Source organism: Pholcus phalangioides, unplaced genomic scaffold (assembly GCF_987345545.1).
Source record: "Pholcus phalangioides strain wild (caught in Gottingen) unplaced genomic scaffold, Ppha-v1.0 ptg000017l_1, whole genome shotgun sequence".
NCBI lineage: Eukaryota > Metazoa > Arthropoda > Arachnida > Araneae > Pholcidae > Pholcus > Pholcus phalangioides.
In genome coordinates, this window is record NW_028301610.1 from 5,856,654 (window position 1) to 6,000,832 (window position 144,179).

At 35.9% G+C, this 144,179-nt stretch overlaps 3 protein-coding genes across 4 annotated transcripts in view; 1 reads left to right on the plus strand and 2 right to left on the minus strand.

Moving 5' to 3' along the window:
- Nucleotides 1-23,236: 23,236 nt before the first annotated feature.
- Nucleotides 23,237-38,222, plus strand: LOC149072153 (toll-interacting protein B-like). Its single transcript, XM_089246183.1, has 8 exons — nucleotides 23,237-23,704; nucleotides 27,701-27,865; nucleotides 29,161-29,294; nucleotides 31,069-31,117; nucleotides 34,702-34,854; nucleotides 35,979-36,078; nucleotides 36,968-37,053; nucleotides 37,173-38,222. Exons 1-8 carry the CDS (start codon nucleotides 23,645-23,647, stop codon nucleotides 37,284-37,286), a joined length of 861 nt encoding a protein of 286 aa, XP_089102309.1. The 5' UTR covers nucleotides 23,237-23,644; the 3' UTR covers nucleotides 37,287-38,222.
- A 3,024-nt stretch (nucleotides 38,223-41,246) lies between these two features.
- On the minus strand, nucleotides 41,247-63,048 carry LOC149072154 (peptidyl-prolyl cis-trans isomerase-like). The gene is made up of 5 exons (XM_089247078.1): nucleotides 62,804-63,048; nucleotides 52,831-52,861; nucleotides 47,362-47,547; nucleotides 44,972-45,047; nucleotides 41,247-41,459 (listed from the first exon to the last, which is right to left on the minus strand). The coding sequence occupies exons 1-5, from the start codon at nucleotides 63,023-63,025 to the stop codon at nucleotides 41,324-41,326; spliced, it is 651 nt and encodes a 216-aa protein (XP_089103204.1). The 5' UTR covers nucleotides 63,026-63,048; the 3' UTR covers nucleotides 41,247-41,323.
- Nucleotides 63,049-71,234: 8,186 nt separating this feature from the next.
- Nucleotides 71,235-144,179, minus strand: part of LOC149072155 (mitochondrial glutamate carrier 1-like) — a 75,746-nt gene continuing 2,801 nt past the window's right edge. The window contains exons 3-11 of one of the 2 annotated variants that reach the window (XM_089246080.1): nucleotides 96,957-97,091; nucleotides 96,486-96,541; nucleotides 94,197-94,290; nucleotides 90,531-90,646; nucleotides 85,190-85,474; nucleotides 78,557-78,632; nucleotides 76,305-76,445; nucleotides 74,852-74,872; nucleotides 71,235-71,512 (exon numbers count right to left, since the gene is read on the minus strand). In XM_089246080.1, coding sequence (XP_089102206.1) covers nucleotides 74,854-74,872; nucleotides 76,305-76,445; nucleotides 78,557-78,632; nucleotides 85,190-85,474; nucleotides 90,531-90,646; nucleotides 94,197-94,290; nucleotides 96,486-96,541; nucleotides 96,957-97,091 — 922 coding nt within the window. In that variant the 3' untranslated portion in view covers nucleotides 71,235-71,512; nucleotides 74,852-74,853. The remainder of the gene's footprint in view (nucleotides 71,513-74,851; nucleotides 74,873-76,304; nucleotides 76,446-78,556; nucleotides 78,633-85,189; nucleotides 85,475-90,530; nucleotides 90,647-94,196; nucleotides 94,291-96,485; nucleotides 96,542-96,956; nucleotides 97,092-144,179) is intronic. The other variant, XM_089246081.1, reaches the window with a different exon arrangement.

Sequence of the window (144,179 nt, forward strand, 5' to 3'; positions counted from 1 at the left end):
AATTTCAATCATTTATTGCCAAAAATTCTATTAAAACATTTAATAATGATTCATGACATTTGAATTTTACCAAAACTTGGAACTTTAATTGAATTAAATCCAAAATGGAGTCGTTAAAAACTGAGATTACGTCAGAAATCCATTGCATCGTCAATTTAATATTCCAATTTTTAATTTATAAGAAGAGGAATAAGCAAAAAAGTATTCCCTTGTGAAAGGATACTGGTCCCCCTTTCCTAAACCGCTCAGAACATCCGAAAGCTGCGCAAGTGTTGGCCATTCTAATCAAAAATAAGACAGCGCGTGTAGATCGTCATACGAGTAGCCATAAGGAAAGCATTGCCAGCGAGATTCCCTGACCAGCCTTTCGACTGGAGTCACGTGACTGAGGATCTTTGCTTCACATTATAACCCCTAGCGCGCACTCTATAGTATTATTACTCTGTGGGGGAAACCAGTATCGTTTAGTATTCTTCCACAATTCCAGGTTGTGGTGTTGCAGGGAGTTTTTCCTCTAATGGGGTTATTATTTAATGGAATAGTTAACCTCCGGGGGGTCTTAAATTCTAAATACAATTGACACGTTTGAAAAAAGTACGATAAACATAGTGGGATACATTGAGAAAGCTATCCATTCTTATAGCTTACCATAAGCTATCCATAAGACAACCAAATCTTTTTTATAGGCAGTGTATCATATGCTAATACACAAATACAAATACATGGCCACAACAGGCAAAATTCTCAACGAGGTGGCAGAGAAAAAGATGCCCATAAGAAATATTTTAGCCACATATTTTTAAAATTCAGCAACCCAATTAAAAATTCAATTATAAAAACAAAAACTATATACACATGTAAAAAAAGAAACTATTGATTATTAGTCTTTTCTTTCGTTATATATACATATATGCTTTTATATTGGGTTGCTGTATTTTGGTTATACAGTCGAACCTCGTTATAGTGAACCCGGGATATAGCAAACTCTCGGTTATAGTGAATTTTTAGTGGTCCCAACTGAATACCTATTTAACTAATGTTATTTTAAACACTTATAGTGAGCTGACAAAATGAAAGTCCGCTTATAGTAAACTGAAATGTCGTCCCTTCCGCAGATTTTTTTTCCAGTTTTTCAAAGGTAAGTTTACATATATAAGGATCACGAATGACAGCATAACTTGCCTTCCGTGTAAAATCACACTTTTTCATTCTCCCCGCCGTTTATAGGAATCAACCATTGATCCACTGCAAGGCTCCACTCTTTTCAAACCACCTTTTGAAAAATCGGAACAATAGTGGAACAGACCAACAGATAAGATCTTAAGTGCATCAAGCTTATTTTTTTGCCTTCCAATACAACTTCTTATACAAAATTAACTTCTTTCTTTTGGGTTATAGTGATCAGAGCGTTATTTCGCAGCCTCAAATCTCACTACAGAAAACAGTTTGTTATGCGCATTTTGGAAAGGTATGATGAACAGCGAGTATAACATCTCTCTTTTGGAAGCAATCGTTTTGCTGGAGAAGTCTTGGAGACAAGTAACATAACGCCAAACATGGCCCCCGCTCTGTCCCTTGTGGGATATAAGCGGATTACCTTGCGGCTGAGCCATGCTGGAAGAACTCTCCTGGCATCTGGGCCCGGCAAACATCCCCCGACTCGCAAGCCCCCGCCGGGATCCCACTCCATTGCAAGCAGCAGCAGCCACACTCCGGGAAGCTTCCGGAAACCTCCGTCGGTCAAGAAGGAGCACAGGTGGACCGCAAGCCAGCATCGCACCACCAGATCTCCAACCCAGCAAAAACATCCCGACGGCCCTCGGCTCCACCAGCCCACGAAAGAACACCTTCGTCCATGGCTCATCGCTCAAAGGAGCAACAGAACGAAACCAAACGTCCGTACTTTTCCAGCAGCTCGTGTCTGTCCATGTCATCATTGCACTCTGTCCCCACCAATCTATCTGGATGGACCCGTGGCATCTCGACTGCCAATCACTCGCTTCAGCACTTCTGCCACCTGAAAGAAAGCATACATACGTGGCACGGAGACAAGTAACAGATGCAACAATTCGCAACTGCTTTCGACACACACGAAGGGCCTTTCCAAGACTGTATTGGAGCAAGGAAGCGACAGTATTGCGGACGACGAAGATGAAAACCTACCCATCGCTATATGACTGGAAAAGCATTGTGTAAATCTTTTTCCAAAGATGAAATTGAACACTTCGAATCTTGCGATAAGCAGTGTGTACTTCAGATATTCCTACCAATGATGACATCGTATCCGAAGTAAAGCAAAAAACGAAGATTCCCTACCCTCAGAAGAAGAAAGTGAAATGTCAGCACCTTCAATCTTTAAAGTGAAAGGGCTGCAAACATTCTGAATACTTTTTTTTCTACGAAAAATGTGGACAAAAAACTTTGGACTCTTTCCCAATCGTCGATAAGAAAATTGATGAAATTTACTTGAAATCGAAATGTATTCAACCAAAAATAACCTAATATTTGATTAATTGTCTATCTAAAAAATTAATAATTTATTAGTAAATTGCGTGTTATCGCAGTGAATGTTTCCAACAAAACCACCATCAAATGCTAAGAAATATCAATGTTTCAACAAATTTGGATATAGTGAGCCTTGGGTTATAGTGAACTTTTTATTGGGTGCACAGATGATTCACTATAACAGGGTTTGACTGTATTTGACCTCCATATTTTTATGGGCATCTTTTTTCAGCCACCTACACTGGTGAAATAAATTAAGAGAATTTGCATATTTTATCGAATTTCATGAAAAGAACTGAACTGAATGTAAAACCACTGCTTCTAGACAAAAATGCAAATCTTATACGTCAAACACGTAAGCGTACACGTGTGTGTAGGCAGAGCCAGTAGAGAAACAGGCTTTATAAGCGTGCGTAAGTTAAGACGCATTTCGTTCGCTAGCACACCTCGGCGAATTTCTTGGTGTTATTTTGCAGCAATCGGTTAATTTCAAATTGTAACAGTAAAAATGAGTAACCACCAACGTTTAGATGATGGTATGAGGTGGCGAATTGTGGGGAGGCTAGAAGCAGGCCAATCTCAAGTCCAGATTTGTAGAGAGTTCAATTTAACGCCCAGCGTCGTGTGTAACTTATGGAAACAGTTCCAGGATACCGGATCCATCGAGAGAAAGCCTGGGTAAGGTCGTCGGGTAAAGAGCCACGACGGCCAGAGAAGATCGCCATTTGTCGATTATAGCGAGGCGTAACAGGAGTGCTACAGCTTCTCAGCTCTCTCGTGACTTGTATGCAGCCACAGGAACCCGTGTATCAAGGGTGACTGTTTCCAAAAACTTCATGAGAGAGGGGTGTTTGCAGGAAGACCTGCTGTTTGCGTCCCGCTCACTTCTACGGACAGGAGAATCCGTTTATCATGGTACAGAGAGCATAGAGATTGGAGTATGGCGATTGGATATTGGAGATCAATGGGCGACCGTTCTCTTCACTGATGAGTCCCGGTTCAGCCTAAGCACCGATTCTCGCCGTACGTTCATATGGAGAGAACCAGGGACCCGCTACCTACCCTCCAATGTCCGCGAAATCGACCATTATGGCGGAGGAGGTTTAATGGTCTGGGCAGGCATCATGTTAGATGGCCGCACACCTCTCCATGTCTTTGAAAGAGGCACTGTGACTGATGTGAGGTATAGGGATGAGGTCTTGGAGCCCTAGTGAGGATATTCGCCGGATGGATTGGCCAGCCAGATCTCCAGACCTTAACCCTATAGAACATGTCTGGGACGCTCTGGGGAGGGCAATTGCAACTCGCAACCCCCTTCCGGGAACCATCCAGGGAATGAAAACAGCATTGCTGAACGAGTGGGACCGATTGCCACAGGAAATGATAAACTGCCTTATTTCAAGTATGGAATCACGCTGCGAGGCCTGTATATCTGTAAGAGGGGACCATACCCCCTATTAACCCATTTTTTTGTTTATTCTGCAACCGCTGTTTCATACCTTCCGACTCCAACGAGTGTTACGCACGATCATGCGTGTGTATTACAATTATTGAATGGTTATTTGTTTTGTATTGTATCAATGTATGTACATATCAAATTTCATTAAAATCGGTACAGTAGTTCTAGAGATAATCGACCAAGTCTACAAATTATCTTAATTTCTTACACCAGTGTAGAATATAACTATACGTTTCTTAATAAATGAACAAAGAAGTGTTTTAAGTTCAAGTTTAAAGAGCTATCGAATGAAACTTGCTTCAATTTGATGAGCACAATTTCAATAACGAACGGATATCATATTGATAGAGAATTTTTATTGATAGAGAACTTGCCCAGGGCCTTCATAGTTTAGAGCCTAAATTAGAACAAAATACAGTGCAATACTGAATTTAAACAAATACAATAACTCGACACCCCAAGGGGATCGAAAAACAATGTTTACTTAAACAGATGTCAAATTGGCGAGGTTCTACTTCATTTCACCTTTTAACATGTTTTTAAAAGTCATTTATTTTTAATGTATGTATTTTATGTGCCTGTATATTGTTGAACAATTATATATTCTATCATCTAAAAATCGATAAAATGTTTGATCTGCAATTTTTCTATGAAAAGTTTTTGTATTGAGAATAATCCCGAATTAGGTGGGAAAATCCCGAAAAATACTTTATTTTGATTGACAGAAGATCTGTTATTTCTGGAAGAGTAGTGCAATGGTCCAAAATAAATAATTATTTTTCGCACAAAACTGACCTCGTATTCATTGATTCACCAAGAGAACCTATTCTTTGCCTCAACTCAAAGTCAAGCCCTGTATGTTAATTAGTTTTAAAAATGTACTTACACTGAACAATATCATTCAAAGGTTCCAAGGGATTAGAATCTTGCTAATGTGTTCCGATGTTTAAAAGGGGTGGTAGGGGAACCGTGTCGATTTATCGTCCACTGAGTTCCCTCTCGAAAAATTTGGAAATTATTGTCAAAAGGCAATTGGTGAAGTGGATAGAATGCGGAATGCGAGAATTTCTTCGCCGAGACCTGCCCTCAGGTCAATTTCAACGGCTTACAGATGGCCTGGCAGGCTAATGAAAGAGTAACCGTGGGCAGCGATGGCCCACGGGCCGACATAGGTTGGGAAAATCCGCTTCGAGTTAATTTAAAATTTTGTGCGTTACGAATGGTCAAAACAATGCGACAAAATTTGGAGTAGTTGAAGTCATCGCGAAATTAAAAATATAATTTCGCGGAAAATGTGAAAATGCCACCACAACCCCACCGGGTTAGTATTGTAAGTGAAGAAGTTTTCGCCGTGAGAAGAAAGCCGGAAAGGTTGGTCCTCTATGATTGGTCCGTTCCTGCGAGCCCTGGGATTGGCTGGTTTCCTCTGCAAGCTAGGATCTGAAAAGACAAATTGGAAAAACAAAGTTCCTAGGCGGTAGGGAAGATTTGTTAGAAAAAATAAGAAAAATGTTCGTTAAAAATGAAAAGTTCCTTTTTTTTTTTTTTTCAAATTGGATAGGAGAAATTTAAAGTTAGAATTCAAGAGAAAGAATTCTAGAGAGAATTCGGTTGAGTTCATCGAAAGACTAAGTCTCTGATAATTTGTCAGCACAGTTGGTAAAGTTCCTGAAAAGTTCGAGAGAAACACCGGCCATTATTGATTCTTCTGCCATGAGTGAGATTATTGAACGGAGATCTTTTACTGCTTTTCTGGAAATTTCACCAAAGTTCTTGGGTCGGCTCGGCGTCCTAGGAGAAGGGACGGCGGTTGGCTCTGCCGGTGACGGAGTCTTGACTCGAGGAGTTGCCGCTATCGATGTGGCGGGTGTCTCCATTGGGCTGGCCGCTTGTTCTTTTCTTCGAGGTATCGCCTAAACTTGAGAGTGACTGACCTTGGGAGAAAAGAAAGTGCTGATTTTTGCTTGCTAGGAGTGATGATTTGTGCCAAGATGGTAGGCGTTAGCTGTTTTCTCCTAGATATTCTGAATTTCTTGCCGTGGAGTACTTTCAGATATTCCGATTATTTTTTGTAGTTTGCCGGGTGTGGACCCAGGCATAAAACGCAGGTCGGGATGTCTTGTCCCCGCACTTTGCTACATTTTCCGGGCTCGTGAATGTCCATACATTTGATGCATCTAAAGTCATTGACGCAATCTTTAGCAAAATGCGAGAAGAGAAGGCACCGACGACATTGAAATGCGTGGAAATTTCTTACGAATTTTTCGACTGAGATTTCAAGATGGTGAAGGCGTTCTAATTGAAGAATACCAAAGTTGTGATCTGATTTTGGGAGAGTAATTCTCCAAGTTTTGGTCTTGGTTTTTCGAAAAACTTCGATTTTTTTGGTGTTGAAACCCAAGTTTTTCAGAACGAGCTGAATGTCCTGTAATGTGGTGTTAGATTCTAGGCCTCGTAGTATGACCGAGAAAAAAATTAGATCTCTTTTCTTTGGGTTCGGAGAGGAGCTTGGCGTTGTTTAGCCATTCCTTCGCTGTGAGTCTCTCTGATTGAAATGAAATTTCAATGCTTTTGCCAAGAAGCCTTGCCGTGTACTGACTGTGGCAGATTTCGGACAGCTGGGCGTCCGTGTTGAACGCTATTTAGTGTTTTTCAGTATGGAGATCGCATTCCAATACAAAAAACTTGGTGTTGCCATTTGATATTTTCGAAATTTTCTCACTGTAACCGTAACTGTTAGAGTGACACTGTTGTTTTCCATATCATTCTTGAGCGCATATCTCTATATACCTTATGCCAAAATTTCATTCAGTTTCTGTGAATGGTATGATAGTTAGGGGCTCATATGTCGGGATAGTTTTTTTATAATCACCCCGTATATATGTGTGTGTGTGTGCTCTTCACAGAGAAAAACGGGCATTTTGGTGATATTGGACATCCATATTTTTTATGGGCATAATTTTTTCAGTCACCTGGTTGGGTAATTTGCTTGTTGTGGCTTTCGTATTTGTATTAATATAACCGTACATATGAATATCAAACTATATCCATATAGTCTTCATTCGAGAAGTGTTGTTTTAGCGGCATTTCTTTATTTCTTTGCAGGAGAAAGCGATAAGAAATTGGAAGACGATAAATCCGAAACGCCCATCGCTCATTATGTGCAACGACCACTACCTGTGTACATTAAACAGATGAAAGCGAAGCGTAGTGTCGAAGATCCAAATCCCGAAGAAATACAGATAAAGGCGAAGCGTAGTGTCGAACCATCTAACCCAGACCCCAAAGAAACACCGATGAAGACGAAGCGTAGTGTCGAACCATTTAACCCAGACCCCAAGGAAACACCGATGAAGGTGAAGCGTAGTGTCGAACCATCTAACCCAGACCCTAAAGAAACACCTATGAAGGCGAAGCGTAGTGTTAAAGGTCCTAATCCCCATTCCCCTACCCCAGTCCCAAGAAAATTCCAGTGAAAGCAAAACGTAGCTTCGAAGCACCTAATCCAGATGACAACTAAAAGGCGTTACCTGATGCTCGGTCATTCACAAAAATAACAGAAATGAACATACACTTTCTCTCACTTTTAGAATATCGTAACCGATCATATACTCAGCACGACCTGTAATTCACAAAACTGATAATCGCACTAAAAAATTGTAATAAAATAGTATGTTAGCATTGAAGTGTGTTTTTTATGCTTATTATGCGTTGGATATCTGTTCTATGTAGTTTTTTGCATTTTTTAAATTGGATAGGAAGATTTTCGAAAATGATGTAGTGAAATGTAGCTATTGGTTCATTTCCATGCTTTTCGTTGTTTCACGCTGTGCTTAGTTGATGAGTATAGCTCACCAAAAAAATACAGTTGGCACAAATCCAGATGCTAAATCTTGAGTCGCCACGGGCAGAAAGCCTCGCTGAGGGAGTCTAAATTTGAAGCATTACGTCATTTAGAGCACTATATTACATACAACCCGAGGCCGTAGCGAGAGGGACGAGGCCTCCCCAAAATGTGAAAAAAACATTTGTTTAAACGCCGTACTAACGGTATGGCGACCCAGTTCATATTCCGAGGAATTTGTAACTGATAGGTCGTCGTTGGATTTTGCAAGTATTTTACAACTATAAAGTGAGCTATTGCCAGCTAATATTCGATCAATTTTGTCGCACCATAGTAATTTTCTTAGGCCGGTATTACACTATAAACACGAAAAATGCAACCAATAAGCGCATCGGTTATATTTGAGCGAATGTAACCGATGTGCTTATTGGTTGCATTTTTCGAGTTTGATAAAAGAACTTTCATTAAAATTTCATTCCGGCCTTAGACTACTTCACTAACTCTGACCATATCGCTATATTGCAATTAATGAGACGGGTTGGAAATGAAGGTGACGTCTAATAGTGGTCACCTCAAGTTCGTTAGGAAAAACATCTATATCCTCCCTCATGTTCGAACCCGGGACCGTGACAGCAACCTTCACGGCACTTAGACGAGCATCTTACCACCACGCCTCTCGGGCTCCACTTTCTTAGACTGGGACCGACAAAGTTCTATTACTATACATCAGTGATTCCCCCCGTTAACGCCCCCTTGGGGACGATGGAAATTTCCAGGGGGGCGGTAGAAGCTAAGGGTATAACATAGGATCCTATGGGTTAGATTGCGTTGGGGGCGATGGGACGAAAAATGTAGGGAAACTATCTATACATTATTTTCATGTCTCGCCGAGACCAAGCTAATATCGCATGTACAGCATTCACAACGGTGTTGGCGAAAAAATCCCTATGTCATCATAAGGCGCAGCCAGAGAGAAAATTTTCACCCGGGTTCTTCTCGGCGATCCTCCGGTATATGAGTCGCACCTGAAAAGAATCCAAAATGCGTGCTTGCCCGGCTGACCAAGCATCTAGTTGCGGCCTTGGCAGTATGAATGCATCAAGTTAAAAATAATAATGCAATTGTGATCAGAAAAATTACGTGCTCCAACCCCCTTAATACACAGTTCGTGCCAAGTAATTTCTCCTTGAAATGTACATTTCAATTTCTAAAGATTGCAATTGCAATTAATTGTCTTCTACAGATTAAAGTATACAAAAAAGATTGAATTATTTCTTTTATTAATCACAGAATCATCGCTTTTATTAATTACAAAATTTTCTTTGATTAATGCTGGAATTATTTCTTTGATTAATGCTAGAATTATTTCTTTCATTAATGCTGGAATTATTTCTTTGATTAATGCTGGAATTATTTCTTTCATTAATGCTGGAATTATTTCTTTCATTAATGCTAGAATTATTTCTTTCATTAATTCTGGAATAACTCCTTTTAATATATATAACTCTGAATTTATATTTCTTTTCTTTCATTAATTCTGTTACGTCTTGATTGATTCTGAAACATTGATTCTTTATATTGATTCTGAAACATTGATTCTTTATATCGATTCTTTATATCGATTCTGAAACATTGATTCTTTATATTGATTCTGAAACATTGATTCTGAAACATTGATTCTGAAACATTGATTCTGAAACATTGATTCTGAAACATTGATTCTGAAACATTGATTCTGAAACATTGATTCTGAAACATTGATTCTGAAACATTGATTCTGAAACATTGATTCTGAAACATTGATTCTGAAACATTGATTCTGAAACATTGATTCTGAAACATTGATTCTTTATATTGATTCTGAAACATTGATTCTGAAACATTGATTCTGAAACATTGATTCTGAAACATTGATTCTGAAACATTGATTCTGAAACATTGATTCTGAAACATTGATTCTGAAACATTGATTCTTTATATTGATTCTTTATATTACAAATACAAATACAAATACAACGCCACAACAGGCAAAATGCCCAACGAGGTGGCTGATAAAAAGATGCCCATAAAAATATGGTTGTCATATGTTTCAAAAATACAGCAACCCAATTAAAAATGCAATTAACACAAATTACAAACAATATATACACATGATAAAATATTATACAATGCCCATAAAGAATACTTATGGTTGTCTTATTCTAAGAATGGATAGCTTCTCGATTTACCCCAACATGTTTATCGTATTTATTTTTAAACGTGTCAATTGTGTTACAATTTACTACCTCCGGGGGTAAGCTATTCCATTTATTAACAACCCTATTGGAGAAAAATTCCCTGCGACACCATAACCTTGCATTGTCCCTCACCAATCGATACTGGTGTCCCCTTGTAAAAGCAGTCGATTGGCGGTGTACTAAAAGTTCATGGTCCATCCTATCCATCCCATTGAAAATTTTGAACACTTCGATCATATCTCCTCGACACCTGCGTTCATCCAATGTAAACATATTCAAAAAATGAAGTCTTTCTTCATAACTCAAGCCCTGTGTGCCAATAAGGACACGCGTAGCTCTTCTCTGCACCCCTTCAACCAAGTCTATGTCCCTCTGTAGGTATGGTCTCCAAAACCTTACAGCATACTCCAGTCCAGGGCGAACTAAGCCTCGAAAAAGCGGAAGAATGACTTTAGGAGAACGCGAAGAGACCTTTTTGAAAATGAGACCAAGCATTCTATTCGCTTTTTTGACAACCGCTGAACAATGTTCAGAAAACTTAAGTCGCTCGTCAATGAGAATTCCCAAATCGGTGACTCTAGTTGCATCCGGGATAGTGACACCATTCAACTCGTAAGAGAACCGTGGGTTGTTCGAACCAAAATGAGCGACCATGCACTTATCTACGCTAAACGTCATGCTCCATTCATTTGCCCATGCTGCAATCTTGTTTAAGTTGGTCTGGAGCAACTCCCTATCGCTTTCATTTCCGATTACCCCCATTAGCTTCACATCATCTGCGAATTTGCTAGTAATTCCATCGATACCCTGATCGAGTTTGTCGATAAAAAGTGAAAAAAGTATGGGGCCAAGGACACTTCCCTGAGGAACTCCACTTGTGACGTCTGTCCAACCAGAGAATTCCCCGTTCACCATAACTCGTTGCGACCTATCTCTTAACCACGATTCTATCCAATTCAGCAAGTTGCCCCCTATTCCAATCTCGTGTAAACGCTTCAAGAGTTTGCCATGTTGGACCCGATCGAATGCCTTCTGGAAATCAAGGTAAACAACGTCGACATTTTTGCTCTTACCCAAAGCCTTAGTCACGTAATCATAGAAGCAAAGGAGGTTAGTTACACATGACTTCCCCTTCCTGAACCCATGCTGATTATCCGACAATACATTATTCTCGTCTATCCACTTCACAAACTGCCTTTTGATGATAATTTCCAAAATTTTCGAGAGGGAGCTCGTCAAACTCACTGGACGATAATTAGACACCACTTCTCTACTACCCTTCTTAAATATCGGAACAACGTTTCGGAACAGTTTCCAATCTCTCGGGACGATACCCTCAGCAACACTACTCCTGTATATCTGTGCGACTGGCCCCAACAATTCATTAGCACCTTCCCTGAGAACCCTGGGATAGATATCATCTGGTCCTGGTGCTTTGCTTGCACATACATTTCTTAGAAGATGTAGGACCTCCACGTCTTCCACTTGAATATCGTTGAGCGTTTTATTACCCCATGCAACACCCGTATATCGAATATCATTATCTCCATTAAAAACCGACGCGAAAAAGTCATTGAAAGCACTACACATGCCTACATTGCTCTCTACTTTTGAGCCTCCTATCGAGAGGGGGCCAACTGTCCCCTTACATCCATTATTGATGTATCGAAAAAATGATTTTGGGTCAGAGCCAATGTTATCTGCCAACCTAGATTCAACTTGCTTTTTACTATCCCTTATCGCTTTCTTCAACAGTCTTCTTTTATCAGTAAACAATGATAGGTCACCTCGTCCACTTTTATACTCCCTGAATGCTCTTTTCTTTTCAAGATAAAGGTTCCGCACGCTATCCGTGAACCATAGAGGGTGTGATGTACAAACACGCTTTTTTCGAACAAAGGGTATGACGTCGTGCAAAACAGAGGACAGCTTCGTACTAAATTCTTCCCATTGACTTACCACCCCTACTGATTCCAACCGGTCTTTGAAAACTTCCGCTAACCTTCTTCGCAAAACATCAAAGTTAGTTCTCCGAAAACAAGGAACCAGTCTTTTGTTATCAACCTTACCCGAGGAAAAGTTACAGTGAAATCTGACGATACGATGATCACTGGAAGAAAACTCTTCCCCCACCGAAACATGTTCAACTAGATCCTCAGAACTAGTAAGAACTAAATCCAAAATAGCAGTACCCCTAGTGGCTTCTGATACATGCTGATACAAAAAATTTTCGAGCACCAACTTAAGAAAGTCTCTTTCATACTGATTTCCAGATGAAAGGTTCTCCCAATCAATACCCGGGTAATTGAAATCCCCTAGTATGAGAACCCTCTTTCGCTTACACATGTAGGAAATTTCATCATGCATTTTGGCGATGTAGTTTTGATCCCTATTCGGTGGATTGTAACAAACCCCAACAATAAGCTTATGACGTCTTTTGTTCTCAAGTTTGATTCTTTATATTGATTCTTTATATTGATTCTTTATATTGATTCTTTATATTGATTCTTTATATTGATTCTGAAACATTGATTCTTTATATTGATTCTTTATATTGATTCTGAAACATTGATTCTGAAACATTGATTCTTTATATTGATTCTTTATATTGATTCTGAAACATTGATTCTTTATATTGATTCTTTATATTGATTCTTTATATTGATTCTTTATATTGATTCTTTATATTGATTCTTTATATTGATTCTGAAACATTGATTCTTTATATTGATTCTGAAACATTGATTCTTTATATTGATTCTGAAACATTGATTCTTTATATTGATTCTGAAACATTGATTCTTTATATTGATTCTGAAACATTGATTCTTTATATTGATTCTGAAACATTGATTCTTTATATTGATTCTGAAACATTGATTCTTTATATTGATTCTGAAACATTGATTCTTTATATTGATTCTGAAACATTGATTCTTTATATTGATTCTGAAACATTGATTCTTTATATTGATTCTGAAACATTGATTCTGAAACATTGATTCTGAAACATTGATTCTGAAACATTGATTCTGAAACATTGATTCTGAAACATTGATTCTGAAACATTGATTCTGAAACATTGATTCTGAAACATTGATTCTGAAACATTGATTCTGAAACATTGATTCTGAAACATTGATTTTTTATATTGATTCTGAAACATTGATTTTTTATATTGATTCTGAAACATTGATTCTTTATATTGATTCTGAAACATTGATTCTTTATATTGATTCTTTATATTGATTCTTTATATTGATTCTGAAACATTGATTCTTTATATTGATTCTTTATATTGATTCTGAAACATTGATTCTTTATATTGATTCTGAAACATTGATTCTTTATATTGATTCTGAAACATTGATTCTTTATATTGATTCTGAAACATTGATTCTTTATATTGATTCTGAAACATTGATTCTTTATATTGATTCTGAAACATTGATTCTTTATATTGATTCTGAAACATTGATTCTTTATATTGATTCTGAAACATTGATTCTTTATATTGATTCTGAAACATTGATTCTTTATATTGATTCTGAAACATTGATTCTGAAACATTGATTCTTTATATTGATTCTGAAACATTGATTCTTTATATTGATTCTTTATATTGATTCTTTATATTGATTCTTTATATTGATTCTGAAACATTGATTCTTTATATTGATTCTGAAACATTGATTCTTTATATTGATTCTGAAACATTGATTCTTTATATTGATTCTGAAACATTGATTCTTTATATTGATTCTGAAACATTGATTCTTTATATTGATTCTGAAACATTGATTCTTTATATTGATTCTGAAACATTGATTCTGAAACATTGATTCTGAAACATTGATTCTGAAACATTGATTCTGAAACATTGATTCTGAAACATTGATTCTTTATATTGATTCTGAAACATTGATTCTGAAACATTGATTCTGAAACATTGATTCTGAAACATTGATTCTTTATATTGATTCTGAAACATTGATTCTGAAACATTGATTCTGAAACATTGATTCTTTATATTGATTCTGAAACATTGATTCTTTATATTGATTCTTTATATTGATTCTGAAATTATTTCTTTCATTAAATACAGAATTATCTCTTTTATTAATTCTGGAATTTTCTTTTACTGATGCTGGAATTAATTGTTTCGTTAATTCTAGAATAATCCCTTTCATTAATTCTGGAGAATAATTCCTTTTATTAATTCTGCAATAATTCCTTTTATTAATTCTGCAGTAATTCCTTTCATCAATTCTGGATTTATATACTTCTATTAATTATAGAATTATCTCATTTATTCTGTTATTGTCTTTCATTGATTTTGGAATTATTGTTTTCATTAATTCTAGAATTCTCTTTCATTAATTCGGGAAATATCATTCATTAATTCCGGTATTATTTCTTTCATTAATTCTGGATTTATTTCTTTCATTAATTCTGGAATAATAATTGCAAAAATCATGGAAAAATATAGTCCCTCTTTTTTTTTTCCTCCCGTATTTCCCTTTAAACTCCTATGGATGGCATAGGAAAATAAAGGGGATTACGATGACATTAAACACGTCACGAGATCTGCCGACGAATGATGTTTGGGACACCGTTCTCAGCACTGCCAATACCATCTATAGCAGAAGGCCATTTCACCTGTAGCCATTGGATATAGTAGGCCGACGCATGCGATATCTTTAATTTTTTTTTTTGCAGTATATTCAATGGCTATAGGTGAAATGGACTTCTTCAGGCCTTCTGCCATAGATGGTGTTAGTACTGCCGAGGCGAAGACCACTGACGTCACATGCTCCCTCCAGTAATATAAGCTCCACAGAAGGAACTGTTTTTTTTTGGAGCAAGGACCAATTAGGTCAAGCTGCGCCGAGTGAAGGAACTGAATCGTGCTATTACCCGAGCATCTCCGAATAATTTCGATACTTTTTCCGAGTGCCTGGTGGTCTCTTTGTTCTCCGGACTTGAATCTTCGGGATTTCTGGTTGTAGGGACTCCTAGAAGATCAAATCCACGAAGGAAACATATGGACTCTGCAGGAATTAAAAGTAAACGTAGGGGTATGATCATAGTGCACGCATGTTTCCAATTCAGAGAGTGGGCGTAGTTTACTCGCGCCGAGAGGCTGCGCATAGTGTGTGTGTGCAAGCCGGTTTTCAGCTGCTATACTTCATACTGTATATTTTTTTTACTCGTCAAACCAGCAGGAGGGAACAAAAGCGAAAAAAACACGTTGACGTAAAGAAGTAAAGGCCGTTTCGATTCTCAGGGGGTTGCCAATAAAAATATCTGGTAAAAGGGTTACCATAAAGCAAGGGTAGCCAAATTCTTTCTTTTCAAGGGCCAACATAACGGTCGGATGCCGCATCATGTATTAGCCGCACCAGTAAAACGAGGGAGACCCGAAAACTCGCACATTTGTACACGCCATTGTTTCATGGACCCACATCCTCTTACTTGCAGGGTGAGCGTACTAGAACACAAAGCCAACGAATCCTCTTTGCTTAGAGCTAGTGTGTGCTGAATGGGGACGTACATGAACAGCCAGCCCTAAGTCAGGCGAAAGCTCACAATTTTTGACACTGCCACCAGATGGAAATTCATCCGAAAATGATGTCACTCTCTGCTACGAAAGTTTTGACAGCAGGGTCTGGCTGTCTATATACGGTCACGTTCAGTGCACACGAGCTCCAAGGAAAGATTGCGATAGTCGTTGCCTTTGTAGTCTAGTGGTTCAGGGCATTCACCCGGAAAGTGAAAAGACGTGGGTTCGATTCTCCGCAAGGGTATATATAGATGAATTTTCTTTTTTTCCTAAATACATATATCTTATCAGCCAACTGTTAAAAAAACTTCGTATGTGGATAGCGGAAAGTAACATCATCCTCTCGGATAAAACTAAACTGTCTCACGATGGTCGCGGGCGGCGGATAAGCTCGAGCCGCCGCACGTAGGGGATAATAAGATAATGACTCATATGAGGCCTTTCAAAATATCTAGAAGAAAGAACACTTTAAAAGAGCTTCAAAACTTCCCGTAGAGTAGATAACACTGTCTGCTTCCTTTTTTCAAAAAGGTATCATATACAGGATAGTTTTTCAGACAAGTGAATATTGATATTTGATATCGAATCTGGCTGACTTTTTTAATCCCACATTATTTTTTCTATCAGTTCCAAAAATTGCAGAAAATAAAATGGAACAACTCCTACCAACTGCGCTTGGAACCCAAGCTGTTTAAGGAATGACAATGATTTACAGAATGATTCTTTGAACCAACTTTGATTGGAAATTAATTTAAAGATAATTAATAGGAATAATATTTTTGGCTATTCGAAAAACATTAGCTGGCAAAGTTACTATATATTAAATTCAATGAATTTGTCAAGACAATCCTAATCAATCATTTTCAGAATTTGTAAATTACAGTTATTACGATTGATATCACAACTGTATAATAACATATTTTTCCAAAACTTCCCGATTGGTTTTGGTTGTTGCCGAGGTGAAAAAAGCCCGAAATGAGCTGTAATTACAGTTTACTGCCAATTATAAGTAAAATATCCGGAACATGTGCACTCGATGGCGTACGGGAAATTAGAAAAACTCATGAGCTTGAATGAATAATTAGTTAATTAATTATGATTTCAATCAGCATCGGGATAGCAATGATTAATAGATGACAAGCTTTCAAATTTATGAAAATTATAAAATACGCATTTTCACTAATTTTCACGAATTTGAATGACTAATTAAATAATTAATTATGAACTTAATTAGCATCAGGATCGTTGTGATTGATAAATGAAAAGCTTTCAAATTTATTAAAATTATAAAATTAGCATTTTTAGTAATTTTCACGAATTTGAATGACTAATTAGTTAATTAATTATTATCTTAATTAGCATCAGGATTGTTGTAATTGATAAATGAAAATCTTCAAAATTTATGAAAATTATAAAATTCGCATTTTTAGTAATTTTCACGAATTTGAATGACTAATTAGGAATGAATTAATTAGAACTAATTAATTAATTATGATCTTAATTAGCATCAGGATCGTTGTGATTGATAAATGAAAAGCTTTTAAAATAAGGAAATTATAAAATTGCATTTTTAGTAATTTTTACGAATTTGAATGACTAATTAGATAATTAATTAGGATCTTAATTAGCATCAGGATCGTTGTGATTGGACAAGCTTTTAAATTTATGAAAATTAGAAAATTCGCATTTTTACCAATTTTTATGAAAGTTACTAAATGTCAGCTTTTACCGAAGTGCTTGGTAAAAACCCGAAATGTATACGTATTCAATCGTATTTCGGGCTTTTACCAACTCGACTTGGTAAAACCTAGGATTTACCGTAACATATATACTGGATAAATATAATACTGCAAATATATATACTGGAAATAATGCAAGCTCATCAACTCATTGTTATTGAGTTATAAAAATTACCTATGTCAACATTTTTGATAAAAATAACAAATTAAAATAAACTCTGTTTAAAAAACGGAACATTTTTTTTCAAAAAAAGTTGGAACAGAAAGAACAACGTAAAAAACCGGGACTGTCCCGGTAAATACGAGACTTATGGTCACCTTACTTATAACGAGCGTCGTTCATGCTCAACTAGCCAGTTAAATTTTTAGGAGAATTGTCCAGTAGGGTGGTACGAAAAAGGGTGTTTTTTCACTTTTTTGGACATTGATGTTGCCTTAGTATTTAAAAGATGCCTTGGTTTTAAGAAGTTATACTCGCACCAAAATCTAGGAAAATATTTTAATATCTTGAGGTTCCTCACAGCCCTAAAGGTCGAGCAAAAAGACTTTTTTAAGTACACATTATAAAAAATCTTTTTAAACATAAACGAAGTTGAGGATTTTTAAAAAACATTTTCTAAAGAAAGAAAAACACTTAATTTAAAAGTTATTCAGTACATATATGAGACAAAACTGATTTTAATATGTATATATACATACCCAGAATAATATTGCCAAGTTAAGAGCTTCATATATAAGTAATGGCTGACAGGCAAATATGCAGCATTGCAGCTGTCATGGCAGTTGAAAGGAGAATTTTTCAATCACTCAGAATATAGTGATTGAACCCTGTTTTTTTTTTTGGGGGGGGGGGGAGTGGTATGTATATATATATATTAAAATCAGTTTTGTATAACCATGTTCGAAAATAAAAAAAAACAAAGGAAAAAATAGTTTGACGATATAGCTGTCAGGAGAATGCATCTATTGCTTCCTCTGTTATCACACTGTTATTACATTTCACTTTTTTGCAAAACAGTCCGTTTTTTTTCAAACGATGGAAGAGTACTCCTTGATTTTATTCTGGCTTGAATGAAGCCTTACGACTCTCGGTTGTTGCTACAGCAAGAGATTCTTCAGTTACGAGTCGTACGCACCGTTCAACTGCTTGTGTGAGACGGAAATTTCGGTATAGATGGAAAAGCAGATTCAGATAATTTTTTGTGGGTCCATTTCCTGATTTTTTATAATAGGTGGCTCAGTCACTCGCACTTGATCACATGCAATTAGTTCCGAATAGTGCTAGCAGAAAAGTTTATTTTCGGAACATGGAATATACGGATTTCTACTTCTGACAATCCTTCATTTTCAATTTTTAGAGTTCTCCTGATTCCCAGTTCTTTGTAAATGAGATTCTTATCTGAGAGTAATGAGAGCAATAAATTCTCTGGGTGGGCGTAGAAAGAGTTCCTTTGAATAACTGGGTCAATGACGCATAATATTTTGTCCGGTAAAAACCTTGATAACTCCACTAAATTGAACAAATGTCTTGCTTCATCAGCACACACACGATGACTTTATCTTAATGTTGAACCACATTGCTGCGTAAAGTTTCGTTATGTACTCAGTCAAAATGCTGAGATTTTCATTGGGCTTTTCTGTTGCAGAGTATAACCTTAAAATAGCGTTAGCTGTCGTTAGCCATCTAGCATGTGAAAGTTTACCTGGATCACGGTGTGATAACGAAGCAAGTAAATCACCCATTTCTATTGCCCGTACCATTTCCACAAGATATCTCTGATCTGCACTTAATCACTGTTGTCACTGTCCATTATCGGAAGGTTATTAGAGATTGGTTTAAATTTCACAATATAGGTAATCTTTCACAATTTTCCAAACTTTTTCCGATATCACCTTGAAGCTCATATGGACTGATGGAACATCTATGTAGATGCTTCACAAGATGCCTTAGAAGTAACTCATTGAAGTGAAAAAGACAAATAAGCCATTGCAAAAGGGATGGCCTATTTCTTTCTCTATTAATTTGATAACACCATTTTTATAACCAGTATTGGTAACAGTCCCGTCGCATCCAATTGCCGTCAATTCTTTCGTATCAAAATCTTGTTGCAAAAGTCTAGGATTGATGACTTTATATCCCTTGCTCTACTGCTTCTTGGAGTTAAGTGATCAAGATAAATTGACCCGGGTTCCTGCAATATAGTTATGTATTCTTCAGATATGGTTCTTCTGTCGAAAGAATCACCTTCTTTGACATTAGCGAAGGTTTTATCTTTTCTACCATCAAATATAGGTCCTCGCACATTTTGTTCTAGGAATTTTATCCTGCAAAAGGACTCTGTGATGCTCTTTCATGCCTTATTTTCATCCGGTCTATTGTCATATTTGGCTTCTCTTTCGTCAATAACTCAACATCTTCCAGCACAGTATTTGCAATAATTGCAGCTGATCGATCAGACACACCAGTTCTATCACAAGCAAGAGCAACATTTGGTAATTTAGTTCCCATCTGTGAGGATGATGGTAGAACTTCAAAAGCAAATGAAGTACTTGCTTCGGCACCGATTGATGGACCAGTTTCAGTACTGGTAGATGGAAATGATAACTGTTGGAATGATAACGGTAAACTGTATTTTGGCTCATATAGATCACTTACGTCAGAATCGTTGGATATAGATGAGTTTTCAGTGGTTGACCTAGTTTCCACTGTTTCTTCTTGAGATGACTTCAAACGGGATACTATTTTCCTTTGTTCATTGTTTTTCAATTTCATCATTGTTAGGACATCTACTCGACCAATGGCCATCTTGCGTGTACTTCTCAGTGGCGGATCATGATTTTGGGAGGCCCCAGGCGCAACCTGATCTGGAGGCCCCCCTATCAGGGGCGGATTAAAGGTAGGGACTGTCAACCCCCCCCCTTCCCCCCCGAGAGCAGAAAAATTAAATGGAAAAAAAAATGTTTTCTACGTTTTTGACTGAGTAACAAACCAAGAAAATAAATTTGCTTAGAAAAGGGGGGAAATTCAGAATTTTTTCCAAAAAAAATCAGAACCGTCCTGAAAAATTGAACACATTGTCACAACCACCGCCCCCACCCACAAATTTGTGTTTATCCACCACTGCACCCTTTTGGCCCTAATAAGAACGAGATGGTTCACTAAAATGAACAATATTATGAAAATCATAACTTTTTTTTTATTTTTGCATCACCAAAACCATAAACACAAAAATAAGATAAGGAAATATAATGATATTCTCTGGTACTAGATGAAAAATAATCATACTCCCATTAAAAAAAAAATCACAGTAAAATTCTGCATCATATTTTTAGTAATCTAAGATGTCCGTCCTGGTGCCTTCAGCCACACGGCAAAAATGGAGATCCGTCATAGTTTTAGTAATTTAATATTACTGATTAATAAAGATTTGATAATATCTCAAATATAATATATTTGATTTGATATAAAGATACTGATCATATTTAATAGAAAAACATTTCTTCAGTAGAGGGAATAGAGGGAAGAAATTATATCAGAGTAAATATAAGAATTATATTTTTAATGGAAGAAATTAGTTCAGAATGAATTAAAATTATTGTCAATGAAAGAAATTATTTAAAAAATTTTTTTTAGAAATTATTATTTTTTATTTGTTTATTCTATTTTATTTTTACTATTATTATATTAAATATATATTATTTAATATAATAATAGTAATTATATATTATTATATTATTTTCTCTTTCAGCCACCTCGTTGGGCACTCTGCCTGTTGTGGCCTTTGCCTTTATATTATTTGTATTCAGAGTGAATAAAAATCTTCTATATTATGCCCCCCCCCCCGTTTTGTTTAATAACGAAAAATGCCACAGTATAACATTGTGGCCCGCGTACTTTATAAAATGTTTCAATATGGCCTGCTATGCCTCAAAGGTTGAAGACCCCTGCAGTAGACTCTCGCTAATCCGGTACGTATTAGACCACGGTGTGCCAGATTTTACCGAAATTGCTGGATTAACTTTGAAGAAACCCATTGAAATAATATATGAAATTTCGTGCAAAGACATAGTCAGGACTTGATCAGCAATTAAGAAATATTAGAACGTGTTAAGGGGTTAGGGCATCAGGAGAAAAGTGACACCACACCACCTAAATATCCTGGACTACTGGACGTGCTGGATTAGAGCACGACCGAATTCTCGAGAGACTACTGTAGTTGAATTGAAATGCTCAAATAAAAATTTATCAGATAATTTATATATTTTTAGTTTTGCTTACCGTTATTTTTGGAGATTCTGCAATCTAAATCCTAAAGGAAATCTTGAGGATCGGCATGAAAATTTTTTTCATTACAATAACACACATTACAATTACATTAACAATAAACACTTTTCGGTCTGACACAAAGATGTTGTCTACCCAAGCCTCCTTGACCAATCCAAAAATGTAGCTCTTTTTTTTTAGAAAGAAGGAAAAGAAACCCCCTTGATTTTTTTCAGCCGGGGAGGGAGTGTTAAAAGAGAAACAGAAAAATCACGTGATTCAGAATGCATGTCATTCAGCATTCATTTCAAACCCCACTTTTTTTTGTCATATGGTCGTATGGTTCCAGTCATAGATCGCAAATGTATATGTTGTTTGAACCAGCTTATAGTATTTCATTCAAACAAGTGGGGGACAAAATCACAATAAGAGCTCTACTACATTCATTTTAATTTTACGACTGTCTCTTCCTGTCGATGTCGCCGCTTGCCGATAGCCATCTTGTCATCCATTATACTGTATACAAAAGCTTACACCAAAGCTGTCGTATTATCGGCGCCCATAAAAGCATTTAATACTGTGGAATGAGACATCTGTTTATGCCTTCACTCCAATTTTCATTTCGGACAGACAGAAGGCTGCCTTAGGACCTGCTATTCTCACCCCTCCTCCTGCTTGTGCCCTTAGGGAAATACTGTTTGAAAATGACCCTCCCTGAATGATCGCTTTCTCTTCTTTCTTTGTCGGGGAAGAACTGGCCCTTGAGAGCTGCGTCTTGTAAATTGTTCTTTTCTTTCAGTTCCCGTTTTTCTTCCATAATTCTTAGGTACAGTATACATAAAAAAAAAAATTGCGGTTAAAAAAAAAAGGGAGAGCAGATACTGTACTTAGTTCAAGAGATTTGTTGATGCGCATGTAAATTCATATGTAGGATGAAGCATACAACTATTTGGAGGCCCCCCGCTCTGCCGAGGCCCCAGGCGCGCGCCTCATGCGCCTGTGCGGTAATCCGCCACTGGTACTTCTTTGATCTTGCAAGAAATCTTGCTTTAAATTTGAGACCTTTCTCAACATTGTCATACTTAGTCTTCAAAATCACATTTGCATGCTGCAATGTCAAACAATTTCCGTGCTTCACATTGAAAAGATTTCAAGTTCAACTTCAAAGTTTGTGAATCTTTCCTTGCTTTCATAATTTTTTGAAGATTCTTGTATTTACAGTAAAAGTCTTTGAAAATTTTGCATATCCGTTGGTGAGAAACCGTAGGAATTGAAGCAGTTTTTCAAATATTTTCTATCTTTGGCACGATAATTTCAAGAATGTCTGCAATAGCTGGATCTTTCCTTGATTTTTGTGCCTTCATATTGCATTGAGTCAGCAAATAACAAAGCATAACATCGCCATAGGTGAGCAAAACCCGAGAATCCAACTCTTTAGGATTTCCTAAAATGTCACAACGATAAAACTTTCTGGTCATCATTTTGACTGCTATACACCCTCTCAGTTGAGGGGTAAGATTGCAAATGAATACTGAAAACAAGGGGGAAACATCGAGGTCACTGAACGAATCACGTGTTTAGGGGAATAGGAAAGCCTCCTCCGCTGTGTCATGTTACAGAATTTCACACATGCTTAAAACTTTAGGGGCGATGAGGAACCTCAAGAAGTTTGAATTTTGGGGGAGGGGGAAAATTAGGAATGGTATTTCTTCACATAAAGGAATATTTTAAATTCTATTACAATAGCAATTTCAAAATTTTTTTTTTCGTTCCACCCTATTGTCCAGCGCTGGTCCAGAGTAAATTTCAGGGTAATAAGAGTTTAGATTCAATTTCAAGAGTATACAAACGCTCAATGTTCAGCTCAAAGCGCTTTGGTCTAGCTGGGATTCGAATCACCCGGAAAAAAAAACTGTGTATGATCTTTGCTCACGTCACGTGGTTGATTAATTTCAATTTTTTGATCACAAAACGTTTGTACCCCTCGTGATCTGGCAACCCATTACATTGTTTCTGTTAGTTGGTAAACAAACATGGCGTCCGGAACAGATGATGATAATCCGTCATCAAGAAGAAATGATCGGCATAAAGGGGTATGAGAGTATTTTTTTTCATCGACATGCAAATCCTTTTATTAAGCAAATATTGAAGCAGTCAATATGTAAAGGAATATAGTTGTGGTATATAATTCATTTGCAACGGTTTTTTTTCCGAATGATATTGACGATTTTAATCAGATTACTGATGATTATTGTTCTCTTAATAATCAATTTCATTCCTATGCTTTTGAGTTGAACTCTTCATAATGAAAAAATACAGTATTTCGCCATTATTACTGGGATTAATGTTAACGTTATCGAAAAATTATTGGTGCCCTATGTATCTGCGTTTTAAAACAATTTATGCAATCTTAAAACATTAAATGGTTTCTAGTTTGTAAGTTATGTAATATCTTCGTCGGTCATAGCCGTGACATTCATGTAGGGGAGGTTGATAGGGCTTATGACTGGTAGTGGGGGAAAGCTGCAAAGATAGCTTTACATATTTTTAGTTTTTGTAACCTATAATTTTTCTATAAAATTAAGGGACCTGTTAAATGATTTGGTCTAAGAGCTGCTCTAATAATTTTAGCCTACAGGTATCACTGAAGGATGTGGGAGGGGGGGGGGTCATGATCTTATATTATTAAGACCGGTTGTTCTGTTCCAGATTATTCCACAGTGGAACACCTTGACCTAACAATACTCTACTGACCGGGGAAAAATATTACTGTAGAGTGATTATCATTATATTGTGTATTGTTGTAGTGGGGTTTCACTGTATTTTTGTCAGATGATAAAAGTGGGAAGTTTTAGTTGATTCAGAATGACTTTTTGAATGTGATTTTCATGCGATATTTTGTTTTATTTTCAAACAGTAGTCAACAGTGGTAATTATGTCTGTGTTGACTGCTATACCCGCAGTTATATGGAAAGTATATAGGCCTGTTTACTGTATACTGTATAAGCCTAGGCTTATGGAAACAAATTTGGACAATATACAGTTGAAAAGTACAAGAAATAAATCTCTAAAACTGGTATTATTGTTAATATAGTGTACAAAAAATTAAGCGAAAAATATGAGAAGAGCAGTTTTTCCATTCTTTTCCCCTTTCCCAGCCACCCTTTCTCTGCATTTGCAATACAGTAGACTCACTAATTCAGTACCAGGGTGACCAGATTACTGAAAGGTAGTCCAGCAATCGAAAATAGAAAATTTTATGCACCAATACTGATTTTTTAGTTTTCATGGCAATTTAACACCTGGGATTTGTCAAGCCCCTTACTAATTAATATCAGCTTTTAAATTAATCACTTTTTTAATCAGAAAAACAACTACAGAATGTGTAATATATTTCTTGGAATACATGGTAATAAGGATTTTTTGTATGATGAAATTTAAGTTTCAAATTACAAAGGAGTGTTATCTGTTTCTTTGTAACTTGAGTATTAATTTTTTTACCTAGTAATCCTATTATGTTATCTACGCTATGAAAAATAATTACCTAGTGTTTAATGACAATTTATTTGCCCAGTGAATTATTTCTCGTATTCCCGTTTAAAGTGTTCTTGTTTACATTTTTATGACTGTTTTTGAAAAACATTATAAGCAGGATCCACTTCAATTAACAGTTGGAGGCACACATTTATATATTTACTAATTAATCAATCTATAAATTTCCTTCTGATGATTTTACATTTCGTTAAAATCGTAGCATTTTCAATATCTTCTGATCAAATTTAAAGCAAATTAGATTCTCTCATCTTCTGATTTCCTATTCATACTTTGGTTTTCCTGGTAAAATTATTTTATTTTTCCTCCCTGATGGTCCATCACTGATCTGTCGCCATTCAACTGCCACATATTTTCACAGCTGAATATGGGAGCTATGTCAGATTTGTGTTGGAGAAACTTGAGAGAGTGCTTATGTGTGTGTGCCCAGCATTTGGCATGTTTTGTGTTCAGTAGGAAGTGCCATCTATCTAGCACCACTACTAGATACTTTCTCAAACGGGGCAAGCACACATTTTGGCGCCCCCATGTAATGTAGAAGAAATAGTTATAAAGGGTGAATTTGGTGCCCCCTAGTCCAGAGCCCAGGACACTAGACTCACCGGTCCCTCCTCCCATCCCAGTTGCGGCCCTGCATCTATCCTCCAAACTGTAATGCGTGCATTTGAAGTTTAATGTGTGCATATTTGTGTTGTAGGTCTGTGTGATTGCTGTGGAACCAGAAGTTTTTTTCAAAGAAATAGCCAACTTGAAATAAATCCCATTTTTAGCCAATGATCATTGCACAATCGCAGGTTCCAAACCCGGATTTTCACCAAAAGCTAAATTTGGGGGGTTTATAAGAAGCCTCTTCTCCCCCTCCCCAAGATCAAAAATTAAAAATATTTTTGTAGAGAATTAAAATAATTTATTTTATACTATCATCTGTTAATTTAAAATTGTTTTCGAGTGTCATCATTTTTCAAATCTTTTATTGATGTTTTTTTTTAATTAATGTAAGTTAACAGAAGTAAGAAGTCAAGTACTGGAATTCACACAAATAAAGAAAAACATTTTTAAACATGTTAGAACTGTATTTGAAAATGTAGGTTAATGTAAAATTACTACAGTATATTCTGCTTAACGTACCCACTTCGAAAGTTTTGTCGCTTAGTACGATTTATTTTTGTAATCCTAACTTTTATTAACACTTATCGAAATTTCGCATTTAGAGCATTTTCTCTCCTGCAACGTTTTTCATGATGATTTTTTGGAAAACACTGTAAGTGGGATTCACTGTATATGAGCTCTACAGTGTTATTACTTGTTTAAAAACAAGAGTTTCTTGCCACAAATAAAATTAAAGATTGCAATCTTAATATTTGAATATTCAAATTCAAAAAACCGCTCTGGTATAGGCTGTCGAATATTAACAACACTAGTTGCAAACAGCCTAAACTCATGGGTGGAGATACAGGAGGGGGGGGGGGGCATGGCGGGGTAATGCTCCCCCCAGTGCCAATGACGGAGCCGACTGATCTAATGTATATATATGCATATATATAAATTTGTGTCATCATCATGCCCTCCTTCAGCTGTTCATGTCTATCTCTGCCTATGCCTAAACCTCAGATAAAATTTATTTAATAGTAGGCAAACACACGTTGTCTTATTAGAAAATGAACTACAGAGACTGTAAGCAACGTAGCCTACATCCTAAATTTTTGTACCTTTGTGCTCTCAAATGTTTCTATGCATGGACTCTCTATTTATGAAACAAAATATCTCTTTTGTTGGTACTGTACTAGGTTAATAATTAGATTGAGAAAAAAAAATCATAGAAAAATCTTACTTTTTTTTCAGAAGGTCAGTAGTAAAAATTGTCAAAATTTAGAATTTATATATTCTATATCCAACTTCTGGAATATATGAGAGAATAATTCAGATGGGGTGTTTATGGCTCGAAACTGCTAAAAAGTTCTCAAGCCTCCTTAGGGAAACATCGTGACATGATAGTTCAGAGGAAGGCATTCAATTAACACACCGGAGGAGTGTCGAAGTTGTCTCGATACGGGGCAGTCATCATCTATGTTCATGCTACAGACCAGATGGTAACTCCAACACGAGGGGAGGTTTTCAAGGGGGAAAATTACTAGATTTCTTTTGTGGTGCCCCTTTTCGTTTGATGCCCAAAGCATGTTTTTTTTTTCTTGGTTAATATAGCCCTGTTATTCTTTAATGGCAGAAAGAAAGGTTAAACTTTTTTCAGGGGTAAAGAATGCGACCCAGTCTATATTCTAATTGTTACCGATAATTACCCCAAGTTGATTGATGCTCTACTGTAAAATATAGGTAGCTTTCGAACAAATTTGTTTCCTGAATTACAAATTGTCTTTACAGCAATATGCCAATAAATTCTGTTACATAGTGTTTCCACCTCACTATCTTGATAGGAAATCTTCGTATTTCCATAATGTTGTTTTTTTATGTATAAAACTGGGTTTTTTTAAATTTATTAAGAGTTTATTCATCACAACTTTTTTCTGTTTTTTCTTCAGGTTATGGTTGGTGATTTACCACCTGATTTTTTACGTGTTACTCCTTTGACAGATGAACAACAGTTAGCTAATGATGAGCAGGCTGCTGTTGCTTTGCAACAACAGCTTTCTGGTAGTTTTATTCCAGCTAATGTCACTGGACGTTTAAGTATCAGCATCATAGAAGTAAATTTTCTGATTTCTTTATTATTTCTCATCAAGAATAACCTCATTTTGTAAAGTAATCATGATATTGTGAATTAGTAGTCATTAAGAGCTGTTAAGTTTTTGATTATATTATGTGAAAGAACAAAGCCATAGCACATTTTATACTGATTTAAATGTACAAAAAATATGTGTATGACTAATCAGGGTATGCCGATTGAAATTACTTGTTTTTTTTTTAATCATTGATTTAAATCACAAAATGTAAATTGTTTTTCTTTACATAAATTCAATGATTGAAGTGAATGTAACCTGGTATGGTTTGCATGCTACTGATATGTGATTAAAAGAAGTATAGAAGATCTTTGGGGTAAATATAGACTTGAACTTAATCCCTAGATACAGTGCAGAAAGAAAGCTGCTCTATTTCTAGATTTTGTGCATGAAAACATTGCAGAAAACATAGGGAGCTAAACTGCACTATTTTCAATGCATTGCAATGTGGCACTAGGGTTCCCATGAGATTTTTAAAAAAAGGAATAATTTTCTGTATAAAGCCTTGCCCTAATTGCCAATTCAAAATAATAATAGATGTTGTACCAATATAGATATCACTGGGCTTTCGACTTTACTTTTCATATTAAAATTTTGAGTTTGCTCGTTTTGTTTACCAAAACTCATTAAATCTGTGAAAGAATAAAAATGTGTAAACATTAAGCAACATCATGCAAGTCGGAAACACATCCACCAATTGTGCAAGAGACAATCTTGCCAACAGAATTTGTTTTATTTTGTTGATGCTGAACGGCCACTAGATGGTTGTACATCTAGTGAATTGAGATGGCTGCACCGGATGTATGATACTGAGTTGCCACCACTCATTCACTTTAATGGGGGAGGGGTTTTATGAATAAAAGCACTTTTCCCTACAAAAAAAGTTAATCCATGAAGTTAATTTGTGCTCAATGATCTTTCATGTTACATAAACACAGATTTTTGGTGTTCATATTTTTTGCTTATGGTTTATTTGTAGTTTATTCATTAATGCTTAATTAAATTTGAGCTATTAGGAGAAAAAAGCAGGTGATATTGAAATATGCATTCTTAATGATTAACAAGATCTGTGTTTTAATTAATAAGCGGTCAGTTAATTTTAATATAAAAAAACTGATTTAAATAAAACAAAATCCAATTGTTTTTTTTAAATCATTTTTTTCATACCCTGTGATTAATCCATTTAAATCTTTTCACAGTTTTCTACAAAGCATGTATTTTTTTATTGTTATGATGCATACATCTACTACTTTTTATTTCAGGCTAAATTAACAAAAAATTATGGAATGACTCGAATGGATCCATATGTCCGTCTTCGTATTGGACATACTGTGTATGAAACACATACTGACCACAATGGTGCCAAAAATCCCAGATGGAATAAAGTGTTCCATTGGTATGTTTTAAAAATCATTTATGTCAGTGATAGCCAGTGATTTTGGGAATGAATTTAGTGCTTCCTGTCATTACAGTCTGCATGCATTACACAAAATTTAATGTTATTTCAAAGTGAGAATAACTTTTGTCTCTCCTTCACTTATAGCTAATGACCATATTTTTTAAAAATAAACGTTTATTTAACGTGAGTGCACAACTCACCTTAAATAAAATAATTAATGATTAAAAAATTTCAAAGTGACCTTTCTTAGCATACTTGACAAAATGATGAGTTAGCCAAATACTATGAAAAAATAATTCTTTCCTGTTATATACAGGTCATGGTCACACCGTACTCAGGACATAACTGGGATATTTACCACCTCCATAACTTTAAAATTTGGTAATTTTATAATTATGTTCCTTGTTCCCACCTAAAGCTGCCACCCCCTAAATTTTTCTGCCTGGGGCAGTTGCCCCCTCTTATAGCTGTTTTTTTAGAAGCATTTCTATCCAGACATGGTTGTGGATACAGTGAAGCTGTGGCAGAGTTTTGCCAACACTTTAGGCCTCGATCAAACAATGTTGTATAAATAAATAAAATAAATAGCACTTGGCGTTAAAAGCGACTGCGCAGATTACGTTTGCCGAGCGACCAAAAGAAGAAAAAATGATATGCAGTTGTTGCGTGTCAGTGTATATAACATGTCAATGTCTTTTTGTGTTGTGAATTTTTGTAAATAAATTCATGTTGTAATTGTTGACAAGTCGTCTTATAATTAAAGTGGATTCAGATATGTGTTATCAACCAACATAGTCAGCTGCTCAAAAAACCTCACTACAATGATACTTGATATAACAACAAATCCTTCTGCAAAGATTTTTTTTTTGAAGTCTTGTTTGGAAATGTCTATACTCTAATTTCAAACTGCTGCCTCTTGATATAACAACATTCCCTCTACAATGATATCTTTTCTTGGTCCACAGAGTATTGTTATATCAAGGTTTCATTGTATACTGTTTTTCTTTTTTTGCACTAGTTACATAGAACAAAATTTTACCTATTAAAAAAAGGAATTTTCAGTCCTGTTACAAGAAAGTGCATAAAATTTGAGTAGGAAAGAAAAGAAAAACTAGTTTTAGACAAAAGGTTGCTTCAACTGACAAGATGTCACTGATTATTTATGAGAAACTTGATTCTTTTCCATTTGGAGCTTTTTATAGTTCACTCAGATGTCATTTGTTCTTTCTTCTGCAGTACATGTATCAAAATTGAAACGATACTCAAATGTCATTAGAATTTTGAGAAGGAAGTGAGATAATCTGTTTCAATATATCAGTTGCCTACCTGGAATATTCCATCAAAATCAATTTTTCTATTTTGCTATACTTTACTTATTTGGAATTTGAAACATTTTATTTATCTTCTCCATTCATAATCTTTAGTTTTAAGTAGTGGGTTGTTCTTATCTTCCATTCATGAGTAGGCCTATACCTTTTCTAAAAGGAAAATATTTTATTTTATTTAAGAATATACATATAATTTATCTGCTTTGACCTCTACTCGTTCACTAAAATATGTGCTTAATATTACCTGTTTTATAGGACTATATCCTATAATGCTTCTGTGGCATCTCTCAGATGCCTTCTTTGTGCATTTTCATTATAACTTTCGGCTACAGGATCACTTCAAGAGAAAAATTACTATAGTACTATATTCATGAATTTTCTAATGATTGTTAAAAGTTATAGCTTTTCTTATTTTATTAATTTTCTTCCTCATTGTGTTTTAGCTTTTTGTTTCCATCAGTAAATTCAATTTTCATAGAAATATTTGATGAGGTGAGTATATATTTTTCACATTTATTTTTAAATATTAATTTATTAAAAACCAAATAAATTTTTCAGGTTTTCCTCTATTGTTATTAGCATTCTCTTTTCTTTTAAAAGTTAAGCATTTTAAAAATAATATTTGCATGCTTAACCCTTTGGATGTGCAAATAGTTGGAGATTTGCTTCTTTCTCTAAACAAGGAAAAAAATTACTTTTTTTCAGTTTTATTTCAGAAAAAATAGATGACAATAAAACTCTATCTATATACCATCTTAAGAATTTCATCTAAAAAAAGCAATTCAAATGATCAGGATAATTGATTAGGCTACTACGCTCATCCTGATGATGATAGGGGGCAGTTTGAGGGTTTAACCGATGCAATAAGCTTTCATGCAAATCTCCAAATTTCTTTTATATTCTTAGGTATCTCTTCCAAATAATCAATATTTATGTGTTTCGTAGTTCATCGTATATTTAAAAGCTGTTTCATTTTATTGGAAATAATTTCTGTTGATGTCTTAATGCTTGCAAACGTTTCAATAAAGTTTCTATGTTATAAATATATAAAGTAGTGCTCACAAAAGTCTTTTGACAACAATAAATTTGTCTACTAATTTCGTATTCGAATTTTTTAATGAAATCTATCCTATGAAACACAAATACAGAATCTCATTACAAACAAAGCGAAAAATTTCTTATGTAAACTTTGTAAAATCAGAGAAAAAATTAATGACTTTTATGGTGGGTCAAAAGTCTTTTGACACAAACAAGCAAGAATGCACACAACTAATAAATAGTCAAATCCATCATGTCATGGGCATTATAATGAAGTAGAATGAGTCAACTGTTTATTAGAAAACCTTTGGATTGTATAACTACTTGCCATGTTTTTGTATTGACCAAATGAATTAGTCCCATGGTCAGCGGGTATTTTTTCATTCTTTTTTTCACACACTTGAAAAAACCATCAAATTTACATAATTTCTGACTCATCTATCAATCTCAAGTCATAAATGCTTGATGGTATTAAAATTATAGCCCTGACTTAACCACCCATAAAATTATTACATAGCTGCCAACTTTTGAAAATGAAAATTCGGGAGATTTTCGCACACACTTGTATTTTATGCTAAAACCACTCCCTAATAAATACAATAGGGATTTTTCCAAATAAAATAGGGATTTTCCAAACATAAAAGTTGAAGCGTAGGGAATAAAATCCCTACTCAAAAACTGAAGTCCAATTAAAATAGGGATTTTACACACATGGAAGTTAAACCCTTGGGAATAAAATTCCTACGCAAAAAACAAGTGAAATTGGAGGCCAAAACTTCAATGATGTAAAAATAAATATTGTGTTCAATCAGAAACGCTGTGAACAAACATTCTCCGCGAATGACCCCAAAATCATCGGAAGATGAAGGAAAACACCGTCAATTTTTGAAGAACACTGACTTTTTGTGACATTTGCTTGATGTTTTTTTTTCACTTCACAACTGATGATGGCAGTCTTTCCATGACCGATGTTTATGTCCGTAACACAACTTGTACAAAAAGGAAAAGTCAGCCCTCTTCTGGAACGTTTGATGAAAGGAAATTCATCGGAATAAGTATCTTTAAAATTGATTAAATATGTTTTTGCTTATTAGTATTCATGTTTTGTTATATCGCACATACGTAACTTCAACATAAGAAATTTTGACCATATGCGCGTCACTATAATCTTGAATTATTATCCAGGACTATTGGCTGCTAAGCCATTTCCCTGCACGATAAGGCAAACAACTTTCTTGTTACCATCAGAGGGTTTGTAAAACTTCCTTAAAAAGGGAATTTCCCCATTTACGACGTGTGACGTCAAAGGGGAAAAAAAAGAGGCTTCATGCTCCACAAGAAATTCCTTAGGGATTGTTTTCATAAGCAGGGATTTTTTTTTAATGAAGTAGGGAATTTTTAGGGACAATTAGGGATTTTTGTGATTTTCGTAAAAATTCGGGAGATTTAAGAACTTTTCGGGAGATCGAGCGATGAAGATAAAATTCGGGAGATTCCCGAAAAATTCGGGAGACTTGGCAGCTATGCTATTATTTTGTTGCCTTTCAGGCAATGTCCAATAGCTTTTGAGCTATATTTACTGTCATTGTCCTGCTGGAATATCAGTAATAGCGGCGTGAGCCACGTCATTAAGGATGGCATGTGGTTATGAAATGCATTTTTGTAATGAAATCTATCCACCTGTCCCTTATGTTTTTTTTTCTCAGAAATTAAAGAGGACTGATATCTTCAACAGAGAAGCACACGTTCCCACTTCCACTTTCATGTTTAACAGTGAGAACCTATAATATCTTAATAATTACCTTATATAAAAACCTGTAATACTTCATGTGTAATATATTTGAAACTTGGATTGTTTCTCATGTCAATAGGAAGATTGGGATAATTCTTCCTTTTCCTCATCCTTCTGTAATTATAAAATGATTTTTTCCACTTAGAAGAGGACAAAACAAGCTCATAATGTTCAGCCATCGTTTAACAAGAGATATACTCACATTCAGTCTGTGTTTTAAATTCATCAGGTTTTTCGTCTAGTGGACATTTTGAGGACATCTCTTTGCTTGCATTTTGATTGCTCTATCTATCCTATGGTCTTTGGTCATATTGAAAGAAAATTACTTTTTACACTTTCCTGAGAGTATTAAACATTTTTCCAAAAGCTTATGAACTGTCTTGAAATACTAAAATCACTTGCCACTTGAACTCCATACCTAAAACCTTAATTATGCTTTGCAGAAAAAATTCCACCAAATATAATCTTTACGTTGTTCATTCTGCATAATCCTACCATAAATTCATTTTAAATAAGAATTAATTATACTTCTACATTTGATTGAACTATATTTGTCAAAACACTTTTGATCCATCCAAAAACAAAAATTAGACAATAAAAGCTTACTAACACCAAACAAATAAATTTCAGCTACAGGTGCTGATAAATATTTTCCTTCTGCTTATGCATATTCTTACATATGTCTAAGTCAGGGCATGTAAATGAGCTGGCATTATTACATTTGTGAAAAAACTTTTGAGCGCTACTTTATGTTTTTTAACGAATGTTTTTTGTTAGTGTAACGCCAATTGATATGTGAATGTATTGAATAAAAAAATACCCAAATATTTAATTGGTTGTAGTCGTACAAAAGTTTTTGACGAAAAGAAATTTTTTCAGGAGTTCAATTCCATATTAACTCTTTGAGGCACACGATTTTAAAGAAAATGAAAACCCTAGTTGCACAGAATTTTTTTTATTATAAAAAAATGGAAAAAACATTCATTTCGATTATTTAACATAAAACATTACTCAAAATAAAAAAAAATAACATTTCAATAAGTCCTTTTTTATAGCATAGCATTGCCAACTGGATGAAAAACTTAAAATAAAATATTAAACTATATGACTGAGTAACTTCAACTTTTTGAGGTGGGTTAAAATATATCCCACCATGCATAAAAAAGCTAAGCAAAAGGTGGGACAGTTTTAACCCACCTAGCCCCAAAGAGTTAAGTCTTTATTGATATCTATCAACTATTTGCAGTGTGCTTTTACATTGGACGAAAAGATTGCTTGGGCACACTATACTATTCCGGATTCTGTTTTTCGAGGTGAAACTATTGATGAGTGGATACCACTAAATGGTCGCCAAGGTGATGGAAAAGAAGGATTTGTCAATTTAGTTCTTACCTACACAGTATGTATCAATATTTATTATTTTTGTGTAGAGGAAATAAAAAACAATTTTTTTACATTCAAAATACATTGTGTGATTGATTGATTCCTATAAACTATGAAAAATTTAAACTTTAAAAATGATTCATTGCAATAAAGATTATTGAACATCCTTGTAACAAGACAGGACCAGACTTTCCAGTTTTTAATTGAATGTATATAAGAACCATTTTTACATATGTTGGATTCAAAAACCATTTCCAGTTTTTTTATTGCATCTCTGTGGATTTTTGTAGTTTTTTTTATTATGAATAGTGATACAAATCACTATACTAACCTTTCTCCCCCCCCCCCCTGGTTTTGTCTTCCGAAAATAGACTTTGAAAAAACTTCTGAAAAATGAAAATTCAAACATTCATTAATTATATTTCTTAGACCGGCATCACACTATAAATGTTTGATAAACGTTTATGAAACTTGAAAAATTCAACCAATAGCCGGATCAGTTAAGTTCGCTCGAATGTAACAGTTGTGCTTATTAGTTACATTTTTCAAGTTTTATAAAAGAATTTTTATCAAACTTTTGTAGTGTAATACCAGCCTTAGACAAAACAAATGTTAATGTAATTTTTTTCACTTAGTATTGCTGCTGTTGTTTTTTTAAATGAGTGCAAAAATGGACTGCAGAATAAACTGACTTTGCCAAGAATTGATTTTCAAACAACTGAATATGCATATTTTTTTTTTATAAACAATTTTATGTTGCTAAAAAAGATCAAATATCCAAAAAATGCCTCCTTTTTAAAGATACACCATATAAATTTCCATTATTGATGTTGCCTGATTATTGTTTCAAGACTGGTTCTAAATCATCTTAGTAGAGATCACTCTTCCGATAGTGATATTTATGTAAAATAGAACATTTCTAGGAGTTGAGGAAAAATTTTAAGATCAATAATATGATAAGATCTCAAGAAAATCTCACAAATTAAATCTCCTTTTTTGAAAGCAGTGTTAAAATATTTCTCTTTTCAAATGAATTAATTATTTCAATGATGAAGTCTGATACTTGCTGGACCCCATTTAATTTTATGTGAAAACATAAACTTTCTTTGTTGACTAAGATGTATCTCTTATGTTTTGTAGCCTATACCAGCTGGTACTTTTGTGTACCCATCACAACCTGTTGTAGCTGTCATGCCAGCGCCTTATTATATAGCAACTGGAGTACCATATGTACCAACAAGTAAGCAAAATATTTTATATCAAAGCTATTCCATATACCCCTAGGGATAGGTCGCATGCATTTTTCATCTTGCCGCCCCTTAAGAAAGAAATGCATCTGGACCATCTTATTTTCAGTACCTTTCAAGCTAGTTGTTTACACGTGTTCGACAAATTTATGTTTTTCTACTTTTTCTTCCCTCTACATCATTGATCTGTGAGGTCAAAATGACCCCACCATGGCACTTGCGTCTTTTTTTTTGTCTGATATGGCCGGAGTGTTCAGATCAAAATGGCGTATCGGAAGAGTGTCAATTTTTTCGATAATGGTTTCAAATTAATGGTGAAACATAGAATATCCGCGATGAGGATTGTGTTCTTAGTGAATTTTGTACATAAGATTTGTGTGATCAACATGTCATGGTGTTTGCAAGTACTGTGTTTCCGACTTAGAATAAGACTAATTTCCGTGCTTGTGAAAATATAGCAAATAATATTTTAATTAGCAAATTTTATTTTCTGAGTATATTTTAATCATATCTGCTTGTTTTTTAATAATAAAAGTTGCATTTAAAAAATTTAAAAATTCAAAAGTCATGTAACCCTCTATTTTTTTGGAATGTGTCTTAATTAAAAGACCATTTCTGAGAAAATAATTAAAGAAATTTGAAAAAAATATTTAGTGAATTAATTGATAAATGAATGAAGTCATGTAAAAAACCCATTGCTTTTATGAGGACTCTTTTTGTTACTTTTAAAAATGCATTAATACTTGCTGAGGTCAAAATGACCCCACGACACCAGTTTTTTCACAATGCCAGTTAACGGCTAAGAGTATTTATCTCACACTTTCAGAGTTTTTAATCAAAACTCAAGTGATTTAATGTCAATTGTATGTTATTGTATTATAGATTATACATCTTATCCTGCTGGTGTGCCAGCACCTGTTACCCCTCAACAACCACCCCAGCAAGTAGCTGATAGTGATGTTGATCAGGTAAATATGATGTCATTAGAATATATTTTTGAAAGTACTTTTCTAAGGAATTGGTTTTCTTTCCGATATTAATAGTCATCATTATCTTTTGTACGTATGGTTATTTCTTCTTGTTGCAGATAAAAGAAATGTTTCCGAATTTGGAAGAGGATGTCATAAGATCCGTACTTGAAAGTCATAATGGTGATAAAGATCTTGCCATTAATGCTCTCTTGGCAATGAGTGAAGGATAGCAAATTCCGTAGCAATTGGCTAAAAGTGATCATTGCAGTAAATTTCTTTATATATTATGTTCCATAATTGTGTGAGACTAAATGTGTCCAAATTGATTGTTGCGCCCAATTTTGTTGTAAGCTATGTATTATATGTGTAAAGGTTTTTAAATTCTTTTAGTGGATGTTTGTTGAAACTTCAGAATATTTAACATTTATGTTTTGTTTCATAAAGATTGAATGTGATATCAAAAGCAGAGCTTTTATTTCAAAAAATTCATATCATGTTTATTTTATACATCTTCTCAATAAGAATCAGTTCACGTGCTCTTAAATGCTTTTTCACTAATAATGTTGAAATGAAAAAATAAATTTGGCATTCAAAAGAATAAATGCAGTGGAACCTGTCCAGATCCAGTGGAGGGTAAGTTTTTGATCTGGTCTCTTGAATTTTATTGTGTGTAGTAGCACAAACTTCAGACTAGCCCAGAATCATCTGTCCTTGAAATCCCCTAAAGACCAGAGAAAAGTTTTCTGCTGCATGCAATAGATCACATTATGCTTAAGGTGAATTGTATGTATGAAATACTTTTGTATGAAGAAGCATTCACTCACAGAAGCCGTATTCTAATTTTTCTTTTGTCACATGCATAGACTTGTCTTTTCTCAGCATGGTATTCAGATGCTACCACATACGCAAATGATGTATACATGAAAATTTTGTGTGCAGAGGCATTTTTGCTGTTTGTGCAGCTTAGAGAGAATATTGCTTGCTTATAAAAACAAGAACTTGAACCACATTTACTTTGAAATTGAAAATTTTGTAAGACCTGGTGTATATGAAAAATTCCATATCTGCATTTAGGCCGTTATCTTATGAAAAACTTACATGACTGCGAAGGAAAATTCAAAATATTTTGGCAAGGTCCACTGTATTTCTCTGAGGATAACTTTAAATTTCACTTGTTTGTTAAGTAATAGTACCCATGATATGTAAAAAAGGGACAACTCATCTCATGGCCGTAAGTAGAAAAAAAATTTTACTGTCGCCTAGTGCAAGCATTTACTTTGGTGCCCTTCCAGGATCAGATCCCCCTACCTGCAACCTTGCTCTTCAGATTAAAATAAAGAGAACGCCCATAAATACCTAAAAGCATCTCTTTCGATTTATTTTTATTGATATGTAAAAGTAAAATTGACATGAAATTTTTATGTTCAAATATTGACCCACAGATTGAATTGAAGCACATTTTTTCCTCTCAAGTTTAGTTATTCTATGATAAATGCATAATCAAAGAAAAGAGAGTTTTATTTTTTAACCCTACCCTGATTTTGATAGCACTAAAATATTTTTCTTTCAAAAATTAAGTCAAGGTATATATTGAATTTAATGTATTTAACTGTGTTTTATTTTCATCATTCTTTAAAATAAGAACCAGTTTTAGTCAAGTTTTTCCGTTTCTATCGCCATAACTGTTGTTCTAATGTCAAGTTCTTTTAATTCAAGAACACCAACATTTTTGATAGAGAATATAGTCGTCTTTTTTTTAGTTTCCGATCTGCTATCAAAATATGCAGTATTAAAAAAATCTGATCTTCAGAAATGTTTTCTGATTCACAGAAGTTGGAAAAACATTTTTTCATTTTTGTTTTGATGCAGAATATAACTGTTTTTTGACTTAGTATGAAGTCTTGTATTATAAAGAATTTTTTTCAACTCTGGGTGAAAACAAAATTTAATTTGTTTATGGGCTTTGTAAGAAACCACACTGCTGGTTTTGCAATTTGATTTCAAACGTATATGTAGCCAATAAATATGAAAGACGTTTATATAAATAAATTTGGATCATTTTTTTTCTCTCCAAGCAACATCAATGAAAGAACTTTTAACAAATTTTTTAAACTCCCCCTAGCATTTTTGCGAGTCCATAGAAAATCTTAATATCTAAAAAACCCTTTTAGTCTATTTCTTATGCCCATAATAAATTTCAATAGTATAACATTAGATACTTAAAAAGCTAAAAGTATCTAAACTAGTACTGATGAAAATAACAAGATCATAGGATCTTGTGGATTTGCTTCAGATGGAAGCGGTTGGTCAAATAATTTATTGGGCAGACTGACGGGACACCGCAACTAACAAGTTTAAAAATCATTCATAGAATCAGGCACACACAAGGAAGGGCTACTGCCCGCCAGAAATTTCATTTGGGGGACCAAAATGATAGATTTGGCCATCCTCACATTTTGGAGGGGGTTCCAGACCCCCCCCCCCCTGATCAAAATTAAAATATGCACCTAAAACTTTAAAAGATTATGTGCTATCTTGAAGGTTGGTCTCAAAAGGTCAATCATGCTTACAATCTTATATAGCAGACAGTATTTTCGATCCCTTGAATTTGTCAGGGATTCCTCATCTGTAAAACTAGTCCTATATACCAGGCAATTTATTAAATTCTAGCCATGCAAAGGTAACCAAGTTGCAATGAACCAGAAAATTAATTTAAAATCATCCAATTTTGTTACAAGAAGAGTTCAACTGCAATTATAATGGATATCGGATTTTACACACCACTGGATAGGGAACTCCTTGTAATCCTGGGCTGACATCCATCTTTGAGCAAAGTGAGAAGTAAGGAAATAGCTCTAGTAATGCTCTTTGAATAGAGAACTGATCCACCCTTCTTTCTAGCCCAGTTCGTGAAGACATTTTAAGCATCCCTGTTCACAATCCCTTACAAGCTAGTTGCCATTGTATACATGGTTTAAACAGTTCTCAAAATTCAGGAATTGCCATTTTAATTTCCAATAGGCAAGGTGAAGTGTGACAGCACTTCTATAAGGAACTCTCATTACACGAGACTATATAGACCATGGTTCTCAACTTTGAGCCCTTTCAAGTAAAAAAATTCTATGGCAGAGCTCCAATTTTTTTTAAATTCATCAAAATTACAGATTCATTTTACCTATTTAAATTTGTTTTATTTTCTTCATGCGGCAGTGCAGCACCGGTTGCAAACCGCTGATATAGACATGATTTTATGTACCAATTTTTCCTTAGAAATTCCGCGAGGTACTTTTTCAAATATTTTATATCCTGACCAGTATAAAATGTACATTTCACCCCTCCCTAGAATTTTAAGGGGTAATTTTATAAAGAGGCATTTTTTAATGGAAAGGTTAGTGGTAATTAAATTTTGATTCAAGTATCACATCTAGATGCATATTACAAACATCCTGTGGGACCACAATGGGCACTCCCCATCCAATCAAAAATTGAGATTTACAATGCTCAATTAACCAGTAAAGTGGTTAAGACGACATTTGCCATCGCTGCCATACGTAATGTTGGTGCCTACGATGGCATTTGCAGACTTTTCATATAGATACGACTAAATAATTTGTCATACATGTGCTGCCATCTCTGTACAGCCATCCTACTTTATCTCATCATAGATGGAGTTGACAATTATATTTCAAGGTTGAGATTATTACTACTACTATTTTAATCATGTTTTGCAAAGCTGCATCCCCATCGTTTTTTTTTTGAGATTTCCAATTCCCTTGCGAAGATCCATCTGTTTTATTACTCTTATCTTTTAGCAAAGGTTCAACTACTATGGTTCCACGTAAATCCATCAACAGCATTTCTTTTAGTCACAGGACATTATGGCTCCCCACTTTTGGGGTGTCATTGTATCTCGACACATTCGAGCTATAAAAAAATATTTTAATATTTCAAACTTCCAAGAAAAGGGAAAAAGCGTGCGCATCTTCAAAAAAAAAAAAAGTGGGCACTGCAGGTAACGCTATGAGAAATTAATTGGACAGTTGACTGGTTAAGGAAGCTTTGTCTCTGACCATCTCCATGAAATTAGTTTTTTTGGGCCAAGCACAAAAGTTTGCTTATAGAATGTAATAAAACAGGTAATTTAAAAAACAGGTTACTTAAAATTTAAAGAACTGAAATGCGAAACAAAGTACCAATCAAATTTTTATTAGTGAAAAAAAGTTAAAATGAAGAAAAAAAAAAAAACTTAGAAAATACATCAAAGCATTCAAGACAATTGACCACAGTTGGAAATGGTTATCTTCTTGCTGGTTGCTCCACTCTGACTACCATAACTCTCAATCTTCCTGACTACATCTATACCATCAGTAACTTGACCGAAGACCACATGCTTTCCATCCAACCTAAAAATTCAATCCTAATTACCATGATGAAAACAGCAAGTATTTAAGATTAAAGGCATTAAATGCCTACGTAAACTTGAATTTAATTTGAAATTTGCACCCAATAAGTTTTAAAATCAAACCAACCAGTTTTATGGCAATTTGACTAGATGCCCTGAAATTGAAGTTGATTAAACCAAAATTAAAAAAACCAGAGCAAAATTTAACATGGTTCATACTCTTTAAAAATAAAAAAATTCAAGGACATTTGATCATTTTTGTTGCACAAGTCATCTTCTGAACGACAGGGCTAATTTTTTTATACCAGGTCCTACAATTTATTGCCGATTTTGAACGGCAGGTTTGTTTTTACACTCAGAGGTTGGTGCACTAACCCCCCCCCCCCTCAATGTGGTACTCTGCAGTAGTATTTTTTTCTGCGATCATGTCGCCATTTCTGCTGGTACAGCAGAAATGGCGACACCTGCCAGGAGTTTTCTGACAAGGATGAACCAGATATCGAACTTGCGACACATCTAAACATCCCTCGGTACTTTAAACAAGTATCTAATCGACCTCAACTGAGCACAAGGACTATTCAAGCACCTCTCCAGTCAAATTTTAAAATTTAAGGACATTTGTATCTTGATGGATAAAAATTTGACTTTAAAAAAATGAAATTACTTGAGTTTTTTTAAAAATTTATATTCAACATTCTCATTTTCGATTGAGTTTGAAATGCTAATTTATTAAAAGAGTTTTTAAAAAAAAAACTCATTTCAATTTGTAGACAATGTCAAGTTCTGAAGAAGGGTCTTAAGTTTAAAAAGTCATTGTAGATTAGAATGCAAATGACGTTTAAACAGAAATCATTTTATGTTTGAAACAGTGTCGAAATTTGCCTTTGATAAAAAAATTAGAAAGCATTTAATCATATATCTAGGGTGACTATATGACATGTATATATTTCCTGGGACATTCCCATATCTTCATGTAATTTAGGCCATCCTAACTTTCCACGAAAATGTCCTATTACTTTCTCCATATAATTTCAACAAAATAAAATTTTTATTCTTTACTGAAAAAAATTAAGTTAAATTTATATTTTCCTAATCCTATGAATTATATTATGGTAATTATGACTTCAAATATTGTAATATAAATTTTTTCCCCCTCCTCATACAATTCATTTAAATCTACTGTTTCATTTTCTGCCTTTGTTCTTTTGGCAATTGCTAACTGTGCTTACCTTTGGAATCATTTCGATGACAATTGACAATTCTCCGTATTTTTATCGAGGAAATATGATCAGCCCACATATATACAACTGACATTCCTTAATTCAGTAGTTTAAAATATTTTAAAGCAATATCTTAAGCACAGTGTTTTACTGCTAGATTTCAGGCAACTAAACATAGAAATACCTCAGGTACGGGTGATCATATGTCGTTTTGAACATTGTCTCAATCATTGTATCATTGATCTAAACATTTCTGCCCTAGTAGAATATGGGTTTAGAAGGAGATTTAGTTGAAGGGGGACAAAAATCAATGGAAGAAATTCACTCAGAAGAAAAATTGATCATTGATTACTTGAAAATTATCATTTTTTCAAGTGCTTAAATTTCTTTAAGTATTTTAAACAGGGTTCGTACAATCCTTGAAAAATCATTTTTAAGGACTGTACGAACCCTGTTTAAAATACCCAAAAAAATTATAAGTCCTGGATAATGCTAAAACTTAATGTAACCAGCAATAAATCTGAAACAATTGAGCAGGTTTGACATTCATCTGATTATACTGGATCTCTTGTACTTGTATATCAGAACAGCCCAAGTAAAATCGTGCACCAAAAAATATGTGAAAACAATTACGAACATCTGATTTATAAAGGCATGTTCAAGTTGGGAAAAATAAAAATCTCTTGGAAATGTTTACAACCCTTAAAAAAAACTAACTCGTAGTGCAAGGGTGGAAAATAGAAATTTGATTTTTGTAGCAGCATTTTCAGTTTTGTAACACTGAAAGTGAGGTAGTACATAAAATACACAATTTTTATACATATATATGCAGTAGCATACCCAGGATTACTCACTACTTGTCAGCTCAGGTGGGGTGCCCCCAAGGCACAAAAAAAAAAAAAAAAAAAAAAAAAAAAAAAAATTGTAATTTTTAAATCAAAAAAATTTGAGACTTCTTGATATTTATATTTTTACATTCTCTACAATATCAACAAAAACAGACAATTTCAACACATGGTATTTCATATTTCAAAACCAATTTGAAAATGGAGTGCTTTATAAAGTCATTTAGCTTGTAAACTTAATCATTAAATGAGAGACTTGAAACTCATTAGAAAAGTTTCTTGTTTTTGCCACTGATGCAAGAAGTTTGATTCAACATACTTAGAGATATATTCTAAGAATGACCCAGCAAATAGTAAGAAATTTTAATGATTAAAAACTATAGAATGATTAAACTATTAGAAATTTAATATAATGATTCTATTTTCACAAAATGTGTTGCAACTCCTGATGACAGATTCGTCATTGCTGTTTTTCCAGTGTGATAATAAATTCTTTCACGAACTTTTCCAATCTGTTAAAGGATACAAATATTTCAAATACAGCCAGTCAGGGAAAATTGACACAATTTAAAAAATAATGTAAGGAACGCATAAATCGAAGAAGTCCAATCGCTGCTGGAAACAGCGATTCAAGGGTTTTAAATTCTGCAGATGAGCTGCAATTAATATAGTTTGACCCTATTTAACACGTTGTCAGAAGCCTGGGAGCCAAATCCTGGGGAGGGGCCTTAAGCTAATTCTATTTGTGGCCCCAAGAAATCAAATTTGGGGGAAGGACAAATGATGTTATCGAAAAGTCAGCTTCTACTGTGATGCAACTTCAAAGTTTCTTAAGGGAAAATTGTTTTTGGTGCAAGATTATGTAGAATTGAATAATTCTAGCGTTTTTGTAGCAAAATGTAACGAACAGCCACAATTTTCCACTCCTGCATAATATATAGTCACGAGCAACAAAATGTTTCACATATAGTGAGACATTTGGTAAAACACCATCGAGCAACAGATTTTTCTAATTAAAAAAAACTATGGGTTTTAGAATTTGCAAAAGTTACAAAATAAGGAACCTTCAATGCAGATAAATAAGGCAAATTTTACTTTGATATGGATAACTATCTGAAATTTGTTACGTATGTGTGTGTATAATTTAAAATTTAAGATACAAAAAATTTTCCTTGAGCAAGTGTTTGCAACCTTCCCCCAAGTGTGGGCAAAGGTCACCATGTTTTAATATAAATATTTCTTGATTAAAATTTGTTATACAATTAGTATAATTAACATGAAATGATAGAAAAGATATGCTTCAATATCAAAGTTACTCTTGTCTACATGACGCAATTATAAACTTTTAATTGGAAGGTTTCCTGAGTTCATATTCTCTACATGCCAAGCATCTGAAAATCAAAGCATAAAATGTGAAATCCTAAATAACAATAAGACAAAATACTTGCCATGATGTCTTGGCAGTAGTGATGAAAAACTGGGATCCATTGGTGTTCGGTCCGGCATTAGCCATTGACATCACTCCTACAAAAGAAATTTATATAATTTTAGAAAGTCCAAAAGTTTTATTGTACATTAAGCTATTTAGACCATCCATCCTCTAAAGCACAAGGGTTCTCAAACTTATTCCTTTCCTTGATAAAGGATTACAACCTGTGGTTCCTAAAACAAAGAATCAATCTGAAGAACCTTCGTTAGAGACAACAGTTCTGACAAGGGTCACCGACACACAAGGGTGCTGCACCACAGTTTGAGAAACCCCTGTTCTAACCAACACTTTGGTGCTAACATTAACAATGCTTTTCATGTGTGGTTCTATTTGAACGTGTGATACAAGTAGCAAAATTCTAGTGTTTGTATTTTTATATAATTTCTGATTGGTTTCAATTCATGGATATAATAACTACAGTACACCAAAAAGATGCCTGCACAGTTTGATCATTAAATGAAATTTGATTACAATCACCACAGTATTTTTTCTTTAGCCTAGTGACTTTAGCAAACGTACCAACTTTAGAAATCCGGGATCAGCACACAACGGCAGCATAGAGCTCCCATAGATCAGTTTCTCAACAGCTGGGTTATGGCCAGGTATCAGGCAGTGACATAATTTGTATAAGGCGACGAGTGATTTGCTGTTTCTTTTTCCTTTATGCATTTTTTGTTAATTGTATGTTTGCCTTTACTTACAAAAAATAAACGAAACCAGGCTGCATGCTTTCAAAAAAGGTTGAGAGAACCACTGCCATAGGTCACTGTAGCTGCCGTAATCTACAACTGCAGTTGTAAAACAATACAGACCGGCCAAACCAAACAAATTTAAAACCGTGGGTTAGGGTTAGGGTACAGTACGGGCAATTAGGACAATGTGAAACTAATGAGGGGAGAACTTTACATATACGCTGAACCTAGCGTTCTCATACATACATATATATACACATACATATATGACAGAATGCACAAAAGGTCAGACGAGCATTATCTATATATATCATAGCTGCCAACTTTTGAAAATGAAAATTCGGAGAATTTTCGCGCACACCCGTATTTTATGCTAAAACAACTCCCTAATAAATACAATAGGGATTTTTCCAAATAAAATAGGGATTTTCCAAACAAAAGTTGAAGCATAGGGAATAAAATCCCTACTCAAAAACTGACGTCCAATTAAAATAGGGATTTTACACACATGGAAGTTAAACCCTTGGGAATAAAATTCCTACGCAAAAAACAAGTGAAATTGGAGGTCAAAACTTCAATGATGTAAAAATAAATATTGTGTTCAATCAGAAACGCTGTGAACAAACATTCTCCGCGAATGACCTCAAAATCATCGGAAGATAAAGGAAAACACCGTCAATTTTTGAAGAACACTGACTTTTTATGACACTTGCTTGATGTTTTTTTTCACTTCACGACTGATGATGGCAGTCTTTCCATGACCGATGTTTATGTCCGTAACACAACTTCTACAAAAAGGGAAAGTCAGCCCTCTTCTGGAACGTTTGATGAAAGGAAATTCATCGGAATAAGTATCTTTAAAATTGATTAAATATGTTTTTGCTTATCATTATTCATGCTTTGTTATATCACACGTACGTAACTTCAACAAAAGAAATTTTGACCACACGTGCATCACCATAATCTTCAATTATTATCCAGGACTATTGGCTGCTAAGCCATTTGGGAATAAGGCACGATAAGACAAACAACTTTCTTGTTACTATCAGAGGGTTTGTAAAACTTCCTTAAAAAGGGAATTTCCCCATTTACGACGTGTGACGTCATTTCGAAAGGGAAAAAAAAGAGGCTTCATGCCCCACAAGAAATTCCTTAGGGATTGTTTTCATAAGCGGGGATTTTTTTAATGAAATAGGGAATTTTTAGGGACAATTAGGGATTTTTGTAATTTTCGTAAAAATTCGGGAGATTTAAGAACTTTTCGGGAGATCGAGCGATGAAGATAAAATTCGGGAGATTCCCGAAAAATTCAGGAGACTTGGCAGCTATGATATATAAAAAAGAATGTATGTCTGTCCTTTATGCATTACTACACCATTCATCCGATCGCCATGAAACTTTGGGAAATTGAGTACACTCCCGCAAAGGGGTTTCTGGCATAGGTTTTTTATTAAAAAATTTTTCCTTTCCTTCATTCTGAGATCGTAGCGACGGGTGAGCTAGTTTTTATAAAAAAAGTGAGGAAAGAAAAAAATCCAGTCTCTTAAATCTGAAGAGTTGGCAGGTCTGCTTTAGATTTCACCAGACAAAGAAAGTTTTATTCAATTTTTTTTAATCAAATTTAAGCTTTTACAACTGGATGGAAATCAATATTTACCTGGACCAGTATGCTTCAAAACAAAGTTTTCATCTTCGAACTTGCTTCCATAGATTGATTTTCCACCAGTTCCATTATGCTTGGTGAAATCGCCACCCTGACACATGAAGCTTGGAATTACACGATGGAAAGTGCTACCTTTGTATCCGAACCCCTTTTCCCCAGTGCAAAGAGCCCTGAAGTTTTCTGGAAAAAACTCAAACATTAACAAAAACTGCATAGATTTTAATTTCAATATACAACTACAAAAAACTGAAAACCAGTCAAGCTTGACATTCTCTGGAGACATTTTTCAAATATAATGATGCTTTATGATCCGACAGTATATGTTACAACAGGGTGATATATCGATTTATAATAAACTACCAATGTGCAAGGTCCCATATCAATATCCCGATTTCAAACAGCAATGCACGAGCTGCAATTCAAAATTAATCAGCAATCAGTATTGAAATGAAAACAATTGAAAAAATTAGTGGATACAGGTTTTCCTAACAATGTGGGGGGGACTAATGTCCATCTTTTGCTCTTCTGCCTACCCCAATAATTTTTTTAATCAGGGAATAAAGAGGATTTCCCGTATCCCCACTCATGGCTTCAACGAACTTTGTGAAATCACCTAAACCCTCAGGTTATCATGAATATTCAATGCAATCCATTCCTACATACAGCCCTTGCGAGTCGTATATACGGACGTCTGGCAACCCCAGACGCACGACAAAACTTTCCAAAGCAAGCTCTGAGGGTGCACCCGCGCTCATTGAAAACGCATCCTGCGAATGCAAAACGACTGAACATACTATTGATTGATATTAAGCAGTCTGCACAACAGCAGCACTGCGACGCATAGCAATAGTGGGTTCAAAACAAAGCAAAAGACCCGAACAACGTTAACTGCTGAATCAATCACACCTTGTTCCATTCAAGTTAAACGATCTGCACATCGAAATCGGTGCGCACCGTCAGACAGGGATGTGCATCAGAAGAAAACGCTGTCTTAATCGAATGTGCACGAATGAGCCCATCTCTTTACCAGGGTTGGTAAAAAACAAAAAAGTTTTTTGTGGGGGGGGGGAAAGGAGGAGGAGAGAATAGTGTTACATTAATAATCTACAAGTATTTCAAATATTCATTTCATAAATTAAGAAAAATCCACTCTTCGCAATTTTATTTTTTGCCTAATGATACTCTGTTTAAAAAATTTCCATGTTATTATTAACTACATAATATAGAAGCGTTTTCTCCAGTTACTTTCTGTATACTTAATTAGGAAGCTATTTTACAAAAACAAAAATTAGGAGAATATAATGTATTTAATGAAACAAATAATGCAGAATAACTAAGAATGATTTACGATATACAAGGTGATTATAACTATCAAAGTTCTGATTTAAAACACTGTAGAAGAGCCATTGTCAGAATGACTTGAAAATTTACATGAATATTCCTGAAGCAGTAGAATTTTATATAGCAAAGAGAAAAATAGAAAATTAACGACACTGCACTCATCCAACTCAAATTTGCTTGTAGAATGGGAACGATGGCCATTCAGGGCAAAATAACTCAATTAGTATTGCCCATTTTCATAATTCATGGAAACAGCAAAAATGAATTAATTAAATAACTTACTCAAGAAATGTTAAATATGTCCACCATAGATTGGCAATGAGATGAAAGCAAAAAAATGCTTGTTCAACAGATCAGACTCATGGTCATGATGTGGATATGCTTACGATTCAAACTTTGCAATCTGACCTCTGTTCATAACATTTTGAGGTACTTCCCCACAGCCAGAAGTTGCAAGGGTTAAGGTCAGGTGAACTGACAGCCTGTCAGGTGTCGTGCCGTCCTGTCGTCAAAATTACAACTGCTTTGCTGGTATTGGGATATGCATCTTGATAAAAGTTATGCTATCCACCAGGGTTGTTTGGTTTAAACCAAGTGGTTTAAAAAAAAAAAAAACCCCAAATAAAAATGGCCTAAATATAATTTTTTCCTTGAAAAATATTGGTTCATTATTAACCAAAATTTTTCATTTTTACCACATTTTATATTCTTGGGGTACATTTTGATGGAATATCTTTAAATGGCATAAGATATAAATAGAAGCCAAAATTTCTTATTCCAACTTTAAGCAACCAAGATAATTAACAAAAAATTATATTCACACAGGCTACTTCTACAGGATTTTTTTTTTGAAAAAAACCACTTATCTTACACCATTCAAAGATAGAATATACCCTAAAATATAAAATGTGACAAGAATAAAACATTTTAGCTAATATATTTTTCAAGTGAAAAAATTATAGGTCACTTGTGATTTTTTGAAAAAAAAACCAATGTGGTTTAAACCAAACTGTTCTTTACTGATTAGATTAATACGCGCAGGTTTCAGGAGTACACATATATACATACACACATATATACATACACACATATACATATATATACACATATACATATATATATATATATGAGAGAGCCGAAACCATTTAAGGGTACAAACAGCCGATTTCCCAATTCGGAGGGAAGCACAGTAAGACTGATCCAGCCCGGGGACTCTAAATGAGAATTTTCTTTTTTTTTCACTATATGGGGCCCTGAGAAAAATTTGGCCCAAACTTGCCAAAGATCTCGGCTTAGGGTACCCTACTGCAAGATATGGGGACCAATAGACCAGTGTTTCTCAACCTTTGGAATCCCACGGCACGATTTTTTCTTTATTGGAAGACCAGGGCATACACAAGATTAATAGGAAAAAATAAAGTGACTCCCACTCAATAAAACTGAAAAAAAAAACAGGACTAAAAAGTAAGATGGGGAGGGTACTCCCTTAGACAACAATCATAACAAAAAAAAAATTCTTAAAAATTTATTAAAATATTTTTGTTCTCAAATTATAAATTACATTTTTTCAAGGCAGCTTCACAAAAAGTTTAGTGGTTCTTTTATGTGGTGAAAAATTACTTTAGAATATAGGTTTTGTATGCACAAATCCATATTTTGAGCTCGCCACGACACTCCTAGGAGACCCGACGCACACCTTTGAAAACACTGATACTCCTTTAAATCCGGCCTCAAAGTTATGTTGCAACACAATTAATGGCGGACGAGCCCGATGTCACCTTTGCTTGAACTCTCGTTCTGTTACATGCGTATACTGTATGATTTTGGCGTTCACTATTATAGCTAGTCTGTAAAGATTGACGCGATCAAAAATAAAATAGATAATTTAAAAAACTTTCGCAGGGGAAAAAATTTGTGCCCTTTCACCTGCCCCCCCACACAAGGATGGGGCTGACAGGACTATAGCCCTAAGGCCCGAGACAATCACCATCATTGTTTTTTCATGCTATAAATTTATTAGAGGCCCCCCCCCCCCAGTGGAAACTGGCTTGTGGACCCACCAAAGATCCAACAGCCCTACTGTGGTGGTCTATTACAGCCCCCTCTAGGAATTATCAGGTGATCCTGAGAACACTGCTTTAGGGGGAATATTACATGTTGAAAGGTCCAGACAAGCAAAGATTTTTGTTCATCCTGTCTAAACAGCTTTTTTACCTCACCCATATAATATCTGCTCCAATGGAAGGTGACTACATATTGACATTGTTCTTTTCTATTTCTACTCACCCATCCATCCCTCTGGGGCAAAAATAGAACCTGAGAGAGAAGAAATATTAAATACCACAGCTTCTCCAGTCTAGATTTTAGAAGGAAAAACGAAAAAAAAAAAGATCTCTGGAGAATCAAAAAATCTGACCACTCAAATTTTTTTTTATGACTTTCGGGACTACCGTGACCCTTTTCTCATTCCGTGACTTTCCTATGTTGGTATAGACACCCTGGTCTTTGCAATTATACTGTCCACGACAGCACATAGCAATTTTCTTCACCAATTCCATTTTAATACCCAGGATCAACGAAAAACAAACATTTTTATTTTTTGCAATGGTAAAAGCGCATAACATCTAATTTTTTTGCAATCTAAAAGTAATTTATTAGCTACATAAATTCAGTCACAGTGGAATCAAAACGCAGAACCACCTTTTATTTCATGGATGAGTCTGCTACTGACCACTCAGTTGTAAGTTAATAAAAAGGTGATTATTAACATCCATTTGCTTCAGTCTGAGTAAAAAGCCAACTGAAGAAAGATTTGCCTTTACTGAAAAAAGTAAAAGGTTTTGCTTTATTATTTATTATGACACACAAGGATTTACTTTATTTTTTACAAGTAAAAGGAGTTTTCCTTTATATTAATACGTCCCAATGAGAAGTAGCTATGCTTAGAAAATCTACGAAAACATAGAATTAGAAATTTTCCTTTATTATATAAGAGGGAGAATTAAATTAAGATAAACCTTTTAATATTTAATGTTCATCAGACAAATTAAAAAAGTTACGATTTCATAGTTTTCTTCTTAAGCTAGCCCCACATTACTTGCTGCATGGCTCCCACATCCTAGATCAGGCCCCGAAAACCAAACTTTTTACGGGCCGTTCTATAACGAATTTATAGCATGGAAAAACAAAATATTATGGTAATTGTCCCAGGCCTGGAGTCCTGTCAGTTCCACCCTTCTGGGTGCTGGAAAGGTGGAACTTTGACTTGTTAGACATAGACAAGACACAGATTCCCACATACGTAAATGGGGCGTTTGTCCGGGACCAACATTTAAATACGTATTCATTGACAAAGTTGCAACCGCACCCCATAGATGGAATTGGACCCCCCCCCATTGCCCTCCTATTCATTAAAAAATTATACATCAACATGTGTGGAACGAAGGTTAAATTATTCACTTCTCCCCGTTCATTACACTCATTTGCACCCCCAATACACAGCCTTTATCTGCTTATGGTCCAGGTTGCATATTATGATGTAAGGTTTGATATAAAATTTACAATATCATCCAGTCTGTGCCTGAATTAATATCCAGTTACTACTTAACAGCACACCGGCTCCAGTCATGTATCACCATACGACAATTTCAAACCAGTGGAGTTACGAAAGAGATAGGAAATAAAGGCTTTATCAATGGTTGCCCTAGGCTCTGTAGGTGAACTTTATTCTGATGTCTTATGGCCAGATTCGAACACATGGACCTTGACAGAAACCTTCAAAGACTAGCATCTTACCACTACTCAGACGCTATTATAATATCCAGTTACTGGAAAATATTGCACTACCTCTCCTCAGGTAAGATAAAATAAATTCAAGTACAACCTTTGATCAATGTTAAATAGCTCGAATTTACAAACTAATACTCTAATCCCAAACAATATGTAAATGAGAAACTAAAAAAACAATTGTTCAAGTCTATTCAAGCTTAAAATAACAGATCTTACTTAACAAATTTAAGATAAAGCTTGCAGGAACGAATGGCAGGATTAACACTTTGCTCAAGTTTAATGGATTAACACTTGATATTTAAAAAAACTCAAAACTATCAAGACAAAAGTTACCTGCAGTCTTTGGGACAACATCAGAATGTAACTGTAAAGAGGGAAAGCAGACATAATTTTACAAGTTTTGTTTTATAGACAAAAAACATTTTGTATACAACATCTTCTGGTCATAACAAAAACAATACACATTATATATATAATAACCACCAATATTTAATAGGTCATTGATATTTTTCAGACAGCAAACTATAAAACCATTCTATAACAAAAAATCTTCAATAATGCTTCCTTGGATTAGATATTTACTGGATATTTTTATTGTAGAAATATATTTTTTCCTTCATGAAATTTTTCTAATAAACCAAGATTTATAGAAGTCTAATTTCATGTAATTTTCAGCAATAATTTAAAAATTTAACCCAGTATTAATTTTATTTTCGAGCATATAGATCTCGAACATCCATAATTTACGATTAAAAAAAAAAAGACCAGCATAGCGATGCAAAATTCGAGAATAATCTTTCAGACAATATTCTAATCGAGAATAAAAAAAGTTCATAAAAAAATTTGAAAAATAATTTTTAATAAATTAAGAAAAAGTTACATTCTCCCCCCCCCCCAAGGCAGGTTCTGCATTGCCTGAAAACAATATAATTCCATGCAGAATAGAGAAATCGCATCCACATACTGTTCATAAAACATAAGTGTTTCCTTTCGTGGATACTATCAGTGATTGATAATCTTGAGTATATGAATTCTTAAAAACTTTATATTTAGCTGTATATAGCTTAAAGTTTTATAGTTTCTTTCTGAAGATGTTTAATCGGAAGAAACGATTTAAAAAAAAAATTCAAATTACAAAGCTGCGGACGAAAAAACGTGTTTACCACACGGCTGTTAATGGAATACAATAACGATTATACAGGAATTTCGGCAACCAAGATCATGCCCCTGATAAATGATTGCCGATAAACGCTACAAAAACGAAGTCGCGTCTTTGCCAGTTGCTTAAATGTGGTCACAATTTTTTTTATGGCTGCTCGATGGAAATGACTACGGCTGTCCTCTATGGGTGTTTTCCCTAATGACAACAGTAATCATTGACGCCACGACAACGTGAAAGCTCTCATAAAATCTAATTTTCTGCCAAAATCCACAGAAATTGTAACAAATCAGGAGAGTGGGAGGAAGGATGAAAAATCGGGAGAGTGGCAGGTCTGAATATATATAGTTACATATAATATCCTTGAGAATATTGTCTGGAAGGACTACTTTCATAAATTACTGGGGAATATTCTTATAGAAAATGATAAGAATTTTCTGAAGTTATTAATCGTCCTTCCAGAGAATATTCTTTACTTACCGAAATCTTTCCAGAGAGTATTATCAAGAATGTCTCGCATAGCATGTATTATAATAATCTCGATAAATAACTCGAGAATAATTATTTTGATAAGAACATACTCTAGTAATTTATAACAGTAGTCCTTTGAGAGAATATTCTGTTCCCGTCTCTCTTCCCATCAAGAAGTTGGGAATAGTGAAGTTTGTAGACCACAATATTAAAGTTTGAAAGCAAGAAAATTAAACCAACAGGACTGAATTGCACAATTTTTAAAGAAATGTGAGCGATACAGAATTTAAGTGTATGTGCATTGAAAAAACAACAGCTCTATCTTCTTAGAATGAAGGTGATTGATAAAGGAAGCTATTTTTATACAATCAACTTTGATTTAATTTCTTTTGTGAAAATGTATCTAATTTTGAAATAATTTTTTTAAGGTTTTAATCTAAAAAAAGGTTTCTAGAAATCTTTATAACCAAACTTTTAAAACCTCTCATGACCTGGAGAATATTCTCGAACTTTGTCATGGGGGGTGATACCAAAAATTTTGTTGTAAATGTTTCAGGCAATGAAAACTGATTTATATTTCATAATTTTATATTTCTTTTTGTTATATTTATATTTCACAATGAACAAAATTGATAAAAAAATTTAAATTTAAAAGGAAAATGAATATTCTCAATTATTCTCCAATTTTTACATCCAGGAGAATATTCTCACCTCACATCTCTAGCGATGCCTATGGGGTCATTCAAGTATTACATCAGCATCGATGGGAAGGGGTTTCTGATTTGCTGACAAGGGGAGTTTGGATGATACTTACGTCATCAACCACCTTTTATAAAAAAATATGAAATATTCTTAATGGCATCCTGAATTGGTTTGTGGGCACCTGAACTAACAATCTCCCTATTGATGTCTCCTAGAAAACAACTTTAATGATCTCTAAATGTTTCGTGGGTCCTTCAAGTGATCTAGAAATGTGTTTGGGCTGCTCAAGTACTCTCGAAAAAAACTGCCACGCATCATTCACGTGATCCGTAATTATGCCACGGATCACTTAAGTAATCTGGGAATGTGCCAGGGTAATTTGAGTGATGTAGAGCTGCATTGGGGAGGGGGGTCGTTTTTAAATACTCTAAAACTGCCAAATGTCACTCAAGGGATTTCTAAATGTGCCACCGATCACTCAAATGTTCTGGAACTGTGTCGCGGGTCACTTAAGTGACCTGTGAATGTGCCACAGGCCTACTTGTGTGATCTGAAAATGTGCCACGGGCAGGGTTTGTAAAAAAAACCGGTTTTTTTTGTTTTAAATAATATTGACAAAAACAATGAAATTTCTGAAAAATCATTCTGAAAAGCTTTTAATAATTAACTAAAATGAAATGGTTATTAATGTAATTAACACTATTCCCATACTAATTAATCAATAAATATTTTACATTTTAACAAAAACCAACTTTTGCAATTTAATTATTTTTTGCTCAACTCAATGGATTACTGCGCGTTTGAAAATTCTTTCAATGTTATTATTAATCATATAGTATATAAAGGTTTTTCTCCAGTTACTTTCAGTATGCTTAATTAGGAAGCTATTTTATATTCACTTAATTTTTATTACTTTTTTTAATGTATTTAATAAAGCATAAATAATGCAGATTAATTAGCAATGATTTACGATATACAGGGTGATTATAACTAAGGTTCTGATTTCAAAACACTAAAAAAAACGATTGTCAAAATGACTTGAAAATTGACATGAATATTCCTTAAAAAATAATTTTATTTGGCAAAGGGGGAAAAAAAGACTTCAAAATGTAAAATTAATGACACCATCCAACATGTGGGAAATTTGCTCTCAGAATGGAAACGATAGCCAGTCATGGCAAAATGATACCTTAATTATAGTATTGCAGGATTTCATAATTCAGGAAACATTACAAAAAACGAAGTAATTGAACAAATAACTACAACTTAAGAAATGTTAAATATGTTGTCCAACCCGAGGTTGAAAGCACAAAAATTGTTCAACAACAGAATCAGAATATGCCATGGTCATGATGTAGATGTGCTTGCAATTCAGCTTTATTAAACCAAATGCGCCCCCCCCCCCCCCGTTAATATTCCTGAGGAACTTCAACATACAGGGAATGTGCTGGAGATTGCAATTCAAAGTTTGCAATCTGACCACTGTTTATTACACCCACAGCCAGAAGTTGCAAGGGTTAAGGTGCATCCTGTCAAAATGGGTCTTCAGCAGCTGCTTTGCTGGTATTGCAATGTGCATCTTGATAGAAGTTCTATCCACACACTGATGCTGTGGAAGTGCCGAAATGATGTGGTTGCACAAAATAGATTATACTGCTGGCCAAGTACAGCATCATCTACTTGCACATTTTTCTTTTGCGAAAGAAACTTCCATTGCTTCAAGAGTATCCATGCAAATTTTCAAGTCATTCTGATCAGTACTTATTGTATAGTTTTGGAATCAAAACTTAAATTATAATCTCCCTGTATATAGCTGATTATTTTTCATAAATCTGTTATTATTCAGTAGAACCCCGATTAACTGGACTTAACAGTGTGAAAGTATAAAAAAACTACTATTGATTATTAAGACTGGGAGATATACAGTAGGAGACTGCTACTTCTTATGGAAAAGAAAATGAAAATGTATGAGAGATAATGTAACTACTAGTACACTGGTCTTTGTCCTTTAAGGACAGCTGATGTCTTTATTGGATTATAAGACCACCTGCCCCTAGCATGATGGTATCACTACTGTTGCTGCTTCTTTGAAGGGAAAAAGAAAACCTGTGAGATAATACACTACATTTAGATGTGATGCAATCCTTATTCATGAATTTGCTAAAGATAGAGCATCAGAATGTAGCCAAAGGGTAGAAAATGTTATAAGAATGAGAAATTTTGGCTTTTGTATATAACTTTAAATAACTAAGATACTTCATATGAAGAATATATATATATTCTGGCTACTTTGAGATTTTTTGAAAAAAACCACTTATAAAATCTTATGTCATTTAAAGATATACCATCAGAATGTACCCCAAGGATATAAAATGTGATAAAATGAAACATTTTGGTTAATAATGAACCAATATGATATTTTTCAAGGAAAAAAATTATTTAGACAACTTGTATTTGATTTTTTGAAAAAAATCAAACTGGGTTTTTTTAAAAAAAACACTTGGTTAAAATCAAACAACCCTGGCCACGGGGGGCCCCCCCCCCAAATACTCTGGAATTGTGCCATGGATCACCCAAGCTATCTATAAATGTGCCGCTTAATTCATTTGTACAGAATTAGATTTGAGGAGACGGGCACAGAGAACCCCAGGCCACATTTAGTCCACGGACCAAGAGGATTTATCATATGGCTTAGAGGGCAGGTTTGACACATGGCAGTTTTTGAATGTTTAAACTGTCACGTCAAAAACTTCAAATATTGCTTTTCAATATAAAAATTCCCATTGGAAATGCACACGTTAATTGCATGTAATGTTTAAATTAACTATGTTATACAGAATAAATATTTAATATGATTCTTTAATAATTTTCTACAGAATTGGAATCATTTTAGACAAATATTTTTTCTTATAAAATATACAATTTGAATAAAGCATGAAATAAACACTGGAAGGAAAAAATTGGAATGATTTGACATTCTGATTCAAGACGATTCTTGACCTCCCAAAATTCCTTCAACTGCTTATATGTACTTTGATATAAAACCATCTGCTGTACTCTTTACAACAGGTAAATGTTTAAAAAGTTTATTACATCATATATATTGATTTCTATTTATTATTAAATTATCTAGATAATCACTGAGATACTCTTATTGTGCATAACATTGAAATATATCTAGTGATCAAAATACTATTGTAGAACTAAAATGTCATTAATTTGACGTGATAGCTTGTATATGATACTTAAGAAACTCTTGTAACTTATCCTTAGTCAAACTTATTCTTACTTCTGCACTATGATATGGTACATTTACTAGCATTTATAATGCAATGGTTCCCAATTAAAGCTGTATTTAATTTTAAATGTGCAAAACAAAATGTGCTTTGGGTATCAAGTCCTATCAGCTAATATATAAAATAATGAATAATTATATAGATGAAAATAAATGAGTTTAATATATTTAACAGATTCTGTGAGAATTTTTACATGGAATAAAACTGAACAGATCAGAAAATTTAAAATACCAAAATAGAATTCTCAGTAATTATAATTCTGAATATAAAACCCTTTAATCTACAAAAGTTTTTTATTTAACATATCTATTGGGTTAAAAACTATTTGACAATAGAAGTTTTTTTACTGTTTTAATATTGATTTATAATTTCTGAAGTGTAAAACCTGTGATGCCTGTCACATATTCTAAATAAGCAGCTCCATTCCATTTATCAAAATCAATCAAATCAAACACAGGTAATCTGTAGCTTAGATAAAATGAGAACCAAAAAATTATATTTCATATGTTCTAGAATCTTGTGTCGAAAAATTCAAAATTGTATAAATTATATTTTGTTTTAATTATAATAAATTGTTTAAAAATAAAACATTGTAATATACAAAAAAGTAAGTTTTTCATCATGTTATATACCTATTGTGTTCAAAACTATCAAAAATATTCATTTAGGTTTTTGACAAGCATCAAAATTGACATCTAAAACCCAACCCTGTTAGAGGGTACCTACCCTAAGCCATAATGAGTTTCTTAAAAGGAAATAGACTTCTTAGCCTTCAAATAGCATTGAAATTAACAGAATAACATAAGCACGGTTCATATAAAATTTCCTAAATAAAACTTAAGGACTTTTAAGCAGTTTTTAAAGAGTCGTGGCTAACTTCATAACTTTTACAGCAATAAAAAGGTTAAAAGTTTTACAGTAAAAAAGAGGGCGGGACACATATGTAAATTTATTTATTTGCCAAATTTCCCCTCTTCTCAAAAATATAGACGTAGTTCAGAAATTACAACTTTTGATTTGTTACCCAGCATCATAAGAATTCTTAAAACAATCAATATACATACATACTTTTCTGCTATCACCTAAGTATTCTGAAACCCCCCCAAGTGAAATGTGAATATGGTATTGCATTCAATAAATCCATTGAAAATTACTTGTATCAATATTTGATTAAATAACAAATTCAAGAAAACTTACTAAAAAGGAAAAAACTGGTATTTTTTTTCAAAAAAAGTTAGGAGAGAAAAACCATGATTGCCCTGAAAATACAGGAGGTATAGTGATGGCATCAGGTCTCACACATGGAACTGGCCAAGTTCAAGTGGGAGCCGTTGGACCATCCGCCCTAGTCCGGACACGTCGCCCTGTGATTCCCATGTGTTTGGTCCACTGAAAAAACACCTGAAAGGGAAGCGCTTCAACTCGGACGACGTACTCAAGGACGCTGTGAAGGACAGGGTCTCGTCACGGCCACAGGAATTCTGGGAACAAGGAATCCTGCGGCTTGTTCATCAGTGGGATCGTTGTGCTCAGGCCCATGGTATATATTTTGAATGAAGTCTACATTTGTACCCATCGTGTCGTTTCGTACCTTTTCATTTGATCACCCCTTGTATGTTTCTTTACTAATGGGACCCTGAAAAATTATGACCTGGTGTCCATAGAAAATAACCTAGGCAAATCACATTTCCAGATGTGGAAACCCTTAGATTTCGGTATAACTGCTCTATCTCAAAACACTGGTCTGCGTGGGATGACCATTAACAAAAGACAGGTCCAGGACGATTTATTTCATAGGTTTGTTAGACCATCCCGTATTTTATGATTCAGACCAATGTTTCTCATAGTATTCAGATCTTAGAAAAGACGATCACTGTCTTCTGGAACTGCATCTGTTTTGGAATCAGCTATAAACTGTAGATCCCAATACAATTAGCCTTGGTATGCAGAATGAGACAAATGGTCACTGTAGCTATGAGGGATGCTAGCTTGTTACCGTATCATTTTCATTATCAGAGTCTACCAGATACCCAAAAGAAAAGTGAATTTTTGTTGACCTCTGCCTGTCTGCCTAAATAAACTTTGAAAGGTATTCAATATAATATTCCCGCAAACCAACCATGACCATGGTCTAGACAAAGTAATTTTATTTAATACGCAGCTGGAAACTTGTGTTGCAGACAATGATGGTGGCAAACACAAGGGCTATCAGATGACATGACATCTTTTTTCAATTGAAGACGTGGATGGTTAACCCCCTCCTTAGATCGTAGGTTCCTTGTCACTTCTCTTTGGAATTCCAAATGTAAAATACGATCCGCTTCTCCAAACTCTGCTATAATGGTCGTATATAGTATATAATGGTCATATAGCAAATCTTTCCCCAATGGTATCCACAGCTGTGGTTTTCATCAGGTGGTTCTTGAAAAAGTTTTATCCTATGTAATCGTTTTGTCGGATTGCTCAAAACCTTGCTTTTTGAAATTTTCACAAGTGTTACACTTACGTTTTGCTCCTGTTTTCTGCCCTACATTTTTTGCTTCTGGAATTTCTAACACTCGTCCTCATTGTTGCAAAATTTATCTACCAATATTTATCTACTATACATCAGTTGGAACTGTTGTCATTAGATAATTTTCAACAATATCCCCTTCATCCATGATGTTCCCATTAACAGGTAATTAGTACATATTTATACTTCCTCTAATTCAGGGAACTGGAATGAGTTTGATTATATCCTACAGCTTCTTCCAATGCCAGATATCTTTTGATATGGCTACACACAGCTAGATATAACAAAGATAGATAACTAGATATAACTGTGGTTGCAAAAACAAACATTTCTAAAAATGCAATAAAAAATACTCAACAAACAATCCACCCCCAGAAAACATCGTCATATTACCCAGAAATTCACGTCTATAAACATGTCGAATGGCAACAGTGGTTCAAATGGGACAAAACCTAAATAGCACACTGCACATTAGATATCTCTAGAATCCCACTCTCTCCAAAGGCCAATGTACCATAAACAAAACATGTATTTTTAAACAAACGCACAAAAAGAAAATTGATTTACTTTGATATATCAAGTTATAGAAATAATAAATTTTAAATTTACTTTGAAATTAACAAATTTTAAATCAAAAACGGGAGAAAATACCAAAAAATATCAAATTTCAAAATTGTCTAAAAAGTTTATATTAACCATTAGTTTCCAAATTTCAAAAATACTTTAAAATCAACTCTAAAAAACTGAAAATGTTTGGATTTTTTTATCAGATATTTTTGCAAATAACTTGTATTTATGGAACATTGACCTTTAAACAGTTAAATGCTGGCGTAACCAAGTTTAAATTTACTTGTTCTCCAAGGTGATATATTATGTCCCAAAATCCTCAGGAGAACCAGAGGGGTAAGGGATCATGGACTTGCTGAAATACTGCAACCCAATAAAATCATGTCTGCCTTGGCGACTTATCAAAAAAAAATTACCAAGGGAAGTGACCAATATCGAAGCTGTTCCTAAAATAAAAGCAAAATCTTTTTTTATGTTTGTTCATAAACATAATTTATTTGAACGAAATCGCCTAACAACTGACATTCAAAAGTAATCTTGTCTTGTTCAAGAATGGGAACAGAGACAGCAACTTATATAGTACACCTTTATTCAGGACATGTTGCACCTCGTTGGCACACCTGCCCGGTTCCATGAGCATTGCTACACAAAAATAACTGGATAAATTAATAACCACCCTTTAATCATTTGGAATTTCTTTACACAAATCCGTTGGCAATTTTCTTACTGGTATGCCTTTTCTTCTGTTGGAATTTTTTGTCAGAAGGGTCATTCCGACAGAAAAAATAGTCAATAAAAAAGGAAATGAAAGAAATTCGTTTTTTATTCTTGGCTATCCTCGAAAGGTGAGGTCCCTAATAGAATTTTGAATAGAGCACTGCATTTGAATCAATTGAGTATGTTAGCATGTGAGCTTTTATTCTCTGGTAAATGCTCAAAACCTGTTCGAAAAGGCACGGTTTCGTAAAAACTACGACAATAAAGATTAACAATAAACAGGAATTAAAGCAAGTTATTCGCTCTGCGAAAAAGTTCATTAGGGTCACGCGTGGTGAGGGGGCTTCATCAAATTAACAAAAAGGAAATTTCATTATCAATATTTTCAATAAGCCTTCACGATATCAGCTGCTTTTATCTAGATAAATTTATCCATCATTACTCTTCGAATTCAAGGTCATCAGCGATTGAGCAGACTTCACTACCAATAACGGACAGTCACGCCCAAGTCGGGATTCGACATACTCATCCATCCATTCCATCGAAGTACAACTAATTAATGGGCGAATTTCGCCTTATAATAGTCAATTATACATAAAATTTATTATCAAGGGGTAGCAAGCAGTTGGTATCAATTTCAATTTCTCTTCCGGCATAACTGGAAATCAATATATCAAGTAATTTTTATCAAGTATTTAATTAAATTATCAAAGAAAATATTAAAATTGAAACATCAAAAATTACAACTAAATAGAATTGTGAAGCTATAATAAAATTAAATTTATCAATTACAAAAAATGCTACAAATAAAATAGGTTAGGCCTAAGAAGCGGCAAGCTAATTGAACATAGCATTAATTCGAATTGATGAAAAAAAGCCTACCTCAATGACAATACGGCCTAAAGGCTGATTATCAGCAGCCATATCGAAAAAACAAACAGGTTTTGACATATTGGCTTCAGAAGAACAAAATCTTTGATTCAAAGAACAGCGTGAAATTGATACGAAAGCAGCTTTGTTCGGTAAGTGCGGTGGTGAGAAAACAAAGTGGCGAGCAAATATGCCGGCTGGGCGGAGAGAAGAAGTAACCAACACGTGGGCCATCTTGATTTAGTGCCACCTAGCGGCGATTAGGATATTTCTTCTAGAACATTCTCAGTGTTCAAATAAATTTCACCGAATTAATTTACTCTTTTTTTTTAATCCTGAATAATTTTTGTATTAAAATTTTATGGTAAATTATGTCGTTAAATTCGTGATTTTGTATTTTAATTTTCGAATGAAAAATTTGTTAATGAATTCTGCTGTAAATTCAAACTATTTGACCATATGACCCATATTTTACGGGAAATTCCAACAGCAAGTGGCGGTTAGAATCAGAGCTGGTTAAATAGTACTCTAACCAGCTTTGGTTAGAATACAGCAGCGTTTCTTAATCTATGATCCGCGGACCACAGGTGGTCCATGTAGATCGGGTAGATAAAGGGTTCTTAACCTATGGGTCACGACCCAAATTTAAGTCGCAGGGCCTTCCAAAATGGTGCGTGCAAATCCAGGTATGTAGCCAGAAATTTCATTCCGATGGGGGCCAAAGTGATAGAACAGTAGATTTGGCCATCTTTTCCCTTTTTCGGCCATTTTCTAAAATTTCAGGGGGGGTCACAGACTCCCCAAGTCCACTCCTCTCGCCACGGCCTCGTGCAAATCCACTTACATGCAGGGATTCGTCAGTCACGACCCAAATCGATTCGCTGCAACTTCCGAGAAGAGTCTTTTGTATCCATTTACAGCTAGGGACTCTTGAGCTATGAGTCACGACCCAAATTGATTTACAAGGACTTCCAAGGAGGGTCCTAGCTATTGTCATAACCCACACTTGATTCCACAATGGGTCATTCAAATCTGCTAACAGCCGAGGGTTTTAAGCTATGGCCCCGACCGAAACTCAATTCGCAGGGGCCACAAGGAAGTTTATTCACATCACACCCCACCAGCCTTTCAAGTATATTTCCGACTACGGTTCACATCTACTTACAGCAGGGCTGTAGCCATGGCCCCCACATCCTGTAGCAGGGCCCCTAGGCTGAGATCTTTTGTGGGCCCCTCGGTCAGACTTTCAACGGGCCCCTTCTGTAGCTAATTTATAGCGTGAAAAAGCAAAAAAATGATAATTATCCCGGGCCCCCAGAGCTAGAGCCCTGTCAGCCCCCCCCCCCTATGTGGGGGCCATGGCCGTAGCATGCCTTCTCGAGGCACCGGTGCAGACTTTTTCATGGGACTCTCTGAAAAGGTTATTATGCAAAATAAGTGTATATTTTTTTTTTCAGGACCACCCCCCATTCAATTCGGGGCAAAATTGTCCTCGGTCGCCCCAGCCTAGGGTTACCAGATTCGAAAACTGAGAAAAGAGGATGCCTGCGCACACCCTGTCAAATTTTCCAACTGATGGTGCTACTATACGGACCGACAAAAAACCACTGTCACCACAATAGTCGAATACCGTTATAGCGAAAAAATCTTGTTTTAACGAACACTTTTCTAATCCTCAGATAAGTTTACATAGGAACAATACAAAAAAAACGAATTCCTTTATAACGAAGTGATTTCTCCAGTCTCTTGGTGTTCGTTATAACGGGGATTAGACTAATTTCCCCCAACTAAAACAGAACCGCTAAAAACAGCAACAAAAAAGAGCAAATAGTGATTCATCTCCCTCCACTTATGAGTTGTTTCACCATCTGCAATTTATTGCTTTGCTCAAGGCAAACCAAGGAGTTTCTTTGGCAAAGAACCTTGTCTTTTGTTACATTCATTGCCATTTCTGAAAGCTTACATACCATATAGCCTTGTTAAGTTCTACTCTGAACAGGAACACCTCCCTACTTCAGTATAAGGTAGTAGCTCAGGCATCTTCAATGTTAACCCGTTGCTCACGAGCACCCAGAGTGATCGATATTCATGTCCGATTTCATGCTCGCGAGCACTTGATCAACTTTCCAATCAAACACCTTGTATACAAATAACATTTGAGGATTGAAATCATTCTGATTTCATGCATTGCTATGTGGAACTTGCCGTAAGGGTCATGGGTGGAGATACGGGTGGGGCATTGCCCCCAGCGTCAAAAGTGGAGCGGCAGATCTAATGTATGTGTATATATGAATTGATATCATTATCATTGTGCCCCCCCCCCAGACTTCCAAGTCTATCTCCGCCTATGATAAGGGTGCTCTTTTTTTTAAGATAGTGTTACGATATATAGATAATAGATGGCGCGATTTGTTTGGTGGCTCTGAAACATATCAAAATCTGTTGGCAACAGCAGTTAATACTGGTTTCGGTTTAGCGCAAAGACGTGCGATTGGTGGAGAACTGGTGGAGGGTTGGCAAAGAACATTTCAGGGGGGATTTGCCCCTCCTGACAGTGGCGCCACAAACCTGGTACTATGAAATAGAAATTTGTAGAATATTCTTTTTCTCCAAGTTTCGACCAGAGTTATAAATAGTGAGGCGATCACAAGAGGAGAGATTCCAGATTAGAGTAGATGAAAAGTCAGTTGTGATTGAACTTTGCGAGAAAGTTGTTAGCTCTCTCTCTGATTAGCTTGTAAATATGTGTAAATTGCTGTTCTGTAAATAAATCTGTGTTTGTCCATCGAATCGCTTCTTGTTTTGCAATCTCGAAGTCTTGTGGAAATTGTCCGGAACAATAGGTACAGGCAGTGCTCGCGACTAGGAAAAGGTTGAAGACCTCTGCCCAAGCTTTTGGTGATCAAGCATGTGTATTCTCAAAATGGGTGTTGCACTTTTCTTCCTCCAGGGATGTTTTTCTGTCTTTTTTGTTATACAGGAGCAAGCTGAGCCATGGTTAGAATAGCATCTGCCATGCTTGGAGGTAACTTGGTTCTTGTATCCTGGGAATTTCGATGGTGACTGGTCACCAACACTGAAAAGTGTTGACTGAAGTCAAAGAAAATATATGCAAATAATGAACAGAATGCCTCCAAATCGTTTATTACAGCAGTATGTATTTCACATGACCACCACCACAGGGGATAACACATTGCAGGCGAGTCACAAATCCAGCAATGGCAGAGTGCAGCAGGTCCACATATAAAGATGAACTGGTTGTGGATTAGGAGCGCAAGTTCTTATAACCATCTCTCATTTGCATATTTCCACCGAAGTCTCTCGTACCAGCACCAACCATTGGCTGTTTATTTTCCTTTCTTAAAAAAATTCCTGTGACCTAGTGATGCTAATCCTGCAAACTGTTTTTTATTTCGGTTATTTTTCTGGTTTTTATTCATTTTTAAAGTTTCCACTGACTTTTGCCCCCCCCCCCTCCCTGTATAAGGATATATACACGTTGATATAAAAATTAATATCTGCTGCATATAAGCCTATACCTTGAAATACAGAAGTGTCAGGATACTCATAATCAAAATCAGATAATATAAGTTTGGTCAATAAAATTAAATCACAGATCTAAAATATTCTGCATTTCTTCAGATATTTATGTATGAGAATTGAACAGTTTTACATTAACATAAAGGCGTTGCATATGGCAGCTGGAATTTGATATTCATATTGCAAGGGTGAAATGTCACAAAAAAAAAACTGGAACTTGATAATGAAATCAAGTATTCTGAAAAAGAAAAGCATGATGCAGTTTTTTTTAATGATAGTCACTTGATTGGCATGCTATGAAATTATGACTATAAAATTGTTTGTAAAAATGTTTGAGTTGTAAAAAAACAATAACACGTCTAAATTTTGATTACTTATTATAAAACATCTTTAATTAAAATTCTGTTATAATACATAATAAATCTATACAGATACTAGGTAAAAACTTAGGTATGCATTACAGAACATTCAATGCTGTAATATATAATTTACCCACTTACTCAGCTCAATGCATTGATTAAAAAAAAAAAACTTTCTAATACATATGTAAAAAATAAGCATGTGCATTTCACAGAAATTCAAAGTGCAGCAAAAAAAAAAAAATCCGAAGAATGTTCATTCTACGGTTATGACATATAATCAATAAGTAAGCTGGAATAAATAAGATTTGAAGATCAGAAACAATATTAAGAAATGAGAACCTCATACTCCACAACATAGGCGGAGATAGACTTGGAAGTTTGGGGGAGGGGGCATGGTCATTATTGCTGGGGAGCACGATGATGATGATGTCAGTTCATCTATACATATATGCATTAGATCAGTTGACTTCACTTTTGGTGCTGGGGGGAGGGGCAATGCCCCCCACATCTCCGCCCATGCTCCACAAATAGGCATGGTGCACACAATAGTGCTACCTGTATGACAAATAGAAATAACCGATATGGTGAAATCATATTTAAAAAAGATTGAAGAAATTAGTGACTGCTCTATAACCTGTTGGTTATAAAATTAAACTTAAAACACTTCATAATTTATTATTTAATTTGGAGACTCTTTTGTATTTAATGAATAATATTTCAAGGCACACAAATGAATAAGTGAATGTTTCAGAATGGAAATGAAAGATTGTTAAAAGATTTGTTTGGCACCAAGGGTTCAATATACATCTAAAGAAAACACCAATACATTAAGCTGAAATTCCACACAAGATTCACTTATGACAATATAAGTTTATTTCTTTTGGAACACAAAGCACAACAACACTTTTTCAAAGACCTTTCCATACATAATTTCAAAAGGACATAGATGAAACACATAGACTAGTTTACACAGTGAAATTTCTCGATAATTGTACTTGGTAGACCACATAAATTTGTGTATTACAGTAAAGAAAATTATCACACACTGTAGAGCCATCAAATGCCCATAATTCCCAAGGAAAATAAATAACTTCACAAAAATACAGTAGGAATTATATTTGTGAAGCATGGCTATCCAAAGTATTTTAACAAAATACAATTTTGTACAACATATGAATAGCTTCAAATGCCATCAAATATATCTTGAACTTTAACGCCAAAAGAAACAGAAAAACAATAAATTTTCAAAATAGTTCTCTTTTTTTCTAATCACACTCTTCCTTATATACCACTGATGTTATCATCACTTAAAAATTTGTTTGGTAGAATATTATTAGCTGGTATTAATAAATTAATATTAGCGATCAGTTATATTGTTTTTTATGAATAATTTAATACAATATTGCCATATATACAATATTTCTGATAATGTTTTTTGAATTATCAACATTACATCACTCAAAATTTAATTTAAAAATTCACTATGAAAAAAAACATTAATAATAGTAAAAATATTTTCGTCGTGGGTTAAAATATAAATATGAGGCAACAGTTGCTATTAAACTTTAAACATGGAAAAAATATATTTAAATGTACAAAACAATGAAAAATGCCTAATAGAATGTGAAAATAGATTATAAATATAGCAAAGAAATGAGTAGTAAAATCTAAAACCACAGCAACAATGACCGCCATGGCCCCCACATCCTGTAGCGGGGCCCCTAGGCTGGGATCTTTTGCGGGCCCCTCGGTCAGACTTTTAACGAGCCCCTTCTGCAGTTAATTTATAGCATGAAAAAGTAAAAATATGATGATAACCGTCCCGGGCCCCAGGGCTAGAGCCCTGTCAGCCCCCCTATGTGGGGGCCATGATGACCGCAGACTCCACCAGGAAGCAATTTCTGCCATGCTGCTCTACCTATGGTGATGGGCTGTATTAAAAAACCAATCTTACAAGAAACTCAAGAATTATTGATTTGCTTGTTTAATTCTTGCTATTTGTTTTTAGTTGTATTGTTTTTTATGAGTTATTTGATATGTAAAAAAGTATGGTCACTATGATATGCTAATTCTATTTTGCAAAATTCTTTGGAAAGAAAAAAAGAAAATAAAGGAGTAGTGTTCTTCATTGGTATTGGAGGGGAAAAAAATAAATAAAAAGGACTAAAATGAAATAAATTTTTATTTTAAACAATAAAAAAAAACTGTTTTGAAATAAAATGATAAAATTATGAGAACTTGATCTGGATTATAGTGGAATAGAAGGCTGAAAATGCAGCTACACCATTTTACAAATGAAAAACAATTTATCTTATCATTCAATTATGCTTAAAAAAAAAGATTTTTTTTTTAATGAAAAAGAATTTAAAAAATAATTTTTTTCAAAAATTTTAAATGTCTATTATACAGAAAATTCAATTGTACTCACCAGATAAGCATTGTATATAGTGTGATACCAGTTTAAACAGAACACCCTGTAACATATCTAGGTTACTTAATTAGCCAAGCTACTGAACAGACCAGAATTAGTCTTTTTTTTTTTTTTTTTTGTGTTTTCTTTTTATTTTACATAAAATATATTTGTGAAGTATAGCAACAAATCCCGAGTCAAGTAAGAACATATAATAAGTAAACTTTTTTCTCATGATTTTGCAGTATGGTTCAGGCTGTTATTACAGGCTGAGGCTGAAGAAGGTGGCAGCTTGAGAAGGTTAGAAGAAAAAATACTACAATTAAATCTTTTGATAAAACATTATGTTCCGATTGAACAATATCCCCGAGTTGACAACCCCTGTTGATAATTATTATTACAAAAATTTATAACCCTTTCAGAACTGCAATATTTCTCAGAGTAAAAAATATTATTATTCTAAGTTTAGTGTTTTCATTCTTGGTTGAAATTCACACATGTGGCAAATACAAAGCTCCTTGGCATTTTTATCAAAACATTTTTCAGTCATTTTTCTGAGAACGGTTTATACATCCCAGCAGCTTGTTTTTAAAAAATTACAGTACAAGTTGAAAAAAAAAATGTGAATACTTTTAAATGGAAGAAATGAATGGGTTGCTAGTCAAAGTTCACACTTCAACCGTTCCTAAAAAAAACCACAAGGGACTTCTGAAATCATAACGGGGGGGGGGGGGGAAGGGAGAAAGCAGTAAAATATACCTCTAATCACAAGCATATTGGGCTAATCAAAGTAGCTTTATATGATTATATTGCTTATTAAAGGGAAAAAATGGATATTATAATTTATAATTCTCAATAGAATTACACATGATGTAATAAAAAATAAAACAATTGTCAAAGTTACTTAATCTGAGTGATGTTCAAGCTGCAATAAACCTTCAGTTGAAATAGGAAATTAACTTTTCTTCCAAAAAAGGTGAATTTTTAATATTATTAATTTATTTTATAAATAATATGTAATAAGTAACAAGAAAATTACCTGGTATGATTTAAAATATTCCACCTATTTTATACAAAAAGAGGTACATATTTCTCTTTTACACATACACACATATAGCTTACACATACACATATATATATATTTTTTGAGAAACACAGAACACGCATTAAAAACAAATTACATCTGTCCCTACTTTAATGCTTCATAATTTTTTGAAGTAAACAAAAGATGAGGAAAATTAACTCAAATAGCAGTATTACTTAGGTATGACTTGACCAACTGGAAAGAATGAGTAAACAGAAAATCATCAAAAATATTAGGACAAAAAAAAAACCACTTTAAGATGTTTGAAGAATAAATCATATTGTTAATTAAAAAAAACCTATTAAAAAGAACTTTTAAAGTATTCTGTCGAAAAACAAAAATGTTTTTCTTCACATGAAAATATATTGTTCACAATTATTGTTGTTATTATTATTATTAAATCTTATTAGAATGACCACATACACTAATTTTTTCAAAATGGTTGTCAGTGAAGGTTGTCATGATTTAAAAATATGCTACAGTGCTCACTATATCATTCAAATGGCTTATGAAGAATCGTAGAATTCTCTGAGAAAAAAATCAATAAAATATTCCATGTAATTTTGCGCATATGGTATGCTATTACAGCACAAAATGAGTGTGAACATGTTAAATAAAAAATATATAAATGAATTTTTAAAAAAAGATATAAGCATGACTTACACATGAATGTTCAATAATCCTTAAACATTTCATTCATCAACAATCATCCATTTCGATCATGTGGATCATAAATAATGACTACAACTTCAATAAAATAAAAATATTGGAGATAGAAAAAACACCAGAAACATTTAACAATAAATTTTCACTGTTGGATACTAGGAACTCTGCATCTTTTATACGCAAGCCTGGTTATATAATAACCACTTGTTTTTAAATAGCTTTTTGGATCAATTTCGGCTCAGTTTGCTTTGGATTTTTGTAATTCCTGTTAAACCTGTGGTCTGATGCTTTCATAATGATGTATTTAGAAATATATTAAAGCCTTATGCATAGCATTTAATCACTTGAAAAGCAATATAATTCAAGCTTTATTTTTTTTTTGTATAGATGCTCAGTGTGATTTTTTTCCTTTTGCAACAGATAACAAAGCATATTTAAAAATTTACGAGCAGCCAATGAAAGAAAATATAACTTTATCTTGAAAGACATGACAGAAACACAGCTGTCAACTGATAAATCATAAAAAAATGTTAAACTCTGAACATGAATATAGAATTCACAACTTTAAAAAAAATACCACAATTATTTTCGAAGAACTGCTTCAGGAATGTTCATCAGCTGCTAGACGAATGAAGATGTATTTTGTAGTTCAGAATTTCCTACAATGAAAAATAACTGAATCACAAATATATCATGAAAAAAAAAAATATATATATACACACACACACACACACACACACCGGTACAGTGAAACCTGTCTAAAACAAACACTATATGAGACAGAAACCTGTCTTAAACAAAACAGAAAAATAGGTAGTGGGTAATTAATGCTTTTTCAATTATGAGAAAGCTCTTATTTATTTATACAATATTTCTGGCCCTGAGACCTACACAAGAGGATGTGATTGAAAGTGACAAAGATATTGTTTGATATCACAAAAAATTAGTGATAGTGGGGGAGTCAACAATAGAGCTGGGGAGTTTGTTTCATTCACCAATGGTATGAGGAAAGAAGCTGTATTTAAAGCTGTCAGTAGAGGCAAAAATAGGTTTTATTTAAACGGAATGGTCAGGTCTTCTGGAGATGTAGGATGGTTTGGCTAGGATACCAGAAGTATCAAAGTTGAGATGACCGTGAAAAATCTTATATAACAGGGTTGATCGAGTAATGAGACAAAGAGTGGAGGGGGAGGAGATTAAGTTAGTTTTTAAGTTCAGACACGGAAACAAAAGATGGCGAGCAGTCATGGACAAATCGGGTGGATTTATTTTGGATTGATTCGGGTTTGTCTACATTACTGGAGGTGTAGAAGTCCCAGATTTCAGTGGCATCGGAAAAAACAAGACAGCTATAAGTTTAGTAGCAGAGTAGTCTGATATCCCAAGTGAAATGTTTAAGGTTGCGGTGAAGGAAGAAAAGTTTGTTAAGACATTTGTAGTAAATGTAATCAACATGTTTGTTCCAATGTAGGTCGTCTGAGATTATGACACCAAAGTATTCAATTTAAGAAACTTGGGATAACGTTAAATTATTGATGTAGTAAGAGTATTCAAGAGGAAGTAATTTACAAGTAACACCCATGTGAACTGTTTTTGAAATATTGATAGGCATCTGCTATAATGAACACCAGTCAGTAATGGAAGCCAGGTTATGTTGGAGAAGTTCTTGATCACTCTTGGTGAATGATACGGTAAATTATGCAGTCATCTGCAAAGAATCTAGTGGTGAAGTTGAGGGATTCTGGGAAGTCTGATGTAAATTAAGAATAATAACGGGGAGAGGACCAATCCTTGAGAGGTACCAGACATTACGGAGGTTGATGGGAAGTTATGATTTTTAAAATGGACAAACTGTTTATGATATTTAAAGAAAGCCTCCATCCATTAAGTAATTGTATGTTGAAGAAAAGATCAGAGAATTTAAAGAGAAGTTTACCATGGGGAACTTTATCATAAGCTTTAGAAATCTATGAAAATAATATAAGTTTGTAGGTTTTCATCGATGGCTCCTGAGAGGTTGTGGATGAAGAGGGTCAGTTGAGAGGTAGTAGAGAGGGATTGTCTAAAGCTGTGTTGATTGGGGGAAAAAAGTTGATGGAGCCTGGGTACAGATTTCTTTTGCTACAATATGTTCAAAGATATTACAACAGAAGGAGGTGACTACTATTGGCCTAAAATTAAGGGGGATTGGAAAGTGAACCTGATTTATGAATTGAAATAATTTTATTGATTTTTCAGTTGTTGGGGGGGGGGGAATAGACGTATTTAAAGATAATCTGAGACTTGATCAGCACAAAATTTAAGAATGGAATTTGTGATGTCATCAGATCCAACAGAATAAGACCAACTCTTTAAGATGGAGACTGTCTAACACAGAAATAGAAGGTATATTTAATAAATTTTCAGCTACTTCATACTTGTTGGTATATACTATTTAGGGTGATATTCTCAAAATTTAAGTTTCACAAAAGCACAGAAATTACACACTGCACATATTTTTTTGATGCACCTTTATAAAATGAAAACTTGTCTAGAACGGAAAATAATTTGTCTCTTGACACTCAGTTTTATACAGGTTTCACTATATGTGTCCATTATCCTCTCAAAAGGTGATTTATTTCTATATACAGGGTGCATAGGTAACTGGGCATGACATTTTACTGGTGAACCGTTGATCCTAGAGACATACTCAAAATTAGAAAAACTATCCAAATAACGTGCAATACTCAAATATGTTGTTCATGTTGCAAGGGGGTGTTTAGTTATTAAAATAAAAAAAATCAACTCTTTATATGGAGTTAGAAAGCTGTTTTTTGTCTTTCCTGATGCCAACAAAAAAAAAATTCCCTGTTTCTAAGTGCAATATTTGCTGAGATATACAGATTCAAAAAACTGAGGTAAGTTGGGGAAAAAACTGCATTAAATGCAGGTAAAACGGTTTACTAGCATTTATAATGCTGTTTTTTTCTTCTTTTTTCGAATTTGAATATCTTCAGGGCAACAACTTTCCAATTGAGTTTTTGAGCACAGGGTGTCTATAAAAGTTAATTTTATTTTAATAACTACGCAAAACATGAATGATATATCTGAGCACTACACCCCATTTGGATACTTTTTCTAATTGGAAGTATGCCTATCGGATCAATGGTTCGCAAGTAAAATGTCATGTCTCCTGTTACCAATGCACCCTGTATACAGGATGTTCTGTGCATGCTAGCAAGGCCTTTATCTCATCAACTGTCTGTCATAGAAGTACGATTCAAATTTAAAAAATGCTCAACAGGCACGTACCAGTTTTGAGAGTGAAAATACAGTGCGTAACAAAATAAAAATCATCTAAATTTTTATATGGTCCTCCTGTGCTCTAACTTCCAGTTAGAAAGCTGATGCCCTGTCTCTCCTGATGCCAACAAAAAAATTCAGTGTTTCTAAGTGCAATATTCACAGAGATATTCGAATTAGAAAAATGGCTGAAATTTGGGAAAGAACAGCATTAAATGCCAAAAAACCGTTTTACCAGCAGAGAGATTTTAACTAAGAATATAAATTTACCTCATTACTTATATTTTTTACCATTTCGCTATATTTTGAAAACCAAAACCACTGAAGAATGTAGAATTTGACACTACTTTTTGTCAGCTCAATAGACAACATTTTAAATGGATTTCTTTGAAATACCATTGCAGAAAAGTTGATTTAATAGTTTGAATGACTTGATAGAAACCAAAATTTTTTCAAAAAGGCTAATTGAAACTCATCTTCAATATAACAAAATTATGTCAGAAAAAACAAAAATCTTGATATTTACACAAGTTTATTGACAATACACATCAGACTTTTTCTTAGCTAGCACACGATACTGAAAACAACAAAATCAAAAGGAAAACATGCACTTGTATCAAGTAATTTCTAATAACACAAACTGTTATTATTTTAATATTGAAACTAAGAAAAAAAAAAGGAGGAATGCGAGATTTAAAAAAGGGAACCCTGCTTACCATTAGTTTTCATTCTCTTCTCTACATGCATTTTAAAATGAAAACAAAAGAAGCAGAATTAGTAAAACTGATATCAATCAAATGCACAATATTATTTTAAAAAAGTTATATGGAATTTTTTCATAACTTTCAAGCATTATTAAAAATCATATGGTTTGGTGAACATATTTCAAAGGATATATGCAGATTCTTGATTTATACCAGGGATAACAGCCCTCGGTAATGTAAAATAACCATTACCGGGGTAATGTCACAAACCAATGCAAAAGGGCCAATAACAAAGAGAAAAATGCCTTAGCAATGTACAAATATATCAAAATGTGAAAATCCCACAAGGTTGAAAGGGAAAGCATTTTGTTGTTTTCCTAATCATATCTATCAGAACAACCATTTTGGATTGTCAGTTGTTTTGAAGAAAGATGTATTTTTTAATCACCACAAAAAAAAGCATGAATGTTTCTACATTAAGATAGATTCAAAGAGAAAATTCAAAGAGCGATGAACATAGAAAAATTTAACATGAATATGTTATTATTTTTGCAAAGAAGTATGCAACGTATTGAAGATTGAAAGTATTATTCTTTATTTATGTAGTGCAATATCAACTGAGTTCTTATATGGTTCATCTCAGCTAAACCATTCATTTTTAATAAAGAGAAGGCAAGTCATTTTTTTCAATAAGAAATATTTTCAAGATAAAAATCTTTATCTGGGAAGAGAGAGAGAAAGAAATAACAAGACAGCTCAGAGTTCACCATCATCACATACTTGTCTAGTCCCAAAGATTAAATATCTGGGATAGCTTAAGATATTGTGATTTTCACTTCTGTTTATGAGTTTTAAACTCACTACATAATATGATGTTCATAACAAACCCGAAATCTTCATGTTTTGATTCAATTTATTACTTCAATGTATTTTTTTTTCCATTCACCATATTGCATAACAAAAAATTGACAATGGCAATGTCTGATGGTATGAACATTCTACTAAGAAAAAATTATCAGAAACTCATCCAAAAATATTTTTTTGTATTTTTGTGTGAAACAAAGAAAAAATTGCAATTTATTTCATACGTGGTTAAGCAATCATCAGGCAAATAAAAGGGGGAAAAGCAGGCAAATAAGTTTTGGGGGGGGGGGGGTAAACTGTTAATGAAGTAAAAATATTAGAATCACACAACATAAAAGATATTCCTAATCCCATAAAAAATATTTTTTCTCAGCTCTTTGCTGCTTTCATAAATGAACATTGTTTTCTATAAAATTATGGCATTAATCAAGGTACAAAAATTTCAATATTTTAGTTCTAATCATTACCATTTTAACTAAGGAAATTATAAAAAAATTCAATAATTATTGCAACTAATATTATTATTCAGCATATTTCCCACCATTCTTATAGTACTCAAATCTTAGTACGCCTGGTATTTAATTTGAGTTCCTATGCTTACCCTCGTCTAATACCCAGCAACCATTCTGCTACTCCCAAGAAATAAACAGTCTGTGCTATACCAAACAGAGGTGCTATGACAATCATTCGACATCCTGCACCTTTGAAGAAAGCTTTCAAACCTTCATTTCGAAAAATACGCCTGCAAATTAAAAGTCATTTTGATAAAAATTTTGAATGGACAATGTACAAAAATGAATAAAGTCAGCATCAAAATGATCAAAAAAATCAGTTTATGACACCTAAATGATGAAAATATTATTTTTGAGTGATTTGACAGACAGTTAGTTGAAAAGCTTAAGAAATTTATGTGAGGAAAATATTTAGAAGGGATCAAATGTGTCATTTTTATAACTAAAAATCTATCCGGATTAGAAATAAAACTGTTAAACATATTTTAAAACACTTATTTTACGTAAACAGTAGGACCTATTTCTAGCAACTATAAATTTAACGAGAGTTTTGGTTTTTGAAGAAATTGAATCATTTGTAACTATTAATGCATGTGTTTTACTCCCATGGGCATACCCAGCGAGGGGTAGAGGAAAGAAATTAAAGTGTAGTAATTAACACACAGCACAGGCCATGTATAAATTTAGTATCAGTGAGTTGCCCCCATCTAGTTCAGATCCTGGGTACGCCCTGGTTTACTTCTCTCACAATGAGGAATTGATACATTTGATGAGTGGTGAATATCAATCAAATGACCCAACAAAAGGCCTATCACATCTTAACTCTTGTTTTCAATCAAGCTCAAATACACTGTGGAGCTAATACTGAGCTCTGCCATAGGAACATTTGTCTCTATAGAGAGATTATTATTCTTTTTAATTGAATCAAACACTTTTTTTTTTATTTGAATGATCCATGGCATGACTCCTTATTGTTTCATCAGAATGCTTTTGAAGATAAGTTTGAAAAACAATTTTAATTTCAATGTAAATTAATCACAAAATATACATATACATCACATAGATTATACAAATAAGTCCAGTTTACAAGTATAAACACACAATACACAAATACAATTATTCCAGATTCTAAGATTAAAGCCTTCTTAACTCAGTGCCGTCTTAACACATGGGCCGGCCTGGGGCCTCAAGAGAAGAGGGGCCTCACAAAAATGAGATATCGTTGAAATTTTGGAGGAGTATGCATGTAAATTTGCCTGGTAGGGCCTCAGAAAAATCACCTGGGGAACAATGGTGTTCTTGAGATGACCTTGTCTTAGCCCCCCCCCCATGTTGGTTATGATAATCAATCATAATTCTGTGCTCAGATGGCAAAATGTCATAAGTCACTCTTCCCAAAAAAATTGAGTTGTTCGCATTCTGGAGTAACATTCATAAAAATTTTGGAAGATGGAAAAATTTCATCTTTTTTTTTCAGTTTATGAGGAAACAATGGAGGCAAATTGTATTAAGTCAAAAAGCTAAAGTATCACATTTTGGCAAAATATTTTTTATGAATTTGACATTCTGAAATTTTGAAAAAGTGACGCAACATTTTGTCATCTGAGCAGAGAATTAACCATAAAAATTCCAAGAGATAATTCCTAATATGAACATGTGAACTCAAGTTTTGTTCTATTTATTACATATAGTGAAACCTGCTTATAAGAAATTCCAAGGAACCAAAAATTTGGTGCTGATAAGAGAACATTCTTTGGTGTGAGACCCAAAATATTTTTCATTATATCTGCAAGTTTGCTACAGCAGAACTTGAATGTATTACTGTATTATTTTGTAATTATTATGTAGTTAACATTTTAAAGAAAATCTTAAATAATCGCAAATTACATTTTAAACAGTTAAGTATGCCTAATATCATTGTTACTAACACTTGCTATAAGCTCTTAAATTCTGAAATTTTATTTTTTTAAATTTGAAAACGAATTAAGCATTTTTGTTGTTCTGAACTTCTCAATATAAAGTCTGGTTTTATTGCATATAAAATAAGACATTTTTTCAATCTATAAAAGGTTTCAAGTTAAATTTCAACAAAATCCACACATTTTGAATTAAAAAAAAAAATCATTGTACAGTCGACGTTCAATTTTACACACCTCCAAAAAGAGCTGCATATTTTTATGAATTAATTTTCTGATTATTCCAAACAAAGCACTAATTTTTTAAACGTCTTTCCCATTTATGAACTTTCAACTTCATGAACAAATTTTTCAAGTCCGTACGGATTCATAAAAGTGAATGTAGACTGTACTTATGTAATCGAAGCTTTATATTAAATTCTTACACAATAGCATCTGGTATTCCTTTATATGCAATTTCTCCACTAGCCCTTTTCAGCAGTTGCAGCCTAGTTTTCACAACTACGTACAAAGAATAATTTCAGCTTTTGTTTCTAATACAGCAGTAAAGATCAATATTTAAAAATTAAATTAATATTTTAGCAAAATACACACAGTACCACATTAAAAAAAAAAAACTATTCTGTACAAATACAAATACAAATACAAATACAACGCCACAACAGGCAAAATGCCCAACGAGGTGGCTGATAAAAAGATGCCCATAAAAATATGGTTGTCATATGTTTCAAAAATACAGCAACCCAATTAAAAATGCAATTAACACAAATTACAAACAATATATACACATGATAAAATATTATACGATGCCCATAAAGATTACTTATGGTTGTCTTATTCTAAGAATGGATAGCTTCTCGATTTACCCCAACATGTTTATCGTATTTCTTTTTAAACGTGTCAATTGTGTTACAATTTACTACCTCCGGGGGTAAGCTATTCCATTTATTAACAACCCTATTGGAGAAAAATTCCCTGCGACACCATAACCTTGCATTGTCCCTCACCAATCGATACTGGTGTCCCCTTGTAAAAGCAGTCGATTGGCGGTGTACTAAAAGTTCATGGTCCATCCTATCCATCCCATTGAAAATTTTGAACACTTCGATCATATCTCCTCGACACCTGCGTTCATCCAATGTAAACATATTCAAAAAATGAAGTCTCTCTTCATAACTCAAGCCCTGTGTGCCAATAAGGACACGCGTAGCTCTTCTCTGCACCCCTTCAATCAAGTCTATGTCCCTCTGTAGGTATGGTCTCCAAAACCTTACCGCATACTCCAGTCCAGGACGAACTAAGCCTCGAAAAAGCGGAAGAATGACTTTAGGAGAACGCGAAGAGACCTTTTTGAAAATGAGACCAAGCATTCTATTCGATTTTTTGACAACCGCTGAACAATGTTCAGAAAACTTAAGTCGCTCGTCAATGAGAATTCCCAAATCGGTGACTCTAGTTGCATCCGGGATAGTGACACCATTCAACTCGTAAGAGAACCGTTGGTTGTTCGAACCAAAATGAGCGACCATGCACTTATCTACGCTAAACGTCATGCTCCATTCATTTGCCCATGCTGCAATCTTGTTTAAGTTGGTCTGGAGCAACTCCCTATCGCTTTCATTCCCGATTACCCCCATTAGCTTCACATCATCTGCGAATTTGCTAGTAATTCCATCGATACCCTGATCGAGTTTATCGATAAAAAGTGAAAAAAGTATGGGGCCAAGGACACTTCCCTGAGGAACTCCACTTGTGACGTCTGTCCAACCAGAGAATTCCCCGTTCACCATAACTCGTTGCGACCTATCTCTTAACCACGATTCTATCCAATTCAGCAAGTTGCCCCCTATTCCAATCTCGTGTAAACGCTTCAAGAGTTTGCCATGTTGGACCCGATCGAATGCCTTCTGGAAATCAAGGTAAACAACGTCGACATTTTTGCTCTTACCCAAAGCCTTAGTCACGTAATCATAGAAGCAAAGGAGGTTAGTTACACATGACTTCCCCTTCCTGAACCCATGCTGATTATCCGACAATACATTATTCTCGTCTATCCACTTCACAAACTGCCTTTTGATGATAATTTCCAAAATTTTCGAGAGGGAGCTCGTCAAACTCACTGGACGATAATTAGACACCACTTCTCTACTACCCTTCTTAAATATCGGAACAACGTTAGCCAGTTTCCAATCTCTCGGGACGATACCCTCAGCAACACTACTCCTGTATATCTGTGCGACTGGCCCCAACAATTCATTAGCACCTTCCCTGAGAACCCTGGGATAGATATCATCTGGTCCTGGTGCTTTGCTTGCACATACATTTCTTAGAAGATTTAGGACCTCCACGTCTTCCACTTGAATATCGTTGAGCGTTTTATTACCCCATGCAACACCCGTATATCGAATATCATTATCTCCATTAAAAACCGACGCGAAAAAGTCATTGAAAGCACTACACATGCCTACATTGCTCTCTACTTTTGAGCCTCCTATCGAGAGGGGGCCAACTGTCCCCTTACATCCATTATTGACGTATCGAAAAAATGATTTTGGGTCAGAGCCAATGTTATCTGCCAACCTAGATTCAACTTGCTTTTTACTATCCCTTATCGCTTTCTTCAACAGTCTCCTTTTATCAGTAAACAATGATAGGTCACCTCGTCCACTTTTATACTCTCTGAATGCTCTTTTCTTTTCAAGATAAAGGTTCCGCACGCTATCCGTGAACCATAGAGGGTGTGATGTACAAACACGCTTTTTTCGAACAAAGGGTATGACGTCGTGCAAAACAGAGGACAGCTTCGTACTAAATTCTTCCCATTGACTTACCACCCCTACTGATTCCAACCGGTCTTTGAAAACTTCCGCTAACCTTCTTCGCAAAACATCAAAGTTAGTTCTCCGAAAACAAGGAACCAATCTTTTGTTATCAACCTTACCCGAGGAAAAGTTACAGTGAAATCTGACGATACGATGATCACTGGAAGAAAACTCTTCCCCCACCGAAACATGTTCAACTAGATCCTCAGAACTAGTAAGAACTAAATCCAAAATAGCAGTACCCCTAGTGGCTTCTGATACATGCTGATACAAAAAATTTTCGAGCACCAACTTAAGAAAGTCTCTTTCATACTGATTTCCAGATGAAAGGTTCTCCCAATCAATACCCGGGTAATTGAAATCCCCTAGTATGAGAACCCTCTTTCGCTTACACATGTAGGAAATTTCATCGTGCATTTTGGCGATGTAGTTTATCATATTATAAAAATGTAACAAAAAAAGAAAGACCAATGGTTTGGTGAAGATTTTAAAGTCATATAACAGTGACAGCAAAATTAATTTCATTCAGTCCATTTTTGAAAAAGAAAATGCAACAAATAAGTGAAATATATAATAATTCCATGGGCAGATTTAACTCTTCATAATGTTGAAGAAAATAATGTGAAATAAAAAACTAACTTTTAAGCAGAAAAGAGCAAGGAAGTCAAAGTAAATGTCACAGATAAAAACTTTCAAGAACACTAAAGGTTTTAAACATAAAGAAAAAGTATCTATGACTTTCAGGAATAAATGTATTGATAGATAAAATAGTTTTTTTTTTTCAAACATATTATAAAGATTTGTCAGATTTATACAGTTGGACCCACTTATAACCAGGAGCTTTTTCAGCAAAAATGCTAATTAAATCTGGTCACTTACTAAATTCATTTTCAAGTAAAAGAAATGAAATTTCGGAAATCAGGTGCTTATAGTGCGAGTATATACAGTGGAACTTTGGTTAACAAGCTAAATTTATTCCACAATCGTGCTCATTATGCGAATCAAACTTCCTCATGAAAAATAATGTAAAATTGTATAATTCGTTCCACAATTATTCATTCACACAGGGCCGTCATTTCAACTTTTTCCGGGGGGGGGGGGGAAGCACATGTACTCTATGTGTGTGTATACATATATATACCATATTTAGTGTATTTTCAAAAGCCGGGCCCCCCCACCCCTAAATGACGGGCCTGCATTCACATAAAAATGACTAATAAAAACATCATTCATTCATTCAATGCAACATAATAATATAATAAATAATACAATAACATATTTAAAAAATGATACCATAAATAAATATACAATACGATAATGTATAGGGTGACCATACGTCCCGTATTTCCCGGGACAGTCCCGGTATTTTCTGTTTTTTTGGCCGTCCCGACTTTTTAGCAAAAGTGTCCCGGTTTTTCCTGTATTTTACACGAAGCCTACTTGAATTTTTATTCTTTATTGAAGTCAAAGATTGACATTATTTTTCAACTCATGAATTATTTTACGATAATTACAGCTATATATGAGAATATTAATCTCCCACATTTGTCTTGAACGTTTGTGTTTCGTGGAATATATTTTAATCTACTGCAATTTGCAGCGATGCATCATTTCCTCGCCATTGTGATTTTTCCGTAATTTCAACAATATTTGGCAACTTTGTTTGGTTTTGGCGTTGTTTTTGGCGATAATTGGCGATGTCCCGTATTTTCCCGTATTTGGAATCCCAATGTGCCGTATTTCTAACGAGAAAATATGGTCAGCCTAATAATGTGTTTACAAATTAGATTATTCTAAACGACCAGACAGAGGAGGACTACCGTTTAGGACGACTTACACACTACACTCACCATCTGTATGACTTAAAAATGGAATCCGATCTATGACACTTGCTTTTGCCTCTGTTTTTTTTGTTTTGTTTTTTTGGAAATGGGAGATCGCACTATTCTTTATTGTTCGTACTGCTACAGCTTTATTCGGGGTGCTTCTCTTTTACAAAGCTTTGCACAGATTCCCATGTTCTACACACCTCTTAATCTCATTTGAAGTGAGGGACTTTTCATTTCTCTATTTGTGTTTCTCAGACGAGATCATAATAATCTCTTGCGTTAATCATAATAAACAAGATCTTAATAAGCTGTACATGCAAAAGCTCTTGCACGCAATGTAGATCCATCAGTTCGTCTGTAGATATGATCATGTTCCTCCAATTGTTCTTGAATGTTGAGCATATGCACCTCCAGTCTCATGGTCTTCTCCAAGGACACAATCGCCTAAGAAATGGTGGCCCATGTTCATGAGCTAGCCCCTCAAAGTCATGGTCAATAAAACAATCAGGCCAAATTTTTTCTCCAAGCAGAATTTAAAAAATTTCAAGCGCACATACACATGGTTACAATCTAGTTTCATATTGTAAACAGTCTCATTCGTAGGGCTGTTCATTTTTTGAGTTAGGCATACTGACCGAAGACTGTAGGTAAGTACATTACCTACAATTTCACAGCACTTGTGTGGACGAAAGCGAAAAACCATCAGCTCAATTATGATAACGTGAAAATAAATAAACAAAGCCCAAAATTTTTGCTCGTAACACAAATTATCACTCGTTAATCAAATCAAAATTTGCTCATTAATTGAACTGCTAGTTAACTGAAGTTCCACTGTATATGAAATTATATCAATATCTGATGTATAAAATATTTATTTTAAACTTTTTTATTCTAGTAACTTCATGATTCCTATTTAACTTTAACAATAAAAACTTTGCTTTTGGACATTTTTTTCCAAAAAATAAAGAACATGTCACAACATAGGGGGAAAAAATTCCACTGATGATCCCCACAATACATGGAATCTATTGGACATTGGAAAGAGCTGAATAAACCAATTTTTTCAAAATTCTGATTTGTCAGTTTCTTACCTTTATTTTCCATGATCTTCCCTCCCTTCCAGACAAAGTGTTGCTCTTCCTGCACATTGACAACAAGCCTAAAGGAGTAATAAACTTTTTGTCGAACCATTTGATTGACAGTCCCTGATCAACGTGTATTATCTTCATATGATGAGAGTGGTATAAGAACTTGAACAGTTTGTGATTGTTCTTGCAATTTATTTCTATTTCTCTCATTTTTGCATTGATTTTCACTAGAATAATCTTTTTGAATCCTTCGTTAAATCTGAGCTGCCATAATAAACCTGCTCATTAAGAGCAACAGAATTGTGATACAATTAGCACTGTACCAAACAAAATGCATTAATTTGCTTCTTAAATCCAGACTCTCACTAAGAGCAGGGTCCTTATAAGTAGGTCCAACTATGTATAATTTTATATACCATATATACTTGTGTATCAGCCGAGTTTTTTTGTGGAAAAATTCGTTCCTCAAGTGGGGGTCGGCTTATACTCAGGTCAGTTTTTGATGATGAGAAAATATCGACCCCCACAATTAGTAGTCATTTTTCAGCATTATTGGTATGGGATATGTTCAGACCCCACAGAACCAATAACGTCAAAGCTGAGGCAAAAAAAATCGAAAACATCAATGGCTTTGATACAAAGTGGGCTAACGTTGATTGTACAGCCTTTAGATGTGAGCATCAACAAGCCTCTCAAAGACTATTTGAGGAATTTGCGGATCGAATCGATGAGTTCCGATGATAAAGAAACTACAAAAAGTGGTGCTTTAAAGAAACCCGACATTGGCCTTGGGTGCCAATGGGTACATGAGGCATAGAATTCTGTTTCCACCGAAACCATCATCCGATCCTTCAAAAAGTGTTGCATCAGCAATTTGATGGACGGAACTGAAGATGATATCCTCTTTGAAAGTGACAATGGTGATGACAGCCCAGATGAGGATAAAAACGAAGATGCTGCACCCCCTATGATGATCTGATGGATTACGATGAGCTTGAAGACTCAGAAGAAATGGATTAAAAAAGTTTGAATCATTTTCTATTGTAAATTTCCGCAAGCTATTCATTTTCATGAAAATATGAGAATTTTTTTTCTCTAAAATGCACAGATTTTTCAGGATCGGCTTATACATGGGTTTTCAATTTATTGCGGTTTTGGTGATCCTGAAGTTGGGGGTCGTCTTATATGCGAGTTGGCTTATACATGAGTATATACAGTATTTCTATTCGTTTATGCAGTAAATCATCTAAATATTGTTAATACGCACAAAAACTTGATTCAATAATATTTTTTAAGAAAGAAGTGAAGCAAGTTTTTACCATCAAAAGGATTCACAATAAATGCTGCAGTTGAACCTGCACCACATCCAGCCAAAAAGGATGTCCAGAAAACTGCATCTCCACTTCCATCTTTCTTTCTTGGACCAAGAGCATTTAGATGTGCAAATAGAGGAAAATAAACAATGGAGAATGTGACATCTCGAAGCATGGTTGCGCCTGTTCCCTTGTATAATCCAGATATCCCTCGTGTGCGTAGAAGTTGGAGTGCTATTGAAGTCGCAGATGTTGCTACTACTGCTTCACCCTGAGTAACATTCTTTGCAGCTGAAAAAAAAAGTTAAATAAAATGATGCAACAACTTATCTCTCCTTTGGATCCGAACTTTCAATCTTTGCTTACCCCTGGAGGAAGTTAATTCTAACACAATTGACACGTTTAAAAAGAAAAACGACAAACATGTTGGGGTAAATCGAGAAGCTATCCATACTTAGAATAAGACAACCATAAGTATTCTTTATGGGCATTGTATAATATTTTATAGGATATATATAATTGTTTCTAGTTTTTGTAATTGCCTTTTTAATTGGGTTGCTGTAATTTTGAAATATATGACATCCATATTTGTTATGGGCAACTTTTTCTCAGCTACCTCATTGGGTATTTTGCCTGTTGTGGCTTTGTATTTGTATTTATTTTCAAATTTATAATTTCTAAATTCACTACACATCACAAATATAAATTTCACAATATATAGTAGTCCATTATTACGATGTGGATTCCGGTGTATATTAGGTCATTTATTAGAACTGGTGTTCAAAATTTAACTAATATTAGCACCTAGATAAAGTTATTAGTAATATTATGCTCTTTTTTTATCTTCTGACATGCACAACATGGGGGGTTCTTATATACAAGGGCTATAATCAGATGTCATCCTTCATTGAGGCACTAATATTTGAAATACTTTTTCAACATTTACTAATTTGGTGGATTTATGAAATATACAAAATTATTCTTACTCTCGTAGTAATATTGGGCTGTTGAATAGTCTTTACTTGTCAACTAGAAGACCCTTTAATTGCTTCATTATGAAGACTTGAAGGAATTGACTAGGAGTACAGACTTAAAGTCAGGGGCGTCGGAAGTGTTTCGAACCTGTGGGTGCTCGTCTTGAGTTCCATATAGGAAATTTCGATTTCTGAATCAATTCTGTGGGTGCTCGGACCTGTTTTACAAATTCTCGTGGGTGCTCGAGCACCCACAGCACCCCCGGCTCCGACGCCACTGCTTAAAGTCCAATCCGCACTTTCTCGTAGTGCAGCCTGTAAGTAGCCATGTTTAACATGTGGTGAACGGATACAGATGGGCTTTCTTCAATCCGCACTGGCCAGCATGGAGGATTACGGCCAAAAACCCTCGAAAAAGAAATATGAACTCTGTCAATAAACTAAGGCCCTCAGTCCCCAGCAGTCTGAGTGTCCCTGGTTACGGTAGCAACCAGCAAGATATGAAGACAGAGGGTGCTAAGAATCTCTGGGTTGGACCAAGCTGCCATAAGATCATGACCTTGGCCACGTATAACGGACGATCTCTTTCTTCAGAAAATCGTTTGCAGGAGTTGTAAGAAGAACTGGAAAGAATAAATTGGGACATCTGTGAAGTAAGAAAAGGAAAGGAGAAAATCGAACTTGCCAGTGGATATGTATTTTACTACAGAGGAACAGATAATAGAAGAACCAGTGGAGTAGGATTTCTCATTCATAAAAAGTGGAAAAAATGTACTATCTAACTCACATCGTTGAGTTAGATAGTACATCTGGTAGAGTTGCAAAGTTGGTTATGAAAATATCAAACAGATACCGGATGCAGATTATAAAAGTCTATGCACCAACTACAAGCTATTCTATGGAACAAGTATTTTATGAAGTGACTTTTATGAAGAATTAGACAAGCTGCATAGTAAAGAAAACCATCATATCAAATTAGTAATGGGTGACTTCAATGTCAGAATTGGAGAGAGAAGAAATGGTGAAAGCTCGGTTGGAAGTCATGGTTACGGTGTACGAAACGATAGAGGAAACCAACTCGTCGAATTTGCAGAGAGCAAACAGTTGTGCATCATGAATTCATTTTTTAAGAAGAAACCCCAAAGAAAGTGGACCTGGAGAAGCCCAACTGGAACAACAAGTGAGTGATTCTATCTAATAAGAAGCATATGATCCAAGACTGCAGTGTTCTCAACAAATTAAATACAGGAGGTGATCATCGACTGGTGAGATGTAGAATAAGGGATATTGTATTTTTGATAAGAGCGAAACTTATAAAAAATACAAAAACTGTCATCGATATGATAAAGCTTCAAGAACACAGATATAAATTCCAGTTAGAGCTGAAGAATTGATTTGATTTGCTATATAACACCACTGAGGATGGACAAGATGTCACCACGATGAACAAAACTTTAACCACTACCCTAAAAGAAGTAGCAAAAGAAGTCGCTGGAGAAAAAGAAATCAAACCGGTGAAGAAAATAACAGAAGAAAAAAAGAAACTTATGAAAGACCGGAGAGAATTTCAGATCAAGAAGAATGACCCTAAATCAAAAGTGGAATATGCAGAACTTTGCAAAGACTAGTTATGTTCAACCCCTTTGCATTGAAGAGGATAATCTTGCTTAACAACACAGAGAAAGAAGAAGCAGAAAGCTATGTACACCTGGGATAAGAAATTACCATGGACAACAGAATCATTAATAAAATAAACTGAAAGATCAGGATTTGATGGAGTTTGGTAAAAACTGCGTAATTCTGAAGAGTCACATGCCATTATGCATGAAAAGAAAAGTGTTTAACCAGTGTGTGCTACCAGCACTGACTTATGGAGCTGAAACATGGACACTCACAAGCAAGATGATACAAAGGCTACAGACAACACAAAGGAGCATGGAAAGATGTATGCTAGGCATCACAAGGGGAGACAGAAAATGAATCACTTGGATAAGGAATTACACAAAGGTATATGATATCATGGAAAGAATTAAACGTTTAAAATGGAAATGGGCTGGGCATATTGCAAGAAGATGGGACAACAGATGGACCACAAGTATTCTAGATTGGTACCCCATGGTGTCAAATGTCCCAGAAGGCGTTCCCATGCAAGATGGATTGATGAGATCAAGAAAGTCGCTGGAGTCAACTGGATGGCTAAAGCATCAGATAGAGCAAAATGGAAAAATTTAAAGGAGACCTTCATCCAGCAGTGGATTGAAAATGGTCAATGATGATGACGACTGTAATATTATTATTTATCAAATAAAATTTCCAGCTTGCATTTTATTGCTCACGAACAATAATTTTCATCAAAGAAAAAGGATATATAAATGCTGAGAGATGAGAACTTTGTAAAAAACAATTTTGTCACACTGGTATCAAGACATGGTCCTCTTGCCATATGGGAAAGCACACTAGCCATTACATCACAGAGACATACCCATTTCTTTCCTTATTATAAAAAATGATCATACATAATAATTTTCATGTTAAAGTGTATACTATAACAAAATGCTTCAAGTCTTGTTTCCTTATTGGCATTGTTCTTACTTTATGATTTTGTTCAGTAAATCACTGAGAGTAAATACTATAATCAGATGTCATCCTTCATTGAGGTACTAATATTTGAAATAAGTTTTCATCATTTACTAATTTGGTGGATTTATGAGACATACAAAATTATTCTTACTCTCGTTGAAATGATCTAAGCATCATTCAGAGGTCTTTGTACCAATACATTTTTGATCTACTGTGAATGAGTGTGGCCACCTTCTCACATAGAACTGTATCAGATACAGTGAAATGCCTGTATAACGATACTTGAGGGATGAGCAAAATGTACCATTATAAAGGAGTTATCATTATAGATTGTATATGTCAACACTATGAAAAGTGCATCGGGACCAGAGAGTAATATCTTTATACAGTCGGCCCCCCGTATTCGCGGTTTCCGTATTCGCATTTTTTTTTCCTTTATTGGAATTTTTTTTTTCAACACTCAGAAATCGTCATTCATGTGTTTTGTTTACAAAATTTGAGTTGTGCATATTTAGAATGGTTCGCTAATGACATTACTGTCATCACCAGAGCCGTGGCTGCTCCCAAGAGAGAAACAGTCCTCTTGGGTTGGATTAACCTTTTGCCACAATGTGCACTAAACGATACAACCCTTTCTACAGAGCCAACTGAAGAGACTATAAAAGACATTGTCACGTTAGCGAAACAGGTGGGTGGAGAAGGGTTCAATGATATGGATATAGAGGAAGTCGAACAGCTAAATTAATAGCAATTCAGAGGTGTTGACCGAGGAGGAATTAATGCAGGTTGCATGCTCCTGAAACTGAAGCGTTACCAGATGAAGATCAAGATAAAGTAGTAGAAGACACACACATAGGTTCACCATGAGTAACATAGCGGAAAGGCTTCGCACGTTCAAATCAGCAATGGATTGTTTTCATGGCATAGATCCCCCATATGGTACGCTCTTCACATTTAGAAAAATTGGTAGAGGAAGCTTTGTCATCATATTACAACATACTTGATGATATGAAGAAGACACGGCAAACAGAAATCACAATGTTCTTTCAGAAAACATCGCCAACAATCGCTGCACCCTCTTTTACATTTCGTTCTATCCTCTGTGTCACCCTGCTCTTTCCCATGATGTCCAATAAATGAGATATACAAGAAGAAAACTATGGTTTCGGTTATTCGCGGATTTCCCGCATTCGCGGTCACCCCCGGAACGTAACCCCCGCGAATACGGGGGGCCGACTGTATAAGCAATTTTATTGTTTTATAGGATTTTCACTGATTGCCTTGCATGTTCTATTAAAACATTTATAATCTCATCAAATTCACAGTCTCATCTGCTAGGCATACAATACTATATCATACACTTGCTCAATCATTTCTGGTATTGTTGCACTTTTTCAATATCTTTCATGAGAATCATCTTCAAGGCTGGTGCTATGATACTTGAAACAGCAGAAAATTTTTCTACTGTTAAAAATGAGAGTTTTCTTATGCCTATGTGAACTTTCGACTGAATTTCATTTGGGAGAGTTAAGCCTTCTTGCACAAAGAATTTTATAACTGCATGACAATAATTTTATCATTTTAAGAGAAATAGACAACATTTCTGCTTCAGAAAGCTGTAAAACACAAATTATTACAGTGACTTACAGTTTCATGCAACTCAGGAAAGTAAATTGCAGACAGAATTTCCAACTATGCTCAAGGCTAAAATTTTTTTAAACCATTCTTGTAAGTAAATATATAGCCACATAATGACACATTGTATTACTGATTTTAATAAGATATGGACTTACCAACACGACCAGCATCCTGCAACTGAATTTTCAAGAGTTCCATGGGTGTGGTAATTATTATTTGACAAAATCCAGCACATCCACCAGCTATCATTTCCTTCTGCAAAGTCAGGTGTCTGGAACATGTAAGCATATAAAATTCATTTATTTCATTAAAGTAGCCTCTTTCAACAATGATTTTAAATTTTATTATTTTTGAAAAATATAAGTATTATAACTCTCTAAATGTTTTGAATAATACTCTTAATTTTATTATTTATGTTAATGTTTTCAGTGAATCTACCACACAATACAGCCAATACTATGTTTCACTGTCATCTCTCAGAGAAACAATAAAAAGGAATATACTAATGTTTAAAGCAGATTTTTAACCAAAGAAAATTACAGACATAAAAATACTAGTTATTTTACAGATACATACCCTACTGCTCAAAAAACAAGTAACAAATTGTGAGGGGGAAAGTCATAGATTTAAAATAAATTCACAGATTTGCCTTTATAGTCAAAGTATAAAAAGTATCAAAAAACAAAGATTGCAGGGAAAAAATGTTAACACCATTCATAATTTCTCCGCTTATAGTAGTGATAAAAAATAAAAAACGATAAAGGAAGATATAGAATTTATATTCAATAGCAAAGACATTTAAGTGCTCAAAAGCAATACTGAAGTTATTCCAGGATTCGTGATTATTAAGCTCTGACCACTGCAGTTTTGAGATATTTTGAAAAATTAATCACTAGAAAACATATAGAATGAAACCTTGATACAATGATAGTGTGCAGACCTAAGAAAAATGTCATTGTAGAGGGATCATCGTTATATCGAGAGGCATCATCATCATCTCACCGTGCTGCAATTATGGCACTACAGGCATTTCTTTCAGTTTTCATAGTCTATCATCAGAAATGCACTTATGAGTTCATTGATCATTTTTTTGTCGCACCACGGTCATTTTCTGCACACAAGGGCTAATTAGACCGGGACCTACAATTTATTGCCGATTCCGAACGGCAGGCTTCTTTTTATACTCGTCGAGGGGTTGGTACGCTAACCCCTCGATGGGGGACTCCCTGTGGTAGCAATGTTTTCTGCGGTCATGTCGCCATTTCTGTTGTACCCCTATGTCAGGAAAGTTTTCTGACAAGGACGAACCGGGTATCGAACTCGCGACACCTCTGCATATCCTTTGGTACTTTAGGCGAGTATCTTATCGACCTGGGCTACCGCGCCCCCACTTATGAGTTCTTATTTTGCCCAATATTGATTAATTAATTATTAAAAATTAATTATGTAGGCAACAAAAAATTTCATGTTTGCCATAAAGTTTCATAATCATAGACATAGGCAGAATTTTCTCAAGGGAGGAGTTTTGTTTTTTTACTACTTTTGTTTTTTTTTAAATGTTGTCTCAAAGGAACACTACCCCTTGTGTATACCAGTGGTGATAACAATAATTAAAATTACTTTGAATGCAAAAACATAATATGGCAATGGAAATTTGAGTGACCAAAAATTTGAGAAAATATATATCGTACCCCTTTGTAGATTTTATTTGAAAATACTGATAAAGAAACTTTTATATCATTGATATATGGCTTTGATTTATATTTATTTAACTGATCAGTATTTAATCTATTTTGACACACGAAAACATATGTATGTAAAAACAATTAGTAAAAAATTCTAATGATTCGACTACTTGATTATTGTCTGAAATAATCTGATACTTTTGCCGTTTGGTCAACATATATCACTATGAATAAGAGATGCTGAAAGTTAATTTTTTTCCAGCACAGCTTAATAGTGACCATGGAAGGAATCCTACTGATGACAGAACTTCTCAGTTCTGACCTTCTTACTGTACATTCCGGTTGTTGAAAACCTACATTACCTACTGTAGCAGTTGTTGAAAACCTACATTACCTACTGTAGTAGTTGTTGAAAACCTACCATGTAGGATACATTACCCAGCGATTTTTCATGTCACATAGCAGAAGCACTAGATTACATTATTGTAACACAGCAGAAGGTGTTGAATTTTAGAATTAGGGTGCCTAGAGACAGATACTAGGAGTTTTGCCGCTTAGGGCAAACATGATTTTGCCGCCCCTAAAACTTTAAAATTTGATAATTTTATATAAGTGTTCTTTGTTCTCAAATAAAAGTGAAACTCCTAAATTTTTCCACTTGGGGCAGTCTCTCCCCTCCCCCCCAGTTCCTTTCTGGAGAAAAAAATAGACAAAAAGGAATGCCTGGAGCCTAAGAAAGTTGACAAGTCCTTAAAAAAAGTGCCAAGGTGGGTGGGTCAGAAGATACAGCTACAGTAGCGAACAATTAGACTGTGCTGCTATTCTCAAATAACGAGAAAGCCTTCTCCATGCGCGACAGGTAATACCAAAAAGTATTGTCAGTAATACCCAAAAGAAGATTGTTCAAAAGCTAACTAATGCTAACCAGTGAGAATAGCCTAGGGATGAGGGGAGGATGTAGATGGTGAAAAAAATCAGATAACACCACAACAAGCATTTGGGGAAAAGAAAACAATAAAACTAATATCACAAAGACTCCTTAAAGAAAAGATTTTGAAAAAAGAATGAAACAGAGAGCAAAGTTAAAAAATTATCGTTATAGAGGGAATTGTCGTAATAGAGGGTATCATTGTATTGAGAGGCATTTAGCATTAGGGTAAAGGCAATTTCAAAGTAGATATAGAAAATTATCATTGTAAAGGGAGTTATCATTGTATCATGTATCGTTATAGCAAGGTTTCACTGCACATATAAGCAAATGAATGGTTTTTCTCAAGCAATTTTAAAAACAGAAAAGAGATCTGTTTTTTCTTTTGATTTGTCTTCATAGATGGTAAAGGTTCACTGTAATTTATGTTCAAATTATTTCAACATTTGGTTTGGCATAAAAGTTTATGCTTTGACTTTCTACATTTTGATTCTACATTAAAAGTCTACATTTTGAATTTTAGTTTTGTTATACATACAGAGCTTATTTTTTGAGCAGCAGTTATGAAAAATATTGAAACATCATTTCCTTTTTTTTTTTTGTCACACACACAAATGCTAATTAGGCTGAGACCAAACCAAATCTGAATAACTACGTTTCCCCCTACCCTTATCAACACTTCAACCCAAACTTGCCAAACAATAGGATGGTGTGCTGAACACTCTGCTTCAAAATATCAGTATCTTTTTAGAAAGTAATGATTATTATACAATTCAGATGCAATACATGAATGATTCATAAAACCTGGTGCTAGCTCTATATTTATAAACAATAAATACATGAATAAAATTCGGGCATCCCATAAAAAAAAATTTGATTAGCTCTTATTTCTAACTGATGTAAAAATTTGCAACAATTTATATTTTTCTTTCTTTAACTGTAATTTTTTTAATGGTGAAATTTTTCATTTGTCAAAATCAACTAATGTTTTGTCCAAAAAGAATTTTGTAACTTTTTCATAAAAATTAAACTTGACAAACAATTAAATTTATAGATTAAAAAAAGGGTCTCTCTGACTTGTAATTCAAAAATTCAACAGTAACTATATTTGTATGAACCATATAAGCCAATGCATGAAATAAAATGAAGTATAATTTTTGAAAGGGAAATGATTATTTGTTAAACTGTAGTAGTACACAAATTCTTACCCAGAACCAGCAGAGAGATGATGCCTGAAAAAATCATTTGCTGCTAATTTTATTGCTTTTTCAGGTGTGATGAGCAATATATTGACAGCAGAACCTAAGGAAATGAAAACACATAATTAAAAGCAAATTTTATATTTTTACTCATAAAATACAAAAGCAAGAGCCACAAATGGGATGATTTCTTAACAAGGTGGCTGAAATAAAGAAAAATACCATTGATTGACCAAGATGTTATTTATACCAAAGGACAGTAATCCCAAATTTAAGGAATATAACAAATCAAAAAGTCTGAAAAAAAAATACAATGCATTTAAAAATATTGTTGTTATTCAAGAATAGTAAGTTACTTGATTATTCCTGCCTCATATTTCTTTTGAAAAGTATCTATTGTAATAAAATGTAAAACATCTGAGAGGTTTTCACGTATTCACACCTTTGTTTAAAAAAAAACTTCCTGCAACATCGCAACTTAGACCTGTCCCTAAGCAACTGATATTGGTGTCCACTCATTAATACACTTCCAATCCTGTGTTCACTAATTCATGGTTCGTCCTATACATTTAATTGAAGATCGTAACCCATTTGCATCATGGCTCTTAATATGCTACTGATTTCATAATTCTGTTGCACTCAACACATAGTTGGTCTGTATCACTATTCATTGATAATGAAACTGGTATCCAAATACCAGAAATATACCAACCTTGATGGCATTGGGCAAAAATACAATTTCAAACTTGTGTGAATTAGTTGAGCCCAGTCAAATTATAACCTCCAAGTATTTTTCTTTACATCTCTAAATACAACCACAGATTATTTCACATTGCCTAAAGCAATCATTGGCCTGAGGGGACAATTGAATCATTGGTTCTAAGAAGCGAATAAGTCCAAAAATCAAGTTTTTGAGAAATAAAAAAAAAATTGTATGAGTGGTACATCAGCTTCTTAAACCTTACACTTTTTCAAAGTCCTATATCCATCTGCCTCTAGGGACTGGTTTTTGTTTTTTTCTTACCACTTGCATATAGAGTGAAGCTTGGAGATACTTTTTAGAGTACAAAAAGTAATTTTGATATTTTTGGTCTTTATTCCCTTGTTAAATTATTATTCCCTTATGATTAGTGATAATTCAATTGTACTTTCAATGCAAGGGTGGAGATACGGGAGGGGGGTGTGGGGGGCATTGTCCCCCCCCCAGCGTCAACGGTGGAGTCGACTGATCTAATGTATATATGAATTGACATCATCGTGCCCCCCAGCAATAATGACCGTGCACCCCCCCCCCCAGACTTCCAAGTCTATCTCCACCTATGTTTCAATGATAAAGAACAATCATCTTTTTACTGAATATTTCACATGTAAATGATAAAAGAAAATAAAAATTTGTACACTATTCTGCTCTTGGTGATAAAAGACAATAAAAATTTGCAGAATACTCTGTTCGTGGATGCAAATGGGGGTAAACACTTTGATCACATTGCCCCGACACGATCTTCAAATGAAAACATAAGTCTCTCTTCATAGCTTAAACCCAGCACACAAACAAGTGCCCTAGTTCTTCTTCTCGTTCCATCTCTACCAAATCTACATCTCTCTGAATGCCTTCAAATTAAATGGCATACTTTAGACGTGAGTGGACTAAGCCACAGAAAAGATAGGATGACATAAAAAGAATAAGAAATAATTTTTTGATTATGAAAAACAGCGCTATATTTATACTTTGTCAACCACAGCGGAACACAATGTTGTGAAATCCAAGGCAACTAAAGACATTAATAAAAATTCTCAGTTTGAAATCTTGTCTAATTTAGAATAGTTTAGCAACTAACACGTGTGTGTGTGTGTGTGGGTTGTTGTAACCAATGCATTTTTCAACTATAATCTCATGCACTTTTCAACACTCAAGGTGATGGTTAACGCTAAAAAAGTTATTATTTTTTCAAAGAAATCTGATAAAATGTTTGGCAACCTCATTGAGCTTTTAGCTTTCTAAAAAATACCACTAATTTGGTAAAACAAACTTTGCTAGTTCATTCTGAATCTTTCCAAAAAAGGATTGAAAATAAACAGTGGCAGTGTTATTTTTTTGTTTTGTGGAAATGTTTTGTTTATTAAGCTGATTTGTAACTATGATACAAAGTTAAGATAACTACTAATTGCAAACTATTAGAAGTTAGTTTTTTACCTTTCTTACTTCTGTGAGAAAAAAGGGAAATAATATTTTTCTTTATTTAAGGAGCTTGAAACATTAGCAATGATATTTCATGAAACAAAAAAAGCTGCTCTTACCTCTGTACATTCCAAAAAAACCTTCTTTGCTGTATGTTTTCCTAAAACAATCCAACCTATATATCAGAATTTAAAACAAAATTTTAAATCTATAAAATCAGCTCAAGTTAATATTAAGGCACCAGAAAATAAATATCTAAACCATGAAAATTAGACTAGAGAAGATTTAATTTGTATGGGTATAATTGTAAATAAATAAACCTGCTACTTTTGTAGAATTTCAAACTAAAGCCTTATTTGAACAAAAATACATTTTAAAAAATGGCAACAGCAGAAATGTAAAACCTGCAGCTACATTTTCACCATGGTAATTATACATGAATTTTGAAAATGAGTGAGAGAGCATTGGAATAAAATAAAAAAAGATTTTTACTGGACAGTTTTTTCTTCAAGGAAATGAACTCTGAAGTGATTAAGTAAACTAAACTATATTATTATAAATTGCTTTAGCATGAAAAATAGCTGGCATACATTGAATTATACATTTTTTCTCCTTGAGGTCCAACTTGCTGGTTTTGAAGTCTTGTTTTCACTAGATCGATAGGGAAGACACATGTAACTCCAATGATGCCAGCAATGCCTCCATTGATAATCTTTGGCACTAAACTAAAACAAATGATAAAATAATTATATGTGAAAAAGATCTGCATTACCATTTATCATTTTTTGCACAACAGTAATTTTACATGCAGCCATACTTTTTTTTGGGAGACTCTGATCAGTTTGCATTCTCAAATTATTCTTTGATCAGAAGTGGTTTCATCTAGATGTGGTTAGTTGATTGAACTTGAAAATTTTTTTGTTGTTAAAAGGTTATTTTATGCAAACAAAGGCTAATATTAACCTAGGACTGACAGTTAGACCAAATTTTGAATGAAATGCTTTCATGTCTCTCAGTGGGATTTGAACCCAGACCGGTTGAACACATGGGCGGAGATACCACCATCAAAGGTGGAGTCAACTGCTGATCTAATGTATATATGTATATGTGAACTGACATCATTATCATCATGCCCCCCCCCCCAGACTTCCAAGTCTATCTCCGCCTATGGTTGAACAAGGGCATTAACTACTTAGGACACTGTTTCTACATTATTGAACAGAATAAGCTAAATCTCTGTCAAAAACAAGACAACTGTTACAAAACTGCAAACCAGGATATAAAATAATGAATTTAATTTAAATATTCCTCATTAATAACTTAAATATTATGTTTTTAAAAAATTTAATTTAATTTTAAATTAATCCTAAATGAAAATAACAACCTCACTTTCTCTAGTCCCACCTGGGAACCATTTACTGAAGTTAAGGGAGGCTTCTAAGCCTCTACTTCAGTGCCTCATGCCAGCACGAATGCGAGCCGATGTCCCCGTTAAAAAGTCTTGCACAGAGAGCAACAGGCCTACAACAATAAAATTATTCAATCATCACACTTCACCCATGTTTAAAAAAAATTGATGGCAGATGGCAGCACTACTCATAACAAGCATTACACAGAAACAAGCTTCACGTCAGGTTCACTACACATACACATACATTCCAACATGTACCAATTCATTAGAAATTCCGCAGCGGAATATGGACGAAGTACATGTCTGGTTCAGTAGTAATAGTGCCTCATGCCACAGTGCATGAAATAAGAAAAGCAAGGTCGTGTCTCCAGTGGTACATATGGTAGTGCACTTGCCCGGATTGCAAGAGGACCTGGGTTTGATTCCCAGCAGAGATTAGATGACTTTTCTTTCCAAGTTCACCTTGGAAAGTCTCAAATACAACGCCACAACAGGCAAAATGCCCAACGAGGAGGCTGAGAAAAAGATGCCCATAAAAATATGGATGTCATATATTTCAAAAATATAGCAACCCAATTAAAAATGCAATTAACCAAAATTGTAAACAATATATACACATGATAATATATTATCATGTGTATACAATACCCATAAAGAATACTTATGGTTGTCTTATTCTAAGTACGGATAGCTTCTCGATTTACCTCAACATGTTTATCGTATTTCTTTTTAAGCGTGTCAATTGTGTTACAATTTACTACCTCCGGAGGTAAGCTATTCCATTCATTAACAACCCTATTAGAGAAAAATTCCCTGCGACACCATAGCCTTGCATTGTCCCTCACCAATTGATACTGGTGTTCCCTTGTAAAAGCAGTCGATTGGCGGTGTACTAAAAGTTCATGGTCCATCCTATCCATCCCATTCAAAATTTTGAACACTTCGATCATATCTCCTCGACACCTGCGTTCATCAAATGTAAACATATTCAAAAAATGAAGTCCCTCTTCATAACTCAAGCCCCGTGAGCCAATAAGGATATGCGTAGCTCTTCTCTGCACCCCTTCAACCAAGTCTATGTCCCTCTGTAGGTATGGTCTCCAAAACCTTACAGCATACTCCAGTCCAGGACGAACTAAGCCTTGAAAAAACGGAAGAATGACTTTAGGAGAACGCAAAGAGACCTTCTTGAAAATGAGACCGAGCATTCTATTCGCTTTTTTGACCACCGCTGAACAATGTTCAGAAAAACTAAGCCGCTCATCAATGAGAATTCCCAAATCTGTGACCCTTGTTGCATCCGGGATAGTGACACCATTCAACTGGTAAGAGAACTGTGGATTGTTCGAACCAAAATGAGCGATCATGCACTTATTAATGCTAAATGTCATGCTCCATTCATTTGCCCATGCTGCAATCCTGTTTAAGTTGGTCTGGAGCAACTCTCTATTGTTTTGATTCCCGATTACCCCCATTAGCTTCACATCATCTGCAAATTTGCTAGTAATCCCATCGATACCCTGATCGAGTTTATCGATAAAAAGTGAAAAAAGTATGGGGCCAAGGACACTTCCTTGAGGAACTCCACTTGTGACGCCTGTCCAACCAGAGAATTCCCGTTCACCATAACTCGTTATTCAGCACTACACATGCCTACATGGCTCTCTAACCTAGAGCGTCCTATCGAGAGTGGGCCAACTGTCCTCTTACATCCATTATTGGCATATCGAAAAAATGATTTTGGGTCAGAGCCAATGTTATCTGCCAACCTAGATTCAACTTCCTTTTTACTATCCCTTATCGCTTTCTTCAACACTCTTCTTTTATCAGCAAACAATGATAGGTCACCTCTTCCACTTTTATACTCTCTGAATGCCCTTTTCTTTTCAACATAAAGGTTATGCACGCTATCCGTGAACCATAGAGGGTGCGATGTACAAACACCCTTTTTTCGAACAAAGGGTATGACGTCGTGCAAAACAGAGGACAACTTCGAAATAAATTCTTCCCATTGACTTACCACACCTACTGATTCCAATCGGTCTTTGAAAACTTTCGCTAATCTTCACCAGTCTTTTGTTATCAACCTTACCCGAGGAAAAGTTACAGCAAAATCTGACCTCTATCGATAATGACCTCTGTCGAAGACGATAAGTCTCTACCCTCTTTCCTTGAAAACAACTATCGTTCTAATACAAAACAAGCATACAAGGTCCATTTTAATTTGTTAGTAAGAGGGATTTGTTAGCCCAAACTTTAACATGTACATAGACAAGAAATCTATTTCCAGGGTATGGAAAACCATGATTAAAAAAAGCTGATTTTTTTAAAAATTTAAATCAATTTTTATTTAAATTAACTGGCTGCTTATTAGTTATAAAACAAGTGTTATTAATAATCAAGAATACATATTTTTTCACCTAATCTCTCAAATTTAATTTAGCATTAATGAATAAACTAACAAACAATAAGAAACGAACAATAAACAAACTACAAGCAAGAAATACGAACACCAAAAATTTGTGTTTATGTAATATGAAAGGTTCATTGAGCCCGAATTAATTTCATGGATTAACATTTTTCTTGTAGAGTGCTTTTATTAATTAAGGCTCCCCCCTTAAAGTAAATGCCTGGTGGTGACTCAGTATCAAATATGGAGCAGGTTTCCCACACACACATACATCCCTCCATATACAACCAAAGAGTCATTCAGCATCAACTAAATGAATAACATATTCTATTGACCAGATTGTTTCTTACGCAATTGATAGATGTATTTATTACGTGTTTTAGACTGCCATGATGTTGCTTGATAACTTGCACATTTTTATTCTTTCATAGATTTGGTAAAAAAAAAAAAGAGCAAACTCTAGAATGGGCTGGACAAATCCCAGGAGGCAGGTCGCCATGGCGACTAGAAAATTGGCATTGGCACCTAAAAATTTATATGTATGATTACTATAAATTGGGGTCTGAGAAAAAAATTGTTTTTATTATGTCAGTGTGTCATGAGAAAGGGTTGCAGAATCTTAGACAAGCTGGAAAACCATTATTTATCTGAAAAAAATATGCTTGGCTTCTAAAAAATTTGGTTAACACCTAAAATATTTTTTGATTTGTTAAGCCCTGCTCTAGACTTTTTCACTTTTTGTATTAAAATTTTGTCCAACGGTATTTATGTTGGTACAACATCTATTATTATTTTAAATCAGTAATTAGGGCATAGAATTTAAGGCTTTATTCAAAAAATATTTTTTTATCAGGAGAACCCCAGTGCCTCATTGTAATTCTCCCAAATACAGGGTGGGCAAAAAGTCTGTAGAAACTTTAAAAATGAATAAAAACTGGGAAAATAACCGAAATACAAACCGGTTTGTAGGGTTAGCATCGCTAGGTCACTGGAATTTTTTAAGAAAGGAAAAAAGACAGAAAAAAATAACTCAAAAACAGCCAATAGGCAAATCGTTTTTTATTTCGGTTATTTTTCCAGTTTTTATGAATTTTTAAAGTTTCTACAGACTTTTTGCCCACCCTGTACTTGGTGCAGTAATATCTAAGTTTAGCTCCCTATATTTTTCTGCAATTTATTTCATGTACAAAATCGAAAGACAATAGAACAGCTATCTTTCTGCACTGTATCTAGGAAACATAGGTTCAAGTCTATGTTTACAAGATTTTTGATTTTCTATATTTCTTTTAATCAACAACTTTACCACATTTCAATAACATGCATGCTATACTAGGTCACTTTTACTTCATCGTCATTAAAGTTAAATAAAGAAAAATGAAATTTAAATTTTGTGATTTAAATCATGACTTACCCTGAAATCAGAGTACCTTGTTTCTATTTCTATTTAAATTAACTTAATTAACTACTGTATTTATCATTACTAACCATACAAGGCCATAGCCCAATGGCTCTCAAACTTTTCTAACACCTGTGGCTCCCTTGCTCTGTGATCATAGGCAACACCTTGTAGAGCAGGTGCTCTGGAAGGTGTCATAGGCCTGTGGCACAGTAATGAAAAAAAAAAAAAATGAAAAAGTATGAATTGGGTTATTTCTCTCTCTGGTTCCTTTTCTGCAACTGACTGCAAATAAATCAATATATCCTAGGCTCAAAACAGCACCCTTGACCAAGTTTCACGACGTCTCCCGGGGCCATCACTTTAAGAAACATTGCCCAGCCACATAGGAGATTCAGGGGTCCTTTCCAACAGTCCTATTTTTTTTTAAATGTTAACAGACCTTTCTTTTCTACGCGCAATATGATAATATGGTGAGATTCTATCGTTTATGGCAATGTTGTACATGGTGAATTTGCATGTGAAGTCGTACACAGATTAAGCCGGTTTCACATCCACTGAATTCTGCTGTGCAAAAAAATGGTTATGAGGTGTGGCCACCACAGTGCAGGTGATTTCAATGATCAGTTCAGCGTAACCACACCTCAAACCCTGTTTTGCGCTGCAGAATTCTGCGGGTGTGGACCAGTAGCAGTCTTAGGGCGGTGCTACCGGTGAAATTGCACAGGCCACCAAATTATAGGGGGTGCCAAAACGAGTTAGAAAAGTTAGATAGACGTAAATAGAAAATAATCCTTAAGGTATTTTAATAAAAATAATGCAAAATACACATGAAAAATAAAAGTGATGAGAAAAAAAAATTCAAGGTTTGAGTCGATGAGCAGTGCACATACAGTGCATACTGTATACAGAGTTCCATGAATATAAGAATACCAACACCAGCTATAGTAGATCTGCTATAGCTAGTGTTAACAATGTGCATATACTAGCTTTTTTTCTTCTTCACCCTCCCCCGGCAGTTTGCTTTCTCTTTTACTGTTCAGAAGTGATGGAAAAAGAATTCAGAAAGTCATCTTGCTCCATCACCCCATTTTTTTGTTAATGAGACAAAGAGTGTTTTCCACTGTTTTGTGGGAAGTAAAAAAGAGGAGGTTATTTTCTTTTGAAGTGATGACCAGAGAGGGCTGAGCCGTCTGCGAGTTTCCCCCCATTCAAAACATGGAAGCAAACTGCCAACATTCTACATATTGCTTTTAAATATTGACATAAGAAATAATGAGTTTTTTAAGATTTGTAGACCCTCTTTGAACAGGGATCCTGTGTACTCAGGTACCGTTTTTCTACCCGTCTAACAAACCACACATTCATACACAACTGAGCAGCTTTTGGAGTTTCAGAAACCTAAGTTCCAGGTACCCAGGCCTAGAATGAAGCAGGTGCGTAAGCAGGGCCGCAACTAGGGATGAAAATTTACTCTATTGCCTGGAGATGGGTTTTATTTCGGTGCCCCACTCCTCATAATTTTTAACAGAAAAAGTCCAAACTCAGCGCTCTTAGTGGTGAAGCTCCCAGGAAGCCAGACTCCCCCTGCTCTCTCTCTTAGTTGTGACTCTGTGCGTAATATGTGGCCACACCTGGCTGCCAAAAGGAATTCCATTTTTTATCCTTTCAAAAAAACCAATGAGGACTTTTTGTAGAAAATCCAATTTGATTTTTTTTTGGCCATTCCAATTATAAACCCCTTACAATAAAAACTAAGAAAGAAGGCGAAAAATACATTGCTTTATTTCATGCTCGTCTTCATAGAGAAGCCATTGAAATATTCAAGCACCACAACATAAATCGAAAGGAGGAGACGAACGTGCATCCTGTTTGGGTCCCGTTACTTCAGCGGCGCAGAGAGCTGAGATGTGCCCCTGATGAGTGTCAGAGAGGAAATGACATCCACAGCCAATCGCCGCTAGACACCACATATAGCCAATCAGAGCACGACACATCCCGCATATAAAGAACAAGTCAATGACAAGGGGCCTATTCTGAGGGCAGCTATAGTCCGTTTCAGGTTAACTTTGCAGTGAAGGGGAAGCTACGAGGGAACCGCATCACTCGTTGCTATGGGAACGAAAGCCTCTTAACCAATGTATCGATGCGCGGCCTCGGTAAGGTATGGCCGATTCTCGCCAATCTCACTGAGAAAAATATTTTTTACGTGTAACGTAATTGCGCAGTTAAATTAGTAATAATTATATAATTAAAAGAAAACCATTGCCGATACTTGCAGAAATTAAAGTGAGGTTTTTGAAATCATTTGTTTTGTTTTTTGATTAGAAAGTGTTTTGAAATTTAGAAAAAATAATTATCTTCTATCAGCGTGTCACTTACTCTTCATTGATGTGCCGTAAGTAACACTAAAAATTTCAAAAAACAGCCATATGTTTCTGCAATATTTCCCTTTCATGTGGTGAGATTCGATTTGTATTTTATCTCACAGATGGCGGCACTTGTAAAGCCGACGCCATTGGATTGTCGCGCGGGAAATCGCAAGAGAAGCGACCGAACCATCAAGAGCTTAACATGTCGCTCCGTAGATTTTTTATTTCGTCTTATGTTTCGTGTTGTAAATAAATAATTATTTTAAGAAATTAATCAATTATCCTGATCCATCATTTTATCCAAATCACGCAACCTCATAACCCAAAGTATGGTGACCGCGGACTTCAAACAAGTTCCAGTTTCTTCACTGCAGCACGAGGCAATCTACTGGCGTTTCCCGTGAGTGAACTTTCGCTTTCCGGAACTTGACATCACTTTTCCTGGATTTTCATCATGGAAGTAAGTGCCGTTCAGGTACCACTTTTTAACCACCATGATCCAGCGCTGTGGTTTATCATGTGTGAAAGCACTTTCGCTCTCGCTGTTCCGAAACCGATAACCGAATCTGTCACAAAGTACAACTATGTTGTCGCGAATCTGCCTCCGGAAAGTGCGGCTCTTGTCCGGGACATTCTCGTTAATCCGCCGGCCACGGATCCGTATGAAAGGCTGAAATCGGAACTGATTAAACGGTCGAGCGAGTCGTCGTCCACTCAACTTCGAAAGCTCTTAACATGCGGGTCATTGGGAGATCGGAAACCATCCGACATTCTCCGCGAATTGCGACGACGAGCGGAATCGCATTCTGTCTCCGACGAATTGCTGATGGAGCTTTTTCTCCAACACCTACCGGCATCAACTCAGTCCATTCTCGCTGCTGTCACTCCACTCGTTCTCGAGAAAGCTGCTCAACTCGCCGACAAAATTCATGAAGTGAACCCTCAGCATGTTGACGCAGTTGAGAAACCGCAACAGCCGGATTCCGTCGCGCAACTTCGGGACGAAGTGGCTCAGTTACGCCGCGAGTTGAAAAACGTCCTGCGTTCGCGTAGCAACTCTCGCCAACGTACCTCACGTGCGCGCAGTCCGCATCCACGATCGGAAAACTGCTGGTATCACAACAAATTCGGCAACAACGCCAAAAAGTGCGTGTCGCCGTGCAAGTTTCAAAAAAACGGGGCGGGCGAGGAGTAATCGCGACATGCTCCTTGCCACAGGCATCTCGTCGCCTTTTTACCATGGACAGAAATTCCAAAATTCGATTCCTGATTGACACTGGATCCGATGTTTCTATCCTTCCGGCATCACCATCACAACGACGCCGCGACGCCACTATGAAGCTCTCTGCTGCTAATGCTTCATCCATTAGTGTTTATGGTCAAAAGAGGGTGACATTAGATTTCAATCTCCGTCGTAATTTCACTTGGACTTTCCTACTGGCTAATGTTTCCACACCCATCATTGGGGCAGACTTTCTGTTCAACTTTGATCTTGTTCCGGATCTCCGACGACGATGTTTGCTGGATAGGACAACAAAACTCAATACTGACTGTGATCTTCACATTGCAGAAGTTCACTCAATCAAACTCATCGAAGGTGACACCATCTACCACAGCCTTCTCAGCAAGTTTCCCGACATCATCAAACCACCACAACCAGGACAACCTGTGAAACACTCTGTCGTGCATCATATCGAGACTGTTGGTCCACCTGTGCATGCCAAACCAAGACGTCTAGCTCCTGATCGATTGAAAATCGTGAAGCAAGAATTTCAGCAGATGCTTGACCTTGGCCATTTACGACCATCGAACAGCTGCTACGCATCACCTCTGCACTTGGTCCCAAAAAAGGACAGTGATGAATGGCGTCCAGTTGGTGATTACCGAGCTTTAAATGCACAGACTGTGAAAGATCGGTACAGTGTTCCAAATGTTCTGGACTTTACATCTGAATTGCATGGTAGTAAAATCTTTTCCCACATAGATCTCATCAGGGCCTATCATCAGATTCCTATACTTCCTGAAGATGTCCATAAAAGTGCTATTATCACACCATTTGGGTTGTTCGAGAGCACTCGAATGCAATTTGGCCTTTGCAACGCTGCAGCCACATTCCAAAGGTTTATTGACGAGGTCACTCGTGGACTTCCATTTGTATATGCCTTTGTTGATGACATACTGGTAGCCTCGAAATCACCAGAAGAGCACATCGAACATCTAAGGTTGTTATTCGAACGTCTGCAAATATATGGCCTCAGCATCAAGCCCTCTAAATGTGTATTTGGTGTTTCATCAATTGAATTTTTGGGTTACCAAGTTTCTGGATCTGGCATCGAGCCTTTAACAGATCGTGTTGATTGCATCCTGAACTTTCCTAAGCCAAACACCATCACTCAATTACGACGTTTTCTTGGTCTCTTCAACTTTTATCGTCGTTTTGTGCCCAGAGCTGCACACATCTTAACACCTCTACACAAGTTTTTGGAGGGAATAAAAAACAAAAAGAAATCCAAAAGAGCCACTCAAACCAAGCCAGCTGATATCCTTCAGTGGACTGATCCAGCCGAGCAAGCATTCATCGATGCGAAGCAAGCTTTAGCGGGTGCAACATTACTTCACCATCCAATTCCTGGTGCCAAGCTAAGTCTATGGGTTGACGCCAGTGATTTAGCAGTCGGTGGTTCGCTAATGCAATCAAATGGAAAAGGATGGGAACCCATTGCATTCCTGTCCATGAAACTGACAAAGAGTCAACAGAAGTTCTCCACTTACGACCGAGAACTGTTAGCAATGTACACTGCTGTCAAAAGATTCCGGCACATGCTAGACGGCCGTGAGTTCATAATTTTCACCGATCAGAAACCTCTCGTCTTCGCCTTCAAGCAAAATCCTGATAAATGCAGCCCACGTCAATGGCGACACCTCGACTTCATCTCGCAATTCAGCACTGATGTTCGTCATACTAAAGGTGCAGATAATGTGGTAGCTGACGCTCTTTCAAGAATAGAAATCAACTCGATTTCCAAATCACCATTCCTGGATTTTGACCTTTTTGCAACTGCTCAACGAGAGGATCCAGAATTAAAACAGTTACAGCAAGACAACTCTAGTTCACTGACTTTCAAGTCAATGCCAAGTCCATTTACCGCAACAGAACTCGTGTGTGATGTGTCTACAGGCTCACCAAGACCATTTGTTCCAGCGAGCTTCCGCAAGACTATTTTTCATCATTTCCACAATCTTGCTCATGCAGGTGTAACATCATCTACTCAGCTAATATCTGCAAGATACGTTTGGCCTAACATGAGAAGGAACATCAAAGATTGGGTAAAGTGTTGCAATGAGTGCCAACGCTCAAAGGTTCATAAGCATACCAAAACACCTTTAGGCACCTTTGCAACACCCGATGCAAGATTTTCTCATATTCATATCGATCTGGTTGGACCTCTGCCTCCTTCAGAAGGAAAGACATACTGCTTAACAGTAATTGATCGCTACACCAGATGGCCGGAAGTCATACCTGTAGCAGACATCACAGCAGACACAGTTTGTCGTGCCTTGTTCGATGGTTGGATTTGCCGTTATGGATGTCCATCAACCATAACAACCGATCAAGGACGGCAGTTCGAATCATCGCTCTTCAGAGAACTGATCAACCTGCTTGGCACTAGCAGGATTCGTACCACTGCTTACCATCCACAGGCCAATGGCATGGTCGAACGGTTCCACCGTGTCTTAAAAAGCTCATTGAAGGCACATGAGAATCCAAAGTGGACCGTCACATTGCCAGCCATCTTACTTGGTCTCAGGGCAGCCGTCAAGCCGGATATCAAAGCCTCTAGTGCAGAGTTAGTTTTTGGTACATCTTTGAGATTACCTGCAGATCTCTGCATGGATACACCCGGTCAGCTCTCATCAACATACACATATGTACAACAGCTCAGAGAGCGTATGAATAGCATCAAACCATGCAAAACATCAGCTCATGGTCAATCCAAAATTTATGTGCATCCTCAACTGCAAACTTGCTCACATGTGTTTCTTCGAATTGACAAGATCACACCACCTTTGACACAACCATATACTGGACCCCATGAAGTGATTTCTCGTAATGAAAAAAATATCACTTTAAATGTAAATGGGAGAAAGACCTGTGTTTCACTTGACAGAGTGAAACCCGCATTTATCTTTAACGATGTCTGTGTGGAACTTGACAAAAACAAGCTCGAAGAAAAGAAAAATGACACTGTGCCAGTACAACCATATGTCACTAGGTCTGGCAGAAAAGTCAAATTCAGTCCTAGGCTGATAACCGAAATTAATTTTGTTTCGAATTGTGCATCATAATATTTTTTTGCATCTTGTATTTCATGCATCTCATTTATATTATGCATCCGATATATATTTTGTACAGCTTATTGAATTTTCTGCATTTAATTGTACATTTTGCATCATATTTTTTTTAAGTGTATACTTATTGCACATGATTTCCTGCATCATTGTATTATGTCTTGCACATCTATTATTCTGCATCTTATGAATAATTTTTTGTATCACATTTTCATTTTGTATCTCATTTATCGTTCTCTCACCATGTTCCTTCACTGGGGGGAAACTCATGTGGTGAGATTCGATTTGTATTTTATCTCACAGATGGCGGCACTTGTAAAGCCGACGCCATTGGATTGTCGCGCGGGAAATCGCAAGAGAAGCGACCGAACCATCAAGAGCTTAACATGTCGCTCCGTAGATTTTTTATTTCGTCTTATGTTTCGTGTTGTAAATAAATAATTATTTTAAGAAATTAATCAATTATCCTGATCCATCATTTTATCCAAATCACGCAACCTCATAACCCAAACCCTTCCCTTAGCTGAAATTTATTTACAAAAAAAAATCCAAACGAAATATTATGAAAGCAACGTATAATTTTAAAATAAAGTATATTAACCATGGCTCTCAAAAACTTGGGGATTTTTAATTTTTTCTTCAATTCATATGGAAAAAATTAATGTTAAATAAAATTTTTGAAGCCAATCAAAAAAAAAAAAAAAGAAGCAGATTAACTCTGTTTTCACGTGTAAATGCAGGAATAGCACCAAATAATAAATTCTAAACTTTTCCGTATCATTATTTTCTACTCACTTTTCTTGCCGAAATTTTCGTCGCTCGACCTCCCCCCTTCCCCGAACGGTATACGTCGATGCCACTTATTTTCACGACAGCTTTAGTCTTTTGTTACGGTTGATGTGGTGCGTGGCTATCTCTGGTGAAAATAAAGACACAACTGTCACATAAAAGATGAAAGCCCAAACCACTGTGGACCCCCCCCCCCCAACTCTCATTTATTTTATCTGAAGAGACACTAAAAGCGAGGGGCATCGAGAGAAACAGGTGGGTGGAAGATGGCTTCCGTTCGTGTGAGTGTAAGTCGCGACTCTGTCAACACTCTCCGTGATCGGAAACTAAAACTATCTCATAAACATGGCAAAAAATAAATAATTAAAAAAAAGGAGGACATAAAACCAAAACTTCTGTACCCATAGAGGGCCTCTCATAACAATATCGGTGCTCTCGTGGAAGAAAAACACTTCTTGTAATCTATGAGTGAATATCTGAACTCACTGAAGCCTATTTTTGGGAGAAAATAAAACTGATTGAATATTCGTTTTTATGTAAGCCTATAACTGCATGTAAAACAATGAAAAATTGTATCGTTATGGAAAATTAAACCAAATAACGGAAAAAAATATATACAGTATACAATTGTGCAATGGAAAAAACACGAGTGATATTGGCGGGGAAAATTTCTAGGATATCGCGCCAGAGTGTCGTCGCCGTTGCTATGGATTTTTGATAATGGTAACCAATATTTTTTATAATTTAAAAATTTTAAACAAGTAAACATCGGTTCAAAACGATGTTTTTTCAGTATTTTTTTCAAAATCATAGAAAAAATTGAAATATTCTGTATAAATGCTCATCTTATACCTCCGATATGAGAACTATATTTTGCGGCGAAGGAATACACTCTCTACCTTTCTCTTCACTGCAAAGTTAACCTGAAACAGACTATAGTGTCTGCAAAACGGATAGGCACTGCCATAAATTTCAGTTCAGTTCAGTAGAGTTTCTCTTTAGCCCATAGGAGATAAACTTTGAAGTCTGGGGGAGGGGCACGATGATGATGATGTCAATTCATATATACACATATACATTAGATCTGCCCACTCCACTTTTGGGCGGAGATACGGGGGGGGGGGGGGGACAATGCCCCGTATCTCCGCCCATGCTTTAGCCTGTCAGGCCCTTTGTAAGCCGTTGAAATAGCCCTCAGGGCAGAGCTAGGCGAATTTTCTTGCATTCCGTAAGTAGACTTTATCGCTTGCCGCGGAGACTTACGTCCGAATAACCTCAGATGATGCTTCCACAGATATGTGGGCGAAACGTCAAGAAGAAAATCTCTTAGACCATGGCCTAATAGCCGGGAAACCGTTTGCAAGTCAGTGATCTAATTTTTCTTGCGTATTCTTTTTTTGTCGTTGTAGTGGCGCCATCTATTGTAAAAATTGAGAAAGTGATGTCATCTAGAGTGCGCGCGCAGGCGTTCCTTTTTCTGTTTTCGAATAGTTTCATTCTAGCCGCGATACAACATTTGGGCACAATAAAAAAAAAAGAATGGGTGGGCGCCAAATTTTTATCTTGCACAGGGCACCACTTCGTCAAAGACCAGCCCTGTTGGATATTAGTTGCTGCACGTCCCATGTGTACGAGATTTAAGATCGTTCGCATGGGAGACATGCATTGTACGTAGGTGAGTCATTAAATCAGTCACAAATAGATATATGTTAGAGTAAAAACAAATACTTTCCAAGAATGTTAATAGATGACAGCATTATCCAGCTTTATGATATTCATCTCATATCAACTCGTAGAAATTGCACGCATGCGTAATTCAGTTTCAATATGACGATATGGTGCTCGATGATAGTACGATAGAGTGCTGTTGTCCGATTTTTGTGTGCAAGAGGAATTGATGCAAAAAATATTGAGAAAGAAATGATCCCTGTTTATGGAGAGAAGTGTTTATTGCGTAAAGCAGCGCATAATTGGGGCGAGAAATTTTCTCAAGGCCGCTCAAAAATTCGTGACAATGATCGAAGCGGGTGTCCCATATTGATTGAGACAGAATCATTAATGCAGCAGATGGAGAAATTGATTCGGACTGATCGATATACAGCTCGCCCAACACAGGAGACAATTCAAAAATTTGGTTGGAAACTTCTTCAGCATCCACTTTACAGCCCCAACTTGCATGGGCTGAGAGATATGGGGGGTGGGGGAAGGAAGCTTGATGGGCGTTGCTCCCCAGCGCCAAAGGTTGAGCCGACTGATCTAATGTTATGCGTATATACGAATACACATCATCATCGTGCCCTCCCCCAGGTTTTCAAGTCTATCTTCGCCTATGCCGACTTAGCCCCAAGCGATTTTCATCTGTTTAGTCCACTAAACAACCATTTGGAGGCAAACACTTTACAGATGATAAAGACATTCAAGATGTCCTAGAGAACTTTTAAGAGGCTGAGACAGCAAACCAAAGAATTTTATGCAGTTGGTATTGATGCACTGATAAAACGATGGGATAAGTGCATAAATATTGGTGGAGATTGTACGGAGAAATAAAAATAGTTTTGCAGTGATTATCACTGTAAGTTATTTTTTAATTACCTTTTGTGACTTACTTAATGACTCTCCCTCGTATAATACAACTATATTATATAGTTCTTGAATGATAAAGTCTATGAATTCTTGGGGGTCTAAGATCTCTTACAATGTTTATTGGGAGGAGAGGCTCGAGCACCCTGAAGTCCTCGGGTTCCGAAGTCTACGCCCAACATGGTGTAGATAAGATGAACTTTTATCGTATACGTACATACGCAATCTGCATTACGATAATCGAATTTATGACTCAAAAAAAAAATGTAGAACTTGAAACAGTGACAAGCTAAACAAAAAACGAAAATAAGAGGATAGCCGAACAATATTTTCCAGAAATGGAAGTCCCGTAAAACGGGACGTGTAGTCTGCTTGTTGAAATTCAAAGAGTGGCACGTCCACCGACGATTGTGGCACGGTTCGGAAAAAGGTTGGCCATCTTGATCTAAATACTAACGAAAGCTTGCAAATTGAATTTTCCGACACTGTGTGCACTGTATCATGAATTGGTATTTTTACGCTACTTCAAGCTTTACTCGCATCAAGACAGCTTGGGTATGCTTTCCTATAAATTAATTCTGCTGAATGCATTTCAGGAATGGAATATGTAAACTTGAATTTCCATGTTTTTTTTCTTCGTTCATCACTGTATAAGACTTTCTTAAAACTCGACCTAGATTGCATTTTAACTTCCCACAGCACATTCTACATTTTCTCTTCAAAAAAAAATCCACACAGAAAAAAAAACCCCGAAAACATTCAGAAATGAGGGTACTCCATTCTATCTTTACCACCTCACAGTCTCGGCTCACGGGTAACTTCTTCGACAAAAGAAAGGTTACGTAAATGACTTGAATCGCTTTATATTTATACGAATACGTGCGACTTGGGTAAGGCAAAATTTTTGCAGAAAAGCAATCATCATGGTTTGAGCACAGTATGTAATTTTTTGTTTAATTTCGATGTTTATAGAATACACATACTGTATATCAAAGTGCAACTTTCTAAGTTTTATTCCCGTAACACTCATTAATCAAAAACAGACTTCATTCGCGCAATATTATGAAATAAATGTGCCACGAGTTTACTAGTAGTTCAAGTGACCAAAACAGGTAATACAAAATCGAATGAACGTTAATTTGTCCAAATAAAATAGAAAAATATTACGGGAAAACGTCGATACACACTCAATACACTATTCCATTCATAATACGATGGTATCTTGATTTACGAAAGTCGAGTTTCAGCTTGAGAGCAATTCAAGTAACGAGAAAAAACACATTCGAAGAAAATTCTTCAACTTGCGAGTAAATATTCGACAAACGAGCACGGAATGTACGAGGAAAAGTACATATATTCGACGCACGAAATCTCGGAACAAGTCCAAGCTACCAACTCTGCCGGACTGTAGTATACTGTGTAACAGTGCTGTCTCAACTCACGGCCCGGGGGGGGGGGGGAGAATTATGATAATGAGATCTTAGTTCGAGAATAAGGTACACGGCTTCTGAATTCTGAAAGTTTAGTACGCGACGGCTTATATAACATAACGACGCCACTTTAATCGTGTCCCTCTGGACTGTACGGTTAGTGGAACACAAACACGTAGTACTCGGGCGTACAGTCTCGTTACGTGGAGCATTCGGTGCACATTTCTGACAGACATTGTCTTACCAAGTATGCTGCAACCATGGATCTAACAGTTATGGAGGTCGCTCGTCTACTATAGCAATATACCGATCATCAGAGGGCGTGATCGACCACAATAGCGGATCAAAAAAAAAAGTTTACCCGTGCGAGACCTGCTTGGCGCCCCCTGCACACGTTTTATTGGTCGACAAAGCTTTTTTTTCGCAACTTCTCATAGAGCGGTACCCCGTGCGGCCACACGGCCCAAGAGCCACCCCTTCTTGACCGGACACGGGTCTACGGACGGACAGCTGTTTGACTTGTTTGGAATTGTTTCCATAATCGATATACTCATATACTAGTAGCCAATCGGAGTCGCTGTGGTGGTCGAGTGGTCATAGTGACGGACTCGCATCGCGGGGACCCGGGTTCGAGTCCCACCGTCGCCTGAAGTTGGTTTTCTGTGGTTCCCAACTTCGAGGCGCAAATGCGAGCCGATCTCCCAGTTAAAAAGTCTCGCCACAGAGAGCAGCAGTCCTACAAACAGTACAAATATTCAGTCACTACACATCACTCACTTAACTTCTGAGATATAGATGGCAGCACTGAAAAATCATACACAACACTAGATACGCACTCAGACTGTTAGGTACACATACACTTACACTTCCGGCACAACTCACTAGGTAGTAAATTGCCTCTGGCAATAGACCTGAATTGTGCTCGGTTTGAAAAAAAAAAGTAGCCAATCGGAATCGACGAGCGACCTCCACACAGAGCCGCAACTAGATGCTTGGTCAGCGGGGCAAGCACGCATTTTGGCGCCCCTTTGCAATGTCAAAGGGTGTAAAAGTGAAATTTGCGCCCCCTCTAGTCCGACGCCTGAGGCACCAGACAAGCCTGGTAGCTGCGGCCCTGTCTCCACAGTTGTTACATCCATGGTTGCAGCGTCACTCGGTAACACAATATCTGCCAGTAATGTGCTCCGAAGCAGTGCCGTTGGAGCCGGGAGTGCAGTGGGTGCCTGATGACCCACAGTATTAGGTGCCACTGGTCTGAGCACCCCCCAGAATTCATCCAGAAATCAAAATTTTCAACATAAAGGTCAAGCCAAGCACCCACAGGTGCATAACATTTCCGAAGGCTCCACATGAATAGACTGTAAGCCCGAGTATCAGGTGTTTTGTGTTCCACTAACTGTCTAATCCAAAGGGACACGATTAAAGTGGTGTCGTTATGCTATATAGGTCGTCGCGAGCTTAACATTTGGAAGCCAATGGATGTGAACTGGTTGGTAATTTCTAGTCAAGTGAAGGGAGGGCCTATGATGCTTTTAAGACGGCTTTGCTGTGTAAGTCTTGTGAATAAAAACCTAATTTTTTTTATTGTACTGAGTAATGGAGAGATCTCCATTATTCGTGTGATAATACGAGTAATTTTCAAGAACTAGAGCTTTTGTATTACTTTTATGCACGTTTCTTATATTCTTACATGAATACAAAACTTTAAAAGAAAATTCTCAAGAGATCATTCATCCCAAACTGGAGAGGGTTCCGTTATATATAATAGAAGAGTAAAAAAAACTTAGAGTGCGTGAAACAACGAAGTATGACATGGCTACTACTGTCATATAAATAGCCCAGTTGAAAAAATGATGCAATAGAAAAGCAGATGCGTCAACAGAATAGAAAAAAAAGCTTCCACCAGGCCTCGCTATTCCACATCAGCTGACATTTATTTTAACCCCAAAATTCAACGTGGTTGATGCTGCTACGTTTTGAAAAACAAATACCCACGCATTATGCAGTATTTGTTAGATACGCGCACACACACACACACACTAGTTTATTTCTAAAAAGAAAAATCTATTTTTATAACAAAAACCTTTCAATTTTGGTAGGGCCAGGGGATAAAAAAGTGTTTTTATAACCATTTCTATCGGGCGTGTTAGCCCAGGTCGATAAGATACTCCCCTAAAGTACCAAAGAATGTTTAGAGGTGTCGCGAGTTCGATACCCGGTTCGTCCTGTCAGAAAACTTTCCTGACACAGGGATATAGCAGAAACGGCGACATGACCGCAGAAAAAATGAATACCGCAGGGAGTCCCCATCAAGGGGTTAGCGCACAAACCTCTCGATGAGTATAAAAAAACAAGCCTGCCATTCGGATTCGGCAATAAATTGTTGGTCCCGGTCTAATTAGCCCTCGTGTGCAGAAAATGACCGTGGTGCGACAAAAATGATCAGTGACCATTTCTATCAGGAAAGGGCGACAACGAATTTTTTAAAGCTTGGCTTTCGTGACGTGGCATTCATTTCGTATTTCATATTCATTAAGCTACCGCTCCCTCTCGTCTCAATACAGTCACAACACAATCTCTTTTTATCCGGCACGTAGAAAATAATTTTGCAGCACTCTACATCAAAATACAGTACGTATTTATGCGACTGCCGAGCACATCCGGAGTTTCGAAGCTTTTATAAATTCCAAAATCAATCGTTTATGACATTAGGAAAGTAAGTGGGGAGAAATAGCGTTGAATAAATTGTTCCTTGCACAACAGCATCAAATCTTATTTATTTATATTAGGGCTGGGAATCGATTAAAATTAACGGTTTAAAAAAATTTTTAATCGATTAATCGAATATTTTTTGTGACCATATAATATTAATAGATACTATAAAAATATATTTTATTCATTTCACTCACCTATTCGGTAGATTTAAACAAATAAAGGAATAGGTTAACACACAAACTAAGGCTGCCCGCTTCAAGCAATTTAATATGCTGAACAAAATTGCCGAAACTTAATTTCTTCACTTGTCTTGTCGTTTTTTAAAAAATCTGTTATATATAGTTTTGAAATCCACTGATTTCAAAACTACTTTCGATTATACTGTTGCTTGTTTTTCCAGATCATCTCGGAATGGTACTTGTGAGGAGAGCTGATAATTGATCATTTTTGTCGCACCACGGCCATTTTCTGCACACGAGGGCTTATTAGACCGGGACCTACAATTTATTTCCGATTCCGAACGGAAACGTGTTTTTTTATACTCGTCGAGAGGTTGGCGTGCTAACCACTCTATGTGGGACTCCTTGCGGTAGCCATCTTTTTCTGTGGTCATGTCGACATTTCTGTTCAACCCCTGTGTCAGGAAGGCTTCTGTGAAGGACGAACCGGGTATCGAACTCGCGACACCTCTTAACATCCTTCGGTACTTAAGGAGAGTATCTTATCGACCTGGGCTACCGCGCCCGGATGATACCTCGAAGAATATGAAAAACTACTGTTCAAGTGCAGACAATAAATTTTGGTAGCCTAAAACTCCCATCAAACTCAATTTGAAACTGAAATCAATTGGATCTAATCGTTGAATCTAATTTGATCAAAATATTGATTCGAATCTTTTTGAATGTTCACTTATCCAAAATGTTCCATATAAGACATGATTTATAAGACATCTAATCGGTTTTTTCAAAAAAATCAAGTTAATTCATAAACTTTTAATAAAAATTTTAATTGAATTGATCGAGTCGATTAAATCAACTACAATTTTTAATTGCGATTAACAATTTATCGATTAACCGACCCGTTTAATCGGACCAGCCCTAATTTATATACATTTCAACAGGTAGCATTGCTCATTAATTGGAGAGATGGACAAGAGAAGAAAAATACAATACATACAAATATGTATTCACAAGAGAATGATGATTTTAACAAATAACATACGGAACAAGCAAAAACGATTCATAAATGCAGTTAATAAATTACCATATCATAAGCTATAACAAATTTTCTTGTACGTAAATTAAACATATCGGGTTTCCAGAGAACATTTATTATAAATATTACACATATCAAAAATAGAAGATCGTCGCAGAATATTTGTTCCAGGTTTAGGCATTAATGAATGAGCGCCACAGGACTCCACCCCGTAACCGAGATCTCTTCCAGGTCAGTTTCGTAGCAGTCTGAAACAAAGTGTGTGTATCTAAGAGTCTGAGTGCGTATCTAGTGCAGTATCTAATTTTTTAGTGCTGCCATCTATATTTCAAATTTTGAGTGAGGTGCAATGATTAAATATTTTTACCGTTGTAGGCCTGTTGTTCTCTGTGGCGAGACTTTTTAACGGGGACACCGCATCTCATTCTCAAAGTTGGGAACCTAGTAAAACCAACTTCAGACGAGCACCACTGTGGCTTCGGTGGGGTTCGAACTCGGGTCCTCGCGATGCGAGTCCATCACTATGACTACTCGACCACAACAGCTACTCTAGGTTTTAGGCAGGCGAAAAAAAATGAAGAACAAGCCTATTTCCTACTGGCATAGAAAACAGGCCGGCTGCATCGCTTCTAGTATCTCACTACTGTGAAATTCGCCTTATGAGTTGGAGACGATCGCTGTTCAATAATTATGCTATTTATAATTTTATGCAAAAAAGCGAAGTTAACTACTACTACTTCGGCATTGCAAAGATTGAAAAGGAAAAAACATCGCAAATCTTTGAAGCTCATGTCATTAACATAAACGTGGAACTGACATTGCACTGTGTCAATGCTGTTCTCGCGTATCGATGTCTGTATTTTGTAAAACACATTTGGTAAGCCTCTAGTGGGCATTAGCTTTCACAAATAACTTAATATTAATTAATCTATACAACACGCAATGGCTTCACGCTACATTCGCTATGCAGATGGCGAGAAAACCGCTACTGGGACCACAATTAACCAAGTATGTTCTGGAATTGACTATAAAAACGTAACCAGAAACCTGTTCTGTACCAGTTCCAGCATCAGTGAGTGTAGATTGCTGTGTGGGCTTCTTATAATAGCGCAATACTCGAGTTTTGGAAGAACAATAAATCTTGAAGAATGTCGCAATTATGTTGCAATCTATGTATAATTGTTGCTGCTTCTCACAATAAAACTTGATAGTTTTGAACAGGAGCGAGATCGTCGATAGTTTTAGCAACATTAAAATGCCATACTCTGTATTAACACGTGAAAGATTTTTATAGCCACTTATACGCACTGAAAACACCCACCATAATTCATAATTAAATATCACGGGGAGACAGACATTCACACGTGACCACAAAATACCAATTAATTCCATTCGTATTCCATCAGTATTTACCAGAATAAGCAATATAAAATAGGAGACCAATCACAACAGTCAGTGGCGTCGGAGTCAGGGGTGCTCAAGCACCCTCAGAATTGATTCAGAAATAACAAATTTTCTACATAAAGCTCAAGACGAGCACCCACAGGTTTGACACTTCCGACGCCTCTGGCAACAGTCCGATGGAACTGGCAGCAATGAATGATTACATCAACGATAAAGACGTTGATCCGATTATGTTCTTAGATTGTCCTTTTATGATTGCGTAGCATTCACTGACGTCAACCACGAGCTATGAGTCAACACAAGAAATTTATCAAGGACAGGACGTTCTCTCGAATTTGTCGAGCTTCTTTTTTTTCTTCTGGCGATTCAATTAAGCCAAAAAAAATTGGATTCCTTACGTAAAAGTGATCACGTATTATGCACTCCCCCCTTTTTTTCTCGAATGCTTTTTCCCGAACGTCGACAAGGATTAAAAAAGCCAACATTAATATGTCCTCGATATTATTTTTTCTACCCTAGTTTAATCTTAATCCTGATTGTTACATCAATTAGAATTTTATTTATTAACTGTTTCGTTGGGAAATATCTAAAAAAATTATGTTAGAACGTAGATTCAATCAGGCTAGTGACTGATCGCTGCATGCCGATTCCACTCGAGCTATAAAGTTCTGTTCAAATAAGTTCCAGGCGATCCCTGAATATGGACTGAAATCTTAAATAAATCATTTTGCAGTTTTTTTCAATTAAATAATTGCAGAACAATTAGGATGAAAAATGTTTCGTCTGTAAAATTCAAACTCTGAATTCCTTGGATGGAATAATTTGCAGAGAAAACCGTAGTTTTTTTATTCATACGCATGTGATTCTGAGAGTTTTTCAGTTCATTTTATGAGTGCGGATTATACGCTGGAGGGGCGCCGAAATTATGTTTCGAGCCGCCCTGAGATAACGTACAAAAATGAAAATAAGTGAACAAAAAAATATATTCGAAATGATTTTTGGGGAAAAATCAACTATACATCAAGAAAAAAACAGCCGGACAAATGTGTCCGGATTTGGGAATGTTTACTATACATTGATTATGCAATTCATTTCCACTCCAACAGCTTAACAAAGCAGCTTGAGCACCGCCACACAGAAAAAGGGAGGTTAAAGTTACCAGAAGTCCCGTACATACGAAATACAAGGGCGAACACGGATGGGGGAGGGGCGTTGCATAGTATATTCATGAATTATTATGGGGCAAAGAGTTCTCAGCCTCCCCACAAAGTTTATTGGGGAAGTACCCCTAGCCCCAAAGTTCCAGCGCATATGTATATCGAAACATATAGATGATAACATCTACAAATGTTATAGGACGCAAAAAGCCTAAACCTGTTAATGCGTGAATCGTCCCATATTATTACATATTATGCCAAAATGATGACAGGCACGATACTGTTCCGGGTAATTTCTCTCATAGGTCCTTGAAATGAGCAGAGGATGAAACAAAATGCCAGACGTCACAGATTTATTCTAAAACACTTATATTTACAGGCAGAGATCACAACCTATAAATAACGAGGGCGGTCTACAGACAAGGTCTCGTCTTCTCGATACAATTTTAACAACTGCCTAGTTGCGGAGAAGTGGCGCCCCATATTTATAAGCAATAGCATCTTTCTAGAACTATCTCCATGACTCGAGTGACACCTTTACATTTACGGTTTGTCATCATCCGATCGCCAAACGTTCCAACTTGGCGGTATTTCGAGGGGTTTATACAAAATATTATCGATTATTTACGGGTGATTATAAAAGGCAAATAATAAAACATAATCACTATTTACATAATTTTCGTAACACTGCTCCCTCCTTTGAAATTGTTCGTCCCGATAATTCAATCTTCAAGTCGGTTGGTCGCACTTTGTCGCACTCACTGTGGTAAGGAGTCAGTCTGTTGAGGTGGACCACCTTGCCCTTTGAGGATGGAGTCCTTTGAATCCGAATTATGACATTGTTCAGTTTCTTCACGACTCTATAGGGTCCTTCCCATGATGTCTGGAGTTTCGGGCTAAGTCCTTTCCGGAGCTTCGGGTTCCAGAGCTAAACAAGGTCTTTTTCCTTGAAGTTGTGGCCTTCGCATCGTAGCGGTTCGTCATCTTTTCGGAGCCGATGTTGATCCTGTCTCTGGCGATTCGATGCACATTCTCGAGGCGCTCCTGGAGTCCCTCGACGTAATCTTCCTGTGAAAGAGGAGCATTTGGCGGTCGCCCAAACAGCAGGTCACCTGGCACCCGAAGATCTCGTCCCATGAGCATCTGCGCTGGTGAAAATCCGGTGCTCTCGTGGACGGCAGTTCGATAGGCCAGCAGGAAATAAAACTTCGAGTCTCAATCTTGTTGGTTCTGCGACACGAAGAGCGAGAGGTGGTTCACGATGGTTCTGTTGAATCTCTCAACCATCCCGTCAGCATGGGCGGAGATACGGGGGGGGTATCAAAGGTAAAGCCGACTGATCTAATGGATTTGCGTATACAGGGGTCATTCAAGTATTACGTCAGCATGTCAGCATCGATGGGGGTTCCGATTTGCTGACTTTGATGGGGAGGGGGGTTTCGATGATGCTTACGTCATCAACCACCCTTTATAAAAAATATGAAATATTCTTAATGGCATCCTGAACTGTGGTTTGCGGGCACGTGAACTAACAATCTCCCTATTGATAAGGCTAACTAGAGAGCCATTATAGTGATCTCTAAATGTTTCGCGGATCCTTCAAGTGATCTAGAAATGTGTTTGGGTCGCTTAAGACTCTCGAACTGTGCCACGCATCATTCAAGTGATCCGTAATTATGCCGCGGATCACTTAAGTAATCTGTGAATGTGCCACAGGCCTACTTGTGTGATCTGAAAAATGTGCCACGGGCCTACTTGAGTGATCTGAAAATATGCCATGGGCCACCTAAATGCTCTGGAATTGTTCCGCTTAGTTCATTTTTTTTACAAAATTAGGTTTGAGGGGGCAGATAACCCACCGGGCCACATTTGGTCCACGGGCCAAGAGGATTTATCATTATATGGCTTAGAGGGTGGGTCACAATGAATTTCTTGAAAGGAAATTTTGAGTTCTTAGCCTTCGAATAACATTGAAATTAACAGAAATTGATTATAACAACATATAAAGGTATTTTCTTTCGCAATTTTGATTTAAAAAAAATATATATTTTTTGCATTCAAAAAATGATTTTTTGATCGTTTGGGGGGCAGGAGCCCCCATGTCCCCCCTCCCCGCGTACGGTCTCTGGTCCCACCAATATGTGATAAGAGGCAGGGGGGGCAGAGATGACGAAATTTTGCCGACAAGGGAGGGGGGGAGAGGGGGTCAAAAATGGCTGAAAAATTGCTGACGTAATACTTGAACGGCCTTATATGAAAATTGACATCATCATAGCACCCCCCCTCCCCCAAAATTTCAAGTATAATTCAGCCTATGCTCGTCGGATTCCGTATAAAGCGGCGTAGTTTGCGTCTTTTCTATTCCTAGAAGCTTGCACATGCCGTCGAAAACTGCTAAAGTGAAATTTCTTCCCTGAAGGAATGGATCAACATGGGGACTCCGAATCGAGACACCTAATTTCGCACTAAAACTTCAACCAGCGTCACTGCTTCTTGATTATGAACGGGATACGCTTCCAGCTACTTGGTAAAATAGTCCATCACCACAAGTATGTACTTGTGGCCATCGTGAGTTCTAGATAACGGTCCGAGGATGTCCAGGGTGATTCTCTCGAATATATTTGTTGGCGCACAGAGCCGTATTTATGTTTTTTCCGCCTATGGGCTATAAAAATTGTGTCGTCCCCTCCCATTTCAGTGTAACCTTTTTTAACACCTCCCTCCAGCCCTACCATGCCATTACTAATAAATCATAAACCAAACAAAAGACAAAAAGAGGTACTGTATATTGTGCCTAAATTTTACTTTTCTGTCCTGTATTCGTATCCTATTCCGATTCATAATGACTGACGTGTAACGGAGAGTGCCCATCCTCCGGTCGCAAGCCAAATGTGGCCCGCCAAGGGGTTCCTGAAGAAAGTTATCAATACACACCTTTTTTAACACCTCCCTCCAGCCCTACCATGCCATTACTAATAAATCATAAACCAAACAAAAGACAAAAAGAGGTACTGTATATTGTGCCTAAATTTTACTTTTCTGTCCTGTATTCGTATCCTATTCCGATTCATAATGACTGACGTGTAACGGAGAGTGCCCATCCTCCGGTCGCAAGCCAAATGTGGCCCGCCAAGGGGTTCCTGAAGAAAGTTATCAATACACACCTTTTTTAACACCTCCCTCCAGCCCTACCATGCCATTACTAATAAATCATAAACCAAACAAAAGACAAAAAGAGGTACTGTATATTGTGCCTAAATTTTACTTTTCTGTCCTGTATTCGTATCCTATTCCGATTCATAATGACTGACGTGTAACGGAGAGTGCCCATCCTCCGGTCGCAAGCCAAATGTGGCCCGCCAAGGGGTTCCTGAAGAAAGTTATCAATACACACAACGCGATAGCTACACCAGTTTCTTGCTTACGAGTGGAAAACCATATCGGCGCCTATCTGGCCCGCGAACTTGAAAGGGTTGTGCAACCTTGCTATTAAATAGTAATTTATTATAGTAAAATTATTAGTAAAAGAAAATTATTAAAAAGAATAGTAAAATTATTTTTACTATTCTTTTCGCCATTAACATCAAGTGCATTCTTTAAGCATGTATCGCTATTAAATAATGCATATGTAAAAATTAAGTATCCAAGGGAGAGGGACCTGTAGTCTTTCCCCCTCACGTTCACCAAAATACTGATGTACTCGTACATGGAATAACATGATTAAGAGTTTACTGTAGCTGACAGTTTAGTACCTTCCGAAAGAAAGACTAGGTTACCGCCCTTTGCCTCTTTCTTAGTCCCGATTTATCGAAAAATATTGCATTACACGAAATATACAGGGTATATCGTAACTATCGACCGCCCAATAATTACACACCTGATTCCTTGTGAAAAACTAATATGGAAAAGTGTTTTCCGTTTTTTGACCTGACCTATAATTAATGAGTTATAACACTTTAAAAATTCATGACGCCACTTAAAAATCTGGCCAAATTCACCAAATGTATAACTTGGCGTTTTAGACAATGATAAAAATGTATTAACCCTGCTATACAGAAAACGAAAGAGATATAAAACCAGTTTTTTTTTTTCTCGCACTTTTCAGGAAAGAGAAAAAACTTTTTTTACAAGTCAGAACAGAGGTTGTTTGCATCTCACAAAGCTAGCTTCATAGAGATTACATAAGCGTTAGTCGTTTTGTTTTATTCTCCAAAAAGTACTGCGTCTAATTATTTATTGTTATAATTTCTAATTTGATGGCATTCAACATACAAGAATATTATGACATGCACCTTATATTAGGTGAGTGCCACGGATCAGCCTTGCAAGCAGCAAGGTTATACAGTCAACGGTATCCAACGCGAAAGCACCCAGACCATAAAGTTATTTTGCGACTGGACCGCCGATTGCGCGAGTCAGGGTGTGTATTACCACAACCAAACGTAGACGCTGGGCCAGTATCGTCCGTTTTGAAAACCGTCCAACACCGGTTTTCGAAGATAACGTGTTGTCGTTGGTTGAATCTGATCCAACGACCAGCAGTCGAGCGATCGCATGAGAATTAAATTCAAGTCACGTAACGGTCTTAAACGTTTTGCACGACGAGTTTTTGCATCCGTATCATAACACACGGGTGCAAGCACTTTCATAAGAAGATTATTCGCGAAGGAAAGAATTCTGTCAATGGCTGCTTGAACAGCATTCCAATGACAGCACTTTCCTAAATAGGATTCTATGGACTGACGAAGCAACATTTACTCGTGAAGGTGTCTTTAACAGCCATATCTGGGATTTTTCAAATCCCCATGCAACACGTCGAAATCTCATCAGGTTCGTTGGGGTATTAATGTTTGGTGCGGCATTATAAACAACAATCTTCTGGGACCATATCTGCTTCCACAACGTCTGATTGCTGAAAACTACCTCGTTTTCTTAAGAGATTGCCTCCCAGACTTCCTTGGCTATCTTGCGAAATCTTTGGCTGCAGCATGATGGGGCACCGGCCCATTACGCATCGAATGTCAGCGAGTGGTTAAATCAAGAATACCCAAATCGGTGGATTGGCCGCGGTGGCCCAATACAGTGACCTGCTAGATCCCCTGACTTAACCCCTTTAGATTTTTTTTATGGGGCCATCTTAAAGCGCATGTGTATAGGAATACGCTTGACTCGCAAGAAAACCTCGTAGCCGCCTTGCATGCGGCAGTGACAACAGTGACACCGTCCATGCTAAAGCGGGTTCAGCTCTCCATCCCACACCGTGCTTCTTCATGTATCTCAATGGACGGAGCACATTTTGAGCACTTACTAATGTAAGATGGTATCTTCCTTTTAGCCACTGTGGTGGTTGAGTGATCACAGTGACGGACTCACATCACGAGGTCCCGGATTCAAACCCCACCGTCGCCACAGTGGTGGTCGGCTGTAGTTAGTTTTCTGTGGTTCCCAACTTCGAGGTGCGAATGCGAGCCGATTTCCCATTAAAAAGTCTCGCAAAAGATAGCAACAGATTTAAAACGGTACAAATATTCAATCATTACACTTCACTCACAATTCGAAATATAGATGACAGCATTGAAACGTCAGACACGATGCTAGATACTCAGACTGTCAGGCACACACACTCACATTCATTCCCGACAGAACTCACTCAATTGGCCATAGCGATAGATCGAAGTTTTGTTCGGTTTGAGAGAAAGAAACTTCCTCTTACCAAACTGACCTTAAAAATTTTTGAGTGTGACGAAATTATTCTTCTAAGTTGTTTTTTCGAATAATACTGGCTCTAATAACTACCATAAAACTAAATGTTTGGGAATTAAACGTTGTGTTTAAAATATCAAAATTTTAGGCCTGGAATTAGGCCGGCTGATTTCAAAACTGCTGATGGTTTCGGTACAGTATCAATATTTCAATGTAGTCTGCAGCCACTAATTTTTACGTAGAAATTTTTCTTTCCAATTTTTTTTTATTCAATTTCCTATTTTATTCAACACATTATCACATTTATATCATTACCAGACATCAGTGATCTTTATACAAATACAACGCCACAACAGGCAAATGTTTATGTATTGATATTAAGTTTAGTGGGCGTGGTAGCCCAGGTCGATAAGATACTCGCCTAAAAGTACCAAAGGATGTTTAGAGGTGTCGCGATTTCGATACCCGGTTCGTTCTCGTCAGAAACTTTTCTGACGCAGGGGTACAACAGAAATGGTGACATATGACCACAGAAAAAGATTGCTACTGCAGGGAGTCCCACATCGAGGGGTTAGCGCACCAACCTCTCGGTGAGTATAAAAAAAAGGCTGCCGTTCGGAATCGGCAATAAATTGCCCGGTCTAATTTGCCCTCGTATGCAGAAAATGACCGTGGTGCGACAAAAATGATCAAATGATGATTAAGTTTATAAATGATTCACACACACACATATATATATATATATAGTACAGTTCCAATGTGATTTTCATGCTGGCTTATGGCCTGAGCAGATCGAGAGCTCACTGTGTGTGTTGGGAGAGGGGGATTTAAAAATAAGATTTTTTGATATAAAAAATAAAAATAAATAAAATGAGCTAGTCACTGTGAATAGGGTACCTCCTTACCTCCTTCATTTTCTCTCGTATTTTTCGGAATAGTGTCGTTATTTCTGCTTCTTGAATTTGTTATTTAATCAAAAACGTTGATACAGGTAATTTTCAACGGATTGATTGAATACAATATTATCATATAGAAGTTCCGAAAATTTCATGAATTATCGAATTTTGCTTCGCGCCCCCCCCCCCCCAATAGATACGCGTTTTGCTTATGGTATTGTCATCGAAATTCAGCTGTCATTCACTCAAAAACTAGAGCCGATCTGATAAAACCAATGTCAGATTCAGAATCAGTGCTCCAAAAAACACCATAAAATCACTGAGTTGAATAGTGTGAATCAACAGAAAAATTTGAAACCAAAAATTATTTTGAATACGTCAATTCGTAACGTAATAAGTTTGATTGAATCGTTGTTATTATTTTACTGTTTTCACTACGTCACACCTTCGTCAAGTTACTATTTTTACATCTCTCGTTGAAACTTTTTACAAGTAACAGTTTCGATGAAAGTTCAAAAAAACCAAAAAAAAAACAAAAAAAACTGCCGTTTTATTGATCAACATTGTAATCTGATTAAAATAACAACGTAAAATAATGATCGCGCACGTACACACTTTCCCTCAGAAAATTAGACTTAATAGTGAAGGTAAAAAAAAATTGCACATTTTGGCAAAAAAGTGTTGATTTGGCTAAAAACAGATCTCATTTGGCTAACATGGTACAAATTTTGCGATAAATTGGCCAAAATAGAAGACGAAGCTAACACGTAAGCGATACGTAATAGCAAGGTATACGTATATACTATCACACTACATGGAGAGAAAAAGAAATAATCGTGAAGGAAGAAGGCCGAACTTGGCTTCTAATGGGATTGAATATTTCAGTTCATTTTTAAGAAGTGACGACCCGCTGCTGGCGGAGAAATGCACTTTGGTTCGGTGTTTGGTATATAACTGACCGTTAGAAAAATGACACGTCACAACATTTTAAAAGCTTATAACTCACTTAACATCCGTCCTATCGAAAAACGGGAAATACTTTTCTGTATTACTTTTTCACAAGGAATCACGTGTGTAATTATTGGGCGGTCGATAGTTACCACCCTGTATATAATTTATATAAATTTTTTTTTCAAGATTAAGACGAGACAAAAAATTATCAAGTGTTTTATAGAGCCAATAAAACTCACGGTATTTATGCTACGAATTACCATAGGCGAAAACGTATATAGGGTCCATGGGTCAGAAGCTTCCCCTCCTCTCCCTAATATAGTAGATAGCAGAGAAAACACGATTTAATAGTTGTCCCTGTACTAATACCAGGATGTGAGTCACCTTCATGCAGCTTTGCCCCCAATATAAAACTGAAATGCAATGAATATTCCCTTTTTTACTTTAATTTCTTAAATGAGCTTTAGCTCAAGCTTTTTCAATTTATCGATGTATCGTACAAAAAAATATGCGTGTAAAGGCCGGTTTACACGCACCGTTTTGTCGTCCGTTTTGGGGAAAAGAGGGAGTGTCTGCGATAAGATGGTGTCGTGTAGACGGAAAAAATCGAAGGTCAAGTGGTTCAAGGTCGCGTCAAAAAATCTGGTGGCCGAGCAATAGTTTTCCGTGAAATCCTAAGATAAAAGGGTGCGTGTAAACGCGTTTCCGTTTTGTCGTCAGTTCTTCCCTCCTCGTACCCTTTTTTTTTATCGAATGAATTTTCGTGCACAGTCGATCCCGGTCATAACGTCCCCATTTATAACGTTTTCGCGCTTGATGCAAATAATTTTGGGGGGGGGGTGGTCTAGGTGATTCTCATTAAGATTTCCCGTTAAAAGCGTTTTCCTGCTTACAACGTTTCCTCATGGCGGTTTTTTGAAACGTTATAAGCGGGATCCCCTGTATTTTATTTTAATTTCCTGAATTTATTTTTCCCAGTCAGACCTATTTATAACGATCGCGGTTTTAATGACAATTTTTCTATAACAACAATTCTTGGCGGAATGACTAATTCCCATACAGAAGAATTTTCATGAACGTTGCTTACAACGTCGAAGAAATTCAACGCCCTCGGTTACAACGATTCATTTTTTTGTCTTTTTAAGAAAATTCCCCATTTTTCCCAATTTTCGATAATTCTACCTACAATCGGTTATATTTTTAGCAAAAATTGGTGATGCCTCGTATTTATGATCCCAATTCACAGTACTGTTCTAGATCAATTATGGTCAATGAACACTTTATTTACATTATATTTGATTTCATCTGATTACATTTTTGATCCAAAAAATAAGTACGTCAGCCTCGCTTGTAATGACTAGAGCCCGGAAGTTTAGGCACTAAAGATGGTCGAAATAGGCAGGCAAAAAGGCACTAAAAATGAATAAAATAGGCACAAAAAAAAGACATAATTTTAATGGAAAAAAAAACTACAAATAACTAAAAACTAAGGTATTGAGGGCCCAAAAAATAGCTGAAAAATCGATTGTACTTAATCCGTCTATTATTTTAATTACAATGTATAATAACTGCATTATTATTTAAGTTAAATGGATTTCAAGTCAAAAATAAAATTTTACTAGACCGTCAGGATTAGGTTGCTAATTCCAGGGCCACGATTACCAGACGCGGGGTCGGTAGGGATAATGATCTGTGGAGCTATCTCGAGTTGCGAATGATTCTCGTTTATTTGTCGTATCATTTTGAATAATCATTATCATTTCTGTAGTTGAAACATGGCTATCGTGTTCTATTTTTGTAAAAAGAAAAAATATTTTTATATTACTACGTATACAAGACTACTTCAAGCGTGGGGCCCTGCATGACCGCATCTGTCACACACCCATGAGGGGGAGCTCTAGTCAATTTAATCGATTTTAAATGTGCATGTTTAATAAATAACCATGGTTGTTTGCAGCGCATTTACGGTGCAAAAAATAAAGCCAAACAACATGGGCCCCAGAGCCCTGTTTGCTCCTATTCCACCTTCCATAAGCCATGTTGCCAATTCAAGACCTTTTCGGACAATCATCGGTCCACTATACACATACAACGCAGTCGAATGCCTGAGCGAGACATATTATATGAAGCCTGTGAGGAGAAACAAATTTCTAACTTTCCTCCGCTTTTCTAACACGGACTGCGTTCATCTGAAACAAAATCATTCACGGCTAATATCATCCGGTCAAAGCAAAATTAATACATGCCAACACCAATCTCTCAGATCACTTAGTTGCGTCTAAATGGGGCTGGGGAAGGCGGCTTTCTGACGATAAGTAATACTGAGATTTGTGAAATTTTAAAAAGAGCGATTTTTTTTTGAAGTTTTCAATGCCCGTAATATTCAAGTTTTACAGATTATGCCTCTGAAATTCACTAATAAACTTAAAACTGGTAAAATAGGCATTTATGGCACGATAATTTCAAAAAAGGCATTTTTACCGGAAAAGTTTAAAAATAAGTAAAAAAAAACCATTTATGTGGCATTTTGCCTGAACTTCCGGGCTCTACTAAGGACGAATCGTTTGTACCAAAAAAATTTCGCAGAATCTTCGATATCATTTTAACCGTGTTTGGCTGTATAAATAAAGTACTTTTTTTAATTATAACTTTGCGATCTGCAATTGCTGAACTGGTCAAAAACATTTTTTGATCAGTATTGGCACCTAAAACTTTTTTTATGTAGATACGTAATTTCGGGCTGAGGGTAGTACGAAATGTTTTTCACGCCATAATCCATTTTGCTTATCGAGAAACTTCTGAAAGTGGTATTTTAACTCAAGTAGAGAGTTACGGCAGTCTCTCGATAATTCGAGGAGGACCTCGGATTAAGTAAACAATTACGAAGAAAACGGTCAAACTTTTTGCACATCTCTCGGTGACCCCCGAAAGTTGAAATGGTATTATAGGCTTTATAGACTCCATTCAAAGTATAAAATCCACGTATCAGAAGACATATTTCAGGGCACTTTTTGCCTTTTATCGACCTCAGTTGTACGTATTTTTCTTGCCCTGCGCATAGGCGGAGATAGACTTGGAAGTCTGGGGGGAAGGGGCATGATGATAATGTCAATTCATATATACGCATATACAAAATATCTGTCGACTTCAATTTTGACGCTGGGGGGGGGGGGGGTGCATTCCCCCCAGGCATATCTCCATATCTCCACCCATGGCAGTGCACCAACATTTTTTTGTTGGGTAACTTTCGTTTTTTGTGAATAGCTCGGTTTTTTTTTTTTTTTGTGTTTTGATTTTATATTATGTTCCCTCCACTTCATCGATCCTTTAATATAGTAAATTATGTCTCTGACCTGCGATTTCTTTTATTTTTCTTCCTGCTCTTCTGCAACTGATACAATTGGTAAAGAGTGAATAGCAAGAGCGCGTCTTCCATTGTGGACATCCATCAACAGTCACAAGCTGGATCGCACGATAAAACGGTTGAAAAATCGTTGCGTGTAGACACCCCCAAAAAATGACACGATTTTCAGACCGGTTTGGTCCCCCCCAAAACGGACGACAAAACGGTGCGTGTAAACCGGCCTTTATATATACCTGTATATATACGCCTTATCGAATACAAGTATTACAAATTATCTAAGATTAAATTGTGGTGATCGTTCATAAATTATCATTAAAGAAAACTCTCACAAAATACAAAATGTGTGAACTTATCAGAAATGAATAGCTATATTTTATATTTGCTTATTTTGTTTTCGTCAGGCAAGTGTATAATGAAGAGAAGCTTTTTTCCGTTTTTCTTGTTGGTAATCCTGCGTTTATAACCAAAACCGTAGTTTTTTGTAAAACTGTATACAATTCACAAAAATGTGGGTTCTGCCACTCCATATTTATTCTTTTTTTTGCAGGAAAACATCACATGAGCAGAGCTGTCTTTATAAGACCAGTAAATGGAATCGCGTGACCCCGCTTACCATTCTGTACCATGATTTCTTTATATTCTAATTGGGGACTGCAAACAGATACTGTTCTGGATTAACCAGCTTCATCCCATTTCGGTTCCCAAACAAGTTTAAAAAAATGTATTGTAATCGAATTCATCCATTCGATTTATAGCCACTTAACACTGTTTCTATCAGTGTTTACCTCTAGCCTGTTTCTTCAGATTCAAATACAAATACAACGCCACAACAGGCAAAATACCCAACGAGGTGGCTGAGAAAAAGATGCCCATAAAAATATGGATGTCATATATTTCAAAAATATAGCAACCCAATTAAAAATGCAATTAACAAAAGTTGTAAACAATATATACACATGATAAAATATTTTACAATGCCCATAAAGAATATTATGGTTGTCTTATTCTAAGTATATGGATAGCTTCTCGATTTACCCCAACATTTTTATCGTATTTCTTTTTAAACGTGTCAATTGTGTTACAATTTACTACCTCCGGGGGTAAGCTATTCCATTTATTAACAACCCTATTAGAGAAAAATTCCCTGCGACACCATAACCTAGAATTGTCCCTTACCAATCGATACTGGTGTCCCCTTGTAAAAGCAGTCGATTGGCGGTGTACTAAAAGTTCATGGTCCATCCTATCCACCCATTGAAAATTTTGAACACTTCGATCATATCTCCTCGACACCTGCGTTCATCCAATGTAAACATATTCAAAAAATGAAGTCTCTCTTCATAACTCAAGCCCCGTGTGCCAATAAGGACACGCGTAGCTCTTCTCTGCACCCCTTCAACCAAGTCTATGTCCCTCTGTAGATAGGGTCTCCAAAACCTTACAGCATACTCCAGTCCAGGACGAACTAAGCCTCGAAAAAACGGAAGATTGACTTTAAGAGAACGCGAAGAAAACGAAGTATGATCGAATAAGATTTAGAAAAATCTTTACGGTGTTTTGATACAACAGCTATTTCTGACTTCGGAGTCTAGCTTGAACTAACCTGTTGTGATTGCATCTGATAAGGAGGTGATCCAACCTGTGGAGAAAAGTCAGATGGTCCTTCCTGGTGGGGAATCCAGATCAGAGAGATTTTGGAGAATGAAGTTTCAGCACCCATTGTATATAGTTGGGATTTTTGAACTGTTATCTGGTCTTCTTATTGGCTATATATATATATCGTTTAACAACTCAGTTCGAGAAAAGATGGTGATCATCAGAAAATCGACGGAACCAATATAATCTAAATCCTAAAAAAAAACTTACTCACGCAATATGAATACGAACAAAAATGTTTGGATGTTCTATAAAAGGTTGGGCTTCCGTGCAATTCTTTTAAAACTTCATCCACTCGGCCTCTTGGTAGGATGAGTTCCATCTGAAAGTCTTTCCATCCTCCGACTCCCATTTGCGGTACACCACGCTGTCTCTCATCTCCAGGGAGTCCCATAGCGCCCAGTATCTCTTGGTCGTCGGACTGGAAGAGGCGACGTCTTGCCACGTTGGTTTACTCCCGGTGGATTCCTTCAAGTCGATTATCGGTCGTATTTCGGTGGGATCTTCTAGCTGGGCATTCTGAGTGTTCTCGTCGCTCCAAGGATCGTCACTTGGGACTTGAGATGTTACTTGTCTCACTACAGGGTTCACCGGCCCGTATTTCTTTTCTGCTTTGAGGCAATGACGATGGTTCTGTGGACCCGGTCCTCTCGTCAGGGCGTCGGCATTTCCATGCGCTGTTTCCATACGAGGCTAGATCTTTCTCTTTATGACATTGGATACGAACTCTTTTAGCGCTTCCGGAATGGCCATCTCTCTCCGTTCCGTGAAGGGAATTCATCGCGACCACATCCGTGTAGGGCGATGTGTTCCTTCGGCGTGTGCAACTGGTCATTCCTCATGTCCAAGGAAAATCCATGTTTCTTCAGGAAGTCCAGTCCGATGATACACGAGTCTTTTATGTCGGTAGTAGATCGTGGCCACTGAGCTATAAGCAAAGTGGAGTGAGAACTGTGCGAGCCGTCGCCTACGCGACCGCATCACACCCTTTTGGAGTGGAGTAGGCAAAGCCAGTACCGTCTTAACGCATGGGCCCACCCGGGCACCCCAAGAGGAGCCTCACATAAATGAGAAGTGGTTGAAATTTTCGAGAATTTTCCAGGTAGGGCCTCAAAAACATAATTTGGCCCGGGGACTCATGATGCTCTTAAGACGCGGCCCTGGGAAAAACATTCCCTGAACGTGTTAATGCAATGAGGCAATTCCAAAATACGAGATCTATACATTCCATTTCTTTTCACTCTTTGGCCAATAATTATGCATTCTTCATCTTAAAAAAAATTTATAAAATGAATACTTACTTTCGTACCTGAAAAATGCCCTTTTTTAAAAAAGCTTAAGAAGAAACCATTTTTTTATATAAAAAACAACAACATACATTTCTAAGATTGTTTTGCATTTTGGTGAAAGTTTCCACTTCGAAAATTCATAGCAGTGAATATTTCTGAGAATTAACCGCTGAAAAAGAACTTTCAATGCAAATGAAATAAAAATTAGAGGAAAAAAAAGTTTTTTAATATTTTTTTCCACCATTATATATATACAGCAATGTACACATACAAGTTTTTCACAAAAACTACAGTGCTAGAGCATTTTTTGAACTCTTTAGTGTCGATAAATAAAACACGAGAAAAAGCGATTGTTACCGAAGAGTTTTTGTCCAATCGAACAACACCGTGCTAAAATGTTGTTCAAATCTTTAGTGTCACCAAATAAAACACAAAATAAGCTATTGTTGGGAAGAGGAACAGATTGAGATAGATACATTATTTAGGATAGATTGAGTATTGTTTGAACCTTTAATATCCCTTATAAAAAGTTAACTTCAATTATACAGTATTGTTTACATCTTTACTGTCAACGATATAACAATATAAACAATTTACAAAAAGGTCCACAGAGCATAATTTGGAACATTAAAATCACAATTCACAAGAGCACTTATGTTTGCTATCAAATAATTACTTAGTTACAATGCAAACCTTTATCTAGTATATTTTATATAGACAAACTCTCTCAATTTGAAAGGATTTTTTTCCCTCCAGCATATGCAATAATTCACAGTATGCAGGTATAAGAAATTCTTTTAACATTAGATTTCTTTTCATCATGAGTCTACAACTGTCATGTTTTCTCACATTGCAAGGGTACCAGAAACTAACACCCTTTCCTCTAATTAGGACTTAGTAATATTACATAAAAAGCTCAGCAGTAATTCATGCGAAATTAATTTGTTATTTTGAATTATGCTCATTAAACAGAAATTGAATGTGAAATGAAAACTATATAAGTTTAATTTTACAACTGTAGCATAAAAATCAATGCATCTTTTAATATAAAACCACGTGCACTTACCTATGAAACTGAAATTTATTTCCCATCTTCCTTTAATGTTCACCATTGGTTGGGGCAATTATAAGTTGAGCATGATATCACTATTTGTGTATGTGCAGATGGACGACTATACTAATGGAATAATATGAAAATAACTGAAAAAAAATACTGACGGTGGAAGTTTCTCCCATTGTTTACATACTGAAATAAGCAATGTTTTGCCTATTTCGCTCCGTCACGCCCACTGTTGTATTCTTAAGGTCTGGACACACATATCCGCACCGTGCCCGACACGTGCGTCGGCCGAGTGTAGGTCATCACACGGTCAAAGAATAATTCTTTGCTAAGCAATGCAGCTGTTCACACATATCCGCACCGTAGCCGGTGTCCGCACCGTCACCAACTAGTTTATTTTATATTTTTACGGTGACGGTGCGGTCTCGGGAGAGAGCGCAGATTTTTTTTATAAAAGAGGAGAGAGCGCTCATTTATTTTATGTCGCTTCGCAATTTTCATCAATTGCTGAATTATTAATTCCATTTATTTCTTGATTTTAATCAATTGCTGAATTATTAATTCCATTTATTTCTTGATTTTAATCAATTGCTGAATTATTAATTCCATTTATTTCTTGATTTTAATCAATTGCTGAATTATTAATTCCATTTATTTCTTGATTTTAATCAATTGCTGAATTATTAATTCCATTTATTTCTTGATTTTAATCAATTGCTGAATTATTAATTCCATTTATTTCTTGATTTTAATCAATTGCTGAATTATTAATTCCATTTATTTCTTGATTTTAATCAATTGCTGAATTATTAATTCCATTTATTTCTTGATTTTAATCAATTGCTGAATTATTAATTCCATTTATTTCTTGATTTTAATCAATTGCTGAATTATTAATTCCATTTATTTCTTGATTTTAATCAATTTCTGAATTATTACTTTTATTAATTATGAATTTTCAATAGTTCTGGAATTATTTCTTCCGTTAATTCTAAATTTTAATCTATTCCGAAATTATTTCTTTCATTAATTCTAAATTTTAATCTATTCCGAAATTATTTCTTTCATTAATTCTGAATTTTCATTGGTACTGAAATAATTTCTTTCAATTATTTTTAATCCATCGATTCTAAAGTTTTCCTTAATTTTTGTGTTAATTCACATTTGTGTAGTTATTATTTTTTTTTTGTATGGGGGTATTTCTTAGCGTTCGTGTATATTCAGTATGCCGATTCCCTCTTCCCACAAAATATATGAAATCTTGTTAAAGAGAGGGGGTGTCCTAAACATTTTTCGTGCCCCGAAATTGTTTGGACGCACCTGGTCCCGCTTCTGTGGTACTAGCGTAATATGTAGAAAACATATGGATAAACATTTTCACAACTTTGATGGGAAAACAAAGTTTAAAATTATGTTTCACATAGCATATAACGAAATTTTGCCGGGGAGATTTTTGTTAAAATAATAATGTAAACTTGGAAAACTAACTGGGTTTAATTTCCGATGCTCTATAAATGAATCATTGTTTTGGTTTTAACATAAATTATATATATAAATAGAAAACGGTTCGAAAATTTTTGGGTTTTTTCTTATGGGAAAATATATGAGACATTTTAAATTTGGTACTCACATCAGATGCAACATGTTAAGCCATAAATTCTTAACCCATGTCCTGTGCTCCAAATGCGGCCCTCGGAAGCATTTGATGTGGCCCGTGACAACAAAAACCAAAACAAGGCTCTCGAGTGGTCTCAAGCACATTTCAAAATCACTTGAGCGACTAACGGCACAATCCAGTTCACTTAAGTGGATCGTGATACATTTGTAGATTATCCTATTTGAGTGGTTAGTGGCACATTTCCAGATCTCTCGAGTGGCCCGCGGCGCGCTTGCAGATCACTTAAGCGGCACGTGCCACTTTTTAGATAATTTTGGAGGATCGAGACTCGTTTCTGGATAACTGAAGAAGCCCGCGAAATATTTCAAAACAATGAAGTGGCCCACACCTTCCAAAAAGTCGAGCACCTTTGTGCTAAATATCTGACAAAGGTGTTTCAGCGACTGGGACTTTGGCAATGAGTGCTTTAAATTACTATCGAATACTGGTGAGGCTTTATCATTGAATCAAGCCCCGGCAAACTAAACACCCCAATTGTTATTGATTATAATATCCATTTGCCATCTGCAGAGGAGCCAATTTTCAGTTTAGAAGATTCCGCGAACACACACACATACAGAGTAAAAGATATGCTCGCTCTTTCGTACAATATGCTCCTGCTGAGCTGAGATACACTTCTCCGAGGTGTTATCGGAATTTGACACCACCTGCCCCTACAGATGATTATATTTATGATGGCCGTTGACTCTGAATAAAAAAAAAACGAGTGTGTAGGTGAGGAAGAGAGAGTACCCCTCTCCCCCACAGATTGTTTTAATATTTATATGACTTTTTTTTTTCTCTCTCCCCTTTTATCACTCCGTAAATAATCTCCTCTCTCCAAACTATAAACAAGAATGCATATAGTCAAACTAAGCAAATGGCCGTCTTTTTATTTTCAGCTGCATTTAAAGATTCTATCCTTTTTTGCGGCTTTGTCACATACAAAAAATCTATCGGAGATCAATCCAAAATAAAAACAAAATTAAAATTTCTGTAAAAAACACATGCACACACATACAGACACACATGCACATGCACACACAATATACAGACAGATAAAAAATTTATATACATGTATAGATTATTTACAGAAATGTTTAGAACAATTAATTATTGTTAATTTACGCTAGGGTTATTATATTCAAATCACTCTTGTTAATTAATTTACTGAACATTTTGATTACACCGAACCGGCTGCGTTAAAGACTTGAAGCAATCGACACAGCTTCGTAGTCAGCATACGGCAGCGATACGGGCAACACACGGAAAGGTGTGGTCTGAAGAGGAACGAGCGGAGCCACGGCCAACTGACGCCCCAGCTACGGTCCTGGCACGGTGCGGATATGTGTGTCCAGACCTTTAATCGTCGGCTCCCGCACGTCCTTGTTATTGTATAGCGAGTCTTCACTCCAGTTTCCTTATAGCTCAGTAACCGTGGCATACTTCACCGAGACTACCAATTTTCTGTGCAGTCCCTTTCTCCCGTGACTGTCTGCAGCGTCAACGATGGTGGTACGTAGAGGCGTTGCTGGAATTTTTGAGCCAGGTCCGTCCTGACGATGCTCACGTTGGCCCCGGTGTCGATTACCATTCTACGTGGTCTACCATTCTGGTGGTCAAGTGGTTATAGTGACGGACTCGCGATGCGAGGATCCGGGTTCGAACCCCACAGTGGTGATCGGCTGAAGTTGGTTTTCTGTGGTTCCCAACTTCAAGGCGCAAATGCGAGCCGATCTCCCCGTTAAAAAGTCTCGCCACAGAGAGCAACAGTCCTACAACGATAAATCATTCAATCATAACACTTCACTCATAGTTAGAAAAACTGGTGGCAGATGGCAGCACTACACATAACAAGCATTACAGGGAAACAAAAAAAACTTCACGTCAGGTTTCACTACACGTACACGCACATTCCCGCATGTACCGATTCGTTGGGGGGGCGGGGTGCATGTGTGGTGTAGCAGTAGTAGGTAGGGTCTCCAAAAAATGGCTCGGGGATCCATGATGTTCTTAAGTCAGCCACCTCGTTGGGCAATTTGCCTGTTGTGGCGTTGTATTTGTACATGGGAGTCCATGAATTTCACTTCTCACGTAGAGCCCACGGTCTTCACCACGCAGCTGTGAGACGAGGTACACTCGGCATAGCGTATATTCCGTACCGGCACTGAGCATGCGTTCGGCAGGTGGCCTTTTCATGGCTTTTCCAGCACACCAATGACCTGTCTTTCCGGTTCCCACGATCGTTCCTGCACTCTTCATTTCTTCAAATTCTCTGATGATGTCCGCCGTAGAGTTCTCCGCAACAGCACCGCGGACCACTCGTCGTTATCTTCTCAAAGCTTGCTGGGCTGCTTCGGATTTCATAATGTAAATAAGAGCACTTCTCACATTCTTGTATTCACCCAGACGCAACACCTGCTGGATGTCAGGGTCCATGACGGAGTCGACGAAGCACTGCAGTGTCAGTTCATCCCTGATGTCCGGCGATCAATCAGGATACGCCAGCTGCGAGAGTTTTTCGATGTCTATGGCAAGTTCTTGTATTGTCTCTCCCGCTTTCTACTGCCTGATCTTCAGTTGTAGCCGGTGAAAGGCTTCACCTCGGAGAGCGGCGGATAGGTAGAAGGCCTTGAGCACACAGTCCCACCCGTTCGCGGAGGCGGTCATCTCGAACTTGATCCTGTAGATCGACCACGATGCCTTCTTGTCGTAAGTCGAAGGCTTGATGTTCAGCCGGTTGACGTTAACTATGGCTAGCAGGACGTGGTGAGCGTCCGCGGAAAACGCAGGCTCCTGAATTTTCTTTTCCAGCTCTTCTGTATTCTCTTCATCATCGACCGCATTCATTTCTTGCGAGAGTTCTTTCTTCACGGCATCGACCATACCGTCAACCCTGCTTTCAACGGCGGCGATGTCTTCCTTCACACCGGTGATGGCGGCGGCATAGGCGGAGATAGACTTGGAAGTCTGGGGGTGGGGGGCATGATGATGTCATTCATATATAAATTGGATCAGTCGACTTCACCTTTGATGCTGGGGGGGAGGAACCTTTGATGTTGGGGGATCAGTCGACTTCACCTTTTTGATACAATTTTAACAACTGCCTTATAAGCAATAACATCTTTCTAGAAAAATTTCTATGATTCGATTGACACCTTTACATTTCCGGTTTGGCATCATCAGATAGCTGAATCGGAACTCACGCCAAACGTTTCAACTTGGCGGTATTTCGAGGGGTTTACAAAAAATACGTTATCGATTATTTTCAGGTGAAAATTATTTACCGTTTAAAGGCCGAACTATGAACAAAGTCACTTATTGTTTTGAAATTTGGAATTCGAGGTCCTTTTGCATGCCTATACATAGATCAACTTTGAAATTTGAAGAAAAAAAAATTGTTTCTTTGTATTTCACGATGTTCTATAAATAGAACATTGGCACTTGGGGAGAGGTGAAAGCGGAAACTGGTATCGCCTATATTCTCACGATTGTTTCTGGAGTACAGTTATCACACGAAAATTTCTATTTCCTACTACAAATTAAAATTCGTAACACATACTGGTTTTTTTAACATAAAAATCTGTGTGTGTGTGAATGCAGAAAATTCAAATTTTTTTCTAATGTCCTAGATAAAAGAAGTAAAACATATATATATATATATTTGATGGACCCGTTTGTCTCATTGGTAGCATTTATACATAGTGTATTTTTTGGCAAATCACACACCGTCCTTGCGTCGCAGACACAATATAATGGCCATAAAATGACCTGACATTTTTTTTTCAGTTGATAACGTGGAACTGGATGAATAATTAACCTCTCCTTCGTTCGTAGAAGGTCCATTGTCACCTCTCTCTTCGGAATTCCAAATGCGAAATAAGATCCGCTTCTCTCAACTCTGAATGAATTATCCAACGTGCTATAATGGTCATATGGCAAATCTTTTCCAATGGAATCCAGAGCCGAGGTTTTGATCGGATTCAAGAAAGAATTTTTTTTATCCCATGCAAGTTTTTTCGGATTGCTCAAAACTGTCTTGCTTTTTCTTGAAACTTCAAAGATGCACATACGTTTTGCTCCTTTTTCCTGTCCTACATCTTTTGAAGAACACGTTTCAGGAGTTTCCTAACACCTCATCCTCGTTGTTGCAAAATTATCTAGCATTTCCCTTTTACATCAGTTGGCACTGTTAATACTAGATCATTTTCAAAAATATCATCTTCATCCATGATGTTCCCATTTTCATTAGCACGTAATTGGTATATATCTACGTATTCTAATTCGGAATCTGAAAGAGTATCTAAATATGTTACAGCTTCTTCTAATGTGAGGTATCTTTTTGATATGCTCAAGATTACACTCAGCTGAACACAACAAGACTATCTAAGATTGACGAACTCGGTTTGATTAGTCTGTGGTTCACAAAAAAATGTATTTCTAAGAATGCAAGAATAAAAGAGTACTCACCCAATATATATACAAATAATTCACCCCAGAAAGCACATTCCTCTGTCTAATATTAACCAGAATTAGCCCCTATACACATGTAGAATGACGGCAACACCCTGGGGTTCGAACCGGAAAAATCGAAGCAGCGCACTGCACATTAGATATCTCTAGAATCCCGCTCTCTTGAAAGGCCAATGTTCCATAAATGGAACATGAATTTTTGAACACGCGTAGCTCTTTAATGTTTAACAGTACAAAAAAACTAATTGATTTACTTTGATTGATATTTTAAGTGGTAGAAACACACAAAATAATTTTCAATTTACTTCAAAATTGAAATTTTGGCAAGTTTTAATCGAAATGGGGAAAAATACCCAAAAAAATGTCAAATTTCAAAATTCTGTCAAAAATGTTTATATCAACCTGAAGTTTCCGAATTTATTTCAAAACATACTTCGAACACTCGTCTATATACGTTAAAAAACTGGAAATGTTTGAATCAATTTTTATATGATATTTTTGTAAATAAAAATTATGTTCCATTTACGGAACATTGGCCTTCAAACGGTTATAAGTAGAGCTCGGATTATATGCACTTAAAAAATGACGAAATATGCTCTAAAAATATGCAAATATGCACTTAAAAATGCCAAAATATGCACTAAAAAATCATGAAAAAGTTTTAAAATTAATATTTTCTATTTCTTAGTGCGCATATATATATTTCATTTACAAAAACTATCCCCCCCCCCATATATCTGCATATGCAACTTCTACACATTTTTTATTTAGGCATTTTTAATTTCTAGTTTGTTGTAGCTGCTCAGTAACGAAATACCAGTAATATAAAAGAATTTCAACACTATTTCTGAAAAAATTGAACGCTTTTGACATCTCCAGAAATAGCCTTAATAATAGAACACATAGATATTTGGAAAATACGAACATCTCTATTAATTCACTAAATTCCACCTGCGGCAGAAAAACCGATGTTATAAAAATAAAGTAAACCCCCCCCCCATAACGGACACCCGTCAAATGCGGTCACCCTTCTTTTACGGACAACTAATATTTTCCCCTTGTATATTAGAAGTATACATTTCAAACCCCTGGTCAACGGCCACTCCTCTTTTACTAACGAATTTCTTTATCCCGCCGGTGAACGCAAAAGAGAGGCTTTTACTGTATTATTAGCAATATTTAAAGAGTCATAAAAAAGTGATTACGCTTAAATAAACTTCCAAAAATATGCACTTATTCTGAAAATTCTTCAATTTTATGCATTTATATGCATTAATGCTAAAAAAGGCCAAAATATGCATATAATCCGGGCTCTAGTTATAAGCAATAGCATCTTTCTAGAAAACTCTCCATGATTCGAATGACACCTTTACATTTCCGGTTTGGCATCATCAGATAGCTGTAAATAATCGATTATTTACAGGTGAAAAATGGCAAATAATGAAACATAATTACTATTTACATAATTTTCGTAACAATATTCTCTTCAATAAAGAGATATGTAAAAAAGAAAGCTGTCTGCCTTCAGCTGGTGATGTATTTAAAGTTAATAAACCTTGAACTCTAGTTTCGCGATCAAAAGAGAGTTGAAGAAAGTTATCAGAAACGGGGAATAGCGATAAGATGTACTCAACAAAATTCGAAATCATGATAAAATTTAGGTCTATTGATGGAGAAGATATGACTCGATGAGCATGTACTAACTCAGAGATCTTCAACATTTTACGAATCGCGATCAGAGGCGTATTTATGGGGGGGGGGGGAGAGAGACACTAAGCAGGCTACAGCCCAGAGCGGAAAGCCGGCAAATTTTGGTAATTGGTAGTCAAGAACATTGAAAGATCGAGTGAAGGACGGAAAATTTTGAATACCCCCGCAGGTGGCAAGACCATAAATCCGTTTCAGATCGCGAGCACCGTTTATGGTTGGTATCAGAAGAGCATCCAGGCCGAATATGGACCCGGGAGTGATTTTTCTGCATTTACCCCAATGAATCTCCAGAAAAACAAAATTCTCTATCATTTTTTTAATTAATTCATTTTATGGTTGCTTGTAAATACATGATGATTGGATTCATAGTTTTTTTTTTTACGTGAATACGTCTTTTAAATTATCTGACGATACTGGATGCATTCGCAAAAAGTTGCGTAACAAAATAACTTTAAATGCTCATATCTCAGGAAGTATTTAGAATCTATCAATTTTTTTGTGTCTGCGGGTAGAACTCGTTAAGAAAAATCCAATGATACCAATGTGGTTTTAATACCACTTCCGGTCTGGGTATCAGGATCACAGCCCACATTCGTAACGAAATTGTTTTACGCTATATCTCGGGAGGTTCGAAAGGCAAATAAAAGTCTACGTTATCGTCTGACAGGTACAGATATATATTTGAGACAAATCCAAATGATACTCATTTCGATAAATCAGTATTAATCACTCGATTCAAGGCACAAAGAACGTATTCACGTCAAACTTGCGGCCCGTGTCTATGTGACAACACTCCATTTTTTTTTAACCCACACGTAAATGAAGCAGGAAGACAGAAATGCTTTCTCTTTTATATCAGGCGTATGTTAAATGATGCTATATCAAGGGGTCTTCAACGCATGGCCCACCGAACTCTTTGGAAACGTGCGTAGTATAGCTTACTGGCTCGCGGGCTTCATTAAACAACGTCAGATGTGGCCTGCATCGTGTCAATTGAAGGCCTCTGTGCTAGATGCTTATTTAGTGCTTTTGAAACAAGTTACTCAGCTGCACTATGTAATTGACAACAGTCTGTGTTGATTTGATAGCCTTGTTTACAAAAGCTCAAACAGACATTTTGTAAGATCTTACTTACTGTATTTTAATTAAATGTATACTTTTTTAAAGTACTGTGTATAATTTTTCGTCAGAAATACTCGTAAAATTATCAAATTGAAATAATTTTAAATACCCTCCCCCCCCCCCCACAATCCCAACTCACAGAGAAATCTGGTTTAAATTCTGAAACAAAGTATTGTAGTACACGAAAAAAAAAAATTTTTTAATTTATTACTGAAACTTTGGGTGCAAATCACTGAGGATTAAACAACACTAGTAGCCTACTGTTCAGCTAGTATGGTGTTGTACAAAATACAAACGGTACATATAATTTAGAACGAAGTTTCCAAAACCTCTTTTTGTTCTATCACCCTCTTCTCCATAATTTTTTTTGTTCTCATAGCCCCCCCCCCCCCAACTTAAGCCAATTCACTGGGCCCTATATTGTTTATACCCATAGCTTCTGACCCCACCCCTCCTTCCCAAACAATTCTATCGCCCTCCAAGAGGTGATATTGCCTACTTTTGGAAACACTGATCAAGAACTACATGAATAAGTATAAAGCATTGCAAGCTGAGATTATCATAATTATGATTGAGCTAAAACTCACTGTGTGATCATAGCTCATCAAATGATGCAATCTAGTTAAACCAACTCTGCAATCTGAATAAGAAAGTGAAATACCATTGTTGAGTTCATAAGTTACATTTGTGTCATTCTATAGCT

What these genes read in the sequence shown, in the direction of transcription:
- LOC149072153 (XM_089246183.1), top strand. Translation starts at nt 23,645, where the DNA reads ATGGCGTCCGGAACAGATGATGATAATCCGTCATCAAGAAGAAATGAT. An exon ending in TGGAATAAAGTGTTCCATTG is followed by an intron (nt 29,295 to 31,068) that starts GTATGTTTTAAA and finishes ATTGTGTTTTAG; the next exon opens with CTTTTTGTTTCCATCAGTAA. An exon ending in ATTTAGTTCTTACCTACACA is followed by an intron (nt 34,855 to 35,978) that starts GTATGTATCAAT and finishes TATGTTTTGTAG; the next exon opens with CCTATACCAGCTGGTACTTT.
- LOC149072154 (XM_089247078.1), bottom strand. Translation starts at nt 63,025, where the DNA reads ATGGCCCACGTGTTGGTTACTTCTTCTCTCCGCCCAGCCGGCATATTT. An exon ending in TAGGCCGTATTGTCATTGAG is followed by an intron (nt 52,862 to 62,803) that starts GTAGGCTTTTTT and finishes CCCTCTTTACAG; the next exon opens with TTACATTCTGATGTTGTCCC. An exon ending in ACTACTGCCAAGACATCATG is followed by an intron (nt 41,460 to 44,971) that starts GCAAGTATTTTG and finishes TTGAATTTTTAG; the next exon opens with GTTGGATGGAAAGCATGTGG.